The following is a 116,142-nucleotide window of genomic DNA, read 5'->3' on the forward strand; positions in this document are numbered from 1 at the left end:
GAACATTTAATAATGTATCTGGCATCTTGCAGAGCAGACTACCAACAAAGTGCAGAAAAGGTGCTCTTTTTCCTTACTATTTTGTAAAAGGTTTGAAAAGAAATGGTGAGCATGGGAAGATGCTCTTCAAGGAGGGTTTGAGAATTAAGGCCACTGATGGAATTCCCAGCATGAGTAGCAGTGGACGTGGATTGCAGTCTCTGAAAGTGCTGACTGCAGTAGCTCTTAAAAGCTGAGAAGCTTTCTGGCCCCAGCTGTGTACAACTGTAGGACAGCTCAGCACCATGCTGTGCTCTATCCATCAAAATCCTTGACCAGACCATTGCTCGCTCTTCCTGCTGGAGCAGCTGGTGACATAGCAGTACAGAGATCACTTCAAGTTGAAAGGAGGGAGGGAGAAGACCCTGTGAAGGAGGGGGAAAAGGCTGCTCAGGTGAGTTTCAAGACTACCACCTTGGCCAGCTTGGTGTGGTACTGCCTGTACTCCCTTGACTTCTTTGTGCTCTCTCCCTGAAGACAACTGGAACTTGGAAGCTCATTGAGCACCATGAGGTGGCTCTGGACACTGCTGAACAAGCGCTGCACAGGTCTTGCGCCATGGCCATGGTCACTGTTGTCCACTTCCTTGCCAAAACCTTTAGCTCTAAGCCCATGCCAGCATGTGGGCAAGGGGGCCGAGATGATGGCAACAGTGGTTATGGTGCTTGGAGGGGGAAAGGGAGTGCAAACCCTTTCCCTTGCTGTGGGGATGAGATTGTGGAGGCAAGGGGGAGGGCAGGAGGAGAGACAGACAGGCAGGCTTTCCTTCGGGAAGTGGCCCAAACCAAAATAATAAGCATTATTGACTTTACTAACTTAACACACAGCCCAGCTTGTGCTGCTCCTACTCTCTTCAAGTAGCAACGCTACAGCCGGGGGGGGGGGGGGGGGGAATCCCAGAGCTGCTCTGGTCAATGCAGCTGCCTTAGGGCAGAAGAGCAGTCATTGTTAGGGGAAAGCTGGGGCTGAATGCTTCTGCTCACATGCAAATGCAGCTGTGATAAGATGCGTGGTATCTGGGGAACTACAACTGCATTCTTCATCGAGCCCTGAGGAAAGCGTTGGGTGCCTCCGGGTGGAGCTGGGCACTGCTGAAGCCAGGCATTAGCATCTTTTGCATGTGAATGCCCCGCATTCCTGGGGGCGACAGGGAAGGGCAGAGAAGAATCTTCTCTATTCAGGGCCTGGGACCACACAGCGAGCATCTTTCTTTAACCTTTTTGTATTTAATAGTCAAACTACTTTGACTTGAGGGATGTTATCAGCTCCCTTTCTCCCTTCTTTCAGAAATGTGATCTCTACCCACTTTTTCCCACTTGTAAACTGCTTGGCCCTACCTGAGGATGGAATGGGTACCACCTCCTACAGCACTGGAAAAGTTATTGAAGGAGTCAGCTACTTGGCCATTGGTCTGAAAGCCCTGAAAAGTAGCGAAGAAGCCAGTTATCTAATGGAAGAGGGACAGTAGCAGGTTTCAAGATTTCTGCTGTACTGCTTCACGATGGCTAGCTTCCTGCTGAAGGGACACACACTTGTGCTCGTTCTACAACTTGCACATGGTTTAATAAACTTACTAGTCATCTTCTGTCAGTTGTGCCTTGTTTGTTCAAGATCTTGGCAAACCCAGGACTGTCCTGCTGGCTTCCTCTTCTATGCCTAATCCTCAAGTTACTGAGAGCAGAACTTGCATGCCCTGCAGCCCAGGTGGCCACTTGGAAAAGTAACCTTCCTGGTGGTAGCTGGAGGCAAAGTACAATGCCAGCAGCACAGGGAGAGAAGGTGTTATCCCAGCTCTACCCTGGAGATTATCTGGGCAAAGTTTTAGAATAGGTGAAATGGCACAAAACAGCCAGGGAGGGGAAGTGAGGAGAGATGCTACACTCTGTGCTGGGCTCTGATTATCTCATTGCCTGGATTAAGTCCCAAGGCAGGATGGCTCATCTCTTCTCCTATGCTCACAATAAGTAACTAGGGGGTGCTTGCTTATGCTGCTATCTTACAGCCTCTTGGTTTCTGCCTTTTGCTCAAATTTTTTTGCAAGACAGAGGTAATCCTCTGAAGTGGAAATTGCATTTAAAAAAAAAAAAAAAAAAAAACCAACAACACCCACAGCACAGACTGGCTTTTTGCAAGGGTGGCTTGTACTGACTAATGACAGTTAAAGTCGCTACTGCTTGGGAGCAGTGCAACGTTAAGGGCTGTCAGGGGCCTTAGTGTGTTCATATACCACAACCTCTTTGATTCCTGTGACCTGCTAATGCTTTCAGGCCAGTAGCACAGCTGCTAGTTTTAAGAACAATAGACAGAAAGATTATTTGAAAGACACTGCTAACACAGGGCACTAGGGCCTTGCATTATTAATGCTGGAGCTGTGCTATTTGCACTTAAAATAACGAGGTAACCATAGGAAACTTGGGGGGATGGGTGGGGTGTGGAACAGAGGTGGCACAAACCTCTTCCACCCTTGGCTATGACCTGCAGAAAAAAGCTCCTTTCCTTGCCACTAAGGCCATTTACCTGCATATGCCCATGCACAGACACATAGACACCTGTCCCCATGCCTGAAGGGGCAGCTTCAACTACAGCAAGGCACAAACTCCCAGCTGCTGCTTAGTGGACTGTAGTTACATCAACCTAGCAAAGTGGGGCAAAAGCCTCTTCTTCGAGGAATACAAAACCATACCTCACTGCACAGTAGCCAACACAACAGCTCAGCTGCTATGTCAGCAGGACTTTAGTTCAGGTAAATGATACTTTCCTTCCAGTCACTTCCTTCCCATATACTCTCTTCAAAAAGAGCAGAATTACGCATTTGATGATTAACCATTTCTTTTCTGTAAGTAAACTGCCACTCACATTCAAAGCATATACCAACCTCTCTTCCTTTATGAAATAACCTTTACAAACACCTCCAAGTATGCCTTTTTGTTTACATGTTTTATTAAAAATTTACAGAAATGAACACACTCCAGCAACTGGGGTATGCAGGTGTCCTAGGTTAAAAAACAATATACAAAATCCCAAGCCCTCATGGGCAGGGCAGCAGCACGTTGAAGCAGGACTTCACTTCCTTTGAACAGTGGTGAAAGCTGGCATCTGAATGGGCTGGATTGAGTGGACTGGCTGAAACACAGGCTTCTTCCGCATGTCGGAGAGTGTTTTGACAGAAGGGAGAAGCTGGTTTCTCTTGATGATCTGCAGGGCCAGCTGCGTGTTACCTACAAGACAACTTTTAATTAAAAAAAAAAGTACCTTTGTATGACCAACTTACAAATGTTCTCAGAACAGAGCTGACAAGCCAGCCTTGGGCCCAGGCCCAGGCCCAGGAGACACGAGCAATCTTCCTATTCAGTGAAATGCTGACATGGACATGAAAAGTATTAGACAAAAGTAAATGTGAAACAACAGTATTGCTTGATTCTACCTATTGTTAGCTGAAGACATCAAGCTTTAAGCTCAGATCTTGAAGATGTCAGAGCACCTGAAGGACACCTCTTCTCTGTCCCATCCACATAGTGAGACTCTAGATCTCACATGAAACACCCTCACAATGTGACATTACAGACAGTAATGCAAATGTCAAGGGTGTATATAAAACATGTTTTTAAAACAAGAAATCTGATTTTCAACTGTATGCATGGGTCCATCAAATAAATACCAATATAAACGGAAAAATTATTCTTTGTTAAAAATTAAACCTATAAAATTGTAGGAGAAAACCTGCTAAGTTCTGAAAAGAACATTGCTCCCTCTTATCAAATACTTTTCTTCCACTAAAGTTTTAGTTTCAGAAGAGATGCACCGTTTTGCCATTTATAGAACAAAAAATGTCTTCAGCTCCTTTTGGTTATATACTTAGAAGGGGGTGAGATATGTAAATCCCACTTTCTACTCTCTTCTGCTCTGTACTTTGTTGCAGAAAGAAAGGTTTCCAAAATTCCAACTTGGAAACATCTTTATAAGAAAAACTTTGTAGCTCAATTCTGAACACAAATGCTCAAGTCCTCTGCCTGCCTGCAATGCAAGACAACTGAAGGGGAACAAGCACACTGAACATTTCACAACACTAGGATATTAAGCTCCAAGGGGCACAGGTCTGCAACCACAACAGCTTCAATAGTGCAGCTGCACCAGTCTGTTCACACTGCAGAATTTAAGTGCAATCTTTCCAGTTTCCCATTATGTGCAGTTTTCTTCCCATGCAAACACAGTGAACCTTCAAAAGGAAGGATTTTGGAACAGAGTCATCAATATTACAAGCTTTGTTGCAGTACTTGCTACATATGCCTTGACATGGCTTCTTCAGGAAGCTTGGACTGCAGTTGTCTTTTAATGAAAAGTCTTTCGAGCCCTCCTCATAGTATAAACCTCATCAAGGGTTTTACTGAGCCTATCCAAGACTCCTGATTTCTGCACAAAGTACAGAAGATTTCAGCTCAGAAGATGAATGTTTAGGAAGTCTAGAGTGTGTAAGAACAGGATGGCAATAAACTATGCAAATGAAGGTGTGGATACATGGATCCATAGCAGTGTAAAATGGAGACAGGGCCTAAAGGGTATCATTCAAAATACTGGCACAACTCTATAAAGACTAGGAATGATGACTACCGCCCTCCTCCCCTTGTATCCCAAATCTACATCAACAGAACATTTCAAAACCTACCGTTCTGTAATTCAAGATATACAGCCAGCAGAATAGCCTCTGGAGGGATCTCTTTGGGGTGGATCAGTGAAGCAGCCTTATTGAAAAAGAAGAGGGTAGGGAGAAAAAGTGCTTAAGAGAAACATTCAGCTCAGAGAAAGTGCCCCTTGACAAGATTGTTACCACCATCTTAGCTAACAAAACCAAATAACAATTCATAAACTAAGATAAGATTTTTTTCAAACTAATACACTCCACTCCATCAGGTTTATGCATGCAAGGAGAGACTGAAAGATTATCTGCATTGCAAGATTGTTTCACACTAATTAGGAGGACCATCTGCTGTATGCTTATGTTAATATGAATCTGTAATTCTTGGGCCAATCTACTGTGGTTTCCTCATGAGATGACAGGTGAAGAAGGTAACCTTCACTGCTCCAAAGTTCAGAATACAAAGTTAACAAGGATCGTTCATTAGCTTTCCATAAACAAATATTTTTCAGCTATGAAGTTAATGAATTTATTGTAGATGCAGACACCTACTATACTTTACATCCACAGATGGCCTTACACATGTGCTACAGAGCCCAGGCACACACACCTGCCCAATCCTAAGAAGCCTCAGGAGGAAAAAGAGCAAGACAACTGCCTTAAGTGGTTGAGAATCTCACAGAATTTGAAGCTGTTCACCTACACAACTACTATGAATTAATTTGGAAGACTGCTGTTTCAGTTTGCAGCTCAACAATGCATTTAAGTAGTCTTCCTGACAGACAGGAATGGCTGCAAAAAGAGACAAACATCATCATTGAAAGAGCTGTGTGCCAGCCATAAGAAAGACCAAATGACACAGGCTAAGTGAGGACAGAGTTTCAAAAGCAGTACTTGAGAATTCTTGGGAAAAGAGGCAGGCATAGAACATACCTCTAGCAGAACTGCAGTTTGTTCTCACAGCCCTAAAGTTAATAGCTTAGATGGTGAGTTATTAACTGATTAGAAAGAAGAAAACCCAAGGCCCTCAAGAACTTTCTCCTCTGAAATACAACAATTACTATTGGACCATTAAAAAAAAAACCCAAAAAAACCCCCAAACAAACCCCAAAACAAACTTGGTGGAAAAAAAAAAAAAGTGAAAAGGCTTCCTACTCACATTCCACTGTTTTGATTTTGGGTAGAAAAAACCCATGCTTCCCATAGTGGTAATGAACTATTTACACAAGAAAGAAATTTGGAATACTTCATTTTATGTTACTGATAGAGATTCGTTCATAAAGACAGAAGAGAGCCACCATATCAGCAAAGTCCACAAATAAACCTGGGCTGTGAAATCACCAGGATTTGCTGTGATCTAAATGTCACTTTGAGGGAAGTGCATTTGTCCCTAAAGCTGTCTTGAGATTTGTTTCTCATACCTGATGAAGACACTTTCGAGCTTTGTCATATTCACTCCTCAAACAGTAAGCACTTCCGAGGTTAAATAACATCATTGTTCGTGCAGATGTGACCGAACTGGGGTAACACTGTGGGGTCTGCTTGCCAGCTGCAATTAAAAAAAAAAAAAAAAAAAAAAAAAAAAAAAAAAAAAAATTCATTTTTCTTCTTAAACTTCTATTCCAAACTGGCCAAGTAAGTTCCTGTGGCTGGTACTTACAAGATTCCATTGCCTCATTCTCTCCTTTGTCAGACCCTGCAAAGAAAAAAAACCCACAAAAACCATCACGTTCCATGAGCTTTTTAAAAGCTTATTACAAAAATACAAATTTTCTTCTTTCTTCAAGGTCTGACATTAAAGAGGGAAAACATATCAGTTTGCTCAAAAGTTTACGTCACTTAAGACTTCCTATCTTTAATGGTTTGCTTTTAGATTTGCAAAGGAGTACAGTGAAGTTCAAACTGCAGACATGTCACTGAAATCAGAGCTGCTGTAGACTTAACTATACAGATGGGCTCTGAAGTATTTTTCTGTTACAGAATTACACACTCCTAACTGGAAGCACTGCAAGAAGATTAAAGATGCAGATTAACTACATTCTCTCCACTCCTATCTCTCACTAAACAATGGTCTTCACTGGTAGTCCAAAGCCTGGTTTAGAGACTAAAAGCTGGAAGAGAAGGTATGAAGCCCAAACTTAACCATAATAGCACATTTAACAAAAGCAGCTTTCAAAAGTTACTTTAAACAAGGCAGAATGCTACAATATACATTTCTGTTTATGTTACAGAATTAGCCACTTCAAAGGAATGACAAACATGCAAAAGACAAACCAAACACAAAGTAGGAACTAAAGCCAGGAAAACAAAAACACAACAACAAAAACACAAACAAAACACCCCCAAACAACCTACAGTCTTAAAACAAGATGTCTTAATCATCATTATATTTGTGTATAGAAAGTTACAGCAGGAAGCCAGCTGAAAGCATAACCAGTTCTAATGAAGTATGGATTCATTAACCTTGGTCCTGCTCATTTGAAGAGATCCCGAGGGAAACATCAGTGACGTTCTCGGGGTTCAAGTGAGTGATGGCATCAGATATTCTGTCTAAAGAGATGAGAGCTTCTGCTGCATACAAATGCCCAAGAAACCTACAATAGCAAAGGGTTAGGTACAAATGTCAGTGTAACAACCCCCACAATTTGTTATGTAAGACAAACTGAATGCAGTTTTTAACATGAGCACATGAAAACTATTACTTGAAACACCTGCATGGAAGTTAGCTTGCTTTTATAGTATTGACATGATACCCAGTTCTGCCATTTACTGCTTTTAGGCACTAATGCTGTGAAAAAATCTGCACCTGAGTAATGACAATTCATTCATGCACAGGAATTGCCATTCCAGAAAGACAGTACCTTGGTATGGCTTTATCTCAGAGAATTAAAAAAGGAAACCTTACAAAAACACCCCAGGTTATAGATACATCTATAATTTGAGGTGTTAAGTGACTTTATATTCAGTAAATATCAAACTAATTCTGTAAGATAGCTGCATTTCTAAGGACAGCAACTATACAGGCCTGTCCATGGGGCACAAACACCTTTCCAACTGCAGGTTTTGCAAAAGAATTAAGCAAGTCTGACGTTTGACACTTGTAGTTCAGCTCAGCTAATCAGCAGCTTTCCTTTACAACTTTGGAACAGAAGGAAACCTGTCGATCAAGAGCACAGTTAGTTTGCAAATATTTAATCTGAAGCAAAAGTTGAGCAAAAGAGTTCACACTTGTTCTATGCAGCTGTACACTTCAAACTGGCTGTACAGTTGGTTGTAATGAATTACAAAACATCAGGTAAAATATCAGTCAATCATCCAAAATAAATTCTGCAATTTAGATGTGATACAGAAAATGTAACTTTCTACATGCAATTTATTTCACTTAAGAAAACAGGAACACTTCAATATTCCCAATCTGCACAAAAGCCTCGTTTCCTGGAACCAAGATACATGGCTCTTTCTCTTTCCAAAAAACTGTCATCTAGCATTTCTTGCATTACATAATGGTAACACTGCCTTCACAAAATTATGTGTTACCTTGCAAACTCTAAAATCTTGCTTATACAATGACTGTGCAAAAAGATGAGCTTCTGCAGTACTCTGAAGCATGGGAGCCAAAGAATCTAATTGGCATGGACCATTTTAGAGTATGCTGCCAGCATATAAAAATAAGCACAAGTTACCTTGCTTTCTGCAAGTACACTACCAGTTTTGAAAAATATTACTACCATAAAAACCTCTGCTATATTTTATCTGTGTATGACACAGGAATTAAATGCACAAATAAGGTCAGAAGGATAGAGCTAAAGCTGCCTTTTTTTGACTTTGCAGAAATGTATGAGAACTGGTGGGTAGAAACAGAATGAGCTTTGAATATCCCTCCAAAAAAATACAGTGCCAGATGAAAACTTAAAAAGAGAAACTGAAGAATGGAACCTATATAAGCAACAGTAGCAGGTGAAGTGACAGTCTTGCACATCCAAGATCTGGTACCCTGCTGACCGAGCAAACCTTCCCCTCCAAGGCTGTAGTTTCATAAGTTAACTTTCAGCAGCATGCTGGTTTGGGCTGATGTTGTCTACCCCCAGCTGCTCATTCCTGCCCTTTGTGCTGTGCCAACAGGAGCACATGCTGCCACACAGTGAATCAGGACAGAAATCTGACGGTCCTGCCACTGCATGGGACCCATAGCTGGAGACTAACAAATTGCAACAAAAGCAGCGATAGATTCTGAATTACATGGAATTTGTACACAAAGGAGGGGACTCACGTTCCTGCGTGTCAATGAACATTTAGTCAGGGCTTCAACAAGAACAGGAGCGGGCCAAGCAATTCTTTGCATCAGATACAGAATAGGAAAGCAGCTACAGACATTGGAAGCTTCAACTCAGAACTCTCCAGCAAAAAGCAGGGCTGAGAAAGAAGAAATGACCACATCAGACTTACTTAAGAGACCCTGACAGCTTTGGTTGCTGAAGAAGTTTATCTGCATGATTCAATGCCATAAGGTTATCACCCAAAGCCAGAGCCACGTAAGCACTACACGCAAGTATTGAGCACCTGGAGGGGAAGAAAAAAAAAGAAAAAAAAAAAGAGGGGGGGGGAAAGCCAATATGTTAAATGAAGAATTCTGTGATTCCAAATGTAGCTGTTAAGTTTCTTTCTTGTTAAGTACTGAATAAATAAATCATAAACTTTCAATAATGTCTTTGTGTGAAACTATGAAGTAAAGGAGCTAGTGTGCCGTTATCTGTGGCCCCAATTGCATTCTCTGAATTAGGAGACATATACATTGTGTTCTACCAGTATAAACCAAGGACCATCATGGTGTGCTCAGAAAGATTTTGCAATTTTGACCATAAATAACAGATTAAAAAAAAAAAAAAAAAGATGGATCTCATCACATGTCATTTTTCTCATGGACAGTTTCCCTTTTGCACCCTCTTTTTAGTCGTTTTGCCTTGGACTCTGATTTGTACTTCCCTGCCATCCCCTTCTGCTGCAGCAAAGGGTAGCAGATTTGTAGATTTCTATAATGTACAATCTACAGACACATAGTAGCAATCAATTAAGTTGTACCATATTTCACTCTTGTATTGTACAGTGTTTGCACACAGGGAGACAATAAACACTGGAGAATTTGGCATTTCCAGTTTTGTGTTCAGTTGAGATCTGAAACCCACTGGCAAGACTGATTGAATCTGTGGCATTTTGTTGCTGTCACAGACTTTCTTATCTTTCCAAACCCACAAGATCTCTGACAGTTCCTGTAACGAAATCTGAACTACTCGCATTTTCCATCTTCAAACAATAACCCCACATCAGGATGCCATCATTAGGCCAAGCTTCACACTTTGTAATAACTCCCCCCCCCTTCCCCAAACACAGCACTTGGGGATATTTTCCACTTCGTAAGACATCATTCAGTACAAGCTGCCTTGTCCTCTGGGCACAAGCCTCTGCCCGTGATGCCTTGCTGTGAGCACGGACTCTGTCCTTCTCCAGGGTGTAAGAGTGGATCCTCTTAGTGGGGTCTCACGTTGGGAGCAATGGGAGAAGAGCCTTCGACTCTGCAGCCAGTAGGTGGGCTATTACCGCATCAACCTTCTGGCAACTGTCAAGCCCACTTTCGGTCCAGCAGTAAGTCATGTAATTCGTGGCAGGACCTGGGGTGCCTTTATTCCCCTTTCCCAGGAGGCATGCTCCTTAATTATGCACAAGCTGGATAAGAACCTTCTCCAATGTTTCTCCCTACCCCCCACTTCCTCTCCACCGTGCCCAGATGTCACATCAAATCTGAACACATACAAAAGCTTGAGAGAGGGAGAGGAAAGCTTCACCAGCTCAAGTCCCAAACCTAAAATATTTCTGAAAGGTTGCAACTGGGGAGGGGGAGAAAATGGGGGGGAATCTCTGTAATAACAGCCTGCTTCTAACTAGCCTCTTTTCGTCTCTGCCTCAAGGAAGCACAGCTTTTAAACAAGCAGAGATACTAAGCATCACCAGCTAAATACCCTTAGACACAAGTCAAGGCATGCAGAGGTGATTGCTACTGCCCTTCACAGCAATGTGTCTTCTATTTCCCTCAGCTTTTTTAAAGCCTATTTTTATTTCTGAAAGTGTAAATTCAAACACAAGATGCACACCAATCACAATAGGTAAGTCCAGCAAAACTGAAACCTACTCCTCTGCTCTAAGGACTCATCACTGTTTAAGCTATGTAAGAGCTGGCAAGATTTTTTAGCAACAGCTATCTAAAGAACAGGAAAATATTCAGGTTTTCTTCCCTGCAGTACTGTTCTTGCACACTTGGATCCATTGTTGAGCCGGCTAAACCAAACACTCAGGAGACCTGACAGCTAACCGGAGCAGAAGAATTGCACCACAAGGGAAAAGACAAACTAGTTTTTCACCCCGGTCAGGATTCTGACAAAACTCCACAGGTCGCCTTTGAGCACGGCAGACTTCCAGCATCACTGAGCCTCTGCATGCCCTAAAAAACCCTGCCTTTGCACTAGGAAAAAGAAAAATGTTTTTTTAAACTGCCAGATTATGTCAAACAGCCTCTTGGGTAGGTCTAGGCAACAAGATTTGTCAGCCCACACTGACTGCAAGTTTACAGAACCCAAACTCCACATCTGACTTGGCTTATTTCTCAGGCAAAGGGCGAGCCAGAGCAAATCCAGTTCTTCAAAACTTACTATGAAGGCATCAAAAATAGCACTTCTAAACCATTTAGAGAACAACACTAACCTGAAATAATTTCAAATAGCTAACTAAGCACAACAGTGGATATAAACTATCTACTTTTTACATTTCAACGTAGGCAAACCAATCCAAAATATTAAGAAATACAGAATGCAGATGGGGTTTACTCAATGGGGAAATTCAGCACCAGCAAAGGGGAAATGGGGGAGAACTACACAGTGGCTGAGAGTGAGGAAGAAAAAACAGCTACGGGTGATAATCATTGTAAGCTTCCAGTATAGTGACAGGGGGGCCAAACAGACCACTGCAACCTTTAAGTGGATAAACGAGACAAAACTGGGTAGGTGTGGAGAATAGACAAGGTATATTGGTGGGCAATGGTGGTCCTTACAGTCTTACCTGTGAAATTATTAGCAATGTCAGTGATGCTCCTGGAATACCACATACAATGCTAGGGTATGCACACTTCAAAAATACACAAGTAAGTACAATAAATAAGGCATAATGATGGACTGGAGATGGCCAATAGAAAAGTCAAAAGAAAGGAAAAAAAGGGTAAAATTGGATCACATGCCTTATAGCAAGGACTTGTAGTTCAAATCTGTTCAGGACAAAGCGGGTGATCCTTTAGCTGCTTTGAAGGGGAAAAATTAACACTCTCACACAAAGTTGTTCAATCTAGAGAGAAAAAGGCTACAACAAAGTCTGTTGCTATCCTTCTCAACTTTTACAATAAAATCCACAAAATTTTCCAAATGTAGCACTGTGGTCTACCAGAACTTTACTCTTGATGTATCCAACAGTGTTGGGATCTTCTGGCCCGCCGAAACATACCACAGGCTGAGCGCAGAACAGGGAAATTGGCTTCTTGGAGGATGAGAAGCAGCAAGGAGCAGAATTGTTTAGAAGAAACTCAGAAGAAAAATCTGGAGTTTCTACTTCCTATGCATAAATCCTTAGCAGTGTTTGGTGTCCTCAGGCTTCTGCCTGTTGCTTTTAAAACATTGCAATTGAATTACTGCTTATTATGAGAAGTCTGCTCAACTAATTTGTGCACAACTACAAAACAATATATATGACACATAAGCCTTCTCTAGATGGTATTTTTAATTTTTAAGAACTATTTAGGGATAAAGTCAGTCAGTCATTTTAAACTCTTATTAGGATGTGCAACTGTACAACGTCATGCAAAATAAGCATTTCAGTTCTAGAAGCAATAGTGGTTTTTCAATCCAGTGACTTTACAGGGAAAAAGTGAACTGAATAGACACCTATTCCTCAGGATAATGCTTGCCAACATTCAGAATTTTTTTTCTTCTTAATTTTCCCTGACTAGACAAGAATTTTAATTTTCTCACTTAGCTCCTTAGTGACCAGGACTGCGGGAATATACTAACATTTGTGTAACATATTTTGGTTTTCACAGCTATCTGCAGAAACTTAGAAAGAGTTTTAACAGAATCACTCCCTAGGGATGTCTAGTCCTCTGGATTTAACCACCAAAGCAAGTATTGCAAAAAAAAAAAAAAAAAAATCAATGCTTTTCCTTTCCTTATATGACGTTCTTTACAAGAAGCAGTGTAATTCTTGCTAAACCTGTAAGTTTTCCCTGACATGTTGTCATCTACTGATGAAACCTGACAACAGCTGATTGTGAAAGAAAAGACTATGTATTAAAAAAAAAGAAATATCACAATGTGACACCATGTAATTTTGACATGTGGTAACCACATTTTCAACAGTCAGGAAAAAACAAAAAAACCCTCCCAAAAAACCCCAAACCACAACGAACCCATATCACTGTTTTTAATCCAGCACTTTCAATTTCAAGTGGCATACTCTTGTACCACTTCAGAATAAATAATCAAGGTCTCAGCAATGTCTCCTCACAGATTCCTGCTATATTGCTTTGAAATGAATACAAGTAGATTTGCTACACATAGTGAATCAAAGTTAAGGTTAAGCTGGTCATAATAAAACACAGGTTACCTGCAGTTAGAGTGGAACAGTGTTTACCCAAGAGTTTAAGTGGGAAATTACTGTATGCTTTGTCCATAATGGAAACTTAAAACAGATTTCTTTTTTCTAAACAGGTGCGAGCTTTATAGTAAGAGTGATTTTCAACACACTGGCAGCCACCTGAAATAATTAACATTGCCAGCAAATGATAATCTTGTTGGGGAAAAGTGAAGAGATTCTAGATAACATACTTAGACACATGGAAGTTACTCTGTTTGGAGAGCACTTGCACCACTGAACAAATAGTTTAAGGATCTTTGAGAACATGAAAAAAATCTACAGTCAAATTTTACCTATGTTCTTCCATGGTGAGGAAGTCAAATGCCTGGACAGAGGCAATTTTTATTTCTATTTTATGCAAACGACAGATTTACTCCTGAAAGAAGCACCGTTCTCATTTGAAAGCAGCATAGCTGCTTTTACCAATTCCATTTTTTTTTTCCATCCAACAAGCTTATAATGTTGTGGGGGCTGAATTCCAAACTAGCCTTATCGAGGCCTTAAAGGGAAAAGGTACCATACAATAATTTCCACTCCTTCCACCAATCACAACAGCCATTGTCAGTTTTAGCTTTGCTGTTTATGGGACTTGCTTTTTTTTAGTTTTGCCCAATATATAATGCCAAGCCTGTAACAGTGGGATCAGACAGACTGATCTGCCTTCTGAACTGAAGTCTGCATGGTTTCTATTTGTTCAGATTCAAAGCCCAGAAGAAAGGAAGCACACGCATTTGAAAAAAAGGCATCCTTAGATTAATAGCTACAATTCAATGTTGCAAGTGTCTAAAAAAAAGCTAGGAATGACTCCAGAACCCTAGTGGTAAATATTTTATATTATTTACTTGCCTTAAATTTTCTAATTCCTGTTTCTTCAAAGGCGAAGACGGTGGAGCTGCAATGAATTTATCCCCTTCATGACTTTTATTGCTAGAATAAAAACAGATTAGTTATAAGGAGTGACTGTAAATAATTAAAAAATTCTCAGTGTAATAGGCACTTATATTTATTCACTCCATTTAAAAGGCCAGCAAAAATTCTATAGCCTAAAGAACAGGGAAATGAAGCTATGCAGAAATTGAGGCACATGCTCTTATCCTAACTGTTCTATTTGAGAAGGAAGAAGGAGGACATTTGCTGGGAAGGATTTGATTGACAGTCCAAACAACCCACACCATTCTCCACAGCCTTGAGCTATTTTTGAAGTTCAGCGTAGGACAAGAACTTTAAACTGGAGAGACACAGAACACGCTGCATTTGTAGCCTCTGTTCTTTTAGCCTGTAAGAAAAGCAGTAAACTAGTTCTCTCCCTAGACATCCTAAAACCTAATTACGTAAATATTCTAGAAAGATAACCCACAAAGTACTACAGCTTCCTTTAGACTTCTAGCTGCCCTTAATTTTTATTATTTCAAAATGCCTTTTTTTTTTTACCCCCTAAATAAAATTCCACTTTCTTAAAATTACACTTGGCTCACTCTGTTTAAAAGGTATGCAACTTTGCTTTCCAATAAGCTGAAAGCACCTCCTTCTGCAATGAGAACTGAAGAGAATGCTAACAGCTGCACCTTGGCAGAGAGAGACACTAAGGTTTAGAAACAGATTTTAAAAAAAAAAAAAAAAAATCTGAATTGAAACCGAGTCTGTCCACTTAACAAGAACTTTTTAATTGATAGTTTCATATCTGTTTATTACAAACAGGTAAGATAACTCCAACTTAGCCCTTCAAAACAGATAGCAACATATTCCAAGGAAACCTGTACTCAATACTGTTGTAGTGTATATACTTCATGCCTTTGCCAAAAATTAGATTAAAAAAATACCCTTAACCACTGAAAGTATTCACTGTTTTCTTGTGAATAAGAGAAGAATCTGCCTCAGAATCAGCTTGCTCAATTAGTGGGATTTGCTTCAAAACCATCCTGTTCAATTAGTGTGATTTTCTTCAAATGTCTTATATGTTTTACTGTTCTCTCACAGAGGGTCCCTTGTCAGAAGGAACAAATCCTTAGAGAACCTTTCAGAATGTGACACACAAATTCAAGAACAGCCTGCTTTGCTGCTGGATATTTTGAAATTGACAATGACCACTGGGAGATATGAGGCAGTCTTTTGTAAAATTTTTTTTTAAGCTGAAGAAGCATCTGGTTTTTCCTTTCCTCACTCCTACAAGAACAAAGCAACACCCCACCCACCTACCCCCCCCCCCCAACAAAACAAAAAAGGTGGTCTTGTCTGAGTAAGGGCCACCATTTTGGTTTTATCACTGCCCCTCCATGGGCCCCGTAAGCTTAAAATTGAAGTCTCATTTACGCCAGAGAACCTTCATCTCAATAGGCTGCATACAGCTCGCCAGGGGAAGTTAGTTCATAACCTCCAACCTCGGTAAGGAAAAAAAGAAAAAAAGAAAAAGAAACAAACAAACAAAACAAAAAAACCCACACCCCACCCCCCCCACCCCCCAGATTTTTAGAATTCATTTGGTCACTTGACAGAAAAGATTGTCATTGGGAAAAAAACAGTTACACTGAACAGCCTTCAAATATTACTGTAGCAGTAACAGCCACCGACCATCAGCCCTAGTCTATCCCCAGGCAACCTCAGAATATATGAGGGTACACCTTGTGCCTGTGCAACACAGCGTATGTGCAGTAAATCCTGCCATGTGACAAATGGATCTTATCTTCTTAAAATTTATCTGTACTTGGGTCTGACAAAAACATTGTGGTTTTTCATTACTCTTTAAGTAGTTCAAGTTCTGATATAGCCACTTTTTCCAGATTAGTTCTTGTCACTCTTCCCTTCTCAAAATGGTCATTAATAAAGGTGCAGGCTATGGTCAACAAAGTTACTCTTCAAAAGGAAGTTTGGAATGTTATCAGGATCAACACGAAATATTAAAACACCTTCCTGCTATTTAACATTTGACATACGTTGTCTACAAGCTACTTTTTCTGAAGCTTTGAGGAGAAAAAAAAAAAAAGATATTTTTCTTAAACTCTTTTTTGTAAAATGCAATTTATTAAGCAATAGCTCCATGCTGCTTTCCTACTTATGTTCTAAATCTAGTTTCCCATTTCTAGTCTAAACCAAACACAACAAAGCATACTAAGGCTGATGAATGTCAAATCTTACCATGGGGAATTGTTTACAACTGAGTTGCTAGACATTTATATATTGAATCAAGTACATGGCGCACGTGCACACACACACACAAAATCACTGTAACATGTGAAACTTCACTTACAATTAGAGAAATACCAATATGCACAGCAGGAGGGTGTGGGAAAACACAGCACAGAAAAAAAGATGGCCAGTGAAAAAAAGAACTTCAGTATCTAATTCATTAAAGTTGTTAGGAATGGTAGGAATCAACTCAGTATTTTGTTCTTAAATTAGCATACCAGCAATTAAAACAACAAGCAGCTAAACAATTTCCTTGGATATCCCAACACTACTAAGAGAATTTACAAATACGTTATTTTTTTCTGCTGGCCAAACAGACACAGACTGTCAGCCCAGAGTTACTTTGGACAAAAAGAAAGGTTTATATGCAATTTTGTTTACCTGCATGCTTCACTGCTTTCACTGTTTTCTGTATTTCCCCCCAGCTGATTACTAGTTTTAGATCCATTTTCCTGCTTTGGCTCCTGCTGATCTTCTGGCAGTAGCAGCAAGGCATTTCTTAGACAAATCGCTGCAAATTCCATACTGGCTACAGGTATTGCTGAGGACTGCCCATCACTTAAAGAGACACAGAAGTTAGCCAGTGAGTAGCAACCCTACTAAATTAAAAAATAAAAGCAGAGCTCCAGAAAGATCTGAATGCAGAGAAAACTTTATCCTAAAAAAGTTAAATCATGTTTTAATATAACACATTTAATCTATGAAGACATATCTATCTTGCTATTCTTATATATGGGAAGTACATCACAATGCCCAAATAGAGTGAGCAGATCCAACCACAGAATTACAGGAAGTTCTCTTGTTTTTCTTGACTTCACTTCCTCAAGTTTTATGACAGAGCAACTAGATTCTTCCCGCAATTTTCTAACGTGGATTACTGAAAAAATATATTTGGTGAGAAAAAGAGGACAGCTTTAGCTAACTGGAAACATAAATTTCAGATAAATCAATTTTAAGCTTTAATGCCCTTCTTAGTTACAATGAATACACAGTTAAGCCCTCTGCTGGCCATCACAGAAGAGGCATCCAAATGATGTTTAAGCAGGACTCATTAAGCATTTCAGCATGCCTCTCTCTTCACTACATTAATAATTCCAAAATGAACAGTTATTCCATGACAGTTTTAAAAACTCCTGATAAGCAGATACATATCCTTAAAAGCTATGATAACGAAATAAATAGCCCATGGAAAACATACTTACTTATAAACAACATTCTGTATTGACTGGGATGCTAGGACTATCTTACGGTGGTAGCCTTGACCTACTATAGATTGCACAATTCCCTTTTTGCTGGGAAGGCCTTTAGTCTCTTGTTCTGATGTCTAAAAGGAAGGAAAAAAAAAAAAAAAAAAGGACTAAAATATCAAGGTATCAAGGCTGTGGAATGAGAGCTTGACAAAATAAGTGAAAGCTGGAAGAAGACTTTGAACCTTGCTAAAATGTAAGAATTAATAGTTTATATGGGTACAGTTTTAAATCTTAAGTACCATGAAGGATCAGGCACCTTCTATTGTCTTTGTGTTGCACAGGGATTTTACTGCACACAGTGTAACCACAGATTAGTTCTGACAGCTTGTCTGATAGCCTACTGACCTAGTTTCTCCTCTGTTTTGAAAGCAAAAGAACAATGAACCAAGTTGTATTAAAAAAACTCCTAGGATATCTAAAGAGAAATCATACGATCAGACAAATAATATTCAGAACTAGCACTGTAACGCTTGCCGTCTTCTCCCCTGCTTATACAGCATTCAAAATGCTCTCTGAAAAAGCTGCTCTCAAACTGTTCCATGGGGAGCATGAAGCTGAACCGCAACATATGCAAAGTCACATTAAATTAACTTGTTTAACAGATTTTTGAGTATGCAGATATTCTGGGGGTCAAATGAACTTAAAGCATCCTAATTGTAAGTCCCAAGAATTATCTCTACACCACATTTACTAGGGTTTATTTGTTTTATGTTAAGTAAGGTTAGTGATGAAGAGTCACAGTTCTAAGGAAAAACTTATCCTAAACCTGTGTTTTAAATAGCTACCACTTTTCAGAAAATTTATCAGAATCTATTCTGAAAAAGAATATTGACATTACAATGGTATTTACCATCAAATTAAAAAAACACATACGAGTTTGGATATGAAGCACATATTTCAGAAAAGGTGTTAAAAAAAAGGCAGAATAATCTTCGATCTATATTTTATAAACTAAAATACTAAAGTGGGTGAAAGTTCACTTCAGTAAAATTACTTTTCTGGATGCTGTTCAGAGAATAAATATGAATTCATACTTAGATATCACGGAATATTATTGCAAATTGAGTTACAAGTTCCAAATTAAACACACTATTGATTTTAGTGCCTTACTTGTCATGTTGCAAATCTATCTTATAATTTAAAGAAAATTCCCCTTTGTCTTTAACATTAACAGCATCCAAAGTTAATTTTTTTCTCCTAAGATTCCAAATTTAGGAAACAGCAAGCTGGTTTTGTGACCCGAATTCAAGCTCCCTGGTATATGACAGAACATCACAACTGTAGGAGGAATAAAGCTAGGCTTCAGGAGCCTGGCATGATCTACTGCTTTGGCTAGTATGTAGTAAATGAAGTGCACCATGAGGGTCTGTCTGTCCTTTTTCCAGACTGCTAAACACTGTCCTTGTAAACAGAATCCTAGCTTTGTTTTTTGCCACAAAACCTATGCTAATCCAGTCTCCCATACCCAGCTTTCCATTAGAGATGATCAGCTGTGCCTTCTTTATCTATGTGTGATTTGTAACCAGTAGAAGAGACACAGAAAACTGCAGAAATCAGAAAGCTGTTCTTCCTGCACTCACTGTGCTTTATAAAACTCAGAACTATCTGACAACAGCTAGCACATACACAAAGTCAGTGCGTTTTTGACCCAACATTCTTGAAACTTCAATGCTATGCCTGTGAAATGGTGATATAAGCAAACCTCATCTATAAAGCTATAAAGCTGTGAATATATTTCTTAAATTTTCTGAAATAGACACCAAAATAACAAGCACCATCGAAATTCCGAAGGGAAAATTTATGGATTTTGTATTTGGAAGGATTCAGATAGTGTGCAGTAAAAAAAAGGCACAGAGGCCACTCTAAGAGGAAAACAGAGAGAATTCAGGGTCAGAACTAAAAATAATAGAGTGAATATAGCCGTTTGTTCAATTAATCCCACCCATCCTGTGCACCAAGTGAAATGGACATACTGTGGAGATAGCTGCATGGGATCATGTAATTACAGATTACATCATCCCACCCACACACAAGAAGGGTGAGTTACAGTTAAACAGGGAATCAAGTACGGTATCTCTTAATGTCACAGATGTACTACTTTGGTGCAACCTTCTGTTCAAAAGAACAACGGATCCTGTCCCCACCCCTCTGAATTAACATACGGGCTTATCCTAAACAGACATAGATCAACAGGTTGAAACGAAAATGCCCCAAAAGGACATGCAATATGTCTGCTGTCAGCAGGTTTCCACAAACTGCCAGCAGAGGAACAAGTCTCAGCAGTCAGGGATTCATTTCACCAGTCGGTGGCTGTGATCGTGACGGCTTCAGGATGGAGAAGGCTGATCTCAGCTTCCTCAGCCTATGCCACTTTTAGGCTAGCCACATTACAGTCTCATCCCTCTCAACCTCTAGTGGCAATTGAGTGAGGAAATAATGAATCTTTAGATGAGTTTTGGCTGCATGAAGAGAAGGAAGATCACATGCAAAGATTTCAGTGGAAATCAGAGCACATCTTATTATCTCCATCCAGTTTAGACCTACAAAATGAGGCCACGCCTGAACTTGGGTAGTGTATTTACAGTAGACAGAATTAAAAAAAAAGGAGTTTATATTACTTGTACATCAAGAAAACTGTAACACCACCCCAGGAAGGAAGCTTCTCTTTCACCAAATACTTTTAGTAGTCCTCTACAAGAGTCTTTGCATCTTCCAATAAAGTTCTAGGACATAGCGCTATATTTTCTTTTTAAACAAGATTATTCACCAGTCTCATCCAATAACCATATTCATTAAAACATAAAAAACCCTAACCTTACTGTCTGCTAAAACAGTAGTGTATTGGGTCTGGCTGAGATGGAGTTAATAGTCCCCATAGCAGCCCTCATAGAACTGTGCTCTGCATTAGTAGCTAGAGAGGTGTTGATAACACACCAGTGTTTTGGCTACTGCTGAGCAGCACTGGCACAGCATCAAGGCTGTCTCCCCAACATTTTTGCCCCCTCCCTCAATGGCAGGCTGGGGCAGGGCAAGATCTTGGGAGGGGACATAACCAGGACAGCTGACCTAAACTAACCAAACAGATATTCCATACCATATGACGTCAGCCCAGATATAAAAGCTAAGTAAAGGGAGGCGGAAGGGAAGGCATTTTTTGTCTTCCCGAGCAACCACCACGCGTACTGAAGCCCTGCTTCCCAGGAAGTGGCCAGACATTGCCTGCTGATGGGAAGTAGAGAATAATATCATTTGTTTTTCTTTGCTTTCGCGCGCGACCTTTGCTTTCATTTTATTAAACTGTCCTTATCTTGACCCACGAGCCTTTTGTTATATTTTCTCCCCCCTGTCCAGCTAAGAAGGGGGAGTGATAGAGCGGCTTTGGTGGGCACCTGGCACCCAGCCAGGGTCAACCCACCACAAGTAGCAACATACTTTCAGTCATACCTTTTACACCATAGTATCTAGCCTTAAAGTAGAGACAAAGGATCTCTACTGGATAGATACATGTTTTCTCCTACTACTCCAACTAAAATTTAAGACAGAACCTCATCGTTTCAAAAGTGGTAAAGCCATTCCTAGAGTCTAAACATAAAAATCCAAGATGTTTCTGTCAAAAATTTTCCAAAAAAATAATTAAAACAACCCTTCCACCTCAAAGTATCAGCAACAAAAGTTATCAGATTTGTTTCTGTGCATCAAGCCTCAAAGTGAATATAAAACCTTCAAGAACAGCCAAAAAAATTTTCCTTCCTTAGACACTACAAATGGTCACTGACTCCAATCTCACCTTACTATTTCTGCAATCTAGGAACAGAAATCCTTGGAAGTACAGGGAGTACAGAGAAAAGAGTCTGAGCAAGTTTAATTCTTCCATTCACACAAAAAAAGACAGAATTACTTGCGAGGTGACCGAATTACTTGTGAGGTTGTTTTTTTGTTTTCAACATATACCATGTATTATTTTATATGGGTTTTACGTATATATAAATATAGATAAACCCCAAGATTTTTCAACCAATGTGAAATGTGTGTGGAAAGCTGAGGCATCACAAAATATCCATAAATAGTAATTCAAACTATTAATGTCGACACCTACATTTTAAGTAGAGAGCATTCACTACAGAAAGAACATACTGTTTCCTGTTATAAAGTGATGCCTCATTAGAGAATAATACAAGTTTCTTTCCAAATAATATCTTTATGTTTATTTCTAAAATTATTCAAGACAAAGTAAGGTAAACCATCAGATGACTTGGAGAAATCTAACATGCTTCAAACGAATTCAGGATTACCCCTTCAGATTATGAGTTGGAATGCCAAAGGGGTGTGACAGTAAATTGCCAAAACAAAATGATGCTTAACCAGTCTCTCCAGAAAAAAAACTTGTAACTTTGTAGAAGAGCAGCTCTAACAGCCACTTACGTGCTTGTTTCATCTCACGCCAATCTTTTGAATAGCCTACTCTAATTGTTCTGATCTTAGAAAAGTCAATTAAACACTGGGTATCAAGACACTGTTTCTATGGCAGTTATCCTCCACCTGTTGCAGCTTCAGACTAAACACGCAAACACACGTATACAGAAAAATAATTAATCTGGACTTACACAGAGGTGTTGCAACATTAGGCCTTTAAAATGCATAGTTCAACTCAAGCTATTATTTCTTCCTTTCTGTGATCACATGTATTTCATAACTACAATCAAAATAAGGAATCTGCAAATCTACTTACCCCTTTATTGGCAGCAATGCAGCATTCTGCTATTCTCAGCCAAAGACGAGGGTTTGAGTGATAAACCTGGACTGCTTCAATCAGGCATTCAAAGGCAGCTAAGGGCCTCCCAATATGCAAGAGCTGAATTCCACAATTGTAGAGCAACTCATACCGTTTGTTAGTCAGTAGCGTACACATGGGTCTCCCTGAAAATTTTTTACCTGCAGAAAAGGATTACATCATATTGGATGTGCAGTTCAGGAGAGCAGAAAACATAACTCTGGGACGAGGAGGGAAGCTGTGGGAAACACCCAAAAACTACCAAAAACCTCTTTCATCACAGAAATTCACTAGCTTCCCTCTGTAAATAAATTCCTTCCGCATCAAAGCTGATATCAAAGACAAATTAATTGTAGTCTTAATAAAGTTTGAAGTACATTAAATGCTAAGCACTTAAGCTCCTTGTCACTCAAGCCAAATGTTATATAATAACATTGAATCCCATATTTGTGAGAATACACATCTTTATTACTCATATAAATTCCAGAAGAAAACCACTTTGCTGTTAACAAGCATAAAACATTTTCTGTCTTCACACTGGTACCTAAGACTGCACTTAGGTACAGGGCCAGGGGAGAAATAGGAAAACCAATAAACTGTGTGATAGTAACTAGATTTTAAAGAAAACAAGAAAGGAAAAAATTATCACTTCATCATGAAATCATTTACTTGGAAGAGAAAAAAAAAACTTAAGTATTATTAATCAAAGCAAGAAAACTTATTATAATGTTTATTTTCTTGTCTTTTGTATACTTACAACAAATGTAGACAGATAAAACTACACATAAAACTAAACAGTAGAAGAACATTTCTCATACAACTCTGGAAATTGTTCAGTAAGACCATTTGAGAAATTCACCATCTTCCAAATGTTAATTTAACAGTATTGCACTCCACGTTTTCTATATGTTCCAAGTTAAAAACAAAACAAAACACCCCCCCCCCCATCCTTCAAGTCCTGATGATTCTATCTACTGTCAGCAGGACTATAAATAACATCTTTAATGATGCATAATAGGTCACAGAAACTTTATTTTGTCATATCTCCCTGACTGATGGCCAAGGACTATGAGAGAGGAGTAATGGCCCCGGCCCCATGGCACATCAAAGAAAACAGCAGAAAAAGAACATATTTTATCATCAACTATTTCTGGCAACAGCAACTATACTCTGAAATCAAGTTACAATCAAAATTCTTACCCTCCTTATCTTATCCTCTGCAAAAAGATGAAATAGGAATTTTGCTGATAATTACTGAAAGCTTCTATCCTCCATTTCCTTGATTCACCCACCCCTCTTCCACCATCTATTTTTATCTCTTAAAAGTCCTACCTGGATCTGAGCTGCCCGTTCCTAGCTGTGCACACGCATTATCGTTTTCTTGCAAGGCTTTTTTAAAGTAAAAAATTCCTAAATTGTGCTTTCCCATTGCAAAGTGGATGCAGCCAAGATTGTTCCAGAACATACACCTTAAGCATTCACCTGAGAGAACAGAAAAGACCATCTTTGTAAACTGAAAAATGTCACTGAGCCCATAAAATGCTCCCACTGCTCTCTCATGGGTCAGCATATTATGGTAGTCTATTAAACATGTTCTTCAGCAAGATGTTCATGGATTATGCAGTTACTCCCTGCCTTGCAAGCATTTTAATAACCTACATTGCTGTATACCATTCTAGTTCTTTTGGACAGTTGACCTGAAATGACCTATGTATCAGCAGCCACAGATTTCCAGATCTTGTGCACCATATTCTGAGAGAGCCAGGTAAAAGCAAATGTGACAGATTGCAAATTCAAGTTCACCTGGAGGTTTTCATAGAACTTAGCATGCAAGCACTTCAAGCTTTGTAACAGACAGCTCTTGTAAAAAGGAAATTCTCAAATGATGTTACCTTCCTAAGTTTTATAAAATAAACAAATATGTCAACCTAACCATACAAGCAGGAAATGCACTCTCTTTCCTAAATATATAATGTTCAGGTAATACTGTAAAGAAGTTCCTTCTAAATAATAAAGAACAGAAAATTAAACTTTTGACTTATCTACTGCTAACTGTAGCTCTACAGGGTTACCACTGATAAAAAAGAAAAAAACCACACCACCACTCTAAAAATCCAAACAACCAAGAAAAAGACCAGTAACAAAATAACCAGACATTATTTTAATTGTAACCTAGGAAGACTATTAAGTGAACATTCTACTGTGCAAAAAAGCTAGTGCAAAAGAGTTATGTGAAAATGAAACTTCCCAGAAATTTTTAAGTTATAAAGAGAACTCTAAGCATAAAAACTGTCAGAAAGATAAGTTAGAGTAAATTCTAAAAGAAGTGTCAAAATATGCCAGAATAGGCATTATGGCAAATATTTCGAATGTTTTCTATGAAACTTATCTGTAAATACAGAAGTTTAAAAGATTTACTCAGAGGGCTAACTCTGCGACTTCTATCACCTAATTGCAATCTATGTAACAATATCTACTAGATAAAAGATCTTACAGCACAAGAAATTAAAAGTACTATCACACAACCATCATTGAACAAAGTAGTAAAGAAATTCAGTAGTTTTAGAGTACAAGTATTTTTTGAAATCCTAACTCTCTACTGACACAAGACACAACTTTCTCTCCATATTTTTCAATTGATATTTTAAACAGCCAACTAAAATTTCAAATATATTTAAATAATACCATATACAGTAAGGGTATATATACACAGCATATATATTTATAGTATATAAATAACTTTTATATCTAAAACATTATACACTTTTATGTGCTGTTACATTTCTGTGCACGTCTACACATATACACTTCCTAGATATAAAAGTAACTTAAAATGGCATACAGTAGAAGTCAAACCTTAACACTTCATGAAACATTTGCATTTCCCTCCAAAATCTTCATTATAACTGCTATAGTCTCCTCTCTGAGTACAATCTGAAATCTGATTTCTAGATCTAGTATGTTGCCTTTTGTTTCATGTCTTGATTTAGAGACCCAAATATGAGCCTTGCAAATTCTACATTTACACCTTCACAAATCCATTTTCATAGAAAATCACTACATTGTCTAGAAAAACGTTCAATAAAAACACAACAGTGTCACATGAAGGAGCACAAGAAAGATGAAAACATATCCAGCATATAAACCTATGACATTCAGAGCCTACTCCCTTAAGTAATCATTAATATGCTTAAAATTAATATCAACAAGTAGTCCTATTACAGTACACACATTTAAGTACTTGCAGGATGAAGGTTTTCTATTTTACCTGTTTTCATGAAGCCTGGATGTTCAGCAATGTTTGCACTGTTTAAAAGTTTGACGGCTTTACGATAATTGCCCCTCAAATACTCAAAATTGCTCTTAAGAAAGAGAGAAGGAGCTGACTGTGAAGGAGAAAACAATAGGTAATTATCTTGTTTTAGGATTTCTACTGCTAGTGTTAAATCACTCCACAAACAGCTTGCCTCTGCTGTCATTTAAAAAATACATGGGCTTAGGCCCTAATACTTTCAAGAAGTAGCATTTCTTTGTTGAGCACCTGATTAACACTCACCTCCTCTGAACTACAAAACTATGCATACTCTTTGTTACAGCTCTAAACCCCAACATTATTCTAGAGAACTCTGTCACAGCAATGCCTAAGTGCAGAGGATCTCTTTTTTTTTTTTTTTTTTTTTTGAGAGTATCTTTCTCCAACCTGTCTTCTAGCACACTCCTCCCTATGCTTCCCACCCTGCAGAGTTCAACAACTTCCTCCTGGGCTGTCATCTTCCTGGTCTGCCAACAGAGACCTCATGATCCAGAATGATTTCTGTCAAACTAGCAGCTGTTGAGACTGGCAACAAATGGGAAGTGCTCTCCTCCCATTCCTTGCTCCTCAGTTAATGTAGAACTTATCTGGGATGGTGGACGTAATTCTGAGTTGAGAATTCCTATATAAAAAAAGAAACTGCTTTCTAGCAAGAGGTAAGCCTCCAAAAATTTTCAACAAAAAGAAAAAACCCCAAACCCTGCATATCCCTGAATTAATCTTTTATGAACTAGTTTAAACCACCAATGACATCAGAAGTTTGTAATACCCATAACATTTATAGTAAACTAAAACTTATTTTGCGCTGCTTCAATTATAAAGCAAACTGAACATCTTTATTATACAGTGTTTCACTGTTATTTTGGTATCATTAACAATAAAGTGCATTTTTCTGAGCAACTGAAAACGGCGCAAATAAGAAAATTCTACATTAATTACACTTGCAGGAAAGAGATTACAACCCCAACTGACTACATAAAGTGTTATTTCAGACATCCATCCTCAATAAGACTTTTCTTTGTAAAAAAAGTTAGCAAATACAGTTTTAAGATAGAAAACAGATCTAGATTAGAAAAACAATAGCCTTAAGAATACTTACATTCCCAGCTGTATTCATAACAGACTTGATCTCCCTTTTGCATGCTTTTAGTGACTTCATCTGGATATAGGCTCTCACCTTATACTGTTAAAAAATTAAAATAAAATTTGTTAAATAAAAACCAACAATTTGTGCAGGTCTGCAAGTTGAACCATATCTAGAGATTTAGTACAGAGTATTTTATATACAGCTTAAAAATAGGTAGTAAAAAGCTGTTCAAAAAGCCTTCCTAAAAAATAAATTCTGTTCAGACTTTCAACAACAAATTTATAGGCTTCGTATTTACAGTAAGCAGATGCACACTTTGTTCAAAGGTCAACAGCTACTCTATATTCAAACACAGATACTAGCACTTAAAATGACAAACTAATTAAAATAATCTAACCTCTTAATTCCAGACATTTACCTACTAAACTGAAAACACCAATAAGTGAATGCTGATAGAGAAGCATTTTGTTTCTTCACATATTTTTCCACAGAACAGTACAGTGAAATAAAACCTCAGCTTTAGACTGTTGGAGGCCTAACAGTTATAAAGTCAGTACAGCTAACTGCAGTTTAAAAAAATTATGATAAACTGCAGGGGCTGAAATAGGGTTTTTTTCTGTGTTAGGTCAGTTTTTCCTCTACATGGATCTTATAAAAAGGAAGAGTTAGATAAATTAATTCTTTTGGTTTACAACATGAAATTCAAGGAGAGACAGAGTATCACAATTCATGCTGAACTAGATTTGAAGCAGATGGCACTCTGTTTCAAGAAAACTTGAACCCACGTTCTTATATAAATAATATGCACTTACCTGATGTATCTTAGATTTAGCAACTTCTATTAAAGCTCCACTTTCAGCTTTTTGATTCGAAGAATCTTTATTTGTATTATTACCTGACTGTCAAACAAATAAAAGGAAGTGTTACTACTAGTCACGCTTTAAATTCAGTTGACAGATTCTTTCATAGGCTATTTTTATCACTCTCACATGAAGAAGAAAAACAAGTATTTAATAGTCAAAAAATACACATCCCACCAAATACTGTAACTTGATCTTAACAATCAATATCCACGAACAACCACACCAGCCTGTGAAGAGCAGAATTATATATTAACATTAGTGTTATACTATGCTGCTCTGTGGTTGAGGTGTTTGAAGAATTCTCTTACCCAGAAGGATGATATGCACATTCTAGAGTCTCTCTAATATTTTCTTCAGTAGAATTACTATATACTTAAAGATAAAATGTTTTATCTTAAGTGTGACATTCCATCGACAGGAAAAGACTGAAGAGTCCTGTTTTCACTTCCAAACCGCTACCCATTCTACTGATTTTTCCAAAAGATACATACAAAAGATTTCATTTAGGAGTATGCCTCATACTTTCAGATGCTATGTAAAAAAGATGCTTGATTTCCCATACTATAGTACGCAATTGCAATTCCTCTCTGACACTGACTTCCCCTTTGAAACTTAGGGTCTCATATGGTCATAATCCAAGACAAACAAGAAAAACTATATATGTTTGTCCCTGAAGACAACTGTCTTTCCAATGCAAGTCTCTGACTTAAGAAACACTTCTTAGCTCCCTGGGAATAAGAGAAAAGGGTAAAAGAGAGGGAATAAACAGCTGCTGTATACAATTAACTCAGTTACTAACATGTATAAGTTGCTGTCTGAAGTTACAGGTGATCTGACAGTTTTATAATTCAAAAGTATTTTCAAAGAGTAATTTTGGATTGAGTTAAAGCATACTTCTGGTAAAGACTTAGTGGCATTCATATGATTTTAAGCTTACCTCATTTTTTCCATTCTTGCTGTTATTGTTTCCCTGTGAAATCATTTTTTCCAGAACAGCAAGGAGATGCAAGGCTTTCTCAGCTTGGTAAGTTAGCAGGTATAAGTCTACAAGCAAGAAGCACACAGCCTGGGCAAACTTCTCTTCTGTATAAAGCAAAGAAGTAAAAATGATTTTACAGCTCTAATACCAATCCTGCCAAACATGACTGAAAAAAAAAAATTAACTATGAAGTGCATCTATGTAACACAACGAGAAAAATCAATACATTAGGTAAGAAAAAAAAATGCAGACATCAACACAATACAGATAAGTACACATACGGAAAAAAAAAAGGTAATTCATTCAAACGGCATCAGTATAAAAGCATAGACTAAAGACAGCTTAACATGTATTTCACGTTTCTAGATTCTGAGGATTGGTCTAAGCAGATCAGCACCAAAGATCCAGCATCTAAACAGACAGATGGAGCCATACACATATGTAGAATCCCACAGAACTTGAAAGGATTCTGTACAAACACATCTCTGCTTGGCTGGCCTCACAGAGTAAGTCCCAAATAGGCATATTGAAAACTGGGAGGAACTGAAGAAGAATAATGGTAGCATTTACTTAATTTATTGAGACACACACATATACATCCTTCAGCCTTATCACCTCTAAAATTCAACGAGAATTATGAAATTACTTCATACAAGTATGGCAATTCCACTACACAGTGTGCCATACCTCATAAAACCTGGAGACTTTATATTCAGATATGAGCACATACAATTATGTACGACTTAATGCAGGTATTTAAAACTGCGAGTGCCCTGACAAATACACACCCACCCATGAAGTTGTATGATGACTCAAAATACTAGATTTTCAATAATTCAACTAGTTTGTACATATTATTTACATAAATACATTTTAAAGTTGTCAAAAAATCCATTTCAGTTTCATTATACTTGTCTGCTAAATGTCTCTGAAATGCTTTCCCCCCAAAATCAATTGTTGTCCTTGATACAAGTAAAACATATTCTTTATTCCGAAGCCTACCTACTTTTTAGAGCCATGTTAGGCAAATTACAAATCACTTGTCTGATAGCGAGAAAGACTGAATGATCTTCCTGTAGTCATTGCATGAACAAAACTCTTCTTTCTGTCTACATACCAAAAGGCTCTATAAACTGGTACAGCTTCTCCCCAACTGATATAGCTTCAGTATACTGACGCAGATGATACAAAATAACAGCTTGATTGTAGTACAGCATACTATTTTCAACATCATCTAAACCATCCATTTCTTCAACAACAGAGTGAACCTGAAAAAAACCCCACTCGTTTCATTTAACTTTCAATACCTACAACTTTAAAAAATGTCAAATATTTAAAATAATAATCCTAAAGTATTAATCTGTCTGAAGATAGGTCAGTAAGAATTATAAGCTAATAAAATGTATTGTTGTTCCACATAAATCCAGCAAAAAATTTACAACGAAATAGAAAGCTGTTAATTGAGTAGTAAAGTAACATTTTCACTTCTTTATTATTTCACAAACTATTTCAGGTTAAGGAAATTTCTATTGAAAGAACATAGCAGATCTTTCTAGGGCTATAACCTCTGAAACATTTCAGCTTCAGATCAATTTCAACAATAAGTAAAAACTTAACTATAAAAAGTGTCCTAAATGATTAAACAGAGGTTTAAAAGTAATGTTATTATCTTATTTCTTTATTAAATCTAGAGGACAAGGGGCAGAAGTTTTATTCCTATTTCACTGGAAGATCTCACCACCATTAATAGTACTCAAAATCAAGTACCATATCAATATCTTTGCGTTACCTGGTTCTTCAGCTGGTTAAGGGTTTGTCTCAAATTGTCTGTTGTAGTCTGGTTACTTTTACAGAACTCTGCAACTGCAGTATTCAAAGTTATTTTGTAGTCATCTTTGTTTATGTCTTGAAGGGTATTTAGGTGTTGTAAACAAGCATCATAGTTTCCAGCCTGGAAATTGCAAACATACCAGAAACATGCATTAGAAGATACAAAGCTTAAACTAGCAGGCTACTAAGTTTTAATGAAAGTATCCTCTGTAAGTTTAGAGAGCAAAGTAGTATTTCCTTTTATCAACAGCAAGTGAAGTGAACTAAACCTCTACGCACATACTTCATTATTTATGCAGATTAATATGTATGAGAAGAAAGTCTAAAAGTTGAGGTCATGTCCAAACTTCAAAAGAATTTTGTGGAGGAAGGACAAATGGAGTAGCCGATTATTACAAACAGATGTTTCCATGAAAAGTATTCTGATTTCTCTTTGTTGCATTATTTTAAGTTTCAATATTCTTTATTTCCTCAGTTTTCATGGTCTTTCCCCATCACATGCATATTGAGCAGCTTCAGTTGCTTACTTAAGTCCCATCCCATCATTTTATGTTTATTTCTCACTTAATCTGGAGAGACTGTGAGTTACAATTTAGTCTGTGGAAGTCAGCTTAAGACAGGTTGGAATAAGAAGGTGTCACTTTCCCAGTAAAGGTTTAAATAATATTTTACAAGTTTTAGCTGTTGAATGAAGTATTCAATCATCTAGGCATGCCTAAACAGAAACTAGGATCCAAGCATGATGCTCCTCTGAGGTGTGATTATAATCAAGAAACCCCTTTCTTGGACCTTGGGAATAAGCAAGAACTTCAGAATGGCTCACTTCTTTCTGCTTTCAGTTTTAGTCTTTTCTGTGTTTGTGCAGAAGGAATTTAGTGGCATCGAGGAATGAAACAGAACTCTAGACCCTTTCAACTATGTTAAGCCTAAATGATCCTTTACTCTCTACTGTTCAGTTCCTATACAGGAATAATCACCTTCCCCTCTTCCATATCAGGGTTACTTCCAATCTGGTCAGTCAGATAAGCAGATTAATTTCTATCTCTGTCAATGCTTCACAATCAAAAGCTATGCTCCTGGGTACCACGACCACTCTCCACTTCCTTTTTAAGTGCTATTCCATGGAGCTTCTCCTGGGTTCCCGCCTAACTTCCTCTATTAAGGGAAGAATTACAACAGAGAAAGGCTCTGTGGTCCATCTGCTCTTCCCAAGAAAGTTGCCATTCTGCAGCTACTTTCAACAAAGCCATCCCAGTTCCTTCAGTCTCCTGTGAAAGCACAGTTATACAGTTTACAGAGAGACGTAGCAGGACATTGACACACAGTATTTCCACAACTTTAAGTATCAACAGCATGGATTGCCTAGTGATCACGTGCATGAACACAGGGACTTGCAACTCAACTGCTGGCATGCTCTTTAATTAAGACAGTTCATCTCCCAATGATTTTCTTCACATGTTCACACTCAGAGCTTCTCTTCAACAGGAGTAGCTTTCAGATCACAGCAACAAGGCTTCTAACCATGGTTGGACTAAAAACTTTGAACCCTTAAATGCTCAACTTATTTTGTGATGTTTTCCTCAGCTAACAGTCCTCTACTCCACTCTACTAGACAGGATCTAGAATATACTATACAATTCTATAGTAATTCTATCGAGACTGAAATCGGAAGCACAATACAATAAAGCAGCACGCAAGGCAGTCCACAAAGCTAGCTACAGCAACTCGGTAGCAAGCAAAATTGGCAAACAAGGCACCAGATTAATTCTGCTCACATCTGTCACCACCTCACAACTCCATGAAATTAGGGAGTTCTTAAAGCAAGCAAAAAAATCATGAAATAAACAAGATACAGTGGACCAGTATAAAACTAAAGATGAAGTCATCAGCAGACCAAAATATTTTAGCACATAGATCTGTGGGCAAGGTGGAAAAGAGACAACCCTTTCATGTGCCTTCAGTTCTCAGGATCAAATGCCAATGAGCAAAAAGTTACTGAAAAAGAATAATTGAGCTAGAAAGCACTCAAGAAGACATCAGTGAACAACATCAGCTGTAGTCAGCTTAAGGCCCAACTACATGCACTTCATGTCACAACATTCCAGACAAAATGAAAGTAATGAGTGAAATATACAAGCAGGAATCTCAAAAGACAGTATTTAAATTCTTCCCCTGATCTATTTAACACATCCAAAACTGAATTATGCAAGGCATTGTGATAAGAACACAACAATTGAAAGGAAAAGCAATTATACTTCCTGTCACTTGCTACACTAAATAAAATTAGAAGACAAAGAAGTAAACTGAAACACGTGGTACCTGAATTTTAACACACACACACAAAATCTTCCAAGAAACACAAAACAGGTAGTAAATACTGCCTATAGGTGTTATGTGTTCAAGAATATGTTTTAATGTAAAGTGACAGAATAGTATACAATGCTTTTTGTGAAGGAATACAGCAAGATGCTAAAATGAAAAACGTTTGTTTGGTTGCTGTTTTTTAAATACATGTGGTTCCTTTAAACCCTTTAACACAACATTTTTAGCCTGAAGCAATTAATTCTTCAGAGAGATCATGCATTTCCAACACTGATACAGAATAGCAGCCTGCTGCTTCTAATTAACTCATTATACAGCTTTTAAGGCTACTGACTTTTGAGAATCAAGATTAAACGTGCTCTTGTACACTTTGTTCAAGTATCCCCTTCAGTCTTCTCACATCATAGCAGACAGAAAATGCATGTGCTGGTTTTATAACACTACTAGTGCTACTTCTAATATAATATCTCATTAACACATTTGCAACTGTGCTAAGAAAACAGGAAGAATAATTATATAGGCCCATTTAGCAGTTATGTGGTAAATTAGAAGTCTCAGAGTTTGGCTTTTTCTTACCAGAAAAGCTTGTAATGCACTGCTTGACAGTTCCTTTTCCTGATCAGTAATCCCAGAGGTACCTGCTCCTTCATGTTTCTCAGTACCTTGATCTGTAAAGTGGACAGAAGATTACAAGACAGTTTGCAAATGTGATGACAGCTATTCAGCTTAAAAATTTTGTTTCTTCCATTTCTTAAGATCCTCCTGCCAGTACAAGTAACTTTCCAGGTAAATGCAGCACTGAATCCCTACTACACTAAAATATCTCAAGTTATCCTACACTCCTAGTGAATTCTTCTCCAAAAAATGTAAATGTTATAATCCTAGCTAAATTACCGTGCTCAATCAATAAACAAAGTCCTACAAGTTAACTGACAATGCATACACTTTAGATTTCTCTTTAAAGCTGCAACCGTACACTAGGATTGTCTTTATTTGCACAAAAATTAGCTGTGAAGGCCACACATCATAGAATAAATACCACACTGGGTTAGATGAAAAACCCATGCATCCTGTGTGCTGCTTCCTAAACAGCAAGAGATACTTTAAGGAACAACACAAAAAACAGAGCAAACACTGGAACTTCCACCCACCTCCCTGCTTTGGAAGAATAAGTCTCCCTAAATAAGAGGCTGCAATCGAACCATCATTAAAAATAACCACTGACAGACTTGATATATCTTTTTTTAAAACTCTCTACACTTTTGTACTCTTTAGTATGCTCCATCAAATGCTATCTAGTGATTATACTGCATGACATGAGCAAATGCTGCCTATTCACTTTCTCAGCCTCACTCCCGATCTTGCAGATCTTTCTTTGAATCATCTCTCTTCCAAGGTGAGCAGGCACAGTTTATTCTGTATCTTCTCCACTTTTTTCCCAGAATCTTCTCTAGTTCTACTATATCCTTTTCCAGGTTAAGACAACAAGAACAGCATGTAGCAATTACGATGGTGGCCCCTTTGAGCATTTATATTCCAATATAATAAGATTTTAATTGTCTTCAATTTCTTTTACACAGAATTCCTAATGTTTTACTTTTCAGTCACTACTGAGCATATTTTTCAGAAAGGAGTCTACTGAACCCTTCTGTCATCACACAATTAAGAATTCAGTAAAGTTGCATTAAAAACCACAGTACAGACATTCCATGTCAAAGAAGCTGAAAAAAACGCCACCAAACTCTTCCTTGTTCTGAACACAAACTACTGGAGGAAAAAAACCCAATGCAAAACACGACACAACCACCACACCAGACAGCTTATTTGTAGAAACATTAACTCGTGGTACAACATACAAAAATAATTTAATGTTTTTGAAACAAAGACTTTATAAACCAGCAATGGTTTCCACTCTTGCAGAAAATTACTTCTTGAATTTCACAGTGGAAGCTTTGTTCTAACCGACCTTTTGCTATCTTAATAGCCTAGGTAGCCTTTGTAAATTCAATGTCTTCTTTCTCTTCCCCAGAATTAGCACTCACATGGCAAGTCCAGGATAAGAAGGGGATCAGGCCCAGTCAGCATGGGTCCATGAAAGGCAGGTCCTGCTTGACCAACCTGATCTCCTTCTATGACCAGGTGACCCGCCTAGCGGATGAGGGAAAGGCTGTGGATGTTGTCTACCTGGACTTCAGCAAGGCCTTTGACACTGTCTCTCATGGCATACTGCTTGAGAAACTGGCGTCTCATGGCCTGGATAAGTGCACTCTTTGCTGGGTGAAAAACTGGCTGGATGGCCGAGCCCAGAGGGTTGTGGTCAATGGGGTTAAATCCAGTTGGCGGCGGGTCACAAGTGGTGTTCCCCAGGGCTCGGTGTTGGGCCCTGTTCTGTTTAATACCTTTATCGATGATTTGGATGAGGGGATTGAGTGCACCCTCAGCAAGTTTGCAGACGACACCAAGTTGGGAGGCAGGGTCAATCTGCTTGAGGGTAGGGAGGCTCTACAAAGAGATCTGGACAGGCTGGATCGATGGGCTGAGGCCAATTGTATGAAGTTCAACAAGGCCAAGTGCTGGGCCCTGCACTTCGGTCACGGCAACCCCATGCAGCGCTACAGGCTTGCGGAAGAGTGGCTGGAAAGCTGCCCGGCAGAGAAAGACCTGGGTGTGCTGGTTGACAGCCGGCTGAACATGAGCAAGCAGTGTGCCCAGGTGGCCAAGAAGGCCAATCGCATCCTGGCCTGTATCAGAAATAGTGTGGCCAGCAGGAGCAGGGAGGTGACTGTTCCCCTGTACTCGGCACTGGTGAGGCCGCACCTCGAGTACTGTGTTCAGTTTTGGGCCCCTCACTACAGGAAAGACATTGAGTTGCTGGAGCGTGTTCAGAGGAGGGCAACCAAGTTGGTGAGGGGCCTGGAGCACAAGTCTTATGAGGAGGGGCTGAGGGAACTGGGGCTGTTTAGTCTGGAGAAGAGGAGGCTGAGGGGAGACCTTATCGCTCTCTACAACTACCTGAAAGGGGGTGTTGGTCTCTTCTGTCAGGTGGCTGGAGATAGGAAAGGAGGAAATGGCCTCAAGCTGAGGCAAGGGAGATTTAGGTTAGGTATTAGGAAAAATTTCTTTACTGAGAGGGTTGTCAAACATTGGAACGGGCTGCCCAGGGAAGTGGTTGAGTCACCATCCCTGGAGGTATTCAAAAAGCAAGTGGACAGGGTACTTCAGGACATGGTTTAGTGGGCTTGGTTAATGGTTGGACTCGATGATTTTGAAGGTCTTTTCCACCCTAAATGATTCTATGATTCTATGATTCACAGATGTAATGCAAACTCTGCTAATTTTGTTTTCACTTTGAACAAATGAAAACACTTATCTGTGAGCTCCACTGCAAAATCCATTCCCCATCACCACCAATATATCTGGATCGTCTGCTACTGACTATGAAAATGTACAAATATAAGACAAACAACAACAGTAAGGGCAACCAAACCTCAGAAGATTCATCAATTAACATCCACAGTAGGAACAAACCAGACTTAGTAATCTATTCATAGTTTGTGCTTGTTGCTGGGAAGATAGCGAGATCCCTTCCATTGCCCTAGGCAATAACACATTTGAGCAAGAACTGGAAATATTTGGTTGTGATTTTCATCCTGCATCAAGATGCCAACAAGGTTCAGATTTTAAAATCTCAACAATCTTCCATGTGCAAGTTACAAAGTAACCCACTGCGATTTAGACAAAAGTCAGGATTCAGCAATTTCAGTACTCTGGAGGGATGGATCCTCAGGGGGCTACAGAACTGCATGCACCTGCTATAAAATCTGACCGTGCATAAGGCAGTGATCAACACCACTTGCACTGCCTTTTCTTTGAAAGGGAAAGGTGGGAGAAAAAATTAAAACAAAAAAGCTCAGAAAATTTTTGACGTGCCAAGGTTTTCTGCCGCAAAAGAGGAAAGGAACCAGCAGCACTTCTCCTTCAAGCTAAATATAGACTAGATCCAATTCCTCCTCTAAATCTTGTGGTTGTACAGCTGAACAGAAAGCTATCACTCTCCAAGGATCTCTAGAAGAACAGCGAATAAGCAAATGTATCTTCCCTCAAACTTCCATGCTAAGTTACATTATCTGCTTTACTTGCTCAGCACACCCTTTAGATTATGCTAGTAAAAGTAACCATAGTGCAGAGACTTGAGACTCTAAGACTTCTGAAGTTGATAATGCTCGGTCTGGTCAAGAGTTTCCTCACACGCAGGTTTACATAGCAGAGTGCCATCAACTACCGAGTGCATTACTCATTACTGCCATTGTATGCAAGCTCGTAAAAACAAGCATCTCAAATGAAGGTGGGCTTATGGAAGTCTGAATCCCAAAGTAAAACGTCTTCAGTTAAGTGAAAGATAAACCAAAGAGACTGTTATCTAAGTTGTGTAATAAAAGCACCACTTACGTAGCTGTTCGATGTATCTCCTAGGGAAAAATCAGGATAGGTCTACAAATTTCACGGTGTCTCTAAGTCTGCTGGTACATTAAAAAACCCAAAATTAAACTGGGGAGTACTTTAAGCAAAAACAGAGCTGTCCCTTCTCCTGTAAAGTCAATTTTATGGCTGTAATCCAATTAACTGGACCTACTACGACTCAGTAAACAAAGCAGGTTTGCGAAACCTGAACTGGAAGCTTATCAAGAAAGAATAAAACTAAAGTTCTGCTGACATAGTTCACAGCATAGCTCTTTCCCTTGAAAAAAAAAAAAAAAAAGAAAACAAAAACAACAAAACCACTTTGGCTACTCTCTACCCTTTTTGCCCAGACACACTTGAAACATGTTAAAGAGCTAAAGGTCCTTCTAATTTACTGTAATCCTGCCGCTCTTGTTTAGACCAGGATCTACTGCTTCAGTTGATCTTTATTATCAAGAGATCTCACATACAGGAGTCACCTAAAAGCTGGCTGGCTCAAGATACTGAAAAGAACCCTCCAATTCCACCTAAATGGGGGGAGAAAAAAAAAGTACTCCTGTTCTCTCAGCTGCAAATGGCAATCAAGAGCAAGATCACAGCAAGTAAAACTATTATTTCCATATTTCTTGAGGCATTTGAAAATGAAACAGGTAGAGGCATTGTTCCCTGGCAAAACATAGAGCATGCCACTTGCTCACTCAGATCTAGTGATCTTCAGCATTCTTGCAGAAGCATGTGGTGTGGGTAACACAGGGTACACCTGTCACTACCAACATGCTCCTATCCATACAGTAGCTACAACTATCAGCTGAAACATCTGAAATGGTGCAGAATCTCTGCTTTACAAATGACAGGACTCGATTTATCTCTGTAAACGGTATTTACACATGGACCTGTTAGCTTAACTTTTCATTTTGTCCAACTTTCACAAGTACAGAGCAACTCTAAAACTAATACACATCAGGCTAGCGATGAGGGGCAAAAGGGGCAAACTGGAAAAGGATGTAAAAATCAACTGCTCAGATTTTGATCTGGAGGAAGCTGCTGCACTGAGTTCGAAGTTAAAGAAGCAAGTGAGGAAATTATCTTCCTAGTTAGAAATCCTGGGGCTGAGCAACAGAAACACTATGTCACGGAGGTTTGTTTGCTTTGCACAAGCAGGCAGTTGTTCCTACTGGAGAAGTTACATCACAGTGGACAGCAGAACTTTGGAAAAACTGGCTCTACGAGAGGAGAACAAGGAAAAGCATGAGACTGCCAACTCAAAAGAAAGACTGCTCTCCTCATTGGCTTGCTGCCACATCATGTAAGCAACAAGAAGCCACATCTCCCACATACACATACCCGAAGACACCTGGAGAGTGACTGCAATCATTATCCTTCTCATACCTGTTCTCTGTATCTCCAAGCACTGCTATTCCTGAGCTCTCTTGTTCCTAGGCCCTGTAAATTATGCATGAAGTGTGCTGTTGGATACTAGAGCACCTCTGGAATTATCTTTTATTTCCAAACTCTACAAGCAGGGGGATAATCTCTTCCTTGGAAGGGGAGGAATCTATCACCCGACCCTTGCCCCAAAAGCATTTTGAAGGGTATGAAGACCAGCCAGAGTGTTCAGCCTTTATAAGATGACAGTTTGTGGCACCAAGACTACAGTTTTCTATGAGGCACTGTACTACTAGTATAAATGTAATAGACTTCAATATTGTATGATAAAAAGCAAACACTTCTCAATGGAAAGTTATTTGTAACTCACTGCTATGAACAAGTACAGTATGTAGAATATCTTGCCATAGCTCACATCTTTGATTCATTTGGGCACATACTTTCTTTTAAGGAAGTACAACTGAAAAGTTCCTTCAACTCTTCCAAGAACAACAACAACAAAAATATAAAAAACTTAATGCCAATTTTTTTTTCTTGTATTTTAGGAGACACTTACAGTGCTTATAAATAAACACAGGATAGTTTAGTACACATCACTCAGTACAGTAGACTAATCTTTCCCACAATCTTTTTCCAATACTGAGGAGTTTCATATTTGGCATCCAGAAAAAAAAATGCTTAAGGCAAATTTAAATAAAGCTCCCAACCACGTAAAACCAACTGAAAAAAACCAAAGAACACAAGTAGATCCCTTTGGGTTTCCTCCGCATCTCCCTCTTCTCCGTCCCCACTGAGTTGCCATCTGAGGGAAGGACCTTTCCTGCAGAGGATTTTTTTGCATGAAGGGTGGTCTTATGGGAGATGAACAAGCAGTAGCTTATCAATGCTAATGAGTTACACAGCAACTGTACTTGAGATTTATTTCGGGTGTTTACCAGAAGATGATTTATTTTTTTATCTCGGTGATTTCTTTCCACAGTGTCTTTTCCAGCCCGAGCTTAGGAAAGACCCACTCATCCCCTGAGACCAAAGCGGCAGCTCAGAGGGAATCAGACTGAACTCCAGAGATTAAGTAGCAACACGAAGCGTTCAAATCTCGCCAGCACCTTCCGAATGCCCCAGTTTAACACATTAACCCAGAAGATCAACTTCTGCCGCTGTTGTTCAGCGCTGGAAGACACCCACCCCCGCCGATACGTCCATAAGGCCCTCCCCACCCGGCCCTTCCAGGCCAGGAGGCTGCAGCTGCTCAGCCCCCCTCGCCGAGGGCACTGGGGGCTCCGTCCCCACTCGGCCCGCCCGGTGACCCGCCAGGACACGCGCCCACAGGCGGCGGGCCTCGCCGGCACCTCACGTCGGCCACCTCGGCCGCCGGCAGCGGCCCGCAGTCCCGCCGCCGCGGGGGCACTACTTCCTCGGCGGAAGGAAACAGCACCGAGCGAGCCGGCAACTCGTTTCTCCTTCCGCCTGGGACGTGCCGGCACTCACCGCCCCCCGCGCGGGAGCGTATCCCTCCGCGCCAGGCGGCCCAGGCCCGAGGCGGGCCCGGCGGGCGGCGGCGGCTCCCCTCGCACTCACCCGCAGCCTTGTCCGCCGCCATCTCCCCGGCCGCGCGGTGCGGCCGCCCGGTCCGAGCGCGCCGATAGGGCCGAGGTTCCCCGCGCTGCGCCCAGCGCCGACCGCACCACCGCCAAACGGCCGCTGCCTCCCGGGACTACTTTGCTGCTGCCGCCGCCGCCGCCCTCCGCGCGCACTGAGCCCGCCCCGCTGACTGCGCCACTCGCTCCTATTCGCCCGCCGCTTCCGGGTTCCTGGCGGCCTCGCGACGTCCGGCCGTTGCCGGGGGAGCGCGCGTCTGATGTCAGGACGCTGCAGCGCTGCCCGCCGGGGGGGCGGGGGGCGGTGAGGATGGCGAGGCGCATGCGCTTCGTGCCCCGCCCCGCCCCGGGGGCCGTCGGGGCGGGGGCGCCATGTTGGCTGCCGGGTGGCAGTGTGAGGGCTGGGAGCGCGGGAGCGGCCGGGGGAAGGGCGCGGGCCGTTTCTGTGTAGACGCTTCCGCGGCACTGAAGCGATTGGCAAGTGTCGGCCGCTGCATCGAAAGTACTTTGTCTTTTCTGCCCGGTTCAGGTGTGCCGGGATCCCCTCCGGGGCAGCCAGTGCCGGTAGCGGTGACCCGGGGGCTTCCTTCAGGTGTCACCAGCTGGTGACGAGGAAGCCTTCAAAATGTTAACTAGTTCATGTGGTTTTATGTGGATTATCAGCCTGACTGTCTTAAGTGTTGTTAAGGTGCTCATCACCATAGTAATTAATGCCGACAAGGTGGCCTCCTGTCTGCATCCTGAATTCCTTCCTAAGTGGATGTCGGAACACCCGTTCACTCCCGCCGGCAGACCCGAAGAAGCCCAGTTTCACACCGTGAGTTTGGAGTGTCCTTGGAATTCAGTGTGCTGAGGAGCAAAGTAACCTTCATCAGACTGAAGACTCCAATTAGCATTTGTTATTGTTGTCATTATGTTTGTCAATAAAGTACCAGACATGGGATAAATGACATTGGCAGCGTCATAAATATTCAAGATTCTTAAATGTTTATAGTGACTTGGATATACTATATATAGTATTAAAGCGCTCACCTTTGCTAAGAGGTATCTTTGTAGGCTGGGCAGCCATGTATTGTTCTGACTCTTGGGTAGGGACTGTGGATGAGTCTAGAGTCCACCTTCTCTCCTGAACCCCCCTTGTTATATACAATGGGAGGTGGGATGAGGTTAGGAGAAGGGGCCCTGGGGGTGTCCTGTCTTGGGCACTATAAGGCTCCCTGTGTTTCTGTCCCTTGGATTCAAGCTCCTGAGACACAGGGACAGTTACTCTTCATTGCCATTCTGTGAATGTGGGCTTTCATCGTCGTGCTCTCTGTGTGCTTCCTCTGTGTCACAGTGGGGATCCTGTAAGACACTGCTTCCATAATTTTGTCATCTGTTAATACGGGAACACTTTCTTGTATTATTTCTCCAGATGCGGGTCTCCAAGACTTCCCCCCTTCCTCATTTATTCCTGTTAAACATCAACTTGTTTTTCTACTTTTGACAGTAAGTGTGGATACACCTGCTTCTGATTAACAGATTCTGCATTACATGATTTTGACGTTGTTGCCAGGTGGACAACATGTGTCAGGAAAGACCAGATCTGAGGACAAAATTTGTCCTGGGGGAAGTCAATGGCAAAAGTGATTTAGCGGAAGCAGGGTTTCTTCTTATTAGTCTTGCGGCAGGCCTCCAGCTACAATGTTTTCCCTAACTCCACTGCCAGGCACCTCAGAGAGGTAACGTTTGTAAGGAAAGGTGATACTTTATTTAACAGAGGGATACAGTTGGAAAGAAAGAAACGCACTTTAGACACACCAGCTCTGAACACCTTTAAACCATCACAGCTTTTAATGAGCCAGGCCCTGCAAAATGAAAGATTCTGAAAACATTATTTCAAGAATTTCAAGAGCAGGATGAGTCTTTTTATTTTGTAATTGAAATTCTGAATATTCCAAATTATGTTTAATGACTCTATTAATCACCGCTTCTCCAATTCCTCTTCACTAAACTCTGATCTTCAGACTTTCTTTTAGACATACATGTATGAGAGAATCCTGCAATCCTTATTCATAAGTATCTTATTCCAAGTCTCTGAATTTGTTGTATCTTCTTTTGTAAGAAACAGCTGCTGGCCCAGATCATTAGGTTATATCTGTATTATAGAATATCTGCCAATAAAGTTGTAATAGCAAGTCCCCCTAATGTGTATATATTTACCAATGTAATTATTTGTTTATGCTGGCATTTTATTTATATGTGTATTTATATACACATACATATATATGTGTAAAAACCATAACTGGTTTTGCTGTTTTGGTAAGCAATAGAACCTATAAAAACAAAAGCACTGTACAACTAGTGTAACTGCATATCTCTCAGACTTTTATCAAAACAAGAAAGTCACCAAAAATCCACCCTGAGTGATGGAGCAAGAATATCAAATGTGGACCTGATGTGAATGTACGTCTCCCTCTCTCACAGGCTTGGTACGGTGCTTATCGCCAGTATCTAAGCAGTAGTCTGCTTGTTCCAGAGCATGCTGCATCGAGATGGGCACCACAACGAATTTACTATTCCCTACTGTACCTTTTCTTTAACAATCTTGTCAAAGCTCATTCAGCTTCAAGTATGGCAGCCCTGGTATCCAGCTTCTCATCTCTTCTACATCATGACATCTAGAGGACAGTCGTGAGAGTTTGCTTTATCCATCTGTGGTGGTGCGTTTCTTTCCCCCTCTCCAGGCTGATTTATGAACTCAGGAAGGCTCACTAGGCCTCAGCATAAGTGTAATGAGTCGGGCAGTTAAGCAGCCCTTGACTGTGCCAGGAACTGTTACACAGCTAAGACAGGGAGTTACGCTGTGCATCTCAAGGACTCCGGCTGCCCAGCAGAGGCGAGGGGGCGGGAGTAGAGATAGCCAGTTCTCATAACAACCTACAGCCAGTTCTCTCTTATAACAACCTTGAGACATTACAATCCTCCCCTGACACTCTTGGAGCATCCCGTACCTATGTTTTAAGTTATTCTCAGACAGTCTTGGAATTTTCCAGCGCAGCTGGGATTCTAGCAATTTGTTGATGATGAAAGTCAATCATCTCCCAAACCTATAAACAGCGGTACTAAGTGAGGCCCTTTGAGCTCTCCTGGACCGCAGCAGGCTGTGACCAGCATCTCCCTCTGAGTGGGACGCCTCTTTGCACAAATCACAAGAAATTAATTCTTTGTAACATTCCCTTTTACCCTATTACATTTTCAGTCCCTTATACGTAAGTTTAGTTTGATTCTAACTTAATTTTCCTGTGTGCATTTCATCCATGTACTAAGTAATAGAGTGAACCTTGCCATCGAATTCTGTGAAGTCGTGCTTTTATACAAATGTCTATTAAATCATTTTTCTATTGCTAATACAATTGCAGGTGATTCTTTAAGCGATCTGACACCCCCCCCCCCCTTTAAATCCCGCCCACAACACCGTCATGCTATGGTTTTACTGCAGGGCTTGTTTACCTGAGGGATACTTAGAGCAATCTTTGGTTTATCTTTCGGCATCATTTTGCCATGTTTGTGGCTTGCGCTTCCAAAATATTTTTTTTTCCATTTCTAAGGAACAGACAAAGCAATTTTTGTCAGCTGGCCTTTTTTCTTTTTTCAGTGTAGATGATTTTTAAAAGGAACTTAACACAAATAAAATCAGGTTTCCCTCTCCACCTTTCTTATTAATAATCAAATCTTAATTGCTTATGTGTGTGGAGGGTACTGAAGGAAGGGAAGAGACACCTGCCCTGTATCACAGTTCAAGCATACAGTCATGCAATCGAAAATATTGTGATAGCATCACTACCTTCCTGTCAGGACAGGGGAGAGAGGTTCTTGACTGCATGTATGTATAATCTGCATTCTGCCTGAGGTATAATAGATCTTGCCAAGTGAGCAGATCACAGAAAGTGTCTCTGGTCTTAGTGAGGCAGGTATGCCATCTGCTGTGGAAGATACGGAATAAAATCAAATACCATTTGAGAGAATAAAAATAGTGTGTGGAAAAAAACACTTCTAAAATATTATCTCTCCTGGAGCTTTGATTTTTCATGAAAGAAATGACCACAACTCAGGCTTCTAGCTCAAAATTCAGTTTGAAAAAACAAACATGGTACACAGATGGGCAGATTTTTCTAGGTTTCTTTTGCCCATTTCTAGGCTAAATCAAAAGAAGCCAAAAGGAGCCAACAGCAATTTGTCATGTGCGGGGGGCAGGGAAGTTTCAGGAGGAATAAAGCGTATCTGCTCACAGACAGAAAGTAGTCCCAGCATCTCTTTCCTCCCTTGTACAGCACCTTCCTTCAGTAGACTAGATTAAGTAGAAGTAGGCCAGGGTTTCCTCTCTGATTTTGGCCTCACACAGCAAATTTTTCAAGGCTCTGTTTTAAGTTCTTGCAGACTCAAAACCAGCAAGACAGCAATCTCCTACCCAACTTTGCAGCAGTAGGTGTAGGTAACCTCTCCACTGATCAAACAAGCAAGACCTGGCTAGTAAAGGAGAAAATCAGGATTTGTGACACCCCCAATCACTGCCAGACTATGGAAGAGGGAAAGTGTATGGCCAGCTCCAAAGGGAACTGTGAAGGTTACAATTCTTTTGCCAGATACAACAGTATGGAAATCTCGGCAGCACTTTGTTAGCCTAGTAAATTCCAAAATACAAATGATTTAATGTTAAGAAATACTTTCTCTGCTATTAATAGGGCTTCCTATCCTTTGCCACTCTTAAGTTTAAAAGCTTTTAAGCCCTAGGTGGCACTATACAATAAAGTGAGGCACGTTGAAGTACTATTTTCCCCCTACAGATGGAGTTCTTATTTAAAATGTAAACTAGCATAAATTTGAGTATGTTGAATGCAGCTATTAGTCTCAGCTTGGTAATCCTCTTTTTCTGGGTCTGTCTCTCAAAGTGAATAAAATATACTGCTGTGAATCTCATTTAAATACAGTATTTTTGCTTTCAGAGTGCTATGGAATATATTTTCCTGGAAAATTATGGTACATCACAATCTATGACAGTTTTTGTTCTGTCTGTGAGCAGTGAATAAACCAGCATAGGCTGTGTTTACTTTAGCAATTCACTTGGAGCAGCAGGAGTAGATTGACAGCTGTAAACAGCTGGTGCTGAGGTTCCTCACATCTCCAGTATATTCTCACACAGATGTTTTGCATTGGGTGGGAACTGGCCCAGCACCACACATCTCCATTACACATTTTGAAACTCCCTGAAGTAAAGCTATCTCACAAAACTTCCTCAACCAGGGGACTTCTAGGAAGCAGCAAGTTCCCCTTCACCTGTCTCATGCAGATGTTTCACACCAGCCTCCACTGCCTACATAAAAACTTCACAGGCGGAAGGAAGCCCTCTAATTTTTCTCACTCCTGCAGTTTCTGAGTGACACTGTTTTACTTGTTTCGGATCCTGCTCTTCACATGCATTGCTTGGTGCTGCAGGGGAGTAACACTAGCCTTCACCCTGCAACCACAGTAGCAGTGCCAGGAAAATACCTTAAGGAAGGCCTTCTTACACCTTGCTTTCACAGACAAAAATAGGCAGAATATCTTTCTGACAGTGCTTACCACTGTGACAGCTTTGCTCACAGTCAAATAGAGATGCTGAGCCTGGGAGACAAGCTTAGGCAGACAGGAGCTCATCAGCGTTGGGATGTGGAAAGAGAGCAAGCGGGTGCAAAACTTCTGAGAGCAGGGGGGTACCACTGAGAAACATAGAGAACAATTGAGCATAAGGGATTTTGAGGAATGATGCCACAATATTCTCAATAAATTTCTGTGATTCCTCTTTTGAAAAGAGGTGCTCATCTTTTCCTCACATTATAGTACCTGATAAATAACTCCTTCATGGCCTCACTTACCTCCTCCTTCCCTCCTTCTAGACCTGCTCTGATTTGCTTGATATACAGTATTGTTATGTATTTTCCCTCCATTTGGGTCTCATAATAGCACTGTTATGTTTTTCTGTTAATGGGTTTAAGTCCAGGGATCACCCCAATTGTGCCATGCAAGGCTTTCCTAGGATAAGAAACAAAAAATGGTTTTATATCATCTTTGTAATTTTTCCCTTCTGGTGTCATCCAGAAGAAATTTGCACACCCAATTACAATTACTCTGGCAATCAAGGTGGTTGTGGAAGGAAAACTATACATATATCACCATATATTTTGGGTTGTTTACTTTCCTGTAGAGAAGGCTAGCCTAAAGCTTACGGAACTTTGGTTTCCACTTAAACACTCAAATTGACAGAAAAGCCTTTATTTCAACAGAAGTATACTAAGGCCCAGTCCTTAATTTGCGGAGGGGCAAAATTTGCAGTGTTACACAGTTAAGAGCAAAAAGATCAGGTTTCTAAAACATTCTGTGATTACATCAGTGGCTTTTAGCACAAGCAGGAATTGATTTATTCATAACAGTAGGATGTCTGCATGACATATGTGTTTGTCCAACATGTCAAGCACTACTTTATGCCCTTCTACATTGCAGAGCGCTTTGACCCTTTCTGAGATACAGAAATAGAAAGCGAATGTACCTGTGTCGAATCAAAGGCTTTGAGTAAATGTTGGTTCTTTCAGCCCAGCCTTAAGAATTCTTCCTGTGCAGGCCTAAGCTGATACATACACTTTGTAGGGAAGTCTAACGCTTGATGTCTTTGGTATTGCAACAGTTAGAAGCTGGAGTTTATTGAGAAATTATGTCTCCAGGCAGTAATAATCTATAGACCAGAAAAGTAAATTCTTACTAATTACTTGTTTATGGTAGTTATTATTCTCAGCACTTCTCCAGACATTCAGAAAGAGATGGTTTCTCTCTTGAGAAGTATAAAGCAATTCTTTTTTCACTAAAGATACAAATGAAGTATTTCACTGATAAAGCCTATACGAGATGTTGGAAAAGCCAAAGAATTGTTCAGTAGTTTTTCTACCTTCACACAGTGCAGTAGAATCTTTGTGTATGTTCTCATTATGCTTCCTTTTTTTTAAAGTTATTACAGGCATTTAAGTAAGTTTAAAGTATTTTTTCCTCCAAAACTTCTAGGAACTTAAGAACATAAGATTGAGTGTATTTTATATGTCACACAATTTGCTGAAAGATGCTAAGACTATTCTGATGGAGTTGTTTTTTTAAGAGATAGGAGGTTTGTTTATCTATTATTTGCCTAAAATAGTAGGCCTCTCAAACTTGCATCTAAATGCTTTCATACTGCACATCTGAAGATTGTATGAAGATATCCAATTTTTTTGTTTGTTTGTTGTGAAAACCAACAGGAAATACCCTGTTGGCAGCTACCATTTTTCTCTGTGTGAGACTGTAAGGTTCTGACTCAGGTGGTCTCCAGTTCAAGTTGAAACCTCAGTATTTAATGATACATGATTAATTACAAAGGTATTCTCTTTTTTGAGGCATTAAATTTTAACTTGCTGCATTACATACCAGCAATAAAATATTGTATATGATCCTGGATGAATCCAGGACAAAAATCCCAATCCATAAAATGTTCTCTTTACTTATAAAGATCAATGTAGATTTTGTTTCAATAGTTCACGTTGGCACTTCAAGTTCCAAATGTATTTGACTGCAATAGTAATCTCTGAAAGCTATTTTAGCTTCTTTCTATCAGTCCTTTCTGCCTAATCTAAATCAGTTGTAAATGCATGTGGCTTCAAAGGAAAGAGAAAAAAAGCATAACGAAAATAGTCACATGTTGCAAAATGTTAAAAAGATGGAAAGCTATTTAAAGAACAAAACATGTCTCAGGAGCTAGAGAATCACTGTGGACTGACATATGGTAATCGTATGTCAGCATATGCCTGTGCTGCATCTACAGCATATATCCATTTGCTAAATTCTATTTGTGTCCAAAATTGTAACAAGAAGATCAAGTTTCAATGCAGTTAGAAAAAGGTAGAAGCATGATGATATGTTTAATTTTTAGTTTTCTGTAGAAGCAATCTTACACATTATTCATTCTTTCCTTGCTCCTTTCCCTGACCTCAGAGACCATCCTGACAGTTAAAATAAACTTACCCATCTCACCCCCTGTTAAATTCTCAGTGTCAGGGAAGATGGGACCAACACTAAGATTAACTAGAAAACAGGCACTACAGACTTTCTGAAGTTTTTACTTTTTTTGGCCTCTATGTGAGAACAAAACTGCATGCAATCTCTTCAAGTTGCAGGGAGAGGGGAAACAGTTTCAGCTCCCTACTCTGAATCTAATAATTTAATAACCTAACCACTGAGTCATTGTGTGTATTTGTTTCTGATTTCTAGACCAGAAATCCCATTCCAAACGTGAGAAATCTCCCTTTGGAAAATTTTGCTGAACTTAATATGATTTTGGTTTCAATGAAATAGAAAAATTAGAAAAGTGCTGGGAAATTTCCAACACTAGTCAGCTGCAAACGAGTTGCGAGATACGAGCTAACCCCAGTTCTCATGTTGTTTCCCCAAAAAATATTCCTTCCTCCATCCCAAAGTTGAGGATAGCTGTTCCAGTTTCAGGGCCCGTATTAGAGCTGATAAACTATGTGTTTGACTATTCTGGCAACTAGAAAAGTAGGTTATTATGAGCTGCAAAAAACGTCGACAATTAACAGTAATAATAGTGAATGTTGTGTAATACTTGATGGGTCTAAAATTTCTTCCATTACTCAAGTGTAAATGGAAAGTGAGCATTTTACTTGAGGGTACTGCATGATTGTGAAATACGTTTGAGTGAGAAGAGAGACAAAGCTGTAGAACTTCCAAGTGTAATACAGTATTGTTTCAGTTACACAGATAAAGTAAATGGAGTATGTATTTCCCTTCTATGCAGAAACATGCAGTGAAGAACTTATATTTCTAGTCAGAAGGTCAGGAAATGGATTCTCCTCTCAAGATAAATCCAAAATAATTTTGCCAAAGGAGCATCACTAGGTTGATACTGCTATACTTGAGATGAGAAATTCACCCACATTTTTGAGTCCCAAGCATGAATGAATGCAGCAGACCAGTGAAGCAATCGTATAGTCGTTTGGTTTCATTAAATGGGACATAGGATAACTACATGTGTCAAGAGCTAGAAAAAGGAAAGCTACTTTTAACATACATAGGTCCTGGGATTACACAATCACCAGGATTTCTGCCCAAGGATTGTTGTACTGAAATGTGTTGAAGGTTATTGTCATAACCAAACATGGAGGTGGTGGTTGAGGAGAGACTGTGTGATGTTAACTGCGGTTTCTGCTTCACTGCATTACCTTGTAATGACATTAGCACATATTTTACATTCTGTGAGGGGAATGCTTCCCTCCTCCTCCCTGCCACTTAGAAACAATGAAGAGATGAGATCTGACACTTGAAAATGCTGTAATGCTCTGACCTTGTCAGGGTATAAGATGGTCTTAGTAGATGCAGAAAATTCAGCTGCCCAGAGTATTTTTGCTTTGTCCAGCTGGTGTCCTACCATCTCCAGTACGATCTAAAATACAAAGCTGCCTCCAGACAGCATTGCTTTGTTATTCACTTGACTTTACTAGCCTTGTCAAAGTTAATTGGATTTGTGACATGGTCAGATGTTTCTTTCTTGATTCTGTTGTCCCTTGCCTTACAGGACACATATGCCAGGGGAAACTACAGTACATCTAGCAAATACTAAAAATATGAAAATGTACATGGACATGCTACCAAAATTTTTAGGAACTAAATTTTAAGTAGATGTGTGCTTAAAATAAATTTTTTAAATTCTAATATAGGCCAATATTGTCACTTAGTTCCTAATTTATCGAGATAATTAAGGCACTTACAAATCTTTTTATTTAAATATATCCATAGCGCTCTAGACAGTCTAATATCACACTCATTAGTTTGGTCAGGCATAAACGCCCAACTAAATCTTACTGCAAATGAATGCTGTTTTGGGGAAGAATGCACATAAATCACAGAAATATGAGGTTACACTTGTGGTAAAATTTCTTAGTTTATTAAATATTAGAAAAATCTATACTGTTTATTAAAGCAGTAATTACAGCCATAGTTTTATTATACTTTGTGTAATAACGTTTATGTTTTGTATACGAGATGACAGTCTCAGGCTATAAAACAGCTCTTGTGCAATTCACTTTCTAAATATTTGCTACTATTACTACTGTAATATTTTGCTGTAAACATTTTTAAATACAATGAAAAACAAATATCAATAACTGTGATAAACATTAAGTGATTCAAATCAAAAGCCACAAAAGAAGAGGACTTCATTTACATCTACTGTAAAAAGCACGAGTTTGGGAGCAGATTCACTAGAAAGGATTTATTCTGAAATGCAGTCTATCTAATTACAGAAGTTTTGGTTAGACAAGAGGCCCATACATTGCCTTTGAGAATAGATACACACACACACACACACGCTTACGCCCAGAGTGCACACACACATTCACACCCAGAGCATACCACTATGGAAGTCACAGTGGATACAGTCTTTTCTTTGGGCTTGGAACAAGAGTAAATCAACCATGGTTTTGGGTACAAAGAACATATAGAAATAGCTGAACATTCATTTGTATGTCAGCATGAGTGTCGTGGTTTAACCCCAGCCAGCAACTAAGCACCACGCAGCTGCTTACTCACTCCCCCCCCACACCCAGTGGGATGGGGGAGAAAATCGGGAAAAGAAGCAAAACCCGTGGGTTGAGATGAGAACAGTTTAACAGAACAGAAAAGAAGAAACTAATAATGATAACACTAATACAGTGACAAGAGCAATAATGAAAGGATTGGAATGTACAAATGATGCGCAGTGCAATTGCTCACCACCTGCCGACCGACACCCAGCTAGTCTCCCCGCGGCGATTCCCCGCCCCCACTCCCCAGTTCCTATACTAGATGGGACGCCACATGGTATGGAATACCCTGTTGGCCAGTTTGGGTCAGCTGTCCTGGCTGTGTCCTGTGCCAACTTCTTGTGCCCCTCCAGCTTCCTCACTGGCTGGGCATGAGAAGCTGAAAAATCCTTGACTTTAGTCTAAACACTACTTAGCAACAACTGAAAACATCAGTGTTACCAACATTCTTCCCATACTGAACTCAAAACATAGCACCATACCAGCTACTAGGAAGACAGTTAACTCTATCCCAGCTGAAACCAGGACAATGAGCTAAATTTCATAGATTTTATATGATATTAAGAGCAACGAGAGAGGGAGAGACAGACTGACAAAGCAGTTAAGCATGGGCTTAACTTTAACTTTATATCTAAATCCTCATGAAGTCAACAGCTATGCAGTTGGCGCTGTCAGTATGCAGCTGAAGATATGACCATCATAGTCTGCTGTTCTATACAAGCATGTTATTAAGTTTGTAAGCAGTAATGGAGTTAGGCAACTACTTTTAATCTGTAAATGTTGTGAAAAACATGCTAGCAAAATTTTTATATTGACTGGTGCAAAAGAATAAAAAAATCAAAGAGAAACTAGTTGTCATCATTTCAAAGACATTTTCAAGAAACAGTGTGTATGATTTATCTCTATTTCACTCTAATTTCATTATTAGCACAGCTCCAATGCTTTCAATACACATAGAGCTGGAGTAGCACAGAGGCTAATCAATTGAGCTTGGTTTCATTTTGGACAGGACATTGGAAGCATCTGCTAAACGCACAACAAGGCCAACCTTCTCCACCCTTGGGGATACAATATATATTGTATTAGCTGAGAAACAGGAAAGGAGTATTTATTTTATTTTTTTAATTATAGTGCTTCCATCCTTCACACTGATTTTGATGAGCCATTGGTCCAGTCAATGAAGGCAATGTTTGGTTCTTCAGTTCTTGCACTGCTAGATAACACTGTATAAGCAAAAAGATTATCCACCTAGATTCTGAAACCATTATTCTACCTTACTAGGAACTTCAGGAATGGACTTACCAACTTTAGTGGGTCAAGGTATAAAGTAAAGTTACTAAGTAAACTTGCTGAAAAAGTTACAAAGCTGGAGAAAATCTATCAGAATGTCATCTTTATAGTTTCTGTTTGACAAATTAATGATAAGAAGCATTAATTATCTTATGCTCTAGTGTATTTTGTTAATTAAAAATTCTTCATTAAATTTCCTTGAGGGTAATTAGTAAAAAAAATTATCATCTCCAGGCAAGTCTATAAAATATTTGGTGTATGACAGTTGCTTCATTACATTAACATGTCTCTTTTAATATCATTTAACTTCAGTAAAAGAGAGATTTATTTACTTATATGGCACATAGTAGCAATCTACAAGCAATGGCTGGAGCAGAAAAAGTTGTTCTTCTCCAACCATGCCTACTACTGTGGAATTGATTTATTTTTGGAGCAGAGGTCTGTTAGGAAAGGTAAGTTTTCTAACAAGCTATTTAAAATGCAGTGAACTATTAAAGAATAATCAGAAAAAGAAAGCAGAATTGCTTTGTATGCTTTTATTTTACTAACCTGTTTGAGTAATGGTTAGCACTTAACTTTTATACAGACATGAAGAGTTACAATCTCCAAAACTTCACTAGCATTGCTCTGTGCTATTAAATTGTACTGTTCTCAGCACTAAAAAGATAGGAGAAAAACTGTTAAGGTCAACAACAATTTACACATCAACACAAAGCTTATCAGCTTTTACTTATTATTACAGTCCTTCCACAATACATTAATACCAAGGGTGTATTAACTACCATGAATATCTGAGTAAAATATTGCACATTAGTCCACAAGATATTGCTGAGGTCTGGTTGAATCTAAATAAGATTGGATATTTGTAGGAGAAACAAGAATGTCTGTTAAGATAAAAAGAAAACCCAAAACCCCAACAAAACCTAACCTCTGTCAGAAGCCAAATTTCAGCTTAAAAAGCAACATTCCTCTAGACACGCTGTTGCATTTTGTGTCATTTCTACCTGAACCTTGGAAGCAGGACTGCTACAAAGTAATGTGTTAAATGCACACATCCATCTTTTCAGATACAAGGTCTTCCTTAGTGAAAGGAATAGGATGTCCACTTACAAAACAATTTCTTAGAAAACTACTAAAAGCTGGCACAAGATAAAACATCTCCAGACCTGAAAGTTTCTTAGCCTACCTCCCAGCCTGCTGGGAGGCTGTCTGCACAGCACATCACCCCACGATGATGGAGTCCCTTTGGGTGGTACCTCAGAGGAAGTCCATCTGGCCACCCGCTCCGGAACCTGCAGCCCTGGAAGTGCTGCCATCCTTGACGCAGAGGCAGTTGCAGCTTTTGGAAGGCTGGGCAACCTGCCAAGTGGATGGGTAGATGAGCTGGCAGGGAACCAGCAAGTTTCTGGCAAAAATCTGATAAGCTTGGGTTCCACAAGATTTGTTATTTAAAACATAAGAATGCTCGCTTCTGCTCATACCAAAGTACTGGATAGTTTATATTAGAAAGTGCATTTTGTAAAAGTCCATTTCCTCCCTCCAAAATAAACACTGAGTAAAATTTAACCTGACAGTTTTTCATCAAGTTCAGATAAAAACACACGTTAAGCAATATATGCCTAATTAGAAAAAATACCATTGAAGTAAGTAGAATCATATAATCTACCTGGTAAGTCATGTCATTGATTGCCTGCACAGTGCCATACAGTGCATTGTAGAAATTCTGCAGCCAGTTCTAAGAGACATTGCTGAAATATCACTAGCAATGTGTCTGCTTAACCATGGCACTTCCTCAGGTAGGCATGGGCAGACATTGACTATAAAAATGGTTTAAAACATTATCACTCTCCCAAGTTTTTTTGGCTTCCCTTAGCTAGAACTAGTAAAAAGGATAATGTGATCTCCTGATTTAGCTCAGTATGAAATTGCCACAGCACAAACTTTAATCAATCTCCAAAAGTATTTTAGACATCAAGTAGCACGTATTTATGTTAATGGAGTTATATTGCTTATTGTATCCAAGCTAGAACCTTCAGCTTGGATTGTGCAGAATTTGCTTATGTATTTAGAAGACCAGAAAAATCTACAGCCCTTCCATTACCAAACAGTATAATAATTAAGTAATTAAGTAACAACTACTTAGCTCTTGGAGTAGCTAAACTCTAAAGAAGTTTAGCAGCCTTTCTTTGTAAAACATTATTTTGGGACTGAAGGTTGAAGCCATGCTGATGAATCCAATTTTCCTTCTGCACTTGTGTCAATGCTTTACACTCTGACCAGGTGGCTGGCAAGCCATGACCCAAGTACATATTGCTTTACAGCCAGGAGTTCCTTATAAGGAATGCTGACAGCGTTACCCCCTGTGAGTATCTACATCTCACTGCATTTGGTTTTCAATATTCCTCCTTCATCATCTCAGAACAAATGCAGGATTCATGCACCCACCTAAGTATTATTTAGCCTGAGGCCTATCACTTGGGAGCAAAGTAGCTTTATGCCATGTTATGTTCCTTCAGCTCTTAAAACTGCTAGAACCAATTTCAGCTGTTATGTACACTCTAAGTTCTGCTTTTTTTCAGAAACCTAAAGAATCTGTTAGGGAAGGTAGGAATCACTGTAGCAAAGAAGGATCTACATCAGGTATTCTGTCCATTGCCAACAAGAAAATACAAGCATGTATGACACCCTTTTGCAACCTGGAATTTCTGTTGTACCAGTACAAGACTTTAGAAAGAAAATATCTGGCAAAAGACAATGAAAAGTGAAAAGGTTTGTCTCAAAGTTTCCATTTTATATATTCCACAATTCAACTTCTTTGACCAAGGAAGGTGGGGGGCAGCTCTTCTTTCCTGATAGCCAGCAGGAATAATAGAGCATAGAGGTAGTCAGTACACATTTTAATTTCTCATGCATTCTCTGGAGCACCAAAAGAAACTGTGCATTCCTATAAGGCTTCCACTATAGCGAATCTCATCTGTTTGTCTCCCTTCCTAATATCTAGTAGCATGCAGCATACACGCTCATACTGTATTAGAATATAACAATAATTCTGTAATGTGGAAAACATCCACATTTTCTGAAGTCAATGCCTGCAGCTTGCAAAAGCCATACCATACATAAAGGACTGCACTGCAGGAGCTGGTCAGACCACCTTGTGTATGTCATGGCCTTTTCTACAGAGAAGGATACCTTTATGTCATGCATTGGTATTAAGCTGAATTTCTTCTTGCACCTTATATGTCCTTGGTCACTGGCATTTTTCATGAGACAAAGTAAATGCCAATTCTCTATGGGCTGTAAGGGAAACCAGCTGCTAGTTATAATGGGGGTTTCAAGAGCACTTGGTCAACCTGAATCTTCATAGAAGGCTTAAGTACCTCCAGACTGTATTACATCTGTCAGAGCAGCAGCAAATACAACATAAAATGTAGAGTAGGTCCAATTTTTAGTGTGTCAGTAGAATCAGCCTGCAGTTATTTTTAACTGCCTTGGAAAGCTTAGCAGGCAGATACAGTTAATCCTTTAAAGGATTTGCAGGTATTCATAGCGTAATAAGTAAGCATACTGGATTAAACCAATAGAAGATTGTAGACAGACAAAGACAACCTTTACATGCTAGCATTCAAAAAATAAAAAGAACAATTTCTTTTATATACTTTTTCCTGACAATCACTCTCAATTGTCGGTATGTGCGAGAATCCCATACTCTGATGAAATAAAAATGTTAATTAGAGCCATTAAACTCAATGTGTGATAATTAAATCATCAAATAGCAGTGAATTTCTGTTGTCTTGTTTTCCCATTATTCTACAAATTCTTTGAAAAGCAGAACTACATGGTGAAAATGAATTAAAAATGCATCTACTTATGCAATAAATAAATAATGGAACTAAAGTGGTAAAAATTCATTTTAGGAAGAAGAAAAAAAAGGATGAGTGATTTTTATAGGTCAGATTTTGTACTGCTTGTATTCTTTTCTTCATAAAGAAATATTCACACTGAGAAAGTATCAGGATTCACTGACATAGGCTCAACTGAGAGATCTGCGCCCTTCAATATATTCATAAATGATATGGAAATGTACACACATAAGACGACGGCAAAGAAAAAAAATCAGATGACACAAAACTATGAGGCTGAGGAAATCTAAAGCTGGCTATGAAAAGCTTCAGAGGATGGTTCAATACTGAATGGGTGACAAAATGCCAGAGGCTATTCAATGTCAGTAAGTGTAATGCACATCAAGAGACGAGGGGAAAATACATATATACATGGGGTGTTAGTCAGTATCACCAGGAAAGCTGAAAACATCTGGTGCTTAAAGAAGCAAACAGAAACTTAGGAAGTATTTAAAAATTAACAGAGAACAAAAACAAAAAGTCTGCCCTGTATACTTTCATGCCACAGATATTATGAATACTATATGCAGTCATTCCATTATCAAAAAGGTTATGGTAGAATTAGAAAAATATCTGAAGAAGGATATCGTAGAGGTGTTTAAGTCATTAATTTTATGAAAAAGGTGAGCTGGAAACAGTTATTCACTAGTATTCATAATATAAATATTGGAAGGCATGCACATTTTTTGGTAATAATAAACTAAACTCATTTTCATTAGATATTGCAAGGCCCAAACTATACACGGATCAAAAAAATCATGACTTCATGAATTCAGCAGTTCTATTCAGTAGGTCAGCAGTAACTATTAAACAAAAGAGTCTCCTAGCCACTGAAGGGTAGAAGAGCATGATGGAAAAATCACAGTAAGCATGACTGCCTTCATACAGTTTTTCCATAAGTATCTTCTTACTAAGACAGGATACTAGGTTAGGTGGACTTCTCATCTGGCTGAATTCAGCAGTTCTCAAGTCCTCATGACTAGAATGACTGAAATCACAATGTAAAATATTGCATATTTTTACAAGAAATTTGACCAGGACCTGCCTGATTCTATCACTGTTATTTAAAAAGAATCAAGATTAAACAAAATTGTTTCATTAACCATACAACTGAAGAAGCCTAATTACCTAAATGTTTTTAAGGTTATATACTCTGACTACCAGAAAACCCACTCCTTTCACCCCTCAACTCTGTTAACTGAAATACATATATACAATAGTTGAAATATATGTACAAAGATAAGAGCAGATTATTACTCCACACAGTTATAATTAGGACCCTGCTCTTCCCAGATTATTCAATAGTGGAATTTTTTTGTTGACTCTGCCACTTGAACAGAATTGTGAGACACAGGAGCATAGGACTAGAAGGCAACTCTTACACTTGCAGTTGTAACACTTAATCCCTTTCAGAAACTGACCAAATCCCCTTTTATAACTACTTGATCAGCTGGCAGCCCCAAAGTGCCTCTGCCCTTGCAGAAAATTCTTTTTGATTTTTAGACTCAACATATTCCTAGTCAGTCAATGACTTATGCTCTTCTACTTAAACAGAGCTTTACCTCTCTGGTGGTATAGTCAAAGAAAGAAATTCTATCTTCTGTTAATACTCATTTTGCCTAGCTAATCAAGTCAAGCTGTTTTACAGCACATCTATCTTACAACATGGTATGCAATGCGAAGAGGTTCAAGCCAAGTGGGACACCATGCCAGTCAGTGCGGCACAGTGCGGACACTCTTTACCCACATGCCCCTGATTCTAAGAGCTGTATAGAAATGTTAGCACATTCCTTTCAAGCCAATGTGCCATGTCACCAAGACAGCCAGTCTTCCTGACCATGTATTCCATGCCAAACTAATGTGGTTCTACTGATTCACTTCCAGAAATAGTTTAGTGGTGGTTAGATCAATTATTTCTATACCATACTTCACTGTGTCGTGTAATTAGGCTTCTAATCTCACACTGTACACTTCTAATCCCATGGATCACCATACTCTTCCTCCTCACTGACTCTGTACTGATTTGCCTTTCTGGAACACAGAATTTCCGTGGAACAGACTCTAATTTCTTCCATACATATCAAAGTCTATGATAATCTTTGACATGCAAACTGAAAAGATTTTCAGAGTTTGCACCGACAGCTTTGCTGGAATGCTTAGCCTTACGAGTCACCACAATGACTCTAAAGTTTAGTGACAACTCTATTATGAGCATGACATCAATTCTTATCATTTTGGAAGAAACATCTCCTTAATATAGTAGTGGCAGATAACTGGTATCATCACCAGGTTCCTAACAGAAGCCCAAGAAGGGAAAAAATGCAGTTAAAACTGTAAGAAATTAAGACTGACAGAACACTTGACAATGGTTCTGCACCTTTTTTTGCTTTTTTAAGAACAGTCTATCTTAATTTCTCACATATTCCAATCTTTCCCCTATACAAGCCAATTTGCTTAGCTAGCCTGGACATCTTTCATTCTTCATGGTTTCTCTGGCTCTGTTCCACACTGCAGATTTGTTACTGCGAGTCAGTCTTACAGATACTGCACAGAGAATGCAGTTTCAGGAAGTCTACCACTTATCTGACTGAATGCTTCACTGTCATATTAGTTAGCACTTCTTTTGAATTGAGGAAGGGCATTCTTGGGAGAAACTGAACTCTGCTTTCTGTACTGTCATCAGGACCTTACCTCCCTTGCCCCAACTACTACTTGATTACTGATAGGCACCTAAAATAGGGTTTTTTGGTTGGAAAGGGCCTGTGTCACTGAGGAAGGGAAGGATGAGGAGTGGAAGTAAGGGTGTGATCTACTGGCTGTGGGGAAAGTGAGAAAGCTTGCAAGATGTCAGGCAGCTTCTCACCTTAGGGAAAAAGAGGGAATGAGAGCAATTGCTTGGACAGTGGACTCTATCCTGGCACAAGCATGAAACGAAGACTGGGACAAAGATCAACATAAATCTTAAAAAAGGATCTGAAGGCAGAAAAGGGCTCCAAAACATAGGGATGTAGGAAGAGCTTTATCACAAAGCAAAGAAAACATGAGAAGCTCCAGGACCCTAATGGCCCAGAGTGACTTGGTGGATGAGAGGATGAGGGGCATTCATGTTTTACAGATGAATTAGAAATGGTGAGAGGAAAAGGGCTGTGAAAGACACAGTGGATTAGGAGAAAGGACATACTGAAAAACATTTTTTAAAAAATCTCGATTTTTAAAACGTGTGGCCTTCTGCACAAATTTAAATTTAGTTATTGAATATAACAACATAACAATAATAGCTGTATATACATATTTTTTCTTATGAAAGCAAGGCAAAATTTTACTAAAGTCAAATATGCAGACTATATGTATTTACCACAACATGAAACCACAAAATGTTTATTTTAAAGTAATTGATAATGGTTACAACTTGCAGGCTTTAACATATATTTTGGAAATCATAGAATCATAGAATCATTTAGGTGGGAAAAGACCTTCAAGATCATCGAGTCCAACCATTAACCATGCCCACTAAACCATGTCCTGAAGTACCCTGTCCACTCGCTTTTTGAATATCTCCAGGGATGGTGACTCAACCACTTCCCTGGGTAGCCCATTCCAATGTTTAACAACCCTCTCAGTAAAGAAATTTTTCCTAATACCTAACCTAAATCTCCCTTGCCTCAACTTGAGGCCATTTCCTCTTGTCCTATCTCCAGCCACCTGACAGAAGAGACCAACACCCCCTTTCAGGTAGTTGTAGAGAGCGATAAGGTCTCCCCTCAGCCTCCTCTTCTCCAGACTAAACAGCCCCAGTTCCCTCAGCCCCTCCTCATAAGACTTGTGCTCCAGGACCCTCACCAACTTGGTTGCCCTCCTCTGAACACGCTCCAGCAACTCAATGTCTTTCCTGTAGTGAGGGGCCCAAAACTGAACACAGTACTCGAGGTGTGGCCTCACCAGTGCCGAGTACAGGGGAACAGTCACCTCCCTGCTCCTGCTGGCCACACTATTTCTGATACAGGCCAGGATGCGATTGGCCTTCTTGGCCACCTGGGCACACTGCTGGCTCATGTTCAGCCAGCTGTCAACCAGCACACCCAGGTCTTTCTCTGCCGGGCAGCTTTCCAGCCACTCTTCCCCAAGCCTGTAGCACTGCATGGGGTTGCCGTGACCGAAATCTATAAAACATACCTGAAATCAGACTATGTAATTAGAGAGAGAGCTGTATTTGCTTAGTAGAGGAAGCAGGGCAGTGGTACTTCCTCGTTCCCCTTCTGCCATCATGGTAGATGTCCTATTGGCACTGCACCTGGTTTCTGTGTTCCTCACATGTTGAAGCAATGAATGAATAAGAGGAAACAGCCTGCAGAAAGTCTCTGTGCTTGACTATCCTTTCCATGCTCATTTTGTGTTGCTGCAATAGCTCTGGCTTAAGCAAGGTTTCACTTGATTTAGTTCAAGAGAAGAATCAGCCCCGCGATGTACCTCACCACCACTGAATCCCTATACCTATGCAACAAACCCTTAATGATCCTGACTAGCATTTTGAACATCTGTCCAAAGGCAAAACAAAGTAATCGGAGATTTCAGATGCAATCTGAATGTAATATGATATGAACCAGACAAATTCTTCAACTGAAGTGCCACTGTTAATCTTCTTCCAAAACACAGAACATTGCATTAATAAACATCAATACTCATTTCAAAGTCTTCAGAGTACCTAGCTAAAATACTTTTACTCTATTGCTACAGTCAAGGGTGAGCAAGTTTCCTCCATAAATCATCACCTCAAAGACAGATGCCAAATTGGCAGTTTGCAAAGAATTTGGAGAAAAAAATTCAGCCAAACCCAGCAACCCCCACTGAGAAACGGAATGCTGGACAACTATCAATAAACACTTTTTTGACAAAAAAAATCTGAATTTCTTATAAAATATGCCATGTTGAATAAAACAAGAATCTTTCCTTTTTCTTTGATACTTCTACTTATTCAGGTATTCTTGCGGTGAATCAGTTTCATCGCATAGTACTTCCCTGAAGTAAGATTTGGTCCTTTTTCTTTACACTAGCAAGATTCTTACCAAAGTAATGAGAAATTGTTATTATTAGCCATGAGGTGCAAGATTTATTGTGACTAAATAAATCTATAAAATATTCTGGGTTTTTTAAAATTATTATTTTATTTTTATATAAAAGACTGAATCACATACTTTTAAATGCAGATAAAATTAACATTATTTTAAAAGACCAGTTAATCCTCAGCTACATCCATAGACCTGCTCCCACCATATAGGGATTAATAATTAAACAGAGGCCTTTCACTTGAGCATAGTTTCACTGAGTGAAGGGCAGGGATAAGAACCTGGGAGGGTGCTGTGAAAGGGACAAGAGCGGAGCATCTGTTCCTGCGTAGATTTTTCTGTCCTCCCACACATTAAACGGAGAGAAGCATATGAAGTGTGTACAGTGTTTATTTTTAGCCAGTCAGGCAAGGGGCCATCACATGGCCCTGTCCCATTATCCCATTTATCTCAAGGACAGCTACAAATGCCTGGTGCTGAGATCTGATTTTCTCCACTCATGACTTGATTCCGCCCCCTGTCCCTTACTTTTTAGATCTTGTCTTATATGTTAAAAATGTGTCTGGACAATACATCGTCTTGGCACTCTGGATGCAGTTCTGCTAATTGTTTTTGCGCATAACATCTCTTAATACAACATAAGGATAGATTTCTTCAGGACTTAAATAAAAGCCAAACCCCCCCAAAACAACCAGACCTCCTTCCACTCTAAAGAACCTTTACAATTCTGTTTACTGGACATATTATTTCTTTAAGGTTTGCTTTCAGGTGAGAACTCTTACTGCCAGTATCTCCCTTCTCATCATATCAATAACTTTTTAAAAAAAACAAATTATCCTAAGACACTGTGAGGCTATTCTAAGGCAATTCTTCATATTGCCAATTTTTGTTTATTTTCTATTTGGGCTACATTTTACTATCAATTCACAGAAAGTAGAGTACAGGTTATTCTTACATTCATAACTTGATTATACTAACCAAAGTCATCCATTTACGCAGTTCTGAGGATGAGGATGATTTTAACAGGCAGTTTTATTGAAAAGGACATCATCCTTATCAGAGATATTATTCACAATTCACAGATATAAAAATATGGAAAAGAATATCTTTCTCCAACATATGAAACAACATATCACTTAGTTAAAATAGCAATTTCTAACCCAGTAGTTTAAGGAAGTATATATATATATTTATTTCTGAACTCTGTAGATCTTCAGTGACTAGACTTTTAAAGGGAAAAATGGAAGGAATGACAGTGGTTTGTGTAAATAAATAAAACAAATTCCAAAGTTTTTGCTTTTTAACGGATAGCAGACTAAAAATAGAGATGTCTTTTGGCAAGTAACAAAAACTGTAACAAAACCTGTAACAAAACTTCTAACAAAACAAGTAATCTCTCCTGTGCAGAGGCAGGATAAAATGGGAGTAGGTCTCAAGATCATTCAGCCACTCAGATGACGAAAACCTAAACCCAATATATTTAATACAATACTCACATAACTAGACTATTTCTTTCCAAGCTAAGCACCCTAGAATGCTTACTTAGGTGGCAGCTAAAAATACTCAGTGTCTTCAAAGGAGGACCCCGAATTTTGAAACAGTAGCCCCTTTTAGGGTTTTTATAAATAGTTTTGGAAATATCACCCAAGGACTGGGCCAGAGGGAAACGACCAATTAGAAACCAAGTGCTGTAGATAAGAGATTCTCAGACCACACAACAGAGCAGTTAGGTGACAGTTTGGCAACCCCTGCTTAGAAGAGCACATTTACATAAATTATTGCAAGGTAGCCTGAGTACAGGTTTACACTTTTTTAGCTACTCTGCAGTAATTGTCTCTAAGAACACTCTTATTTTGCAGTAAATGGAAGATATCTTACCTTATTCCTACTGAAGACAGAGCAACTACAAATTTCTTCACAGATACCTTCAGACAACATCCATGAAATAGCTACCACACTACAAACACACATCCTTCCTTTTTTTATGGTAACCTGTCCAAGTAGCCATGCCATCTGACAACCAAAAAGCCAGTATAAAGCAAACCAGCTACTCAAGAAGCAGTCACTCAGCTCCCTGAGGTAAAGAACTGACTAAAGGAGCAGAATTGTAAATAATGCACAAGGAAATGCCTGCTGCTGACTGTCTTTACAGTAATTGGAGAAATTATTCATTTGTGTACATTTTTTCTGAATAACCAGTATTGCCTTAAAAAAATAATTAACTAAGACATATCTCTCTCTGAAGAAATGATGCTGCTCAGGCCAAAGGAACAATCATACTTATATCGTGTGGCCCTGAAAGAGCTGAATGTGCCTTGAGAGGGAATATACCTGGTCTCCTGATGGAAAGTCAGGGCATGCAGCTCTTGGCTGATCAGATCCTGCATAGTTACCTTCTATAAATGCATAGCAAGCGTATATTTTTAATCATCAGCCAGACATGTAAAACATATTTTAAATCCCATTGATTCCAAGCAAATTTAAGGGTGTACTTAAAGATATGTTTAAGGTGCTCTGCTGCATCTGCTGCAGAATGGTAACAAATTTAGATTAAAGAAATAAAACATTGTCTCTGTGAAATGAAACAGTCTTTGTCTCCTTTGCAGCAGGCCATAGTACTCTGCTTCATAAAATTAGTTAGCCCTGCACATTCTTGAAAATTTACAGTGCAGTATGTAGAAAATAAATTTAGAAGTAAGCACTACATTGCTGGATGACCTGCAGAGCTTATATTACCAACCAGCAAAAAACATCATTGGATGAATAACAAGACTTATACTTGGTCAAGCGAAAACCAGAAATGTGATACACAAAACTGGTCATAGTCTAATATTTCTTATGGATTCATCCCATTAAGTCTCCTGAGATGTTTGTTATTCCTAAGTATTATCCATATAGTTTATGTTAACAAATTTCAGCATACAGATTGAAATATTAATTCTGTGTTGATGTTATCCATTTGCAATTTGTGCTATTGTCAATTATTCAGCTAAGTCATACAGTATTTTTTCATTTCCTGACAGAATAACTTAAGCATTGTAAACAAGAAAATAATCAATAATTCACTTTCAGGATTAAGTTTCAGATGACTAGCTGTTAATACTACAAAAAAGGCACTTTCAAAAATCATTACCACCTTCATGAATGCTTTCTGAATATTAAATGCACACAAATTCAGATCAACAAATAATGGCAAATCACACGTGTCTTTCTCTTTTTAAGGTTTAGGTTTGTACTGTTTAATAAACTACAGCCAAAGGCAACAAAACATCTTGCTGGAAATTCTATGTATTCTGCTTCTTCATTGCTGCCTTTTCAAAGAGATGCTTTCTGCACAGTGAACTACTAGTATGTATTGAGCACTGTGACCTTTACGATTTTGGTTTCAACAACAAGGTCAGCATTGCTAAGAAGCCAGTTTTGCCTTAAAGGCAAAATCTCTCTAACAACCCAAAATGGATCTTTTAAATGTAATTGAACTATAACAATTCATTTTCATAGGCTTATGAAAAAAATGCATTCTAAATTTGCAACCAATTTTATACTATTTGGCCACTGACAATACATGCAGACAGAGAAGCTGGCCGATTACTTTTTGGATTTCATACAATGCCAACTCAGACAAAAGTTTTACGTGAAGAGAGACAGCCAACAAGGACCCCTATGTTAGGAACAAGCAGAGGGGTACAGAATAATCAAAGCTCATCAGAAACTGAAAAGGTACAGAATATGAGAGAAACCAAGACTCCATTCCTGCGATTGCTAACCAGCTGTGCGCAGGAGGTGTCTTTCCCTGTTGGTCCCTCCTTGGTCAGCATGGCATAGCTAGCTCACAGCTACACAACTGACCCCCTCTCAGGGTCTGCACTTTGGCATTGCCCCAGGGCAGCTCACAGAGAGATGCAGATCATGCCTCTATTAGGAAATTACGTTAATTTGCCAATGAGATGTTGTCATAGTTTGCCCTTACGTATGCATGTAGTTAAGCCACTGGCAATGCTTTTTCAAGTTAAAACTGTTGCTAACAATCAACAGCTGAAACAATGTTATTTCACATCGCAGCTGATGGACCTGATTCTTCATTATCTTTGTATATCTTGTACAGTCATACCTACCTCTGCAAGTATAACAGTGACTGGGTATAAGATACTGTCAAATCAGAATGGTTTAAATGTTACAATTTGATAGTTGGGGAAAACCTTATATTCACAACTTATGTGCCTGGATAAATAGCTACAGGTTCGGTGAGGTAGGAGAAAATGAGGCTTTTATGTTTGCCGTGCATCATTAACATCAGTTCCTCTTCACAGTTACCTTTCGGAAAATGCCGGATGGAATGGTTGTTCCCCCACATTCACAAGATCATTTTGGCAGACAGAAACTTATTTTACAGTGGAGGAAAGGAAATAATGTCTTATTGATTCCCCCCCCCCCCCCCCCCCCCCGCTTTCCTACAGTTGCTCCATCTTCATTACAGGCTTTTCCTAAATTTCCTCTTGCTATCATGCTGCACAGCTAACTTTATGAATAATTTAATTGAGAAACTGTATCAGCATACTGCACAGTTGATGAAGACTTGATTCTCTTAGCATTTTTGTTTCCATCTTGATTTTTTTTTTTAACCTAATCTGAGAGTATGATGACCAAGCATTTCCATTTTCACCTTCTCTGCAGCTCCCGAGAGAGAAATAAAATGGAAAGGAGGCAGAATAGGAGGGAGGCATTGCTTCTGGTAAAGGTAGCAAATATACCACACAACCATCATTAGAACTGTCAGGTCTGAAAATCTGCTAAGTGAATCCTCAGAGAATTTTGATCGTACACATCTCTTTCAAAGGCACACAGCAAAATCCTCCATTACAAGAGGATGAGACAGTGAAAGCCACCTTAAAAAGACTCCAGAGTGAATGGATGTCAGGGGAAGAAGGAGGGGAGAAAGAAAAGAGGTGGTCTCTCTTTCACTGCGAATAATCTTTGGTAGATTTACAATCACCAGAATTTTTTTTCTTCCAGCTAGCAACATTAGCCTCTATAAAAGCAGAAGAGCAGGAAAATTGCACCGTCTTTTTTCAACATCAATATGTTCCCTACTCAGCACAAAGCAATATGCTCTTACCGTAATTCTTCCATGTAGCCTTTTATTTTCTACTACTTTCTCATATTTAAATATTACTCCCTGTCATACACATTCTGGTTTCAAAAAAGTCCTAGGGGAATATCATTTACATACCTCGATTTAATATAGTTCACATGCAAACAATATGATATGGAACATCATTTAAAATAATACGATATAGAGCATCATTTAAAATAATGAGCAACATGAAGTAGCTTAAAACTCTCATTATTTTCAGTGCCTTTGCGAGTGAGGTGTTATAAGCTAAATAATTGAATTTTAGAGATTTTCCACATTTTAGTAAAGCTTTGTAAAAATCTCAAGACCACACACCCAGATAAATAGCAATCTATTTGTCAAATTGTGTTAAAACCAACGTTATCCCTTTTGATTGAAGCAGGTAGCTTAAGTTTGGACTCTTGGAAATTGTTTCAGTTAGGAAACATATTACAGAATCTGTTGGGGTTTTTTGTTCGTTTTTTTTCCTTTCTCTTAGAACTGCAACTTGACCTGCAGCTGAGCCGACCTAACTGTTAACTGTCACTGAAAGGGCATGCCCATCCCACTGCTTTCCAAATTCAAACTCCTTCTTCCTTCTGGTCTTCCCTCTCTCCTCACTCTCTGGTCAGTTCTGTTCCCCACCCTTTGTTCTGGCTCTGCCACTCATCAAACCTTTTCCACAAGCTGATTCAACTCACTAAATTGGAAGAGTTCTTCCGCCATTCTCGTAATCAATTTTCTGCTATTTTAGTGATTTAAATCAGTTGACCCAACAGTGATGAAAACTTTCAGAGATAACAGAGATATGAAAGGAATTCGTAGCAGACCACAAAGAGGCCTTGTGGGGTCATGTAGCAAGTGTTTTTTCTTGGTGGCTTTTCAGCAGCATTTCCCTGTTTAGCAGTCACTGTTTACTGGATGACATGTCTCCACCAAAACTTTGCCAGTTTTCTGCATCTGCATTCTGTCCACAACAAACTACTTCTGACCAATAACTGTGCACCTGTTATGACAAGTACATGTAATTCAGTATATGGCTGCCATCATTTCACCTATTTTATACTTAAAGGACCTTACTGAAATTTACTGTCATGAATGGTGACCTACAAGTTCCAACACCTGAACTCTACCAAAACAATACATGAAAGGAATGTCCATAGTTTGGGTTGCAAAGCAACAGAAAGCCACTGAGAGGAACACATGGATTAAAAAAAAAAAAAGGGGGGGGGATAATTTTCTTCCTGTTTTAAAATACTACTTAAAAAGCAGTCTTTTCTCAGAAAAATAAAAATTAAACACAGCAGCAAGAAAAAACTTAAGGTCAAACTGTTGGCATACATAAGTTGCTAATACTGCCATTACTCTTCTGTATATCCAGAGGCTCTGGGAACATGCATCCTTGGTTGGAAAGAGAGGTACACAGGGAAACATCTCCTGTGTCAGGTTTTCCCTGAAGCGAAGGGACAAAATTCACCTGTCAAAATTTACAGAATTTAAAGCCCTTCATGTGTTACCCTAGCAAACATGTACCTTTGTAAATTGAGGTTAAACAGTTGACATGATTGCTTGCTTGCTTGCTTCTTCCAGGACTTTTAGGAAGAGTCGAGTTGTGAAAACGATGGTGATGTGACCCATCTTTTACCAACTCTAAGGCGATACTTGTGAGAGAAGAACAAGTAACAGGTAGGCCTCTTGGAGAAGGTAAGACCACCCTGCCCTCCCCAAAAGGCATACCTTATCCCCTAGCCGCACTTACTTTTCTTGGATGTAAGGTGCTTCCTTCAGGGCTGGGGCTGCCTAGGGAGCAAACGGCACTCTGCACACACCAGCAGCAGCAGCTCCCGGCCCCACAGCAACACCTCACAGCAGTAACCGGCCCGAAGGCAGACGACGGCCGCGTCACCTCACTTCACCAGAGTGCCCTTGCCTGCGGGGCTGCGACCTGCACTGGAGACAGTCCCAACGAAGGCGCCCCCCCCCCCACTCACGGCCTCCTTCTCCCCTCCCGGGGCGGCTGACCTGAGAGGACGGCGGGAGCCCCGGCACCCCCAGGCCCTCGCTGTGGGGAGGGGGAGGCAGGCGCGACGCCCTCAGGAGGAGCGGCTCAGGGGGAAACGCTCGCGCGCGGGACCCCAGCGGCTGCCTCCGCGCGCCCCCGCCCCGGGCCCCGCCCCCCCGACCTCCCAACATCCGGGTTCCTGTCAGCCGCCGCGGCGCCGCCGCCCGCTCCGTGTCTCAGGGAGGCGGCGGGGCAGGGAGGAGGCAGCGAAGATGGCGGCGACGGTGGGGAGAGCCGGTTCCTTCGGTTCCTCTTCGTCCGGGCTCGGTTCGGGTGCCGGCTTTTCTTCTCCTTCGTCCGCCGGGACGGCCACGACCAACAACAACGCGGAGCTGCGGGCAGGCGGTGATGAGGACGATGGGCAGAACCTCTGGTAACCGCCCGCCCCGCCCCGCCGCTGGGGGCCCGGGCGCGCGCGCTGACCGTTGCCGCCCTCGCAGCGACTCCTTTGCCCTGCGGGGGAGGCGGAGGGGGGGAGGGCTGCTTAATCCCCCCCTCCTGGCGTTCAGTCCCCCTCAGTCAGGGAGCCGAGGGGGTGGGGGGCTCCTCCCCTTGGCGGTGGCAGCTCCTGCCCTGCCCCCCGTCCCCCATGCCTTCCCCGCCCCCCCCCCCGGGAGGTGGTGAGGGTGGGGGGCTGGGAGGAAGCGGGAGCCCCCTCCTAAGCGTTGTCGTCTCTCCGCGCCAGGTCCTGCATCCTCAGTGAGGTGTCCACGCGCTCCCGCTCTAAGCTACCTTCGGGGAAGAACGTGCTCCTGCTGGGTGAGAAAAGCATCCTGATCCCTTTCCCTTCCCTGCCGCACACAGGCTTCCTCCTTAACCCTCTCTTGGGCGTCTGGAGCTTCTCTTGTTTAGGGCCCGAAGGGGGAGGGGATGGGGGGGAATGAGGGTGGCAAGGTGCTGGCTTAACCCTCTCCCTTCTTCCCTTGCATGTTTTTGCTTCGTTTTGGATATCCAATATCCAGAGATGCTTTAGATATCCTCCTCATCGTAGGTACCTCGCCATGATACCCTCGCTATCCTTCCCCCACCCCAGTTCCTTAGGTAGGGATGGCTTGGAAGGGTGGGTTTTTATTGTCTTTCTACCCCGATGAGTGTTGACTTCGGGGTACGTGCGGGTCCTTCAACCTTTTCTGAAACCTCTCCCGTTCGTGCAACCAGTGCTGCTTGCTGGTCCTTATGGTGTGTCATACAAACACAAAAATTGCTTCCGTGGCCCGAACAGTATCAATGACGGCTGCACCCTGTTGGCCGGAGGGTGGGGTAGGCTGTATGGGCGTGTTGGTTGTGTCCTGCCCACATGCACCGAGCCTGTCAGCAGCAATATCATCAGCAAGTTGTGCAGCGGCATCGTTCACTGCTGCTGGCTTTCATTGTGTTCAGTTATCTCCACCCAGAGCATTAGTCCAACCTTGCGTCTGGCAAGAATTAGAAGTTACAGAATGGGACTTTGATAGGGCGATAATGAGAGACCCAGCTATTATTCAGTGTTGAGGGAAAGAAGAAAAATAATATGCCAAGCAAAATTTAAAACTTCATGGGGGAGGGGGAGAAATGGATGCTCTCAAATGTGTGTGTGTATATATATTATTACTGTTATTATTGGGGGGGGGGGGGGGAGGGGGGAGGTTGGCTGAAAGACTAGTAAATACTATAACCAGTAGACAATTTAATGAATTCCAGAGGATAGATTTGTTAAGTAGCTGCTGCTTCTCTCCTCTGCCAACCTCCCTGTCCCCAGAAAGAACTGTGTGTTAGTATTTGGAAACATGGTTAAAACCCAGTAAAGATATTCATATGGACTCTATGCACACTATGATTCTATGTAGTCTTGTGGTTTGTACTCTCTTGAGGTTTTTGAAGTTAGTTTTTTTTCCCCCATAATCCTAAAGTAATCACTGTGACCCTTTTCTTCCTGTTTTCATAAGCCGAGTGGTGACTTAAAACTGACTATGAAGGAGAAAACTGCGCAAAGATGATGGGATGGTCTAGTGAACCTGTTACAAGACCACTATCCTTTAATTTGTTGCTTTTTATGTTATGTAATTAAGTAGGATATTGAGATCGGACGTTCTACTGATATTAAAGAAAGGAAAGATTCATAATGATTGACAGCTTTTTATGTGATATTTTGAAACTAAATTGGATGATTGTCCTTGTTGAAGTTGGTAGGTTCTTCAAGCTGTGATCCTTCTCAAGAAGATTACACTCTTGTTTTTCCTCTCTCTTTGTAGTCGGGCAATCCTTAGTACTCAATAACTGAAGACTGCTTCCTTCAGAACTAGAGGGAGCACCACAGAATGTTTCCAAATACTCATTTAGTTTGTGCTGTTTAATCTGTTGTATAGAAACTTTTTCTTTACCCATTTAGGTAGAGCTTATAGAATGACTTAATGTAATACTTTTTTTTTTTCTCCTTTTTTTGACTGAGGCATTTTTTAAAATATCTGCAGATTTGTAGAAGAAATTCTATTTCTTTCTTAGGAATTGTGTTTTCTAGAAGGCTGTGGTCCAAGGGAAGAAAAAGTTTGGCATGTGTTTAGGAAAAAGAGCATCAGATCTGAGGAATGGCCAATGAGGACCATGGTCATGTTCTTTGTGAGAATACCTAATATATGTATTACACTTTGCTGTTCACTTGCAAGTCATGATACTGCTTCTGAAGCACGCTGGCATAGGAAAACAAGAGGTCTTATGTATTCTGTATTGCATGGATTCAGTGTGTGAAGTTCTGTCTCTTCAGGTTCTTGAGCTGTGTGTTTGCAATTTCTCCATTATCTCGCATTTCCTCTATTTTTAAGCTTTATTCTTTTAAATAGTTTTGTACTAGCTTTTGTTGTTAATACAGATTGCTTCTTGCCCTGGCTATTTTCAGTTTCATCATTCTTTGAATACTTTTAAGCAGAAATTGTAAAGCTGACCAGGGTCTTGATGGTATTCACTCATTTTGTGGTAGGCAAATATTTGCAGCATAAACAGTTACATTGGTAAAACCTTCCCAGCTGAAACATGATATATAGTGACAATGCTTATTTTCAATACAAACTGCATTCAAACAAACAAACAAACAAAAAAACCCAACCCCTAAGCCTCCAACCTACCCCCTGCCCCCTACCACACCACCACCACACCCTGCCCCGGAAAAACCAACCAGAAAACCCCACCACTTAGTGTTCTTTTGTTTGCTAGGACAAGTTTTCTAATTTGCCTACAGCATTTATATTTTTTCAAACCCTGCATATACTTGTACGTCTAGTTGTTCTGGGAACCTGGCTATGTCTGGCATGCTAATTCTGCTATTTCAGTATTTATTTTTAGCTATGTTAACACCTCATTTTTAAGAACCTGGAAAGCAGTTCAAGACAACACAGAAATAACTAAAGGAAACTGGAATGCCAAATGTTAATCTCTAGATGTGGCACATAGTTTTGTAAAGTGAAGGTTAACATATAATACTGGTAATTCTCTGCTCAAAATCAGCCCCCCAAAATTAATTAACTTATTGTTTTACTTCTCCGAAATCGTTTCACTTACAGACATTTTTTTTCGATAACTATTTTTCTGTGAAGACTTTAAACTTTGATTGGGACTGCATGTAGCATAAAAGCATTTTTGTGTTCTTGTATGAACGGATAATAAAAATGCAAGCTTTCCTAAACTTTTCTGTAAGGCAAGTATGCTCTCCTTCCTAGGCAGTTCTGTCACAGTGACCATAGCTACCTCATTTAGCAAACTATACCACTAGAAAATGTAAGATGTCCCTGCTTTTTTAAGGAAATTGGGTGCTCTCAGTGGCATTTCTAGCTACTTTTTGCAGATAGCCAAAGGAGTGTGTTTTTGTTGTTGTTGCTGGTTTGTTGGTTTTTTTTTTTTTCTTTTTTTCTCCTGGACTGTCTCTTCTGCTCACTTGGGTAATAAAGGTAGCTGATCAGAGGAAATGCATTTTGTTGAGTGTGATGAGAAAACTGATGCTTATAACTGGGAGCCCTCTTGTTCGTTCTCTTCCTGGTATATCTGAACCAGCAAGTGGAATAGAGGGAGCAGCTAAGAAGTCAGTCACCGTTGCAGGTTATGGATGCAATCCATAGTGCTACAGAATGTGTGACGGCTTGGATTCAGATACCCGACCTAGCCATTTATCCAATAAAATGCAGCATGCATTCAAGCAGTAATGTTCTAAGTCATTCCAGGATGCACAAGAAAACAGGCTCCCAGCTTGCAAGTGAACTGAATAGTTGCTTTCTATCTGGCTTTGTATTTCATACATTTCTCTGTCTCTGAAGCATAGTAGATTCTCTGCCCGCAATTCTCATGATGTCAAACCGTTCAGTGACACATGTACACCTGACTTAAGGTCTGTTGCACACTTACGCTTTTACTGAATCACTAGCATTTTGGTTGTCTTTATGCATTTTACCCCACTTGATGATAAAGGCTTTGAGTTTAGTGGGCAGTGAGTGTTCAGCTGCTTTGTGTCCACATTTTCTCTTTACCCTAGACATCTCACTTTTCAGGGCCAGGCCTGTTTGAATCTTTGAGCTCTGCTCCTGTCCAGTGGCTGTCAGGATGCTTGAGAAGAAGCCTCCACAGTCTACAGCCAATTTACAGGTACACTTTTCTGTGTGTACATGTATTGGGAATGGCTGTCATTGTAGAAAATGGTACACCTTGAAGAGCAGTTTTAGCTTGCCACTTTCTTCTAGTGGACCCATGGAATATAGTGAACTTCAAAATTAAGTTCTGATACAGCAAATTGTCATGAGAGTAAATAAAATCAATATAAAATCTGCTTAAATTTGTACTCAACACTATAAAAATTACTTTTCCAGTTTATTTTTTCTTATTCAAATAGCTGAAAGTTTCACTGTGATCATTTTGTCATTACAGCTGATGAAATACTGCTTGTTGATACAGTCCATATTGTTCATCTCAAATGTTTCTAAATTCTCTATTACTGCAGAAGTTGTCAGCTTCTTTTCATCCTCTTTTTGCAACTTCTTTGCCTTCTACAGGCGATTAAAGCCTTCCAAACGTAGCCAAGTTTTGTTTCAATCAGCAGCGTTATATGTCTAAAGTGTCAATTGTTTTGATGGGGCATTGACCTAGATAAAATTCTAATTGCTTGTTTTGCAGCTACATTTTTTTAGAACTAAGTAGTACTTCTTCATAGTGTTCTTCCTGCTATAATCCCTTTCCAAGAAGCCAGAATTATGTGGATGCTGTGTAGTAAAACAGCACAGGAAGTTCTGAAATTCTTGAATTGCATTTGTTTTAATTTGTCTCTGCTTTGCCAGAGGTGCTGCTGATTACTGGATCTATCTCTGAAATAGCTCTGAAGGTGAGGAACAGTGAAAGGAATTGTGCTTCTGTGTTCTCCAGGCAGGTTAGTGGCAGGAATACCACTAAAGGTGTCCTTTTGATAGTAACACGGGATTATTCTATATACACTAGATGACTTACTGCTGTGTTAAAGGAGAAGGCTTGCATTAGAGATGTACGCTGTTCATATTCACTATAGAATTGTCTGCAATATTTGGCTTTCTCTGACTGTGGCTTTCTCCAAGCATAAGTAACACTGTTACTGCTGTACCTGTTTCCACAGTCAGGCTATGTATTCTTGTGCAGTACTTGACAAAAGGCGTGCTGGAGCAGTTGTCTACAATCTGCTTTCTATCATGGTGTAACGCAGAAATGCAATTAAGGTGCTCCTCAGAAAAGTTATTTAATTTCTCAGTGCCACAAAGAAACCGAATGAATTATATGTGAGGGGGAAAACTTAGCTGGTAGAGTAAAACAAACTTAGAGGAGAAGTTTTTTGTCCAATGAGTAAATCATAATTTAGTGCCAAGTTATTTGAAGACTTGATATGACCTACTTACTGTGAACTTCCATGTTGTTTTGAAGGATTCTAGAGAAGGATCTCATCAGCATAATTAATTTTGTTCTTCAGTTCCCTGAAAGCAAACTAAATTTGGCTTACTCTGATTATTTTGGTCTTGTTCTGCAAAAGGCATTCTTCAATTAGTTTAAACAAGTCTCTTTCACTAATAGGCGGCTGTGGAAAAGGCAGTTATTAGCTTGTGAGAAGTATTTTATCTTGAAGATAGCTATAGTACACATGTGCTTGGTCCTAGCAGGAAGAAGACTGTTCTGCCTCTACTCCGCTGTGTTAGGATTCAGACATTCCACATGGTGTAGAATAGAGATCGCTCTGTGATTCTGGGAAGGCATCTTTGCCGTGTTTGATAACTAAGGTTTGGGTTTGATGACTTTGTTTTATCATATTTAAGTAAGGTGGGTTTTTTTCTATTAATAAAAATAGTCAATATTTTATGTTAGAAATATTAGATGTTGTGAATTGTTCTATACAGAAGCTGTCTTTTGTTTTGTAAAAAGTATAAAGCTAGTTCACAAAAATGTGCCTTTTGGTGGGCGGAAGGGCTTAATTAGGACCATTATTTTTAGTTTTGCTTGGCCTTGCTTGAACATATTTTTTTAGAGATGAGTTGTATAATTCCCATATCAAGCTGAATTTTAATTGATGGTTTTAAAAAGCAAGAAAAAAAAACTCCATCAAGGAGCCAGTAGGATTATAAATTACACACAATTAAGTGCTTTTCAAGAGCTTTTCAAAGAGCTGTTGGGGGGAAAAAAAAAATAAAAATCAGAGCCCTGGATGGAAGCGGGGCAGACCAACAATGCTGATGACACAAAAGAAACATTCACTTCTTGCTTCTTTGCCTTGCCATATTTTAAACACACTTAACACTTTACAGTGGAAAAACAATTTAAATAAAAAGTCAAAACTCACGTCTGTCCTGGAGACAATACACTGATTGCTCTTCCATGTACAGACTCCTGTGAAAAGTAAGAATTGTCTTGTTTTAAGACAAGTGAAAATTTAGTCCTGTTTTCATTTTCTAAACTGAGATAAATGTGGAAATAGCATGAGTAGTAAATATTCTCCATTTTAAAATGTTTAATTGAAAGTTTAGAGAAGTTCTGTAATAGAGAGCCTAAGTTCTCTCTAATGTGGTAGTTTATGGTTGAAGAGTTTAAGTAGCAGTTCATAGATAAGTGCCTGCATTCACAGGTGATTCATTCACCTCATTGCCCATCCTTTCCATTTATGGATGACTGTTCTGCTAAATTCTGTATTGTAGGAGAACATTTAGTGATACTCCATTTTCTGCTCAGTAAACATGCTTTTTGCCTGGAGTAGTGAGAAGGGAGGAGGCTGGGCAGGGTTTTGTATTATGGCTTCCTGTACCTTTGAGGGCAGCGACACGAAGGATGTCATCAAACTCAGTTTTGTAGACAGAGTAGCACCTTGGACAGAGAAGCTTTAACAGGCACAACCCCAAACTTGAGCTCATCAGAGGAGTGAAGTGTAGCAGTGTGGGGATAAAAATGAAACGGCTTTTGTTTAGCTGAGTATAAGACATCCCATTTTGTTAACAAGATGGTGAAATACTGTGTGTAAGCAGATTGGTTTGGCTTTGTTTCAACTGCTTCCTAGCCTGACTCTTCTGCAAAATTAAATCTGTTGTTGTCCCTCTTTAACTTGGGTTCAACTTTGGTGTATAGCACTGCTTGCTAGAAGCATCATTTCTGTTTCCTCACTGTAGTATTAATGTATAAGTGCAGTTTGATGTAATGGAGAATTTTAGTTCTTTAGGATTTACTCTGGAAAAGGAGAACCTTTTATGTTACTTGCAAAGGAAGGATGCAAAGTCTTAAATTTGCAACGATCTACTTGGGTTTTTTTTTTTTACCTTGCAATTATATATCAAGAATTGTGTGTCAGAAATGCTTTGCTCTGAGCTTATGTATGGAAGTGAATTGTTAATTTGATTATCACACAGTTAGTAATAAAGAAGAAGCTAAAGGATTTTCCATCTCAAAATTTTGGAGGGAAAAGGAGGAGGATAATGACTCTTTTTGAAGGTGCATGAGGCTCTGTTTTATATATTGCTTCAGTAGTGCTTTAAAAGAAGTCTGTTTCATAATATTAATATGCAAAGATGTTTAAGTCTGAGGAATATGAAACTTCCCTTTTGTCTGGAACTAAGCAGCATTACTTTTTCATATACTTTAGAGATATCCAGAGACAACAAAAAAATAAATACGCTTAAATGTCTTCAGGTTTGCAATTTCAAATGCCTTATAGTGTGCGTGTGTGTGTATATATGTATTCTTAGGGAAATTTTTTTTTTAAAAAGCATATGTAGTTTTCTGTATGTCCCTGGTGGTACTTAACACTAATAGCATTACTATGCTGTACGTTATCCATCAAATCTAAAATAGCTAATAGACTTTAATTTCCTCACAAATATTTACCCTCTCCTCTGGTGGAGAGCAGCTTCTATATGTACTAAAGGCATTACAAGAAAATGTTTGAGTTTTGAGAAGTCTTAAAAGCTAGCATTGTATGCTCTTAAAATTAATTTGCTAATGAGATTTGTAATAACTATTTGGGAGTCTTAGATAAACACTGGTTTAAGATTGATTTGTATTTTGATATTCTTGCTGAAGAGTAACCACATAGCAAAATTATACTGCTACTCTCTCCCAGCATAACTCAATATATTCAAAGTGTGTTGACTTTTCAGGTGTTTTATACTGAAGACTTTAGGTTGGAAAAAATAAAGTAATAACAAGGATACAAATACATTTGCAGCTGTCACAGTTTTAAAAGGTATATGCAACATACTAAAAATAGAAAGTAGAGGTAGATGGAACCTCAGGTCTTAGCATGTTCTCTTGGCCAAGGCAGTCATCTTTACCTAACTTTTTATGATGAATTGTGTGGGCAAAAAGGAGGAAGTCCTTATGTCCTATGCAATGGTCCTGGTTTTACTTTCTGACGGCTTTTTCCATAATATTGACTCTAATTTGGCTTAAATCTGTTGAGAACTCTGGATCTCCTGTGAAATAGGGCGCATTCGGCTAGGCAGCTATCTTGCACCCTTGCGAGTCGTCCTATTTGTAGACTAGTTGGTTTATGCATTGCTAACTTGTTTTGGACCACTTGTCGGTATTGCTTTTAACCCTTTTCTCTACAGATCTTTTAGTTTCTCTTGTATCATTTGCAAACTGTACTATTCTCTTAATTTACCTGAGTAATTAATGAAAGTAGTACCAATCCCTTCAAACTTCACTGATGCATCATTCTGGCTTTCTAATGAATGATAAGCGTTGCTCTCTGCATGCAGTAACTTGTATGATACAGTTATGTATGTCAGTGATCCACCTACCTGATCTTGCTGTTTTGAAATGGGTGGGTATTTGCTAAGGAGAAGGGAGTAGAGAATCTTCTTCACAGAACGTGTTAAGTAATTCTGTGATGGAAGGCTGAAATGACTACTGTGTGTGCCTATGTGTCCAAAGGTACTAATTTTACATCAAATCAACTTGTCTTATGCTGTACTTGATAAATTTTCTTTCTGTGTAGGGTATAAATATAATTACTGCAAAAACTCAAGGAGCGAAAATAAAATTCCAGCTCTTATTTTGCTGTAAGATATTAACTTAATGGTATCAAACTTCCGTTTACTTCAGGCATTTGGAAATACAGGGGTGGGGAGGAAATCACACAGCACACAGCTGTGATAAGTAAGGGGTTTGTGGGATGTATATTTCAAGTTTGCCTGTATTGTTTAGTGTGAGCACTTTCAAACAATAAAGTTGCATAGATATTAGCATTTGGATAAGTATGTTTTAGTTTAGACTGCTTAAGTGTATCTTGCATCACATTTAGAACTTTTCATAACCACAGATGTTTCTTAGACTTAAGTTGCAGCCACTTTTGTTAAGAACTGGCAGATGTACTTTGCAGAAGATGCTAAACTTTCCCAATGCAAACAAGTTGTAATCTTTATTGCCACCTATGTGAAACAAATTGGTATGCAAGAGAGCTTAGCTAGAGGTCAGCTGTTCTGAGAAACTATGAAAGCTGTTAAGTGCAACCTCTCTTTAAAAGGAATAATAAATTTTGTTTTGTCTTAGCTTTTGAGCCTTCTGCTGGCATAAATTAATTGAAGCTGCCTGTTCAAAAAGGTAGAATAACAGAATGAATCATACAGAAATTGTTGGCAAAAGCGACTTCAGCAGCATGTCAGTGCAGCAGCTCTTAGTATAAGTCTCTCTCGTTATTTGTAGATGACAAATTTAAGAAGCTTGGATAAGTACTTGGGTGAGGGCAGAGGAGGAATTGTAATTCATGTCTGGTGATGAAGCTTGAATCCTTCACTTCTTGGGCAGAATTTTTATTTAAAAGAATATTTTCATAAGAGGAGGAAAAGCTTGATGTATGAATAGAAAATAGCTGTACTTTCCAATGTTTATTTAAAACTAGCTATAATTGTTTTCTTAGGTGCATCTTTATTTAATATAGTTAAGGAACTAGTAAACAAACTCTTAAATGTTTAAAAAGTTAAACTGATACAAGTTCATTTTTCACTTAACTTCTCTATACTTAAGACCAGAACTGTGCCTTTTCATTTCATTGACTATAATCCCCTGGGCTACCTAAACAGTCGAAACAGTCTTGTGCTTTCTGGTAGCTTCTAGACTATAGTGAAATCCAAACGTAAAGCTGAACTCTGAAGACTTTATGCAGTAATCTTGGGAATGATACATTGAGTAAATTCAAAATCAGTCTATCAAAGTATGATTTTTCTGCTCTTTTCTGTGGTTATATCTGTAGTCTTTTTAATGTAGCCATAATATTGGCTGTAAGATCATGGTCAGTTCCCTTTAAAAGGAAAACTTCATTAGGTTTAGCAGTGAAAATTACTGTCCTTGAACTCTTCTCTTTGTTATGTAGTTGAATATGTATGAATATCTCTGCCTGTATAGGAGAGACTTGAAAAAATATGTTCTGTTTGGCATAAAACTGATAAGGTACTACTTAGGAACCTGGTTTTAATCTTAATTTTATAACCTCTGAGTTGAGTTCCAAGAATTTTCTGATGTCTAACTGTTACGTACCCATTGTACTGCCGAATTGGAGTGGCAAAACCCCGCTTCGTGTCCAGATTCAGCTTGGTTACTCTTTCAAACTGGAAAAACTGCAGGTGAAGTTTTCCAGCTCTGAGACATATGGTTAGAAATAGAAGAGTCCCTGGCGGTAGTTGAGGTGTTTACACTGTGCTTATGCTGTAAGGTTCACTGGTTATCAGAGCTACCTTTGGAGAGGAGAGAATAGGAATGAATGGATCTGGATTGCAGGCTTTTCACTGTGTGTGTACCCAAATACACATGTAAGGTAATGGGCTTACTGTTTGTCACCACCTTTTTAAGTTTTCTTTAGACCTGTAACAGAGAAAAGATTCAAAGAAACCAACCCATAAAAGCTAAGGAAACAGATTTGCCTTATTCAGCCTGGTGGTGTGTGCTGTTTGATATGAAAGAGTTCTAAATTGTATTCTTCTGATTGTAAGATGAGCTTACTGTGACTTGAACTCTACTTTAGAAAGGCTTTGTTAACGTTTTGGTTGCAGTTGAAAGACTGAAATTGTTAACTAGTCCTTAAGGTATCTTTTTAAAGATATGTATAAAAGCCTATTTCAGGTAGGGTACTTAGTAGCATAATTGCATTTATCAATAATTAGAAATAAGATTTGAAGCTGAGGCATGCACTTTGAACAGATGGATGAGTTGGGCACTGTCCGCTATATTTAAAAACTTTAATAAGCTCAGTCACCCTGTTAGTATATGGTTTCCTTCTTGCCCCAGGTGGTTTTTAATACGTAACTGTGATTAAAGATTGAGCAGTATTTAACTTCTGTCTCTCCAGGTGAAGATGGAGCAGGTAAAACTAGCTTAATAGGAAAAATTCAAGGAATAGAGGAATACAAAAAAGGAAGAGGAATGGAGTATTTGTATTTAAATGTGCATGATGAAGATCGAGATGGTAAGTTTGTATTTCTAATAATACCTTAAGCCAATTTGAAAGCAATGGTTCAGTAGTATGATATTTTGAATGATTGTGGGATATTTTTCTTTCTTTATAATTTGCAGGACTTCAGCTTAGGCCATGAGTGATTTGTATCATGAGGAAGTTTCTCAGTGTAATTCCTTTAGTAGATACCATGAGTGACCACGTAAGTGGTAGAGGAGGAGAGGAACCAGTCAAAAGAAAAGGCTGAAAAGACCAGGGAGGCAGTCTTAGCTGCAACATTGTGAATGGATGTGCATTCTTTAGGCCTAGAGGGAAAGGTGCCTAGGCTTTTACCTTGCATCTCAATTATTGTAGCAAGTACTAATCTTTTTGAACATACAGAGAAATCTTTGTCTTGGTGGTATCAGAATCTGCAAGACTACGTATCGTGTATTGATGGGTAGGAAAATGTGCACAATGCTAAAGGAGATTTTTAAAAACAAACACCACCACCACCACCACCAAAAAACCCCAAACCACCAACCAAAAAATTTGGAGGAAGAAATAAGTAGAAGAGGTGTTTCAACTGGCTTAAGTTGGCTTATGGCTAGAAGGTAAAAAAGATGTTTAAGATCCTGACCCCAAATACCTGCAGTTATGGAATGGATAATTGATGCTTATGTATGGGGAAACAAGGGAAGGAGTATGACCAGGAACTGTAGAGGTGTGATGAATTATCTAGAGGCAATACGTGGAGACACTGGGGTGTGAATAAGGACTTACTGGGAGCTGTGGGGGGAAAATGAGTACTCTTGTCTATACTATAAGAACAAATATAGATAGAAGGAGAACCAGAAGTTGGTCTTTTTTTTTTTTTTTTTTCTGAAATCACCCGCTTTCCTGATTTCCGTGTTTGGCTGTTGGTCTCGAAGATGACTTGACCAGGGTTAAGAGGATTGCGAGTTTGATCTAAATGTTACAGAAGTTCTGAGGAAGACAAGTAATAAAAACTTAACTGAAAGCAAAATGTTATTAAGCTATCTAATTTTGAATCAACAGCTCTTCATTTACACTGGAGAAGTGTCTATGAATATTGGAGTATGGTCTTTTGGGGGGAAAAAAAGCAGTGGGATGGTCTATTTGTATGGTGATTGTCCCTTTGCAAATCTGAAGAATAGATGGTCTGTTAAGTCCATCTAAGTCATTAAAAAATTGCTGTTCTGTTCCAGTTTTCTGAAGGGTCAAGGTACATTCTGTACTTTTTAGAGTTATACAGGCATTTCACATTGGAGTTTTGAAGGGGAGATGGCAGTCCTCAAGAGATGAGCAGACGAAGGACTGAGAAGGGATGGCTGAATTCACCCAATTCCTTCCTTTTAAGTTGCATCTTGAAGAAAACATTTTCCCTCTCTAAAATGGTCAGCATTAATTGGAAATGTTGAATGCTACATCTGGATTCTCACCTTCAGATAATATATTTAAGATCTTCAGTTATCAGCCATTAAACATCAGGGTTGGAAGAGGAGGAGCTTGTGTCCACAAGCTGCAGTTTGCTGTGTTATGTATGTTCAATTGACTGATCAAACATGTCATCTGCTTTCTTCCTTGTATTTACATGTCTAAAGAAGACATTTAATAACTGTTTCAAGTAAGTCTCGTAAAATGTTTTTCCTTTTTTTTGTAGATCAAACAAGATGTAATGTATGGATTTTGGATGGTGACCTGTATCACAAAGGTCTTCTTAAATTTGCGATGGAGGCAAGCTCTCTAAAGGACACTCTAATTATGTTGGCAGTAGACATGTCTAGGCCTTGGACTGCACTGGATTCTTTACAAAAATGGGCAAGTGTTGTAAGAGAACATATTGACAAGTTAAAAATTCCTCCTGAAGAAATGAAAGAAATGGAACAGAAGTGTGAGTATTCTGCAAATATGTAGGAATCCATTTAAATCAAATATGCTTAATGCTTTCTGCACCATTTAATCTCTCCATTGCAGTCTCTTTCATTCTTTGGAAATGTTACTTAAATTTAGGAGTTATCAAGTGAGTCAAGCGTCAGATAACTCTCAAGTAGCTATATGGAAAAATACTAGTGTTTCTTTCTAACAGAAGTACCTTAATTGGGGGAGAGAGGGGAGGGGCGCTTTCAGAATGAGCACAGCTGGGTTGAATTTACAATCTGGCTTCTTACAGATTTTTCTAGATAAGATTCTCCCAAGTGAAAAAATTTCTTAGCTTCCAATTTGTTTGTTTTATTTATTTATTTTAAAGGCAAAACACTGCATCAGCTTCTTAACTGTTCCTGTAATTAGTCAGTCTAGAGAATCTGGGACCTGTTCTCTGCCTACTAAAAGTGTAAATGTTGAAAGGATTCATGACAGCATAGTAATATCTGGGCCCTTTCTACTTGAAGGGTTTTATCATAATTATTATTGACACTAATGCAGCTATATGTTTGCTTTGGCATGGATATGATATAGCTCTCTGTCTTTAGTTTTGAACATGCAGAACACAAAGATTTTGCAGGATTCCTTAAACTATCTGACTGAGCTCAGTAACATCATAGCTCTGTATTACTTCTGGGCAGTCATTGTATTTCCCTTGGGGTACTAAAACATGAGTCTCTCCCATTCATCTCTGAGTGAATTACTACAAGGAAGAGCATTTGAGAAAGCTGCGTGTTAAGATCAAATAGCATGATTAAACTTGGTTTATAAGTCTGATGTTGCTCTCTAGAACTGGTACATTTCTTAAGCAAGAGACTACCAGATTGCTGAATAGCTTTTTCAGAAATGCAGGTTGTAGCCATGCTGTGATAAAGTAGCCCAAAAGGTGACAGTTGTAGGTACTCTGGAATGGGGGAGTGGAAGTGGTTGTTTTGTTATTCTTTTAAGAGATTTGTCTAAGGGAAGCATAATCCTTGAGAATCATATCTTCCACAAGAAGAATGTATTTAGGAGGGAGGAGCTGAGCTCTTTTGGGTGTGGTTTTTTGGTTTGTTTTGGTTTTGGCGGGTGGTGTGTCTGTGTGTGTATTAAACACCCCCAGACAGTTTCAGGATGGGATTTTACTGGATGAAAGTAGTAAGGAGACAATATCTCTGTTACCAAAATTTGTAGGCTGATACTTTTGCTTCTTAACTGACTGAGTGAACAGAACAGTAAAACTCTTAAGTGATGAAGTGAGTCCAAGAAAAACACCTACTCATTAGAAGTTTTATCTGCTCTCTTGTTCTTTTATCATCTGGTCTAATTCTTATAGGTACTGATGGTCTGTGTGTTGGGTATAATAGAAGCCCTAGACACAATCCAGATGTGACTGGAAGCTGGTTTTGTTTTAAACCTCCTGTGACGTGGCTTCATGCATTGCTAGGTGGGCAGCAGCTTGTTGCTGCCAAAAGAAGGAGGGAGGAATCTTGCTTGCCTGACTTCTGGCTACATGGTCCTACTTCATTCTTGTGTCAGGCTCCATGCTCCTGAGAGGCTCCTGTGAGCCAATTTAACTTGCTAACAGGACTGAAATCTGCTGAGGGTTTGTGTGTGGTGTTTTCTGGAGGTGTGCTGCTGTGTTTGTCTTCCAGTTCTAGCAACTTAACTCCACTCAAAGACAGGCCCTGTGAGGACTAAAACTGGTATGGGAAGGCATTACATGATACATAGCTGTGTGTGAAGGGTTGGAATAGCTCTTCCTGTTACTGAATTAATCTGTGTATCATGAAGCCTTGTGGCCTGGTAATTTTAATTGCGTCTCTAAGGGAGACCTGAGACTGTATTTCACAGTCTTTGAGCTGTGATGTACTACATCAGTCCTTCTTTTTACTGTTTTCTATACTTGTATAAAGATTAGTGTGTTATGGGAATTTTAGGAATCCACTGGAGGACTTCTAGCACTGGAGTAGTGTGATTTTTATTTTAGCATGCAATTATCCCAGAACAGACAGGATATTATGTAGGAAAGACTCCCTTGAGTGGCAGGCGTATCTTGGTGAGAACTCTGGGTTTAAAACACAGTCAATTTGGGAGGCTCTCAGAAGCTCTCAGACCAGACTGAGGTAGTAGCATTCCATGAGTAAGAGCGTGAGTTGACTGTGCAAGTAAAGATGATAATCTGTGCGTGTGCTTTGTTAACTGTGAACTGCAGGACCTGTAGAAAAGTTGAATAATCTTGGCCTAATACATATTTTTCTCTAGGGTGTTGAAATAAGTCTTGCTCTGTTAGTTCAACTAAAGCTTTTCTAGGTATGAACTCAGAGGGCTTCAATCAGTTTAGTGAAGGTGGTAGTGGATTAATGTAAATCAGGACAAAGTAGTGAGAATGTACTGGAGTAGTTAGCTGCCTGCGTGCATGATGCAGCTGAATTGTCTTGCTGTCTGATGTTTTTTGGCCTAATCAGGATGTGCTACTCATGGAAGAGTAATCAGTGGTGGGGTTTGGTAGTATCCTGTTTCTGCTCTGTGAAACAGGACATGTGATGTGAAAGGTACAGACATTTTATGCCTAATATTGCATCCCTGACAGTCAGAATAGTAAGTGACCGTGTAATTAGAGGCTTGGGTATATACATCGGAACCTGACAAGAGAGTTACACTTGAAACTTTATCTTTTATTTCTAATTCTTGTTATATACTGATTTACCCTCCTTGCTAAATTTTAAAGTAGTATCTGGTCTACTGTAAAAGCATACCAAATATTTAATATGCTATTAACTAATTATAAAGCTAGTTAATAACTAATGTTTGTGTATTCTATTTTTGTACATTACTACTGTAGATTCACTGTACAAAGAGAGAAGTGTGGACAAAGGGGTTTTAGGTAAAACCTGGTATAAGGTAGCAGCTAAGCAATATGTGTAAGGCTTAACTCTGTTTATTCTAACAAACCATTCCATTAATTTTGCCAAGAATGCAAGGAAACTTAAGTCCTTTAGGAAACATATCAAGCAATAATAGTTAATAGCAACTTCCTAGTGGTTCCACAATGATAAAATAAAAATAGTTTAATGTTGTCCTTATGGACAGTTTTATCTGGTCATGTTCTTCTGGCTGCTGATCAGGCAGATCTCAGACTTACTAGTTCTCTCTTGTGCTGTATAGAGCAAGCAAATAGTTGGCTCTTGGTGCATGCTCAATTTTTTCAACGTAAAGAAGCAGAAATACTATACAATCAACGGTGCTAGAGATCAATGCCAGTGGAAATCATTGTTGAAATAATAAAGTAGCTGATCTTTTAATATAACTTTTTTTACTTTCAGTGGTAAGAGACTTCCAGGAATATATAGAACCAGGCGAGGATTTTCCAGCTTCTCCACAGAGAAGAAATACTTCATTACAGGAAGACAAAGATGACAGTGTGATTTTACCCCTGGGTGCAGATACACTAACATGTAACTTAGGCATTCCAGTAGTAGTAGTTTGTACAAAGGTTTGTTTTACATTTTAGGTTTTTTGCATATTTTATTTAAGCAACTCTGTCAATTATGGATTTGGGGTGGGAAGCCCATGGTTATTAAGTCATTCTGAATACCTTGCATAAGAATTCTTTAAAAATGTTTAATGTTGAAGGTTGATTATCTGCTGGAAGCCCTCATTGCATGTTATTTTGGGATTAGTTTTTCCTTTAGTTCTACCAGTTTTCAAGGAATTGAGGAATACCTCAGACCTGGTGTTGCTCACAGAAGTGAGCTAGTCAGTAAGCACCTAGAATTACCCTTGATCTCCACAGTCCTCCTTATTCCGCAAATAGTGTTTTGGTAGTTTTTTTAATATTTCTGATCTTTTTCTGAAGATTAATAGAGGGTTCTAGTTAGTAAAGTGCTGCTCTATTAACTCTCCTCAGTTCTTAGGGTGTTTCTGTGATCTGTTTTGGTTTCTGTTAGATACATAATCATATTCTTAGTCTAAAGAAAAAATGGTGTGGTTCTCTTGTGGCTGTTTTTTTGGTTTTGGTGTTCCCCCCAGCCCTCTTGACTCTTCAGTTCTCACTAGCATTAAGTATACTGCATCTGCAGCCTCTGCTGGCCCACAGTGAAAGAATAAAACTTTTGATGCATATGCTGTTCCTTTACTGGAAGGCTAACCCTCTCATTTGAAAAGCACCTTTCTTCCTCACCTGCTAGCTCTCTTGTTATTCTTCTCACACACACACCCCCCCTTTTTTTTCTCCTGCTTCCACATTTCTTGCTTTTGCCTCCCTTTGCAAAGGGCTAGTTAGTAAATGGATAAAAAACACTATGTCTTAAAATACCACAGTGTGTAAAAATACACTGGGCAGAAAATGGTGGTGTCATTCACTGGGTCAGTCTTCAACAGAGACTTTAAGTTATTGCATTGGAGGGGGATTGAATGAAAAATGGCAATCACTAACTCCCAAGTTAGTCCTGACCACAGTACATGCACATCAAGTTATATATTATTAAAAAAAAAAGGTTCAGTTATGGTTTTGAATTATCTTAGCAGGTTTTTGTTTTTCTCTGCACCACCCACCCCACTCCACCCCCCTTGCCCAGTTGTGAACTGGATATGTAGCAGCACTGCTATTTCAACAGTTAACTGAAAGTGGTATATTAATTTTATATTTATTTTACAGTGTGATGCTATCAGTGTTCTAGAAAAAGAGCATGACTACAGAGATGAACACTTTGACTTCATTCAGTCACATATCAGACGGTTTTGCTTACAATGTATCCTTTAACATGTCATAAAGATGATAATGACTCAATTAAATGTTTGCATTAATTATGACAAGCTTAAAATAATATTTGCATCTCGGCCAAAGTAGGATGCCACTCCTTTACTGCAGCTGGCAGTCTGCTTCAGCTACCCCTACAGGCATTGTTGAATTAAACTTTTTTTTTTTTTTTTTTTAGAGCTGCAAGAGTCTAGCATGTCCCCTTACCATGAATTTGTTTACGTGCCTTCATTTCCATATTTAGGAGTCAGTTTGCAAATTAGCACGTCTTAGCGGACAAGCTCCCTAAAATAATAAGAAGATAACTCATTTAAGTATGATCTTGCTTCAGATGCACATAAGGCATGTTATTCTTTTTGACCCAAATATGCAGTCTCTTTAGTGTTCAGTAATTCTGCAGGATGAGGTGATGAGGGAAGGAAAGAAGTGTGAATTGCTGTAGGAAAGATCCACTGGCTTCTCTTGTGTTGGTAGAGACAATGCACATAAGCTGTTGCTGTAGAATTATTATTTTTAAACTTCATTTTTTTAAAAGAAGTGTATAAAATACTGTTTAGTGTTGTTTAGTCATCTAGACATGCTGAGATCCAGATTTTAGGTGCCAGTAACATGCCTATGTTGTGTTGTCATCATTTGTGCTGTGGTAAAGGGAAGTTTAAATACTGTTGGAGAGACAGCAGTTAACAGATGGAAAAACTAGTTCAAGAACTTGAGACCTCAGTTGAGTACCAAGACAGTACTCCCTTCAAAGGGCTTCCAAGACCTAATTTTTCAAAATGGAATTATGGGTAATTGTAATAAGTCTTGTGGATGGAGTAAGACTACAAAATATTAGTAGGGATTAGTCTCTGTGTGTATGCCATGTACAACTTGGAATTCTATTCTAAACTTCGCTGAATGGGAATCGGATCCCATTATATAACTTTCTTCTAGAATTTGAATTGCATGCATGTATAAGTAAATTATGGGGGGTTACTTTGGAATTATAAAAATGCCAAAATTACTCAAAACTTCCATGGCTGCTTTTATTAGTCCTGTGCATAAGCTGTTTTAATTTGATACTGAACCATGCTGGAATACTAAGCACTCTCTTGGTCTTTGAGTAAGTGATACAGCACAATTCATTTGCCTTAATTTTGTTCAAAAGCAGGTCACTGTATAATGTAAGAGCTTGCTCCCCTGATTTAAAAACCCAGGTGGGGAAGTGGAAGATCTTTGGCATTTTTGAAGCTACTAGTGTTAATGCTGTAGTGTCTGTGTTGCAGGATGGGATAATGACAAGGTATAAGAATATGGCATGAAAGCTTTTGTTCATTAAAAGCAAAAGACAGTTTTGAAGGCATCATAGTGAAACTGTTGGTATTGTGGGCTTTGAAAGTGAGAAGAGCCTGTACTTTACTCTAAAAACAATAGCTGAGTTGGCCTAAAACAAATGCAGAAAGAAAGATTTAAATTACTAAATAGCTTATTTAAAAAATTAAGTGTTGGAAGTTGTTTGAAGTATTTGATTTTGTATTCCCCCTCTAAATTCTACAAAGTAGATAACCTTTAAACTAACAAAAAAGGGCCACTTTAGTATCTCTTCCTAGCCACTAAACTGAGTTTTCTTTAACAAGTCTATTCAGATGGGGCAGCACTTATTTACACTTCAGTAAAGGAGAACAAAAACATTGATTTAGTGTATAAATATATAGTCCAGAAGTTGTATGGATTTCCTTTCAATGTACCAGCTGTTGTTGTGGAAAAAGATGCAGTATTTATGTAAGTTATCTGCATTATGATGTGTATATGACTACAAAATGTACTTGTGCAAAACCCTAAGCTGCATTTAGAGCCTTTTTTGTTTATGCTTTTTGTAGTTCCATTTAACATTCTCATGAGTTGGAGTTTGGTGAGTGCCAGTGGATTGAGATTACAAATGCTTGCTGCTCCAAAGAGAAATGTTAAACCCAGAGATTTTGCTCTTCTCTGCTATGGTGAACCAATCTCTAACTAGTTGTATTAATAATTAGCTTGCATGGGAGAATGGGAGCTGTGACAACTTTCCTGGCTTTCAGTTCTGTGCAGTTCAAGATTGCATACAAAAATAACCTGAAATAACAATAGAATTTAAAGCCAAATAATCCTTTATCTAGTCCTGCAGGTTGGGATAATGACAAGAAGATAGGAATATTGCATGAGAACTTTCAGACACTAAAAGCAGAAGACAGTTTTGAAGATATCATAACAAAACCACCAGTCAGAAAGGTAAATTGAGATGTTTTGGCATTTGATTTCTTATCTATTTATTTACCTGTCAGGTTTTTGACTGTTTCTCTTTCTTTGAGACTGCTTCCAGTTTATCATGACAATGTGATAAACCATCTGGAGTTTTTCCTTTTTGTCTTTTTATTTTGTTCTTAAAAGTTCTTCTTTAGTTACAAAAAAATCATTATGTTTTTCTGTTCTGTGTAGCTCTTCTCCAGCTTACACTGTTTTTTTTCCTGCCACTGTTACATTGTAGTTTTTAAGAACACTCCATTTTGCTCCAAGTTGCTCATAACTTTATAATGCTTTCTGTTTCTCCTGGAGTATTTAAAATAAGAAGGCTTGAGACAGTGTAAAATCAAAAATAAACATGTAAAAACAGGTTTTACATATATTCAGTATATTTTCTCTCTCATGTTATTTAACAAAAGGCTTTGACAGAACTACCTGAAAACATATGTGAGGTTGTTGAACAAAATGCCAGCAGCAGTGTACCCCATGCATACAGAAGTTATTGAAAGCGAATATTTCTATGGCTTTTTCTACCAAAGCTAAGAATTTGGGACTTATCATATTTCCAAGTGTGAATTATTTCAGCTGGGAAAACTAATACTATATCCTTTCTGCCATCTTCAGGAAAAAAAATCAAGACACATGTAGTAGTGTGTTAAATGAGTGTCCAAGCAATATACAACTGACAATTTTTTTTGCATGCTTATAAACTTCAGGCCTGGATTATAAACTTTGATATTGGTATTTGCCATGCTTGTTTTGGCAAAGTTTTTGTGGTGAGCTTATTTGGAGGCAGAGTGCTTGCAATTTGATGCCTAGAACTGGGATTTGAGATGTCTTTGTCCAGTTCATATACCAGTCTAATGCAATGCAGGTGAAGAGTCACTTTTGCCATAGTTATATATAAAATAATACCAAGGTGGGGCCTTGATCAGTTAACAGAGACATGAGCATGCTGCAGAGTGTGTGCATCTGTGAATGTTTCTTACTGATCCTGAGACCCCAGAATGTGCCTTCTAACCATTTACTTCATTCCTCTTTTACTGAACACTTTAATGAACTTTTTGATGGGTCTTTCTACAAGTACATTTAGAGACTTATGCCTGCCAGGTCAAAGGAGTTAATGATGCTTCTATTTCACTTCTAATTAACTTAGCTTAAATGGAATCATGAGGTGGCAGTCCTAAATATAGAAAATGTGATCTGCAGTAACATAGTATTTTACACATTTACTTCATTATTGAATGCCTTGGTCATATTCACCAGGAGGTATACAAGGAAATACATTTCTTTCTTTTAGTCAAAATGATGTTAATGTTTTTGTATTGCAGTTTGTTCATGAAAAAGAAATTGTAGCAGAAGATGACCAAGTATTTCTTATGAAGCAGCAGGTAATTTTCTGTCTATAAAACAAGCAGCCAGTGTTTCATTTAACAACATTCTCCATACAAATTTGGGGTTGTATTCTTAGTCACTGTAATATCTAACACTACATGGGTTTGTTTGTTTTTTGCAGTCACAGTTGGCGAAACAACCACCTACTGCTGCAGGAAGGCCAGTGGTTAGTAGTAAAAATTTTAAATATCTACATGAAAATGATTCACTTTCATATATTTAGAGGGTTCCTTGTTTTAATTGCATTATCAAATATTCTTTGATCTAATTTTTTTAAACTACATAGTATTTAAAGTCTGCGTCATATACTGCTCTAAAATTACGACACTTCACAGCTAGTCACGACAACTTGTATTGACAGCAAGGGCTAAATGTCATGGCTTTACTTTTCATATGTTAGAATGCATCTAAGCAGTTAGTTGACTCTCCTTTCTGTCCCAAGAGTTTGCCAGGGGAGCACACTATGTTGGCTGAATTGCCTTGGTGAATTTTTATATCCTAAATTTGGTGCTATCTCTCTAGGAATATTAAGACTCCAGCATAAAATTAAGGTCAGATGACAACTATGACATCTACATTTAAAATACAAATAAAATAACTAAAAAGTAACACCAGTTTAATAAGGAGCATGTGGTCTTATAAAGGTTAGCTTTACCTCTTTAGATGAACTGCAGACATGACTTGTTACCCTTGAAGTAATGAATAATGCTTTTTCTCCTGGGCTTTGTTTAGTCCTTTCCACGGTATTGGTGGTATGTGTTGTCTTTCCAAGAAATTTGGTGTAGTTCCTCTATGATTTAATCAGTGCAGTTTTCATTATGGTCAGAGGCACTATTGAGTAACAGATGGATTTTCAAGTTTCTCATTGGGATAAAATGAAAAGCTTCACTAGTGCTTTAGTTGCACTAAAGTTAGTATTTTAAAGTTAGTATTTAGAATGTTACACAAGTTTTTTCAAACTTGTACACAATCTAATCCTGTGTCATTTCAGTTGCATTGGATACTACATAATTAAAAAAAAAAAGATTAGGAGCTGTGAGAAACAACAAAATGCTTCATTTCATGTACTCTTACACTGCATGATTTAATTCTGTAGAAGATTGACCAATTCAGCTTTGGATTTTTTTTATTTTTTTTTTTGCATAGGATGCCTCTCCAAGAGTTCCTGGTGGATCTCCTAGGACACCAAATAGATCCGTAACATCAAACGTTGCCAGTGTTACACCTATCCCTACTGGGTCAAAAAAAATTGATCCCAATATGAAAGGTACCTTTTCTTACGAGGGCACAAATGCAGTTGGGGAAGTAAAATAGCTGCTTTGCCTGCTTTCTTTAATATGCTTATTTAGATTAACACACTAAATCAATATTTACTTAGAAAATCTGTTTTGTTTTGATTTTGTGGTGTTGTGGTTTTTTTCCTCCTTCCCCTTGTAGCTGGAGCTACCAGTGAAGGAGTCCTGGCTAACTTCTTCAATAGTCTCTTGAGCAAGAAAACTGGTTCCCCTGGTGGCCCTGGTGGTGTTGGTGGCAGTCCAGGAGGAGGTGGCACTGGAGGTGCTGGCAGCAACCTACCACCATCAGCAAAAAAGTCAGGTATGATTAATGATAAAAGATCAACTCAATCTAAATTGAGTGGTGGATCATTGCTATTAGTATTGTTTATCAGAAGTATGAACACTACTATTTTTAACTGAGTGTTTTATTGGATATGGTTTTTGCTTTTGTTCTCACAGCAGTTGAGTATTGCCTTTTCATGGCTCTCAGAGGATCAAAGAAGAACTTTTCATGTAGCTGTTTAAGCATGAATTGTGTCCACATGAGTTCTTCATTTTTTTCCTTTGTTCCCCACCATCATAATAAAATGGCTCATGCTTAAGTCCCTTTTAATACTATTCAGTTATATTGGGACTTAATTTCAGGTTGATTTTTTTTTTTTTTTTTTAGCAGTACCATCAGTGTTAAAATAATTTTAAATTTTCTTTTGCTAGTGATCTAGCTCTGATGATGAAGGCTTTGATTGAGTTGCGTGACAGCCTGTAAAAATACTCTATTTTCTGTTGATAGCCTTTTTTATATGATGTGATTAATAATTAGTATTAATCTAAAAATGTCTAATAGTGACTGCTCTAAAGCTAGACACAAGATTACTCTGGTGCTTCTTGCTATTCCAGATTAAAATGTTTCTCTATTACTTAAGAACATACCTATACAGACATCTTCCCTCCCCACTTCCCCAGAGGTTAGTAATGCTGCACTTGAGTGAGAATGCTGGTGTTTCATTAGTACTTGACATTAGTGTTTACTTTTATGTAGTAAGAGAAAAGAACACACTTCACACTAACATTTTGTGTAGACTGACCCTGAAAATTTTTTTACATGTGTGCACTTCCCTCTTTTAAATGCAAAGCTCAGTTGATTGAGCAAAGTTTATGAGTACTTCCTAATCTGCTGTAGGCAAAGTCAGCAGTGCTAGTTTGAACAGCATATGGAGATTGTTCAAACAAATGCAGCTGATGCAATATGTGGTGCAGAGAGCACCCACTGAAAATCCTATGGGGAGTGGCCGGCAGCAGGTTTGGGTGATGCCAAGCAGATGGAGGCAGCACTCCAGAAAAGTGTTGTGTCCAGGGCCATGGCAGAAAATTCAAGAACAGAATTAAACTACTAAGGAGCAAAAATGCTCTCAGAAATTTCCTAATATGCAACAAAAGAAGAGTTAGGATGTAGCCAGTTTAATGTTGCAAAGGACAAGGTTTTCAAGGAATTACCATAAATACCAATAACTTTGGCTTAGATGTGGCCTCTTCACGTTCCCTAGTATTTGCTGTCTTGTGTTTAGTGTTATCTATGACACTCACTCTACAAATCTGAAAATTGGCTGTTAAGACAGTAGTTTGGGATTAGAGAATTACTTTTCCCCTCAGCAGCTATGGGAAATTACTCTGCTTATTAGTTGGAATATTAGCCACTTGGATTCTGATACAGTATTAGCTTTTGTTAAATGATTTGAAGAACAGCATAGTACATCTGGCAAAAATTAGCTTTGCAGATAGTTCCTGTTAATTTGCATCTTCAGAAAGGATGCTGGGGCACTGCTAAAACTACATGTGTGTCAGTTTTCCTTTACAGCCTGAGATACTACGTACACTTTTCATGGCGTTAGACTCTAAGCTGCCTTTTCCCACACTGTCTTCTCCATTCTTGTGATAGAACATGGCAGGATAGAAGCCTAGACTGGGGAGTAAGAGTAAAATGGTGGGGGAAAAAAATGGTGTATTTAAAGCTTGGATCAGGTCTAAGTGTGACTATACAAATGTTTGTGCCATTCCAAGGTAGGGGGGAGGTAAGCGGGTGAGGGGAGAGAGGGATTTGCCATCAGCAGGTCTGTGCACACCCATGAGCAGCGGTGCCAGGTTTATGCTGACCAGATATGTAGAACTGCTGTCACTGGTCTGTGGTGAAACCCCTGATTTACATTCAGAATTACTTAAAATACATATGATGCAGAAAGTTGTGTAGAAGTATTCATAACTGCTAGCCTTAATAGACTTTTCTGTATTTTATACTTTACATAACTCTTCATATACTGACAATTAATATATAATTATGGAAGCTTCTTTGAGGAATTGGAAATATAGAAGGATGTGACTTTCTTTCTACTGTTTCCTTTCTGTTTCTTTTGAGTTTTGGCCTTAGGCCGTTACTCTGCATGCAAAGTGTGCAGTAACAATTTTTAGGATTTGTCTGATTTGAGAATTAAAGATAGGCTTTCCCAGAACTCTTTCACAAACGTGACTGAATGATACACACTTATTTTGTAGGTCAGAAGCCAGTTTTAACAGATGTTCAGGCAGAATTGGACAGAATTTCACGAAAACCTGAAATGGTCTCTCCTACAACACCTACATCTCCTACAGAAGGTGAAGCATCTTGAAGACACCAAATAAAACCAATTGTTCAGTTTTCTGGGATAATTCAAACTTGTCTCTGCCTCTTCCTTCAGTGACTGGAACTAAAGAACTGAAATATCTTTCAGAACACAAACAGTTGATGTCTGTCTTTCATATGTGTTGCCCAACTTTACAAAAGGGAGCTGTACAGTTGGAAAACCGTTATCACATCATGTAGGAGTACAGTTCACAGTGCAAGAATAGTAAAATAATTTTGTTCTGGGTTTTGTTGAAAAGTCAGTGTAATTCTGTAAAACTGCAAGTATGTCCACTTAAGTGATAGGGGTTGCTTAGAGCAGGAAAACTGATACACACCACAGGCACTTAATTTATATTGATTTCCCAACCTGTTAGGCAAGTTTAATACTATCTTAAATAGATTAACCTCTACAGGAGAGAACAACTACTAGTTTTTTGGGAGAGAAAATTAATTGCACAAAGCTGTAACAACAACAAACTCCAATTATACTTGAATGCTTCATTTGGAGTATGGTTAAAAAAATGTTTGATCTCCACTGAGATTTACACTGCATTCAAAAACCCATGCAAAAATTCATTCCAGATAGAAGACTAAATTAGTGGCCAGTTTTTTGGTTTTTCTCTTTGATTAATTTCAGACACTGAATAAAAGATGTATAAAGAAAAAGCAGAGGTGAAATGTACAGATTATCAGTATCCAGATTTGTCTATATATATATGGCTCAGCCTTAATGTCCCCCGTTATGTTTCCCACATTAGTTACGGTTTAAAATTGGACATCAAAACTGTAATCAGTTAATAAAGTATTCTCTGCATTCAAATTTAAATAACTTTCATTGAAGTCATTGAAGCCATTGTGTTCTTTTTTTGTTTATAGTTAAATCTAAGGATGTGGTATAAAATGTCTTAAAACATGCTTTTATATTTTATGCCTCAGTGAATAATATTGCTGGTAGATATTTAAACTTCCTTAAAACATTGTTTCTGGAAGGAAGTGGGCAAGTCTGCAGTGTTTGTTCCTAGGAGTAAAACTAGCTTATCTGACTTGGGCAGTTTCTGCGGTAATGTGTTTTAAAAGCACACTAGTTACACTAAGGATCCTGCTGATGACTCCAGTATATTGTCTAAGAAGTAGTTGAGGGAGGATAGGACTTAAGCTTTCAATACACAAATGTCAAGCATCACTGTACTGTTCTGTGTGAAGTCTGTGGTCGCTTTCTACTGATAGCCAAAGAATAGGAAGTGTAAAAAGTATATACTGATCAAATGATTGCCAAGAGACTTCTTTAATGAGTTCAGGTTTTCTAGGATTTTTTAATCAACAAGTCTTATGTTAATTTCTCTGATTATTTGGAAAACTTCTGAAACACTGAAGAGGAGAGGGTAAACCCTCTTTGTTTTGAATATGTTGGTACTCTTCTCCAATTTCTGCATTCTGTCGTGGTTCTAGTGAATTACATCTGTATTTTCAAAATGCCTAAATTTACTTAACATACGTTCTGTTGCGTGTTGAACTCCCTGAAGTTAAGCATACTTGTTAAAATTGACTCAAGAATATTGAATTGTGGGCTGACAAGTTTCAGTAGAGAATCTTAACTATGGATGAATTGTTCAAACTGGAGTCCTTAAAATTTTGCTTATGGCAGTGATTCAGTAAAGGTGGCATGTGGGGAAATGCATGACCTGCTGATGAACAACTGTATAGAATAAATTATGTCTTGAAGGAAAAAAATTAAGCTTCCAATCACGGGTGCATGGCATGCATCAGTATCAGAAGAGTTATCCGGATTCTGTATGTAAACTTCTTGAAACAGAATTTGAAATGTGCTTGAGAGAATGCAGTGGTATGAGAGAATGCAGAATACAACTGCAGTGGTATGTGTTGGTGGGGTGAAACTTTGGATTTTAGGGCAACATCTTAAACTAGTTGGTACTGTCCAGGTGTTTGAGAGAAAACTTTAGTTCCTGCAGTCTTTCAGTTCATTTGAGCATCTGTCAAAGCACAGCACCCTTTCCGAAGCTGGAAAACTAGACATGTAATATATTAAGACCAGTTGCACTAGGTGCCCTTTTGTGGAGGCTGGGACAGGGGAAAACCTTCTAATGACTCATTATAATTTCACTTCTTAAAACAGTTGGCAGAATGTCACTTCTGTATATTTAAAGCTTCTAAATGGATTTCTTCCCTAAACCCTGATAGCTCTTTGGTTTTGTTTTTTGTTTTTTTTTTTTATTATTATTATTTACAAATTATTATTTACAAAAATGCTGTCTCCCTGCTGTGCCTTTTGATTCTACAGGACTGAAGTAGCCTGCTTCCCTCCTTAAAGTTCAAATTCTCTTAATGCTGCTGTCACTATCTCTACAGCCTGCTCACACTGTTTTGGGGGGGGCAGGAGACTTTTAAGGTGTCTTTACCACATAAGGAAAACATCTGAGAATGTGCTTCTGTGTAACCTGATGGCTTTGGCTTCTTGCTTCCCTCTGATGAGACCAAAACTACTGGGCTGGTTGCTTTGTCCTCTTGAGTTACAATCCCCCTGACTACTGCTTTGATGAGAGTAGACCATTAAGGTGGGATTTACCAGTACTATCCCTGTTCTCCTTCCTTCACCATCAAGTCAGGCACCAAAACCAAGAAAGAAATAAATTGGGTAAAACAGTGAAGCTAATTTGGCAATGATACTTCTGCATAATCCTTTATTGTGCTTTCGTGCCCTGAACTGTAGATGGGTTAGGTTTGTGATGACCCCAATTTTGAAAAGAATAATAGCATGAATAACTTTAATTTTGCTTCTAATCACTCTTGTGTGCCTTTAATTCTTTAGTATATAATTCATTTGGTACAAAGTGTCAGTCTAGCACACAAGAAAGCAAAGAAGTAATACAATGATTTTTCATAAAGAACAATTAATACTTTTTAAATGCTTTGCAGTATGAATAGTGCAAACCCACTACAAAATAAATAAACCAAATAAGCTCCTTTAGACTTTCAGGGCTAGTTCTGTGTAGACAAGGAGCCGATTAACTTCAAACTAAACTGTTTGGGGGGAATTTTACAAATCTTCTCTTCTTCCTCCTCTCTACCATGTTCCTCTATCAGTTCTTTGAGTATACTGGTTGTAATAAAGCTGTTCTGCAGATTTTAAGCTTGAAAATCTTGACTAAATGGCCACTTTATTTCCAGACACTTCATATTTTTTGGCTGAAAATGGCAGTCTCTGAAATGTGCATGTGACTTTTAGGTTATAGGGACTGGCTACCATACTATACTAACCTTAAATTTCTAGTGATGCAGCTGAAATCCAAGTACCAGCCTGCTGGGCTGCAGTCTCTTGGGGAGCAAATTTAATTTGCAGGACTGTTGCCTATCGAATACCTCATGGCTGTATGCTTCTCTGTGCCATGCAGACACATGCAGAAAACCACTGACAGAGTTGGCCTAACCCTGCATTTGGGAAATATGAAGAGTTGAGCGGTTTTTTTTTTTCTCTTGTGCCATAAGGGATACTCAGAAATAGCTCTTTAAAATGCTAGTTCTTCAGCTGTTTAAAAATCACACATTCTAGCATGTTAGTATGGTGATGGGGGGGTTGTGAAGTTCAGTTGCAATACTGAGCCCAAAAATAGAGCCTCAAGAGCTGAAGAAGCTTCAGCAGATGCAACATGTTCAAGTCTTTTCTGAGCTCTTTGTCACAGTACTTGGAATATTCCATTTGCTAGCTAGTCATCCTGTATTTACTTCATGTAATACATAGGGCTAGAGTCGTGAACAAAAGCTGTTGAGATCCCTGTGTGGGAACACCAGAACTGAGACCAGGGAGAAAGCCATGCCTCCAACTGGCTGACTTCAGTGGAGCTCCCCAAATTGTGCCGTAGCAATAAACCACACCACCCTTCAAATGAAAACAAGTCTGGCTCCTTCAGTGGTTTGGACTTTTAAGTTGCTTTCCCATTCCTCTACTTCCTTCTCCCTCACCTTCTGAGAATAAAAACAAAAAAAAAACACAACTGCATTTATGAACATGGGAAAAGGAGAATATTAATTCCTGAGGTCAGTGGAGCCCTGTTGCCAATTCTGAGTGTGAGGGACTTGGGCTTTAGCATTGTACTGTAACACAACACAAAGCTAGTGCCAAAGAGCCACCGGGGCATCACTTTATGAAAACAGTGGTGCAGCTCTGGCCTGTATCCACCTTATTCCAGCGGTTTGCATTTATTCACCTGCTTCAAGGAGCTCCAGTCACATTTTTTTGTAAATTATTTCAACACCAGTGGCAAGGAGCGGTAACTGTCATACAGCTATACTGTGTACAGTGTATGTTATCTTCCCCTAATGAGGTGGCTTTCTCAACTTAATTGGTATTACTTTTTGGTCACTATGGTGGGTGTCTTTGGAGATGTAATGAGGGAGAAAACTAGGTCACTCATCACTAATGTGCTTCCATGGATCTCTCCCACTCTGCCTGCCTGACTGGAGATGTTACCGTAGTTCAGGATCTAACTCCAGGGCTGCTTCTCTGCCATCATGTCCTGCCTTTAGCTCTGGTCCTGCCATTCCAGCAGAGGCTGTGGAGGGTTAGGAAAGACTTCTCTTTTTGGAAAACTCTGTCAGGTGTAGCACATAAACAGAAGGAAATGAACAGATGTACATCTGGAATGAGATTTCCATTACATTACAGCCAGCTAATTACAGTTATTTGCATTAAACAGGCTTGTTATTTATCGTAACTGTTGTTTTGATTTGCATTCCCTCTTTAAAGGAGAGATACTGTACTTGAAAGACAGTGCTGATGAAAAGGGTGAAGAACACCTGCTGTTTGTGTGAATAGCAGCATTTGTACGTTTTAACATAATGCTTGAAGTATTTTTAAGCTATCAGGTCCTATGCTGTTGTCCAGTTTTCATTCCTTCTCTGTCACATGATCTTACAGTTCCTGTAGCTTTGCTGTTGTTTTGCTTTTCCTGCACCTCCTTATAAATAAATAAATAAAGTGGCCTAAATAAGTTAGGCTTTAAATGGCAAGCTAGCCTTTATAATTCATGCATCATTGACATGTATTTCCTGGAGAAGGCCTGAACAGGAAAAACTCGTAAAGACAGCAGTAGCTAGAAAAAGGTTGCTGTATATTTTATCTTTTGTAGGCTTGTCTTGTGTTTCTGTGACTCCTTGAAAAACAGTCTCTCCTCAAGACAGTTGTCGTCAATACTAACATCTGTGTTCATAATCTAGCAATGCTGCATCAAGACACTGGTAAAGATTCAAAAGGGAACAACTACAAAATAGCCTTAGATGCTACCGAACACCTGAAAAGAACAGACAATTGCTTCTACCTCTGTTAAGTCCTGTCTCCCTCAGACCACAGCACAGCCTAGTCACACACTTTGTGGCTTTCAAATTATTCAGCCAGTTTTGAGATATTATCAAGGAAGAAAACAAAACAAAAAGGGAATTTCCTTCAGAAGAGAGATGCCAGCCTCTGTAATGTGATCTTATTTATAATGTACATATTTTAAAAAAAGGTAATGAAGGCACTGGGGACTCCTAAGTGGTAACAGTAAATGTTACTGACTACACCTACCTGCTCAGTCCTGCAGTCTGGGATTGTGCCAGAGCTACATTAGACTCATCCCAACGCCAGGCAGAAGCTAGGGCACACCCATGGCAATACCTTACTTATTTTAGTGGAAACTCCCATACCTTGGGAATTGCGGGACTTGCCCTGCTCATTTGCCTCTCAAGCCAATTCCTGCAGCTGAACATAATTTATGGCACGGACAAGTCTGTATCATCCTGCCTGGTGACCCTACATGTTCCCCTGGCTTGTGTTGTCTTACTGGGAGGTCAGGTGTATGGCCTGCTGGTACGCATTCAGCACAGAGTGTGGCCCAACTGCTTTTATCTGGCCCATACTACTCCACCTGTCCAGTTAACAGTGGCCCTTGGTGGAGTTAAAAATAGCACCTGCCTCATGGGTCACTGTAGCACACATCCTTCCACTTCCCTGTGAGGTTCTGAAGAGAGGCAGTGTCTGAACAGCCTGCTCTGTTCCGTAGGCACGTATGAAGCAAATTGTCAACTTTTCTATCAGTAGACTGTATTTGACTGAATTCGAGTGAAGTATATCTGAACTTGACTATGAAGGACCATAATAGTTCTGTGGATAACACATTAATAATACAGAAGTGAATGTAACACACCTTTGCTTACATACAATGGGCTTGATCTACTCTTACATAGGCACCAAAAGCTGTTTAAAAGTCGATCTGGGCAAAGGTGTGGAAGTGTATTAGTAGAGATTCCCCAGGGACACTCATTGGTTTTCTCTCATTGACAACAAGGAATATAAGCTGGGAAAGCTTTGGCTTAAAAAATCCTTCTGATGTCGTAATCTCGTGGGACAACAGGCAAGTAAATAATCGTGTAAACTCTTCCCAATAAGCACCCGTTACCAAACTGAGAACAGCCCCAAGCCTGAGGCGACCCCTGCGCGACTGCCCCGCGGCCCCCCAGCCCCCGCGGCCCGCCGTCCCCCTCCCGCCTCCCTCGGCAGCCCCGGCCGCCGGCGGGGGGCGATGGCGCTCGCCGCAGGAAGCGCCTTTGTCCCGCCGGGGCCTAGGCGGGCCTCCGCCGCCGCCTTCCCCTTCTCCTTCCCCGCCCCCGCCGCCCTTTTGCTTTCGCTTTCCCCCAGCTGGCGGCCGGCGGCGGCGCGGCCATGGACAACGTCTACAACGAGACCACCGAGCCGCAGGCCAAGCCGTCCCGCCGCCCCTTCGGCTGCACCCTGCGGCACCTGCGCGGATGGCGGCTGCCGATCAAAGCCCTCCAAGCGGTGAGTCCCCTCCTCGCCTCCCCTCAGCCCCGCCGGGAAGCGGCGGGCGCGGCCGGCGGCGAGCCAAGGCGGGGGAGCGGGGCCAGGGCGGCCGTTGCCGCCCGCCGGCGGGCGGTTGCTGACTGACTGACTGACCGACTGACCGCCCGCCCGCCCGCGCACCTCCGCGGGCAGCGGCCGTTCTCCCTCCCCCACCCGCCGTGGCCGGGGACGTGCCGGGCCTTGCGCGGAGCGAGCAGCCCCTGGCAGAACGGCTGCCCGGCGGAGCGGGGAGAGGCCGAAAGTCTCACCGAGGTGGCCGCGCCCGGGTGCGCGGGGCTGGGACCGGCCGGGCGGGCGGCGGAGTGGGGGCGAGCAGCTGCTACCGCGCCGCCGGCTGTCGCCCGCGTCCTTTACAGGTGTCCCTACTTGCCGAAGGTGCAACTTTGGTACAGAAATGGGCGTGTTACCATGACCTCCGGCTTTGGGGCGATCCTAAAAACCCGCCTCTTAAAAAACTAAACTCTTCAGTGGCAAAGCGCAGGCTGGGGGAGACGGCCGTACGCAGGCTTCAGGGGAGTCGTTTCTGTCGGTCAGGAAGGGGCTCGCTCCACCCGAAAGCCTGACTTCAGAGGTACCGCAGGCAGAGCCGGCCTCTGCTCTTCGTCACTAAAGCTGCGCAGACTTGTAACGCAGCTGGAAAGCTGGCATGGTGTCTTATAATACCATCGTCTGTACAGGTTCAGGTTATTTTATGGTGGGGAAATGACAGCCGTGTTCCTTTTTCATGTTCCAGCTCCGGGAGCAGGTGCTGACATCTGATGGTTGCGTGCGTCATGCGACCAAGGTTCGGTGCTGCAGCCTGTGTGGTTCACCTGCCTGCTGTCATTAAGGTTAAAAATCAGAGGGAAGCCTCACAGGAAACTTAGTATTTTCTTCTGAGGGCCACGTTGGATGAAAACAGGAGGTAGAAGCCTTTGGTTGAACCTCAGGGTAGGACAGTAGAACTGGGAAGGGCTTGCTGGGTCATCAGATCTGACCTCCCTCTTCTGCCGCCCCTGCAGCCCGTTTGTAAGTTTATGACGCTGCACTGCCTGTGCTAAAGCTCATTTCTTCCATGATTCATGGTGGAAAATTGCACTAGAAATGTGCAGTGTTGATGGTGGCCTATTGTATGAGAGACATCGCAGTCCATCACTTCGTGTCGGGCAGTCCTGTGCCCACCAGGAAATAGAAGGCTTATATTCTGCTTGCGTTTTGCTATGTGTAACGATATTCCCGAACGCATTCAGCAGTTGAGTGCGTGATTCAGACTCCCATTTGTTCTACGCTCCGCGATGGGCTCTTCCAAAATGTGCCAGTGTGACTGCTGATGAGGATGGGAGGAGCATCATTCTTAAGTACTGGCAGAGAGGCAGTGAAACTGACAGTGGGAAAGGGCGGCTGACTGTAAATGTGTGTCAGGGTACGTTTTCCAGCCAACAAAGTGGCTTTTTAGTCAGATGTCTCATGCTCATGGGAATTGTAGGTGATTTCCAACCCTTTCTCATTATTTCATCATCGCAGAAAAGAGAACATTTGGTTTTTAACCTTTGTTTCGCACACAGTAAAAACCTTCAACCAGAAACATTCTAAGATTCTTGAGTGGTGGTAAAGGTAACAGTAGCGCTGCCAAAAATAATGTTTTCTAAGACTGTTTAAAAATAAATCACACCCAGAAGGCTTTAAATAAGTAAGTATAGTAGGACATAAACTTTACTTCATCTACTGGAAATTAATAAAGTAAGATCTGCTGGCTGTTGCTCCCAGACAAGCAGATCATTTATAGAAGGAGGTTCACCAACTAAAATAAACCATTACATAGGCAAATTTAGTGGTGTACCAAAGTCTTAAACTGTTTACCTGAACAGAGGCATTATTTAAAAAGCTTTCTAGGTAGCAAAAAGGAAAATTATGATTATCCTAAACAGGATGGGTAGCTGCTTGATATGCTTCTAAAGAATTAGCAGTTTATGGCCTGTACCTGTCCTTCAATGACAGGAAAAAGAAAATGGAGTTATAGTCGTTCACCTTCCTAATTTCCAACATTTTTTCCTTCCCCTTTTGTATCCCTTTATCAAAACACACAGATCTTGGAGTTCTTTGTCAAAACACTTTAAACAAGCCCCAGAAGTTCCTCAAGGTGGAAGCCTCAGTATCAGCAGGAAGAAAAATGTTCCTGTTTTGGGAAAGTGTTGATTTTTGGAAGTGCCAGTGATGGTGATGGTCATTATCATCTATCAGCCTTGTGTTACAGTAGTGGTTGTTATTGGAATTATGCACTGATAAGCACTGGTGTGGACTGCTAAACAGGGTCTTGCACTCAGAAAACCAGCTGTCTTCATTATAGAAGTGATCAAGTGTTTCACAAAATACTGTGAACTGACCTGCAGAAAACTGGTTTCTAGACCTTAGAAATGCTTTTCTTCTGATTAATAATGCCTTACATTGTAATATTAGTCTGTTTTTTAAAGCTTTTTGGGAAAATGAAATAAGGAAAATGTAACTGCCAAAAGGATGCTGGGAGGCATGCTTACTGCGTGGGTTTCTAGACTGTTGGTTTTTTTTTATATAGGTGGAATGTTTTTGTTAGTCTATGACTGGTTCAGATTCTGCACAAAGGTAAATGGCACAGCACATATTGTGCCAAGACTGAGGTAGAAATGAATTCTTATCTAAAACAGAAATACCTGTCATCAACTATTGTTTCACTCCTACAATTCTCCTTTCCAGTTAGGGCATTTTGGTTATTCAGTCTTAAACATCTGCTCTTTTTCTGAGCTGTTCACTTCCTATATTAGCCCTGATTGAGGAGACCTACAGAATTAATATGTGCACCCATCTCAATTAGAAGATTTTGTACTAGAAACTGCTGAGCATTTTCAAAGGCCTGTTGGAAAGTTCATTGATCTGCTTTTTTTTCGTAGCATTCTTTTGTAGCCTTTCAGTTATTAAATCTACTTTAGAAACTTGACACTTGTGTAGAAACTTCCAACAGTAATGTCGGTAGTAATGAATAAGTTCTTGCTGATAAGGCACAGATAAAGATGTTTAATTTCAGGTGTACATATGGACAGTTAGGACTAATAATTTAAAAAAAGACGTTAAAAACTGCGTCTCCAACGATGCTTTTCCCTTTACAGCAAGCAGTGCATGCATATGGCGACGTGTGGATTTTCCTGCAGGAACCAGCAAGCCTGGTGCCAGCCTGTCTGTGTCCCTGTGCGCCCCTCTGCAGCCCTTGCTTGCTCCGATCTGTGCCCTGACCTACCTGCCGGGTAATCTCTGCCTGCCCACTAACACTGGCACTGCACCTGCAGCAGTGCAGGGCTCTGGGCAAGAGGGAGGGAAGGTGCCGGCTGCCTGCTTTTGTCTTCAGGTGTTACCCTGGGCTTCAGGGTGAAAGAAGCTCTGCCCAGAAGATTTAGCTGTCCAGAAAATGAGGAACTACTGAGCTGCCCCTCTTCACTTGTTATTGACAGCTCAGACAAAAGCAGTAGTGATATTCTGGGCATCAGCTGCTAGGGATTCTCCATGGGATCGGTGTGGAGAAGGCAGATATAAAAACAAAACAGAAGGAGCGTTGGCTGCTTCATATAAGCCTGTAGAGGTCTGCGCTCATCCCAGGACTAATGCTGACAGATGAAGTTGGATCTCCAGCAGAACGGTTCTTGGGAAACTGAATGAAATGTGGAATCTCCTGGCTTGTTTTAAGTGGCTCATGTATTTATGCTGTATCTAATAGCGGGATGTTACTAAAATGCAGATGAATAATAGAGACAATAATCTTCTGGCTAATACTAGTAAAAACTTCTTGCTATGTTATATAGCTGTAACTATATAAACTGAAATTAGGAGCTACTTTTTTAGTGGTATTTAAAAGTGGTTTTGTTTTTTTTTGTAGTAGGACAACAGAGTAATCCCTTTCGTTTCTCAGAGTGATATCAAGAAGCAAGTTAAGAAATCCAAGCAGAACTCTCTGGCAGCTTATAAATGTGCTGTTGATACACTACTTTAATCAAAGTTCTTCAAGCCAAAGCTTTTTTAATGATGTACTCTATTTTGTTATTCAGCTTATTAATAAAAAATTGAATATTAACTTCGACAAGTCCCACATAGGACTCCACTTGGTAAATCTCACTTATTTGACACTGAACACTTTATAGCTAAGCTACTCTTTGAGTGGGATTTTTTTTCTACTTGTTTGGACACTCAGCGGAGAGTTTTTTTTCAGTTATTTAGATCATATTATGGTTATCTGGGCTTATAAATTCTTTTAAGGACAGGTTTACTTCCTTTCTGTTCTGTTTCATCCCAGGTGAAAGTGATGGCATTCAGTTTTCAGTGCTGATAAAAAAAGCTAGAACTATGCATGAAAATGTATCTCACGCTTTAGCTGATGTTGTGAAAAAATGTGAAATTGAGAGTCATTGGACGCAGCTGTAAGCAAATTTTTTGAAATGCAAAAAAATACTTAAAAATTGGAAATTCCGAGTTCAAAACATTCTTCGGACAGCCATTGTAGTCACTGTTTTAGGTGCAAAGGCTGCTGAGAAGTTTGCCTTGCCAGCCGCTGCGGAAGAGAAGGGAAGTATGTGGAGACGTGATAGTAATATTGCAGTTGCCCAGCTCCAGTTCTTTCCCTTTCTGAGATCCTGTTTACTTTATATGATTGCAGTGTTTTCAAAACATGATGCTTTGAAGTACCCTTATGAGGTCTGGCTTAGCAGGGGGAATTTACAGTTCCCAGGTGCTAAATTATTGTTCTTAGTTTTACTGTCAGAAAACTGAAACCAAAGGCTGGTGGTTATTTTCCAAGAACAGTTTTGAGTTTTAGAATTTGATTTTTTACTTTTTTAAAGAAGAACTGTCAACTTCAGTATTGCCCATATACTCTTACTAAAAATATGATCATCATCCTTCTGTCAGTCTCAATTTTATGACTGTGTCTGATTCCTACTAATGGTTTTGTTTTAATTTGGTGAACTCCTTAGTACAAGGATCTGTAATGCTGTGTCAACTTTATGGGATGAAGGAAATTAGCAGGAAGTAGCCAAAATGAGAGAACATTTAAATAAAACAGTATTCTTTCTTGTACACTAAAATAGTAGAAAATCCAGCAGCAGGTTTATGGTGACTGTACAGGAATTAACTCACATTCTTTCCTCAAAACATAATCTGGCAACAAGGTGAACGTAAGCTTCTACATAGATTAAGCACTGTCCAACATAGTTAAACGTAGTTTAAAGTTTTGGTTCCTACAAGTACAGCTGAGCTTCTGTCGTTACTGGGTCATAAGCACATGAGCTATTAGCTACATGCACTTTCTCTGAAGTTTTATTAAGGGAGGTAACGTCAGCTGTAAACGTTCAGGGAGGTAGCTGACTGTGTCAATGCCATCCAATTTCCCCCTCTGCCCTGAACCCAAATGCATTTAAAATTAAGTGCAGTTGTAAGTACTAAGCAATAGTATTTTTGCTCGTTCTGAGTGGGATGTGTGCTCTCCACGCTGCCTGCCCTGTCTGCTTCCAACTGGCAGTCGCACAAAACCACAAATCAGGAATCTTGACTGCCTAATCAAGAAGCCTGTATTTGGCGGTGTGTGCTCAGCTTACCTGAGTGTAGTTTATTGACCAACTTTTAACAGCAAGTGTAAACCATGTCACTGTGATTATTTCTGCCTGTAAGAAAATAGTGCAGAATTTTACCGGGTTCTTTGTAGAGTGAGGATTTTTCTTACAGCTGTCTTTATTAACGTTCATATCAGAGATGTCTATTTGCTGAAGATATTAAGAGACTTGATCCAACTCAAGCATGTTTTTGTTTGCAGATTCTCTCTCTTCTGGCTGTTATTTGTGAAGAAATTGTGGAGGGTTGTATCAAGTGTGGTGGACTTTACTTCTTTGAATTCACAAGCTGCAGTGCCTTTCTTTTGAGCCTTCTGATCCTGTGTGTGTATTGCACTGATGTATATGAAACATTTGGGGAAGATAAAGTACAGACAGTGGTAAGGATTTTTTTTTTTTTTTTTTTAAACAAACCATTTCTTGTAAGTGCTTAAAGACTACTGCGGAGTAAAAAGGCTACACAGAATGAATCTCCTCTATTTAAAGGGTAGATTAAAGTAGCTTATAGTTAAAAAATGAGTCAACTTTGAGAGTCCCTTTTATATTAACAACTTTTTCCAAAATTGTCATGTTGGTTACCTGCAGGATTTTAGAACTTGTGTGAAAGTCTTTCACACAGACTAATACTACTGTGTAGTCATTGCATATATGTACGTACATGGAACACAGTTTACTGCCAGCATGGTACTTGTAACTTGCCTGTTTACCCTATTTTCCTACTGGGTGTAGCCTACCTCCTTTTTGGTAATAATCATACTCGTTACAGTTTATGCTTTTATATTTCAGAAGATCCAGCAGTGGCACAAAGTTGCTCTGTAAAGTCAGTAAGAATATTACACTGTCTTATGAGTGTCCCTTCCTATTTGTCTTCAGAGCAAACAGTAGGTTTTTTACATGAAGGTACAGATAGGGGAGTGTAGTAAGAGAGTTGAATGAACACATTTACTTACAGGTTTCTGATTTCCCATATGTTTTGCATAGGGAATAATGCTAGCGTGGTTGACCTGAGCTTGAATTTGATTGTGAAAAAAGTTGGGTGAAATGAATGAAATACTTAAAGACAACAAAAACAGGGGAGTATGTCATGCAGACTCTTTTAAATAGTTGATTATGTTGAATGTTGTTTGGAATATAGCTGTACAATATATTTTCTGAAGCTCCCACTATCACCAAAGTTTCCAAGCATAAATTCACTGGTAGGTTAACTCGGCTGCTGTTATGATGCTTGTTCTTTTTCAGGTAGTATATCTACAATTCTATAACATTCATTTTTTTATATTTGCAGAATTTATGGACCATGCGAGCCATAGCTGTCTGTTTTCTGTTAGCATCAATAGTGCTTGCTGCGACCATCTCTGGGTCTGCTGTTGAAAATGCTGCATGTGTAAGTCTTAAAATTGCATCATTTACTTTGTGTTTATCTTGTATGTGAATTTCTCTGCCCTCTAAACCTCACTGAATTTGCAGGGAAGAAACTGGGCAGGGAACAGAATTCAGTGCATTGTGATGTTTCAGGAGGAATTAGCTATTTTTAAGACCTTCCAGAAACTTAACTGCAGGAAATCCAAAGAGCGGGCATTCCTCAGGATTGCTGGAAAGCTCTGCATGCACTTGCAGCTCCCCAGTGTTTGTGGCTTGCTTCTGGTTTCCTCAGACTTCACTGCCTTGGCTCTGTATTATTCCCCGTTGTCTGTCACTGTTTTGATGCTGCCATCTCTCACAGCTTCCCCAGTTCTCTGATATCTGAAATGCCTACTTTTTTCCTCAATTGTCCTTTCATAATGCCACCTCCTCACAAAGTCAGCAAGAAACCATGCCTTTTATCAGGCATTATAAAGCATATGTGAAGAATGCTGACTTGCAAAGGCTGCAGTAAGAGCAGCAGTTTCCTCAGTGACAGAAATAGAAGCGCAACAGGGCATGCATCTCCCGGGGGACACTGAAGAGGCTTTGGGATGCTGTGGATCTCATAATTCCTCACTCATTTGGCACTTCTTTTGAATAACCTTGGAATTGTGAATATGTGAGTTTAAAAGATAAATTTTTATTTTATTCTTGAATGAGAAAAAATGAGTTAGGAAAGAAAGCAAAATAATTCTGTTCCATAGGCAGCACAAGCTATTAGAGATACACACTTTTGTATAGTCATCTTCTGTGATGTTGATATATTCAAACCTAATGGTTTGAGTATAAAGTCTTTCAAGTTTTTTTTTCTGGAGTTGGAAAAAAACCCCAACTATTGTGATTTAAGACTTACTAGTGTCAAATTGCTTTGGCCCAAACCAGTTGTGTGAAATTTACGTAAAAGTTAGAATAAGGCATGTGTGTGTATCCTTGTTTGATACAAGCTGCTAAAAACAACCTTCTCCTTACCACTGTCTTGCTATGACTAATAATGAAATGTCATTAACAAAATGTCATTTCATCCCCCCTTGCTGACCCAGTAAGAACTTGCTTAGGCTCTGTGGATCTTATCTCCCTTCACCTTCCACATGTTACTCTTATTCACTTAGTCCCTTTAATCAGCAGCCATCTCTTGGATAAATATTCTGCTATACCACCAATGCCATGCTTCTTTAATAACTAATTTTTGCAATAAAATGAATATACTTTTACTATTAAGGGCTCTTTAGAACATATTGTATGGTTTACACTTGATTAAGAGAATGAGAACTGTAAAAACTTTTGCATTACATGTGCTAGAATTATGATTTCTGATCTGTTTCTAGTTTAAATGGAACTACCGATTTAAGGAGGACTGGAAACTTTATATATAAGCGTTATTAATGTATGTAAATTGTCCAGCAAATCTCTCCAAACAATGTTTGTACATTTAAAAATTATATATTCATTTCACTTTCACAGGTGTTTGGATTTCTTGCAAGTGGTGCATTTTCAGCTGAAATTATTATAGAGTGTTTTCACAGTCGGAAACAAAATGTCGACGGATCCTCTGAAAATCCTGGCAATGCTCAGAGTTACACAGAAAATCAGCCCCTGAATAAACAAAGCTAACTTTCTGGAATTATGTCATTCTTTTTGAATGGAGCAAACTAAAATGAACCTTCAGTGCGCTGTAGGTAACAACTTCTGTCTCCCTTCTCACCAATTTTGTACGCATTGCTCATCACAAATTTTTATAGGTCCTGAGGTCAAGTAATGGCATCTTGAGCATCATGTTCTAAGGTAACTGGTCCTGCTTAATAACTGGTCCTGCTACCTCTCCAGGTGACACACACTAAAAAGACTTCTGTCTAAGTAGAATAACTTAAGGACAACAGTGTGCTGATTCGATTTTGACAGAGGTGACTAATAAAGATTAATGTGTGATGCATAAATTCTGAGCTATAACCTAAAGATATTTTGTGTATAAATGGACCAGATAATTCTGTTATGAGTTATAGATTAGTACAGCAGAATTCATTCTTGTACTTACTGGTCAAACTGTGAATGTAAAAGGGATACCTAATTGGAGCCTAACAGAAATGCTTATCCTTACGTAAGGGGTTTTGTTTTGGTTTTACTATTCATATGTCTCAGTTCTGTCTGTGGAGATCAGTTTAATGGAATAGCGAGTGTAGGGTTTTTATGGGGGGGCTAATGTAATGGTATATTAAGGAGACAGTTTGCACCCCATGATCGTCAAAGTTTGGACTTGTGCGCCAGAATCTTCTTTCAGATTGTTTTGAAAGCTACAAAAGTTGCAGGAAGAAACTTGAAAAGCCAGCTGTGAGAGGAAAAAGATGAAGAATAAATATTTTCACGAAGTAATCCAGAAAGTGGCAATCTGAACATCAATGGGAAAAACGTTACAGCGCGTTGGTACTATCCTGGTGAATATTATTTGCAGGGTTAATACTATCCTGGTGAATATTACTTGCAGGGTTAATACCATATGCAGCTTCTTTTTGCATAGTTAATGGTAAGTATTGCCAGAATGGTTATGGACCCCACCATTTTATTTGTTTATAAATAGGGCACTAGCTTGAGACTTCTTGCTACTAAGGCAGCTGGTAAACGGGTAAATTAGCACTTGTACCCTTGATGTGTCTTAAAAGCGACAGGCTGTATGACTGCAAGAAACACTACTGTTGCAACACATAGCAGACAAGTGACGGACATATCGGACCAGATGTTGATGGCTGTAAAAGAAATGGAGTGGTGAAAAGGCGTTTTTCAAATGTCTGAGGTAGAAGCAAGACTGCTAGCCTTCAAAAGTAAAGCAAATTGCTGTAAGCCAGGAGATGTCCAAAATACCAAAGCAAATGAGAAAAAGCTGATTATGCAAAAACAATTCTTGTTTGAGTGCTCATGATATTTGCTGTGTCTTCCAGGCATTCAGTCCCATTTCATCAATACCCTAGTCTGACAAATTTATAGTCCTGTAACCTGTTGTGGCAGCATTGAGACTAAGCCCTCCAGAAACTGGCTGAGCAAGCTGTATTTGGAAAAGGATGAGGAAGCTGAAAAGGATGAGGAAGCTGTTGTAAGACAAAGGACTGTAAAAGAAGGTCAGAGTTTTTTTCTAGTGCTGCCACTTTCTGATGAATCTGAGTTTGTGATGTTCTCTCTCTAAGCTCTGAGACTTAAGCCTAACACTACACTTTGCTTGGAGGATGTAAAATTTTGACAGGTGGTGTGAAGCATCAAGTTTAAGCTGTAGCTTGGTTTCAGAGCCATGCATAAAAGACATACTTTCCTTCATAGCATTTCCTGCTTTGCAAAGAAGAAATGCTTTTTGGACTGGCTTTTTTTTTTTCTCCTTGTATTTATTAGTGTCCGTTTGCACTAAAACCTGATCTCAGTCTGGGTGTACCGAGCTTGCTGTAGCTGTCTCCGAAAACTGGGTAGATTAGAGATGTTTTGTTTACGAGCAGTGTTACTGGTGATATGAAGCTTGCCATAATGAAAAATATCTCTGCTATGATTTGCAATGTCTTACTTTGGGGATCATGTCCATATCAATGATTAATATTCTAAGAGGTTTTTTCTTTTTTTTTTTTTTATTGCCCAGGATTCTACTGAATTTGTTTTCACATCAAAATGTCTATAGTCTCTAAATCTTGATCTATAATTAAAAGCTGTAAATATAGTGTAAGAGTAACACTCTGCCACTGGTATTTATTAAGCAATGCAGCACCATGACAAGACTTTTATCGTAAGGTAATTTTTCTTGTAATTTTTCTCAGCTTGAAAATATGTGAATAGAGTTCTGGGTTTTGGTTGCTTTTTCTATAGACTTTTCTCCACCTAAGTGCTTTGTTATTGGTGTCCATTCCTGAATTGGAAATAGTGGTACCGACAGGGATCTGTAAAGTCATCTCTCTGCCTCAGCCTCCCTATCTATGATATCTACTGCTGTCACTTCAGAGAGAAACTGAAATACAGAGCAAGTTACCTTTATGAAAAAGTGCCACAAGGAGTTGGTGTTAGAAGAAGTGACTTTGACTGAGATCTCCTGACTCCCATGATCTGGCTATTAGGCTTTTTGAAGCATACTGCCAACCTTTGCAGAACAGTTTGATGGATTCTCTTACTACATACATGCTGGCATCCCTGGCATGTTTTGGGTTGTTAGAGTGAGGGTGTTTTGGCATGTTTTTCATTTTCATTTTAGCTGTTCCAAGTAGGTAGTTTATACCCGTTCTTTCACCAACTGAATGATCCATGCATAGATTGGAGGATCAGATTCCATCTCTGACTGAAAGGGATGCAAGCGTTGCCAGCAGCTAATGAAAACAACAAACGGTAGTCTTTGGGAAACTGGTTAGTTGTTTTCCTGTATATCACAGGAGCTTACTAATAGGAAGAGTCCTGCTATTCTTTACAACGATACACATTGCTCCACTCCAGATGCTGTTTAGCTGGCATTAATCTGTCACATAGTAGTTTAATACTACAAGCAAGTCACATATTGGTTATAGGTTCAAGGCAGTTGCTAAATTGTTGCTTCCAAACCAGTTGTTGGCTAACAAAGCAGTTTCTGCATGGTGGTACTATTAATCCTAGGCTTATTAAGTATGAGGTGTTCTTTTTGTTATGTTTTAAAATAGTTGAGAAGCAGGTTTGCTAGTGTGTATGCTGTTCTCCGCTTCTGTGGGGTCACTTCCTTAACTGCTGGATCAGCTTTCTAAGGTAAAGGGGCAGGTGTGTGTCCCTCCTGGCTCTTCTGCCCTCACAGGCTAGATGGGGGACAGACTTCCTTGCTGCAGTGGCTGAGCAGACTGGTCTCCTGCAGTCTTAATGTGCCCCCTTTGATGCTTCTGGTGTCAGATCCAGGCTTTGAGTGTCTGTCTTTTAATTAGATTGATCCCAGAGAATGGCATTGGAGCTGGATTAAACATCTGGTTTTGCAGGAGCTCTGCATGTGTGGCTGGATGTCTCTTACCCCTCCCGTGCTCTGTCAGCAAAGCAGACTGCTTGTTTCCCAGCCTGCTTCTGATGAAATCAGCCTACTTTATTTAAACCAGCTATTTAAATTGCTTAAATTAAGGTGGCTGATTTTGACTCAAGTGGTTTAGGGATTGTTCAGGAGAGTGGCGAGAGCTCTGGCAGAACTGCTGTTACAAGCAACTGCCTTAAATTTCTTCTTCTGTTTGCAAAGTAACCATCTCTGTACAATCTTAACTGGCAGTGAAACCTGTGGAAAGAAGCAACTGGCCCAGTACGTCTACCTGGGGATTGTCTTCTCCCTTCTTCACCATGGTGCTTGGCAGTGGTGTTGCGAGCCTGCTCAGACACATTAAAAGCTTTCGTCTTTTCCAGTTGAGCCCATCCAAAAATATTTAAAGGCTCTGCACCCACTTTCAGGCTTTGTTTACAGCACCTTGAGAATCAGTGCAGAGGATTCTCCAGGACATGTGAGGACTTGTTGTTAAGTGGCTGGACTGTGAGTTTCTCCTCTGAAAATCTGCACGTGTGTTGTGTAGATTGTGAATGTTCATTTTTGCGTTTGGTGTTTAGCCCACATTAAAATCACAATGCTACCAGTGCCCTTTGTGTTCTAAATATGTGAAGAAATTGTGCCTTCTTGCTTGCACTCTGTGCTTAAAAATAGTGGGGAAGGCTTGTGGTCTGTTACAGTTGAGTTCTACGTTTGCACCCTCCAACTTGAAAAAGCAGTGAGCTATCTCACACAATTCTGAGCTCTGCACAAGATGTTTTTGCATAATGGCTGTCACGGTGATCCTTGTTCAAATTTGTGCAATAAAAATACCAAGCTTTCTACACTGAAGGGAAATATATACTTGGTGAAATGTTTGAATGGTTATATATAAAATTGTAACAAATCAAGATGCTGGTAGTGCCTTTAAGATGGAAATTCATCTTTGTTTTAGTCTATTGCTGTAAACATAAGCAGTTCTCTAGATAGTAAACTTTATGCTGTTCAGAACTATATCACTTTTAATACCTTTGACGATTTAAGTGACTTCTAATGATTATTAAATCAGGATAATAATACAGTGGTTTTATATATATAAAATAAAATTTTTATACAGTCTTGTTGCCAGTGTTGCCTTGAATTTCCATTTAAATAATTTTGAAATGCTTAAATATTTTTCCATTCTAAACCTGTGGTCTTTTTTTAATGTATTATGCTTTTTTGGTTTTAAGAACTTTCTAACATATTTTGTAATCATTTTTAAAATAAAATATTAGTAAAAACTTAAGGGTTTCTCATTTCTGCTGCTATGATTTGGTGTCACTGTGTAGTTCTCCTTGAGCCAACCATAGGAAATAACATCATTCTTTGTTCCTGGTTTGGAGGAAAGAGCTTGCATTGTGTTTGCGTGTTACTGGGGAAGAGGGTCCAGCTTGCAAAACTGGATAATTGTCACTGCAGGTTTCCAGGGGGAAGGTCTGATAAGGTCAGTATTGCCCTCTTACCATAGGGTCCCACCAAATTAGTCTGCAATAGCCTTTACACCTACCATGGTCTGTAGGTTACTGTGACAAGCATAATTCAAGTGCTGCTTTCCTACTGTCTTGATTACTTGGAGCTAGAAAAAAAACAGAGTGGCAGACTTTGTTGAAGGAAGGAGCACAAACTAGCAAAAAGTGTTAAGAGCAAAGAATTTCTTCTGGTGTAGAAAAATGCAGGTGACAGTTACTTGGTTGAGGGGGAGCCACCGGATCCTTTAAAAATGTTTGTCTGATTGTCAGTGGTAGGGGGCGAGGAAAAGGAAATAAACCTGCATGCTTTCTGGCAGGGTAGCTTTTTTGTTTCATAATCGTACAGATTGCTTATTACCTGGTGGTCATCTTGTAAACAGGAGGAGAATGGCACTTTCTTCATTGCCAGCACTGAAATTGGAAAGCCACGGTATATTTTTCTTTATATCATAACATTAAAAGTGAAATTGTCTCTTTGATGAAGTTGCCAGAGATGAGTGTAACCATAAGGATTCATAAGGGAAAAAGGTCTTTAATGCTTTTAATTACATTTGAAAACTAGATGCAAGAAAACAATTGAGGCAAAATGTTGTATTAAAAGGGTACGTCAGTGGTGGATTTACACAGCATGAGAAAACTCAGAAGTCCTAAGAAAGATTAATAAAGATTTAATAATTTGGAGCATGACCACACAGTTTAAGTCATGTTATTGCTAGAATCATGACGGCTCCTTTCTCAGGAGCATAATCCAGGTTAGTTTACTGTAAATCGTGAGAATAGCGCAGCAGGGCAGAATATAGGCTGGTAGTCTGTGGCTTTCCTGGTCACTGCTGCCTGCATGTCCGTTGTTCAAGGCACGTAGGTGTTTCCTTGCTTTCAGGTGGGCTTTCTCCTTATAGCAAGGAGCACGACTGGCCACCTGCTTTATCACACAGCCTGCTTCGTTGCTGTCGTGCAGGAACTAAGCAAGGTTAACTACTTGGCTGGGTTTGGGGTTTGATTTCTCTTTGCATTCAGAATAGCTATTCTTTGCCTGCTAAAGGGAGCACAAGGAAAAGGCCAGCAATGCTTTCGCATCCTGTTCGTGGCGTCTGCATGGTGCAGTTGTCTGCA

General features: G+C 39.5%; 3 protein-coding genes and 1 long non-coding RNA gene across 6 annotated transcripts; 2 read left to right on the plus strand and 2 right to left on the minus strand.

The window, feature by feature from the left end:
* Positions 1–2,957: 2,957 nt before the first annotated feature.
* Positions 2,958–40,701, minus strand: CNOT10 (CCR4-NOT transcription complex subunit 10). 2 transcript variants are annotated; one of them, XM_030010545.2, is made up of 19 exons: positions 40,423–40,700; positions 33,574–33,665; positions 30,635–30,796; positions 29,963–30,113; positions 28,804–28,949; positions 27,816–27,902; positions 27,016–27,099; positions 25,872–25,989; positions 23,936–24,085; positions 22,562–22,764; positions 17,785–17,906; positions 16,964–17,140; positions 14,246–14,326; positions 9,119–9,232; positions 7,136–7,266; positions 6,333–6,368; positions 6,094–6,221; positions 4,703–4,778; positions 2,958–3,257 (listed from the first exon to the last, which is right to left on the minus strand). In XM_030010545.2, exons 1-19 carry the CDS (start codon positions 40,442–40,444, stop codon positions 3,103–3,105), a joined length of 2,235 nt encoding a protein of 744 aa, XP_029866405.1. In that variant the 5' UTR covers positions 40,445–40,700; the 3' UTR covers positions 2,958–3,102. The 2 variants fall into 2 exon arrangements, with proteins under 2 accessions (XP_029866405.1, XP_040978471.1); XM_041122537.1 differs by lacking the exon at positions 23,936–24,085 and having other exon boundaries at positions 40,423–40,701.
* Positions 40,702–52,887: 12,186 nt separating this feature from the next.
* LOC115339917 lies at positions 52,888–68,593 on the minus strand. The gene is made up of 2 exons (XR_005932091.1): positions 68,201–68,593; positions 52,888–55,660 (listed from the first exon to the last, which is right to left on the minus strand). It is a non-coding gene; the product is annotated as an uncharacterized LOC115339917 (long non-coding RNA).
* Positions 68,594–68,618: 25 nt separating this feature from the next.
* On the plus strand, positions 68,619–95,485 carry DYNC1LI1 (dynein cytoplasmic 1 light intermediate chain 1). The gene is made up of 13 exons (XM_030010546.2): positions 68,619–68,876; positions 69,189–69,262; positions 80,301–80,417; positions 82,069–82,299; positions 85,637–85,806; positions 86,971–87,064; positions 88,698–88,833; positions 89,208–89,319; positions 90,663–90,722; positions 90,848–90,892; positions 91,873–91,993; positions 92,164–92,322; positions 94,551–95,485. Exons 1-13 carry the CDS (start codon positions 68,716–68,718, stop codon positions 94,661–94,663), a joined length of 1,593 nt encoding a protein of 530 aa, XP_029866406.1. The 5' UTR covers positions 68,619–68,715; the 3' UTR covers positions 94,664–95,485.
* Positions 95,486–101,237: 5,752 nt separating this feature from the next.
* On the plus strand, positions 101,238–114,639 carry CMTM6 (CKLF like MARVEL transmembrane domain containing 6). Of its 2 annotated transcripts, none has more exons than XM_030009998.2 (4): positions 101,238–101,491; positions 107,340–107,516; positions 108,422–108,520; positions 110,002–114,639. In XM_030009998.2, exons 1-4 carry the CDS (start codon positions 101,375–101,377, stop codon positions 110,149–110,151), a joined length of 543 nt encoding a protein of 180 aa, XP_029865858.1. In that variant the 5' UTR covers positions 101,238–101,374; the 3' UTR covers positions 110,152–114,639. The 2 variants fall into 2 exon arrangements, with proteins under 2 accessions (XP_029865858.1, XP_029865859.1); XM_030009999.2 differs by lacking the exon at positions 101,238–101,491 and adding an exon at positions 101,884–102,363.
* Positions 114,640–116,142: the final 1,503 nt, after the last annotated feature.

Source organism: Aquila chrysaetos, chromosome 3 (assembly GCF_900496995.4).
Source record: "Aquila chrysaetos chrysaetos chromosome 3, bAquChr1.4, whole genome shotgun sequence".
NCBI lineage: Eukaryota > Metazoa > Chordata > Aves > Accipitriformes > Accipitridae > Aquila > Aquila chrysaetos.

Bases quoted from the DNA above. Each gene is read 5' to 3' on its own strand.
- CMTM6 (XM_030009998.2), top strand. From the start codon at position 101,375: ATGGACAACGTCTACAACGAGACCACCGAGCCGCAGGCCAAGCCGTCC. The intron at 101,492-107,339 runs GTGAGTCCCCTC...TTTTGTTTGCAG, and splicing joins CGATCAAAGCCCTCCAAGCG to ATTCTCTCTCTTCTGGCTGT. The intron at 108,521-110,001 runs GTAAGTCTTAAA...TCACTTTCACAG, and splicing joins CTGTTGAAAATGCTGCATGT to GTGTTTGGATTTCTTGCAAG.
- CNOT10 (XM_030010545.2), bottom strand. From the start codon at position 40,444: ATGGCGGCGGACAAGGCTGCGG. The intron at 17,907-22,561 runs GTAAGTAGATTT...CCTTCCTTTTAG, and splicing joins GCATTGCTGCCAATAAAGGG to ACATCAGAACAAGAGACTAA. The intron at 4,779-6,093 runs GTATGAGAAACA...TTTTTCAATAAG, and splicing joins CTCGAAAGTGTCTTCATCAG to GCTGCTTCACTGATCCACCC.
- DYNC1LI1 (XM_030010546.2), top strand. From the start codon at position 68,716: ATGGCGGCGACGGTGGGGAGAGCCGGTTCCTTCGGTTCCTCTTCGTCC. The intron at 68,877-69,188 runs GTAACCGCCCGC...TCTCCGCGCCAG, and splicing joins GACGATGGGCAGAACCTCTG to GTCCTGCATCCTCAGTGAGG. The intron at 90,893-91,872 runs GTTAGTAGTAAA...TTTTTTGCATAG, and splicing joins CTGCTGCAGGAAGGCCAGTG to GATGCCTCTCCAAGAGTTCC.